At 44.7% G+C, this 144,179-nt stretch overlaps 1 protein-coding gene across 4 annotated transcripts; it reads right to left on the reverse strand.

The window, feature by feature from the left end:
• Positions 1–13,559: 13,559 nt before the first annotated feature.
• On the reverse strand, positions 13,560–90,208 carry Uxs1 (UDP-glucuronate decarboxylase 1). Of its 4 annotated transcripts, none has more exons than XM_036167538.1 (15): positions 90,022–90,206; positions 68,944–68,971; positions 67,234–67,282; positions 66,911–66,954; positions 55,099–55,159; positions 49,837–50,017; positions 42,441–42,545; positions 40,697–40,756; positions 37,872–37,993; positions 31,361–31,480; positions 25,223–25,266; positions 21,771–21,831; positions 20,295–20,352; positions 18,506–18,609; positions 13,560–14,389 (listed from the first exon to the last, which is right to left on the reverse strand). In XM_036167538.1, the coding sequence occupies exons 1-15, from the start codon at positions 90,113–90,115 to the stop codon at positions 14,258–14,260; spliced, it is 1,263 nt and encodes a 420-aa protein (XP_036023431.1). In that variant the 5' UTR covers positions 90,116–90,206; the 3' UTR covers positions 13,560–14,257. The 4 variants fall into 4 exon arrangements, 3 of the variants coding, with proteins under 3 accessions (XP_036023431.1, XP_036023430.1, XP_036023432.1); XM_036167537.1 differs by having other exon boundaries at positions 67,234–67,297; XR_004943081.1 differs by lacking the exons at positions 13,560–14,389; positions 18,506–18,609; positions 20,295–20,352; ... (1 more) ...; positions 25,223–25,266; positions 31,361–31,480 and adding exons at positions 34,290–35,653; positions 36,124–37,167 and having other exon boundaries at positions 67,234–67,297; positions 90,022–90,208.
• Between the last annotated feature and the right edge of the window lie 53,971 nt (positions 90,209–144,179).

The raw sequence follows: 144,179 nt of genomic DNA on the forward strand, positions 1-144,179 counted from the left end.
CAGCCTTTAAACTGTGTACACACCATTCACAAAATGGTTTCCATCATTTTATATATATATATATGATTATTTATATATACACACATATACATAATGTACACATACACGTTATATATGTATATATCCATTCATATATATATATATTGTATATATATATATGTATATATTTGTTTATAATGTATATATATATATCTGTACATAACAGACATAATCAAATAAGATGAAGCTATCAACTTCAGAGTGATGGGGATGGGAGAGATTTGAAGGAGTCGTTGGAAAAGGCTGGAGAGTAGGAAGGGAGGGAGTAGTGATGTCATTTTATTTCAAATAAAAACATTTTAAAAAGAGATGGATCTGACAAACTGCAATGATACACACATGTATAAAAATACCGTAATGAAGCCCATTATTCTGTAATCTAATTAAAACCAAGGATTTTTAACAATTAAAAAAAGTAATGGAACAGCCTGTTTCCCCGGCGTTTGGTAGCGTTCAGAATAAAGCTGTTTACGTGCAATGGTTTCTTCATGAGAAAATTCTGGCCGTCGGTTTTGACTACTGATTTGACTCTTACTTTACAGTTAAAAGGACCGTTCTAGTTTTGTTTTTCTTTGAGTCTGTCTGGCTAACTCCTGTCTTTCCAGGAAGACGTCCATGATCTCAGCATTCTGAAGTGTGCCACAACTTTTTAATATCACTTACCTCTTCTTCTCTGAATCTGTCGTTATGTTCTAGTTTATCGTATTTCATCCACACCTTTACAAATGAATCATGCTCTTTGAGATCTGAAGTTTCACTGTGTTGCTCTCTTCTTGTGTGTTTCATCACTACCTCTTTTATTTATTTATTTTTTTTTTATACCAGTGTGAGCCTCTGGCTTAATTCAATGTCTGCTTCATTGTGCGGTTTGTTGTGTACAGGCAAATACTCAGTGTTCCAGGCATCGTTTCCCAACAGTTTGAATGAAAAAATTAGATGGTGAAATCTTCTTGTTTCAATTATAATTTGTTTGGACCTAGGCTATGAGTATTGTTAAGTTTCCAAGTGAATAGATTTTTCTAATTGTCATCCTGGCTTTGCGTTTGGGCCTCCCTGCCCCGAGGTAAGCAGCACCTTGGGCAGATTCATTGATATGCCTGGTAGCCAATTGTGTGCCTGGAAGGAAAGTTTCCTTCCTACCTGTTAGACCCAGGCATAATCGTAATTCAAACTCCATGTATTTACAGTTAAATGTATTTTCTTAGTGAGGTTTTTGGTTTATGTTTTTTGTTTATTTGTTTTGATTTTTTTTGTTCATTTGGTTTTTTGTGGGCCCGTTGACTAGTTTCATGTAACAATCACTAAGAATTGTGTTAAAATCTACTGTTATTATGGCTTGAGTAGTGTATCCCTTTAACCTGTTGGCTTGGCTTTGTATATATTATGTGGTAAAACATACATTCAGGTACTACATACGTGTTTAAATGCATACATTCCCCAGTGATTGGAATGATCTTTTCCTTATTTTGAGTAATGTTTCTGCTGAAACTCTCCTTTGGTGCGAATATTTTTATCCGTGTGCTTCAGGAATGCCTGTTGGAATAAATCCATGGCTGGATTTTGTTTCACTTCTTAATTATAACAAATTCTCAAATGGAGAATTTATCCTTGCTCTCATTATTGATGGTTTGTTCTGGAATGGAACCCAGGGGCTCCTGAATCCTACCCCATCTACAATTCCAGCCTCTATTCCCAACACCACACTTGGGACCTCTGTCCCATTTTATTTATTTCCCACTTTCTTCCTTCATTTGGGCAGTTTTGTTTTCTTTCCTGATTGATTCTTTTTAAAAACTCCTTTGAAGGTCCACATTGGGACTAGTGTGTTAGCATTTGCTCTATCTAATACAGATGAACAGTTACAGTATGGCTGTACGTCCAGGGAGGTGGATGGCTGTTGTCTTTTCCTGGACGGTGTGTGGTCTTGCATCCTGCCTACCCCTTACCTAATGCTAGTATGACTTGGTAATTCAAGTGTTTCCTGCTTTGATTTCCCCACAGATTGCTTGGCAGGTCATCTCCATTCTCTTTGAATCACATCCCTCAGAAACGGTCTAGTGAGGGTCCCTTATGAGAAAGTCTCCTGTTTGGCATTTCTCTGTATGTTTAGCATGAAATTCTTATAGAATTATTCAGTTGGCGCTTTTAAAATATTACTTTACTGCTTATGGTGTCTACTGCTGATGCTATTATAAATTTCACCCTCGCCTAGTTATCATTAGACACTGATACTGGCCTCCCCAACAGACTTCTATTAGCTCATCTTTCTCATTATGCCAACAGGTTTGCCTGTATCTGCTAATATTGCCTGGTTGAGCTTCCTAATCTGAAGATCTATGTCTTCAAAGGTTTAGAAAATTCTCACCCATTATTTCTTGAAATGTCATTTATTTCTGGAGTATCATCTTCAAGTGTGTGTTTCAGCATTTTCTTTCTTTTCCAAATGTGCTTGGCTGTGTTTCCTGTTCCCTGGCTGGGTTCCCAAGCTCCTCTTTTATTTCTTTAAAAGCATATTACACTTTTATATTTTTGCCATTTTGTGGCTCTGAGTTTACACGTGTCATGTCACATCAACTTTTTTACATCTTTATTAAAGTGTTGAGATTAAATTTCTTTAGATTTATTTATTATTTCATACATATTGGTGTTTTGCTTCAGTGTGTGAATTTGCACTACATGTGTGTCTGGTACCTGTGGAGCTCAGAAGCACTGGGGCTCTGTGTGGTTGCACAAGCCTTTAATTCCAGCACTCCAAAGGCAGGGGCAGAGATTGGGGATCTCTGTGAGTTCCAGGCCAGGCTGATCTATATAGTGAGTTCTAGGACAGTCAAGAGGGCATTAGATCCCCTGGGAAATGGAGTTACAGTTGGCTGTGAGCCTCCTTGTGGGTGCTTGGGATTGAACCCAGGCCCTCTGCAAGAGTAGCTAGTCCTAACTGTTGAGCCAACTCTCCAGCCCAGATTTTACATAGTTAATAGCCCCAATCCATTTATTTATTTATTTATTTGGAAGCCTGAGTTAATTCCTCCAGAAGGGACCTGTATTTCCTTTCACTGGTGGTTCAGGGGTTATAGGGTCCACCATACTGCAGACACTTCAGATTCTGTGAGTAGGAAGACAGGCACCTTGCGCTTCCTCTATGCCCTTCCTTGGTCATGGCAAGTTTGAAAAGAAGCATCCACATTGCCCACTTCTGGGAGATGCAGTGATTTCCCATTGGCTGTTGCATCAAAACACAGACTCTTAGCTTGGTTGTCTGATTTTCTCCACAACAGACAGTCTGGCTGGCTCTGCCCCAAGCCCTGTGCAGCCCTCAAAGAGCTGTGGCTCTGTAGGATTTGTTAGAGTCTGGAAGGCAATAGTTGGTCGATTTTGGTTTTGCAGATTCCTTATTTTTCTTCACCAAAAACATTTTAACAACATCTAAAACTTGTTGCTTGTTGGAGGAAATGTACTATGTAGCTAGGCTTATCTGAAACTGAAGACCCTCCAGCTTTGGCACCTTGAGTGTTAGTATACCTTGTTGCCTATATTTATAGTTGAAAGGACCACTAAGCTTGTGTTGTGGGAATCCCTTCTGTCCAGCCAATGGCTTTAAGGTAGATAGCCCTAGGGCGTGACCTTGCTTGGAGAGCAGAAGGAGAGGTCATGTGCTCTCTTGGGTAGCAAGGACCAGGTCAAGCAGCGTAGAGCAGCTTGAAGTTGGTCTCCACCACCCCTGAGGCAGAAGAACAGGACGACGGCAGCTGGACCAGCAGTGACGTCTTCCTTCTTCTATATTAGTGAGTCTGCACTTCTACTGCACCCCTTAATAAATTATTAAATAGACTTTTGTGGGTTCATACTTCAAGCCTGAGTTAGGAATATGTAGGAATATGTATGTTTGATCCCCATCCCATTAGTGAAATCCCTTCTTTGAAAGACCTCATGGTTTAATGCATCCTTGCAAGCTCCTGTGTTGCAAACTGTATGCAACAGCATTTGGAGGTGGCAGGTGACTCACTCCTGTTCTTATGAGTGTGTTGATGCCATCGGAAGAGTGGCTTTGTCCCTTTCTTTGTTCTCATACTCTCCTGCTCCTCTGTCTTCTGCCACAGGATGCGGAAGCAAGAAGGCCCTTGGGAGAAGCCAGCTCCTTGAGCTTGGACCTCTCAAATTCCCCAGAACTGTAACACGTAAATCTGTTCTTTCTAATGTATCCATCTCTGGACAAGGGACATCTGGTCGAATTCCTGGAATATATTAGAGTGGGTACTTCTAGTTATTCTCAGGATAAAGATGCTGTGCGCTCTTGCTTCTCTCCAGCTCCGCCATTTTCTCCATTTCTTACTTTGTATTACAGCCGTCTCAGCTGTTCAGTCTCTCAACGTGCCATGCTACTGTTAGCTTCTGGAAGGTTCCTCTGTGCCTATTCAGCTTCCAAACTTGTTTAGCACTCTCTGTTGTCAACCTGTCTCCCCTGTTCATCTAGGCCAGCTCTCTCTCTTTCCTTGAGAAAATCATGTGTCATTAATGTTACCGGCGTCATCTGCTCACTGCTAAGTCCTCAGATTCCAGCTCTCTTTAATATGTGCAGAATGGCTTGTGACTACATACAGAGAGGAAGAATCGTTAGTCTCATTGTTACATATGAAATTTTTGGCCAGAGAGATAAAACAGCAGGAAGGTCCTGGGCTATCAAATGAGTTAGAAATAAAACAGCCGCTTTCCCATACAATCTCATTTCCTCCCTCCGATCAGGTCATGTGGGTCATGCCCGTCCATCTATTCCTCTCTTGGCTGAGCTCTAGTCCTCCTCCTAAAGCGTATTAATCCTCAGCTCTCAGCTTCCAGCTCCGGTCACCATTCCTACCTGTGGCCATACTTTTCCCACCATGATGATGATGGACTCATCCTTCTGGAACCATAAGGCCGAGGAAACTCTCTTTTTTTTTTTCTTTTTCTTTTGCCAATGGCATGGGAGGAGAGCAGTATATTGCTGCCCTGTTCCAAAGCTTCTAGCAGGTACTGCAAAGAACAGAAGTGGCAGCTTTAAAGAACACATGGAAACTCTCCTGCTACAAATGACATGCCCGTCCGGTGTGACTTGGAGCCCTGCTGCTGCTGCTGTTTCTGAACTGAGCTTGCCTGTCCTACCATTGTGATCTTCAGCTCCTTTCTTCTTGCTGAGAAACAAACTTTATAAATAGGAGACAGGATATTCTAAACACCATTTGTAGAAGGGGCCCCACTGCCTACTCAAGATGCTCTGGCAGGAGAGTGACCTGAGCCCATGGGTTTGCAGCCAGTCTGGACAACCCAGCCATACCCATATGAACAACAATAAAGAAAAAAAAAAAACAGATCACAATGAAGAATGCCAAGATGCTGAGAGGAATCCTGCTGAACGTGACTGCGCTACACTGGCAACAGGTGAATTTTAGCTCAGGCATTCTGATAGAGAAGCTGGAGAAGAAATTTGATGAACTGTCAAATCATGAACTTCTGGTGGGCCAGCTGACTCGGGCGCAGTTCTGCTCTGGGAAGTAATGAAGAGACACCATCACCATCATTTCTCTCCACTGACATCTTGTGAAGCTTGGTGTCAGTCACCTTGCATCATTTTTGGTTTGGGTCTTTGTACTGGATAGTTTTATGCCAACTTGACATAAGCTAACGACATCTGAGAGGAGGAAACGTCAGTTAAGAAAATGTCTCCATAAGATCGGCCTGTACGCAAGCCTATAGGGCATTTTCTTAATTAGTGATTGATGGGGGAGGGCCCAGTGCATTGTGGGTGGTGCTATCCCTGGGCTGGTGGCCCTGGGTTCTATAAGAAAGCAGCCTGAGCAAGCCATGGGGAGCAAGCCAGTAAGCAGCACCCCTCCATGGCCGCTGCATAAGCTCCTGTCTCCAGATTTCACTGCTTTTGATGATGAACTGTTCATATGGAACCGTGAGCAAAATAAACCCTTTCCTCCCCAATTGCTTTTGGTCATGGTGTTATATCACAGCAATAGAAACCCTCACTAACACAGTCTTCAATGTCTTATGTCATAACCAGGGGGTGAGTTAGTTCTAGTGAGCGTTTTTATTCCTACACTGTCAATGCCTACTAAATTCCCCCCTTTGCTGAAACACTATCTTTCAAACTTGAGTTTCATCACAAGGAAGGCATATCGCACACATCACAGGTAATACAGCTGGAGTATTCAACATGACTGATTCTTCAGCATCCAATAGGATCATGATGAGGCTTTTTTCTTTAGCCTGTTAAGATTGGATATTGCACTGTTAAAGGCTTTCAATACTGAATCAGTCCTACATCCCTAGAATGGACCCCACTTGGAGATATCATATTATTCTTTACTTTTATTTTGCACCTGCATCTGCGTTGATGTGTGTATGCTCACACCATGGCCTCGGTGCAAAGGGCAGGGGTAACTTGCAGGAATCAGTTCTCTCCTCCGATTTTGTGGGTTCCATGGAGCGGACTTGGTGGCAAGCACCTTTTACCTGCTGAGGTATTTCACCGCCCACCCCATAATTCTTTTTGTATATTCCTTTATTCCAGGGGTTCTCAACCTTCCTAATGCTACCACCCTTTAACAGGGTTCCTCATGCTGTGGTGACCCCCCTCAACCACAAAATTATTTTTGTTGTTCCTTCATAACTGTCATTTTGCTGGTATGAATAATGTAACATCTGTGTTTTCAGATGGTCTTAGGTAACTCCCGTGAAAGGGTCCTTTGCCTCCCATGACCCACGTGTTGAGAACCACTGCTACATTCAATTTGCTGTCTTAATCTCCTTTCCCGTTGCTGTGATAAAATGTCCCAACAAAAGAACTTAAAGGAGAGTTAGTTTGGGCTCAGTTCAAGTCTATCATGGCGGAAAATCAATGACAGTGACCGGAAATGAAGCACCTGGTCACATGGCAACCACCATCCAGGAGACAGAAATGGATACCTGTGCCAGGCTTGCTTTCTCTGCTTTAGGAAGTCCAGGATCCCTGCCCTGGGAATGGGTCCACCCATGGTTAAAATGGATTTCCCCACATGAATGAACAAAATCAAGAAAAATCTCTCAATGAGATTCTCAGCAGTTGGTCTAGATCTAGATAATCCCTCATAGATGGAGGCCTGTCTCCCAGGTGATTCTGGAGTCCTTCACGTAGGTAATTAACATTACTTATCTCACCGGTATCCTTTTTGGTTCTGGGACAAGGGAAAAGATGTGTCTCTTGTGGTGTCTTGGGCCAAAAAGCATGGTCAGCTAGTTGCATCTGGGCTTCTCTGATCTATCAGGTTTTCACCCCCACATCTGACTCCCGAGTGATTTTTTTGTTGGTAGATAGAATGATAGAAACTTAATTTAAACATACATATCGAGGCATCAGGGACCCTAAGCCCCACCATGCTGTGGCCACCATGGGCGCTGACTGTGGGGCTGTGGGGCCCTAGATGATAATGAAAGTATCGTCAGTAGGATCATGCATAGCTGCTAAGCTGACAGAAAGCCATCATTTTTGTATCTAGTGGAATTTTTCAGTGAATCATTCTGGGCCTGGAACTTTCTTTTCCATTGGGTTTTAAATCACAAACCTAGTTTTAATGACTATTCAAATTGTGAGTTTCATTTTGAGTGAATTGTATAGTTTATACTTTTCCAAAACTCAGTGCAATTTGTTATGTAAATAGAACAGTTGAGGTGGGGAATTATCATTTTTGTGTTGGAGAAGTGACATCTCTTGGTTTGCTTTCTGTTTTCTGTTGTTTGGGTCAGCCTCCACAGAAGTGTGTGAAACTGGCTGACATTTGAGAAGGCCCTGCTGGTCCTTGTTTTCTGTGTTGAGCTTCCCTCCACTTCCTGTTGGGCTCACACTTTGAGTTTCTGGTGCTGGGAGCTCGAGGAACTGATTTAATGTTGTTTGTTTTTTTCCTCACTGACTTAAGCTTTTAAGTTCTACAGCTTTTCCTTCTAGCACATCTTTGACTATATCCCATAAAGTTTCATGCATTTTCACTTTCAGTGAGCTTAGTATCTTTTAAAATGTTCATTCATTTTTTTAACAATGTATTTTTATTAATTATTTGGGAATTTCACACAATGCACCCTGATCACACTTGTTTACCATTCCTCCCAGGTCCACCTTCCCGTCCTTATGCCCCCACTCTGAAATACACCAAGTACAATTTGTGTTGCCCATATACTCTTTAGAGCATGGTCCAATTCACAGTGATCAGCCTCTTAAAGGTAACCATCCCCCATCCCCCAGCCAGAAGCCATCAACTGTGAACTATACTTCACCATCTTTATTACAGTTTTTAAAGACTCTCTTCAATGCCTTCCTGTCAAGACTGTTTCTTTTTTCTTTTTCTTTTCTTTTTTGGGGGATGGGGGTGAGGGAGAGGTTGTTGCAGAAGCCTTGAATGTCTCATTCTCAATTATGAGTCTGGAGTCATTGAGGCCACTGCAATCAAAGCTCTCTTGTCCACAACAGCCATCAGCAGCTCAGATCATGGACTTTCCACATGGTTTCTTGAGGCTGCACAGACCATGGACATCCACATGGCCTGCAGCTGCACTGTGGAAGATAGACCTCAACGTGGGCCCCTTAGCAGCACAAATGTCCGGACATCAACACTGTCCCCGGCTACAGCATGGATCACAGACATCAGCATGGTCTCCTGTGGCAGCCCTGATCAGGGACATCAGCATTGTCTCTGGTTGGCAACACAGACCACAGATATCCACATGGCCTCCAGCAGTAGCACTACAGACGTTAAATGATAATTCTGGAGATGCCCTCTCTCGCCCATGGGGGAATAAACTATGATATCTTCCTGTTATCATTCTGTTGAGGATTTCTAGCTTGTTCTCATTATGGTCCTATTTGTCACATTCAGGTTCTGAGTTTAGTTTTACAGCCCAGTATATGTCTGCAATATTCTAATGGGAGAAGTGTGCTATAGGTACCAACTAAGGACTGTCAATGGATGGTGTTTTGAGTTCATCTTTACCTCACTCATTTCCTATCTAGGTGTGCTATCATTGAGAGTGATGCTGCTTTTAACTATAGCTGTGGACCTAAGCAGTTTTCTTCTCAGGTCTTTTTTTCTCATTTTGTATAGTTTGAAGCCATGTTACTTGGTGCACACAAATTCAGGAATGCTGTGTCTTCTTGGTGGCCTGACTCTTCTATGCTAATGTGCTCTCTCTGACTGGCAACTGCTTTTAACTCAGAAGTCTACCCAATTTGATGCGAATGCAGTCTATTTTTACAATTTTACTTTGCATAATTCTTCCATTCTTTTTCCCACCTTTATATATTGCCCTATTTAAGTGCATTTTTAAAGTTCCTTACAGCATATAACTAACCCCTAAAAAAACTGTATCCACCTGTTTCTTAGTTTCTGTCATTAGACATTTACATTTTTTTCTGCTTATGTTAAACCTTCAATCTGCTACTTTGCTTTTTGTTATGCTTTTTCCTATCTTCCTGTGGCTGAAAGCTTTTGGTTGCCATTTCAGAATTCTATATGTATCCATGAAACTGTTCACTCCAATAGCACCCTCCCCACAACAGCCATGGGTACATCCAAGGCCCCCAACAGATGCCAGATAATGTTTTGCCTCTCTAAATATGGAAACTTGCCAGAACTTTTGAGTTGTCTTCAGCTCTTTCTTTTTTCTGGGGGCTCTGAAAACATGGCAGGTCTGTTCTGATAGTTCCATGTTGAACCCACCAGTAGTTTTCAATTTGGTTACCTTTTCAATTAAAATATTTCCATTTTTTAAAGATGTTTTAATTTTTCCTTAAGTATGCTTGTTATCAGTTATTTTTTGCTACTATGATAAAAAAAAAACAAAACAAAAAACATGGCCAAGGCAAGTTATAAGATGGCTTATTTTGACTTATGGTTCCAGAGGGGTGAGTCCATTGTGGTTGGGAGGCATGGCAGTTAGGTAGGCAGGGTGCAGGACGGGGAACCTGAGAGATCCCATCTTCAAATGCAAGCATGATGCAGAGGGAGCCAGCAAGAAGCAGGGCAAAGCAAAACTCCCTCATAGTGACATCTACCTCACCCCCCAACCCCATCCAAACAGTACCACCAACTGGGGACCAAGTGTTCAAATGCCCAAGGCTATAGGGAACATGGCTCATTCAAACCACCACAGCTTATAACTCTGGTGGCTTTTAAACAGTAGTTAGTTCTGGCAATGGAGCCCCCTCAGTGCAACATCTTCTCTCCTGTCATTTAGTTTGGGATCTTCTTATGGCTTGGCAGTGACTTCTCATTGAAACCGATGTTGTAAGACCCTTGCCCTACCCTTGTCTGGGTTTACACAAGGCGGTCTTGCTGTGTTTTCACAGGGCCTTTGTGTGTGCCGATGTATGGTGTTTAACCTTCCCTTCGCAAGGATACCAGTCAGACTGGATTAGGGCCCACCCTGCAGACTTCATCACAACTTATATGGAATCTATTTCTAAATTCTGGGGCAATGCAATACTGCCCCTAACACGAGTATGTCTTTCACGGCATCCTGAGGTCCCTGGGCAGGCTGCCTTTTCTATTCACATAGTCTGATACTTGTTTCATAGTCAATATCCAACATGGCTTACTGTACTTAATTGGAAGCATATGTGGAGTATACCTACCTTGATCTCTAATGTTTCTTCCTGGCATTTTAAACATTTTAAATGGTGGAGAGTCGGGTATTTGGATTTTTATCCTGGGTCTTTATATCACACTAGCTTAACTTCAAACAAATGTACATAATTCAAAAAACACAGAATCTAGCAAGTACCCAAACAAGACTTTTAAAAACACTGATGTTGGTGTGAGTCTTTTGTTACTCTACCAAAACAAAAACCTGAAGCAGGTGTAAATTTTCTTTATTGATGTTTTATGCTGTTAAAATACTAACAGGCTTGGGTACCTTTTAAAGAAAAGAGGTTTATTTGGACCCATTCCAGCAGGCCTAAGTGGCTACAGCTTCTCAGTGCAGTGGTCCATGGCTTCAAATGGTGACAGGAAACACACACGCCTTCTGCTGTCACCTCTTAGTCACTGGAACTCAGGCACAGCGCTGGGTTCTGATGACTGACCAAACCCTAATGAACCCTGGATGACACCACCGTGGGGCAGCACTCCTACCCTCTCAGCACCTCACGAAAGGGAGCTTAAGTTTGTCATATGATCCAGTAAGCTACATTCCAGCCCCACCCACAGCACAGCTCAAGTTTCCTGCTACAAATCTGTACCTTCCTTCTTGCAACACAGCTGTGAACGAAAACGCAAACAGGACACAATCAAGAAAACATGTGGGCTAACCTTGGTGATGAGAACAGCAAAGCCGTGTTGCCCCCGGATACTGTGGTATCCAATTCTCAGAATAACAGAATTCTCTAACACCCCCTCATCAAAGGTCCCGATTAACCACTAAGAAAGGGTAGGTCAACTAAACCAACTCTTTCGATAGACACATGGAAAAGTTAACACACAAGTTTTGTTTCAGAAGACTCATCGGAGAACCTCCAAGTCCCCCACAATCTTACTAGACAAAACAGACAGCAACCACAGGAGTAATAAATAGTCCACTCACCCCAGCTTCTGTCGAGGTCACATGACCGAGGACCACCATCCAGGACCAGGGTCAAAATCAAAGACACTACTATGAGGTTCCCCCTCCACAGCTGCACCCAGTTCAGACTATGTCGACCTTGCTCCCAGCCCACACGACTGTCACTAAATTCACAAGAGAACTGTAGCAGTCTCTCTCCTATAAGCCACAGCAGGGACACCTCAACAGGGGAACACTTCCAAAACGCAGGTCCAGGTTGCCCTAACAAACTGCCGTAGATTCGGTAGTTAACAAACAGGAGGAAATCATTGCTCAGAGTTCCGAGGGCACCAAAGTCCAAGATGGAGATGCTGAGGAATGTTGGTGTCCGGGGAGGGCCCCTTTCTAGTTCTCAGAGTTAACAGTGAAAGGCAAGTAAACCACTGGTACTCCTACAGGAAAGGCCCGCCTCTGACCTCATCATTCTACACCGACATCTCTTAACACTACTGCACTGAAGAGTAGGTACCTACACCTGTAGATCCAGAGGGGCCGAAACGTGTGGACCACAGCAGACATCACCTACCCATCCCTCAACTTCATGTCCCTCTCGGCTCAAGATACGATCAGGCTTAATTCAAAGCTCATGTTTTCCTGGATGCATTACCCCCTTCCTTAGAGGAAACATGTTTCTCTTCCACTACTTGGAAAATAGTCTATGGATACCCAGAAGAGTGAGTCTTATGAAGGAATTTCAGATACTAGCTTATTAGTAATAAGCTAAGAGGATTCTGGGTCCTCAGGCCACTGGACACTCCCAGATTATACTGGCTAATTTAGCAACACAAATAGGTCTGAGCTATTTCTGTGCACATTCTTCTTGGGTTCAAATGCACCATCATTAATTTCCAAGCAAGCTTCCACTTGCCCACCCCACCTCTCTAAATGATGGATCACTTAGTTCAGTCCAAAATAATGGGAACTAAAAATAGCAGGCCGGGGGTGTAGTCAGTGACCGATTAACCGCATGCGAGGGTGTGTGTGTGTGTGTGTGTGTGTGTGTGTGTGTGTGTGTGTGTGTGTAAGTTATTTTTTTATCTTACATCATGTTCAATCTTAGCCCCAGTTCCAGAATCTTCTGGTAAATTTATCATGACAGAGTCACAGCATCTTTGGCTGGATTCCAGGGCCTTTCATTCAAAAAACATATTCTATTTTTTAAAAAAGCCCAACATGGTTTTGAAGGACAAAGCTCAGGTGTGACAGGTGTTTTGTAGATACTTCTACAACCGCTTGGGCAGCTGTTGGGGTTTCTGCTGCTACCGTGCAGGGCCAATGCGGCACGGAGATAGGCCGCTTCTGCACACTGTGTTGTTCTTCCATTTATTTTAAAGGGCAAAAATTAAACCCTAGCACAGACTTTGGGAGAGTTCCTAATGAAAATAATAACTCCTAAAGCTTTCATTTCACTCGTCAAAACTTGCTTGAATTCTATACCAGAAAAATGAAAGGTTTTGTTTCATCGGGTTTGTGGATGCTACAGGATGCAAAACCTATCCTAAGCCAGGCTGAGCTCTGAGAACTTCACACCATGGTTAAGAACCTGAGTGCCCCTAAACTCCAAATGGTGATGAAAGGGTACTTGGATTTCAGACTTCAGAACAATTCAGGTTTGGGATTTATGGTGCTAAAACTATACTCTATGAAAATATTCCCAAGTTAAATAAAATAAGTTCTGAAATTTGGAACACTTGATCTCAAGCATTTCAGATAAAGACACACACAGTGTGTATCATACACACGATTCACCCGAGTAGCACACAGATGATTCTAACGGGCACACATGAAGTTAAGTATGGTGTAAACCAGATGTTGTCAGAATTTCCTCCAACTAAGATCTCCAGTATTATTCTCAGCAACCCAACATCTGATGCAAAGTCGAAAGCCGACCTTTGTAGCTCAAAGTCCATGACCAGCGAGTTTCAATATTTTATTAAAATAGCATATTTAACCATGGTTAACCAAGAATACGTTAACGTTGTTCCCCGACCTCCCCACCCCAATATGCAGCACAACACAGTAGTGATTTCAAATATCCTTGATCAAGAACCAACAGAGATGTTTCAAAGTCAAGTTTGCAACTAAAAACCAGACTTCAGAAAATTCTGAATTAAAAAAGAAACAAATTTTCCAACAGTTTTCATTGATCCCCAAATAAACGCTGGTGCGCTGCCCACCTGACAATAACACCAGGATTTTTACTCCTTATGCATAGCGTAACGTCTCATTTATAAGTACCCACTTTTATAAATAAAATTGGCATTTTCCACCCCACTTAATGTTTCTTTTCAGCTTCACAAAGAAACCAGTAAATAAAACTGTCAACGACAGTTACAGCATACACTCTAACAGCAAGATAAAAAAACCTGAAAATAGCAGAGATGCATCTAGGCTGTTGTACATAAAAAGACAGATTTCAAAAGTGCAAGGCAAAGTCTGCAGGTTTCAACGGAGCTTTTAGGCACATCCATGTCTTTAAAGCAAGCCTCAGAATGAAATTCCAGTTTCTTCCAATTCTTCATGACACCTGTTTAAGTCTTTAAAAACAAAAAAATCCCACGAAAGTCCATTTCATTAAGTGTAAAACGGAGTCTCATGTCCTAAGGCTAACTCAGCTGTGGCGCGTCCGGCCCTTCTTCACTCTGGCGGGCTTAGGTTTGGGGATGTACTGGTTATTGGCTTGGTACTCGAGCTCCTTCCGGAAGTAGTGGATGGCTTTGTTCAACCCTTCCTCCAATGGGACCTGTTAGAGAGAGTGAGAAAAAGGAACAAGGTCCCATCAAGAGAAAGGCAAAAAGCAAAGTGCCCTGGAGATGGGAGTTTGCAGTCAGCTGCCCACTTCATGAGGACGCTCTGGCCAGGAGTCTATCAAGGCCACTTTGGAGATGCCTGAAGTTCTTTGGAGCTACTTTTGGAACACACTCTGCAAGTTAGCAAGTGACACCGACTATCAGTGACCTCAAGTTCCCAAGGCTCCCGAGTCCCCTCTTGCAGGCATGCCTACTAAAGCCAGCTGCAGAGACCATTTCTGAAAGGTATGTGGGCCCACTCTTTTGAGGAAATGCTCCACGAACTAGAAGGAAGATGCTCTGAGGAGACTGTCTCCACCTGCCTCACTGGGCCTCCCCCACAACACACTTGCCCTCACACTGACAGCATAGGTAGGGAAGGATCCACGGATCCACGGACTGTGACGACATTTAAAGCAATCTTAACCTGGAGCTGGAAACAGGAACCGGAAGTCAACTAGCTGCTGAGTCACACAGGCTAAAGAGAAAGCTGTGGAGGGAGGCATTGCCAAGAACTACAGTCAATCTGCTGGTGCTTGTCTGTCCTGATGATGGTGATAGTGTTGTAGGTGTCAGACTACAACAAAATACACCCTATTATATGTTTTAAATATGGGTATTTCACTATATATGCATTACATGAGATCCTGAAAGCAGAGGAAACATAATTAGACAAATTGAATAAACTAGAAAGCTTCTCTCGGTAAAATAAAAAGCAGGCAGAGAGAACCTATAGAATGGAAGAAAATACTTGTCAACTATGTATCTGATAAGAAGTTAATAGTAAAAACATATAAGGACCACAAGTTTAAAAAACAGATTTAAGTAGGCATTTTTTCCCAAGGGAAGGAACAGAAACAGACAATAGATTTATGAAAATGCTTAGGATCACCAAATATTAGGGGAATATACATAAAAATATCTCTTCACCAAGTTAAGATGCTTTCTCTACCTCAGTAAGTGGCCTGCACTCACATCATACACAACAATTATGTTTGAGATGTCTAGGTGTCTATGGACGAGACTCATGTAATTCCTATCAATTAAGACTCCTACTACCAAGAATCCAATGGCAACTGTTCTGTATCTCCGTGTCTAATAAGATACAAGTTCTAAGCACATATCCTGGCTGCACATACACCTCTAAAACCAAGAGTGTGTATTTAGTAAATACACATTGACTATTTTCCCAAAACACTGTGTTTGAAACACATGCTTTGGTAACAAAAGAACAAATGACAAATTCTTGCCCAAAGCCAGAGAACCTGGAGCTGCAGAGACGGCTGAGCTGTTGAGACCACTTGGTGCTCTTGCAGAGGACTTGAGTTCAGCTCCTAGCACCTACACTGTAGCTCACAACCAACTGTAAGTCCAGTAGCAAAGGCGCTGATGCCCTCTGTGGGCCCTGCATGCACGTGGCACACACGTATACAAGCAGGCAAAACACTTACTGCTTTTGCAATTAGCTCTGTTCGGATGGGATTCCTAGATTTTAAATCTGAGCATATGCCGGGCGGTGGTGGTGCACACCTTTAATCCCAGCACTTGGGAGGCAGAGGCAGGCGGATCTCTGTGAGTTCAATGCCAGCCAGGTCTCCAAAGCGAGTTCTAGGAAAGGCGCAAAGCTACACAGAGAAACCCTGTCTCGAAAAACCAAAAAAACAACAACAACAACAAAAAAAAACCCAAAAACAAAAACAAAACAAAACAAACAAACAAAAAACTGAGCATATTCATTTTTATTTACTCATTTTCTGTCCTTTAGCGGATTTCTCAGACTCAAGATTCCGTACAGCAGCATAGGAGTTGGACTGAAATCCTAACATTCCTTCAGAATTCATCACTTTGGACTCTACCTCCTCACACTGACCATGCCATGCTTTTTCAACAGGTAAGCTGAGCTGGGGCAGCACTCTGCCTCCTGGCGGGTCCTCTACTGCCTCACAGTGAGGCAGCCCCACCTGCCCTATGTTTATCTTCCACCTGATACAGTTTTTGCTTCTGCAATAGCTGTTGGGATGGCTGCCATGCTATAAGGTCACATGCTCTGCCCAGGGAAAGTCACTTCCAGAGGAGCATGGCAAAGAGCAGACGGCCAAACACAGTGGATGCAAAGAGGCATCTCCCTCCTGCAGCCTGGTTGGCCAGGGGAATTTCCTGTAAGAAGGTGAGCCTGTAAAGCACAGACACTTAAGGGGCGACTGTGGTGATATTGTGTCCCCCAATATAGTATGCACCCTAATAAACTTATCTGGGATCAGCAGACAGAACAGCCACTAGATATAGAGGCCAGAAAATGGTGGTGCACACACCTTTAATCCTACCACTTGGGAGGCAGAGATCCATTTGGATCTCTGTGAGTTCAAGGCCACACTGGAAACCACCAGGCAGGTGACACACACCTTTAATCTTAGGAAATGATGGCAGGAAGCAGAAAGGTATATATAAGATATGAAGATCAGGAACTAGGCCTTGTTAAGCTTTTAGCAGCAGTTCAGCTGAGATCCATTTGTATGAGGACACAGTGGCTTCCAGTTTGAGGAAACAGGATCAGCTGAGGAATCAGGTGAGGTGAGGAATCTGTGGCTTGTTCTATTTCTCTGCTCTTTCAGTGTTCACCCCAATACCTTGCTCCAGCTTTGCTTTTATTAATGAGATCTTTAAGATTCGTGCTACAGGCTACATACAGCCCTGGGATACTGGAGTTCATGGACAGGGGAGGAGCTCCTCACCAAAAGGAACTAGGGGTTCAGAGTGTAAATACAGCCTAGCAGTGAGGGAGAGGAAGCTGGATAGGTTTGGTGGTTCTCAACCTTCTTAAATGCTGCAATCCTTTAATAAAGTTCTTCATGTTATAATTGTAATTTTGCTACTGTTATGCATTGTGATGCAATTATCTAAGATGCAACTCAAAAGGGGTCATGACCCACAGGTTGAGAACCATTGGTCTAGTAGGTCAGCCTGTGGAGAGCCTGACAGTCTAGGAGCCCCAGGAAGGAAGCCTCCGAGTCTTTCCATCTTCACACTCTCTAGCTGGGGTTAGATCAGCACAGGGATCCCTAGATCACCTCTGCTTACATGAAACTTTGCCCACCAGGGCCCTGCAGGGATGCTGCTGTCATCCTCTGATGCTCTGAACTTGAAATGTCACTCAGCTCATGGCACTATTTCAAGGCCTTGGGAGGTGTGACCTTGCCAAGCACAGTAAGTGCTATGGCAGGCCTTTGGAGGGTATACCTATCCCTGTTCTTTACTTCCTGTCCCTGCATTGCAAGAAACCACTGCAATGGACACTGCAGCTCTGGCTGCCACACCTTCCCTGCTATGAACTGAAACACCCCCCCACACACACACACACACACTGGGAACCAAAATAAACCTTCCCTCCCTTCTAAGTTGCTTTCGTAAGGTTTTTTGTTACAGCAATGAGAAAAAATAACTAACACTCCTCCACTTAACGCTGCCTTTAGAGACCGATGTAGGTCAGAGTTAACAGTAACTTCCAACCTGACAGACTAGAACTACCTGGTAAAGCGTCTCAATGCAGTCACTGTCTTTACCAGGCTGACCTATGGACATGTCGGTGAGATACTTGGTTGTCTTGACTGCTATAGGACAGTCCAGCCCACTAAGGATGATGCCATTTCCTAGGTAGGTTATTATGGCATGTATAGGAAAGCTAGCTAAGCATGATCCAGTGAGCGGCACTCTTCCATGGTACCTCAATCCAGGTCCTTGCCCTGACTTCCCTCACTGATAGACTATGACCTGGAAGTGTAAGCCAAATAAGCTCCTTTTCCTCCTCAAGGTGTTTTTGGCCAATGTTTTTACCAGAGCAACAGAATGAAATGAGGACATGTTTATTTACTCTCTTGAAAACAGCTCATAGGAGGCCTGAGTCATTTTCACTAACAGAGGATGAGATACCACTGACTGGAGAAAACCTTGGACCCGCCTGGACACTCAGGCCCACCCCACTTCCCTCCCAACAAGGGCCAAACGCTTGGGAGGAGAAGGACATGGGCGGTGGATGTCTTTCTCCTGAGGCCGGGGACCTCCCTCATACTCACCACAGGCTCCCACCCCAGCATCAGCTTTGCTTTTTTGATGTCTGGTTTTCTTTTCTGTGGGTCATCCTGGGCTTCAGAGAGAAACTGAATTTCACTTCCACTACCTGAGTTTTTGAAAAAGGAAAAAAAAAAAAAAAGGTAAGGCCATGTGACTCCCTTATCACTAGGGGGCACTGTTTTCCTATCTATGGCAGGATACAACTCATCCCTATACTAGAACAAGAGCAAGGACTGGACACAAGCAGCTCTGACAAAGTCATAGCACAGTCCTCACAAACCTAGGCATGCGCCTGCATGGCCATTACTAAGCAGTTATGTGCAGGATGGTTCTGGTCCCACAAGATCCTCCCAGGAGAACAAAGGGGCTTGTGCCAAGGACAAACCTACATGTCAGGCAACAAATGCAGATGTGCCGATGGGGCACAATCCCACAAACACAAATATATAAATGTGGGTGGGACCACCTTGAAGGTGGATGCTCCCGGTGGGCCAGCGTGGGTATCTGGAACCTAGGAATGCCCTCCCCTGGAGATCAGGTAGTCTACACCCTTCTTAACCAACAGCATGCAATGGTAACTTAGAGCCCATGGTGACCTTATACTCTAGCCAGAGCAAGCCCAGAACCAACATGTAAGATGTCAGCTCTGCTGCTGGATGAGGCATGTGGAGGACAGAAAAGCCTGGCCAAGCACCCTGAGGTGGGGTGCTAGACTCTAGTGACCACAAAAGAAAGCTACTACAGCGACCACCATGCAGACCTGGGTAAGTGTGGCACACAGTCACACAGTAGCAGGTGGGGATCCTAAGTCCTCCTCAGTTTGCAGGTCTGGGTTTCCTAAACTGTGAAGTGCACGTGGATCACTGGTGCACCCTTATCTGGAAGCCAGAGCTCACATCTACAGTGCCATGTATATAGCAAAGCCTCTGGCCCATGGTTTCCATGTGCACAGCAAAGGCTTCAAAGGCAGGGTGACCGGAGGCACATGGTGACTGCAGCAGACCCTGCCTCACCAGTGGGAATGCACGGCTGGGAAGTGAGTCTGAAGGGGACTGCCGGAACCACACAGCACTGGGCTTAGGTGGCAGAAAGACTTCTGTCTCCACTGTCGCACAGAACAGGATACCAGCTGTCCACAGCTGCTCACCGCAACCCTGATCCAGAAATGTCAACAAGGAGGAGCCCATTCAGCCAAGGGGGCAGCAGGGTCAAATCAGAGCAGCCTGCAGCACATATATATCGTGGTCTAGGCCAGATTGGCATGTCCTGAACTCAAGTTTCTGGACTGGAGACCAGATTCCTAGAGCACCAGCAAGGCTGGGAATGAAGCCGGGGCTACCTCCTTGGCACTTGTAACCCAAGGGCTGGGCCAGACCCAGGAACATCTGCTGCTTGATGGGAATACTACTCCAATGCCACACAGCCAAATCCAACCTGGACAGAACTAATGCCACTCTTTCCTTGCTCCTGAAATTTGGTCTCAATGAGAATCGTGCCTGGAATCAGTAATGGTCACCCATGCAGGATGCGCTAACCTAAACGTGTCACACCTGAAGGGCAAATCTCTGCCCCACACTCCACCCAGACCTGCAACTAGACCTGGGAGCCAAACTCATCTCACTCCATCCACTCTCTGATCCCCAACTCAGAGGAGCTAGAAATGCTCCTCATCAACAATGCTACTCTGATTTAGTCAGTCGGCTTGTACTAATTCCCTGCTCTCTGGGCAAGTACTACTAACAGGCAGGGTAAATGCAGATGACTTCATTCAGAGTGATCTAGTATACTTACCAACAAGGTTTTTAATTAGCTGAGCGAATTCCAGGATTGTGTGTTCTTCTGGGTTCCCCTAAGGAACAAATGGATTCTCCTATAAGCATCGTGGCAATGGCAGAACTCCCCTACTTGGGCCACACGTGACTTCAGCGACAGTTGCTGCATGAATCATCATCAGCCCCCAGACTAGCCTGCCTCCAAGTAACTTCACCCCAGCCTCTTGTGCCACTGGAGCATTCTGGGATGGTTTTCAACCTGGCCAGGTACGAACCTATACTACCTTAGACCTTTATCTGTTCCAAAGAACAGCCTTCGGGTAGCACAAGGTCATTTAAAATGGGGTCAGCCACACTGGGTGAACTTCCAGGACAAGTAACTTTTTAATCTACTACCTTTTCTGTCCCTTCAGTGTTACCCGGCATGTTTGGTCTCATATTACCAAAATACGTTGCTCTCCCAGGACATTATTCCTCTATGAGAACTGTGCCAACCTTTCACAGTGCAGGACCCAAGATCCTATAGAGGAAAGCTGTGGTAGCAGTGGACACCGTCACAGACCAGAGTTCTGGGGAAGCCACAGGGCCAGCCTCCATGGGCTTGATGACGTCAGCTTACTGGGGTGGAGTTGCTGAGCAAACCCTTTCCTTCCGTCCCATTTTCTAACAGCTGCCGCCTTCATTTCTGCAGTGCTGGGGATGGCACTCAGGCCCCTGCTCATGCTAGGACGTCCCTCACCACTGCTCTGACCTCCTACTCTGACTCCACGAGTACCACAGCACAGACCACGGAAAAGCCTGGCAGCTGTCAATGCTAAATTCCTCCAGCTCCCAATTTCCGAGACTATCCTGGACCCAGAGAACAAAGTGTCCAGAAGGCCTGGGCTTAATTGTAGGCACAAAGAAAGACCCCGAGTGGCAGAGCAGAGTGATGGAGGGAAGATGGGAGAAGGGGGCTATGGGAGGCTCTTTGCAGACACTTTTCTGATTTGTGGGAAGACATGTTTCTAAATAGATACAGTTCCTAAATGCTCTTATGCAAAAGCTTCCGAAAGAGAGTAAAGAAATAAAAGAACTTGTGGGCATAAACAACAGAGAAGGGCCTTTTATCATAAGCCTTTATCCATTCAGAGTTTCCATTTTTTCCTCCTGAGACAGTTTCTCTGTGTAGCTTTGCTCCTTTTCTGGAACTCACTCTGTAGACCAGGCTGGCCTCGAACTCACAAAGATCTGCCTGGCTCTGCCTCCCGTGTGCTGGGATTACCGCCCCGTCTTCACCCACCCTCGAAGTGTGACCTTTACACAAAGCCCTACAGGCAGAGGGAGTTCACTATGTTGCTCATGCATGCCTTGCCAAGGGTCGTGGTTCAGAGTCTCACTCTGCTTTGTTTTAGTTGAGTACTGAGCAGACCCTAGAGAAGCCAGTCACGAGCAAGCAGAGCCCTCCACGAAAGACCCTCCAGCTGCTGCAAAGGAGAGGTGGAACGGTACTCACCAAGTTGACAGGGCTACTGACATTGCTGTTCATGAGTGCTACCAGGCCATTCACCAGATCACTGGAAAAGAGGGAGAGCTGGGTCAGACAACGCCCACCATAGAGCGGGGATGCTGAGGGCACGCACCAAACCTCCCCAGACAAAAAAAAAACCAAAAACCCAAATGGAAAACTGAATGTGGAAATAAAACCCTGTAAATTAAGATGGTGTTTGTAACGCTAGCATGTTCATGGATGAAATGAATCCTGTGACACTGGGATTTGCTTTTGGTGGGTGTGGTGGGGTGGTGAACAGGGTGGATAGAATGGGCTAAATCTACCCTTTCTGCGCATTTCTGAAAACAATCAAGGACCACAAGTTAAAGTAGGTATACACCCCCAAAGCCCCATGTTTAACATAACCCACATTTGAGTCGGGGACAAAACAAAAGTTACAATTGTTTATAAAATAAGCTCCACAGAAATGAATGGACTTCAGTATGCAAACTCCATACTGGCAAATCACAGCGAAAGCCAAACAAACTGAGCACTGAAATCAATGAGCGCTGCCGCCCCCACCCCCAGCCTCCAGCCCACCCTCGGCACATCCTCTGACGCTCGCTGTCTGTTGGGGGCAGCTGGATGTTTCAGATGGAGTGTGATCGGCTGAGCCATGAAGGTGAAGAGAAGTAAGCAAACTTCCGCTTACCAAGGTTTGGTTCTTAGTTTCAGAAGCGTTAAAGTGTGGCTCTGTTAAAGAAAAGTTACTTCGTAAAAATGACACCTCACTGGGAATCTAAGCGCTTGCTCTACGCCCATGGTCAGCAGCTACAGTTCTGAATGAATCCACTTGGGAACCTCTCCCTCTGCCTCCAGCTTTCCCACAAGGCACAGGCCACTATGGGCCATGACTGGCTTCCAAAAGAAAACCCAAGAAAGATTTGCTCTTCTTTTAATTGGGGAAAAAATTATTTTTCTTTTGGTGTGTCATTTAATAAGGTTATTTCTGCTTTTCCGGTTCCAACAATGGGAATTTTATATGATATGCTTAATGTTCTGTTCTTACAGATCAAGTGTAAATGCTAACCACTATTGACCTTGAATGATTTCTTTTCTAAGAGAAACTGGCAACAAAGTCACTTCATCACCATGGCAGTAGTCACTACACCCACCACGCATTCTTACGGCACCCATCTGTGTGTGTGTGTGTGTGTGTGTGTGTGTGTGTGTGTGTGTGTGTATGTGTGTAAGGAGACATTAAAAGCTGCCATCAGTAGCATCCATAATGGCTCTTAGCAATGAAAAGTAAGGGGGGGTCATTTGGAGTTGGAAGATGGCTAGTTCTTAAGCAGTCATCCTCTTTGGGAGAGGAGGGAGGGAGGGAGGGAGGGCCACACACCTTGTACGTAACAGGCTGGCAACTTTTAAAGTCAAAATCATGTAAGTCATACTCATTCAGCCTGAAGCTTTTTAAGAGTGTCATTTTGACAAAGTGACTTTTAAGAGATATATCACATGCCTTTGTTATGTGAATGAGGACACAACCCAACCATGAAAGTATCAGACACGTCATGCCAGATGTCAATGCAGATGACCATGTAGGCCTTGGGTCCCCGCAGTGCTGCTGAGCCAACTGTGGCTCTGGTGACAGTTAACCAAGTAACTGCAGATTCAAACACTGTACAAAGTAGGAGACTTTCAGCTCTTAAAGGGGTAGGGAGTGTGATAAAAATAGCAAGCTTCTGGTCAGTTCTCTGCGGAGACTTGAATCACTAAATAGCATCCCTGAGCCCCGCTGATCTCAGTACCACAGTGGTAGCATTATAGAGAGAGGGTCCACTGAAAGGGCCCACTCCTATGAACAGGGAAGCTACGTACATCCTCTTTCCAAGGTGTCAGGTGGTCTGGGAGGTAACCATGTGTAGGTCACAGCAACTAGATGTGTGAGCTGTGGCCGTGACAGGCCTGGTGCCACGAATGTGTTTTGTTCTAGCTGGGTTAGCACACAGCATAGGCACTGCTGAATTCTTCAAGTATTTTAATCAACTACCCCTTTGCTCCCCACAAAATATATCTGAAGCTGATGCCACTGAGGCAGGGTGACAGAAAGGAGGCAGGTTTCTAACCAGTGCCCTTTCTTTGTATGACATCAAGTCTTACGATAGTGGACGATGAGAAAGTCTGGAGCCCTGATTATGTAGTTCAAGGATGAATCTGTATACTTGAAGACGGGGGTGGTGGGGAGTGAAGGGGGATGGGATGAGAACGCATTGTTATTATTATGAAGAGATGGTTCAGTACATGGTGGTTTGTATAGCTAGTCCAATCCAGCTACAGAAATCTGCCCCAACACATTTCTCCAAGCACACAGACTGAGCGCCACACTCGAGAACAGAAACTGTCCTGGGAGAGGGACACCACTTGTCCCCTGGTGAAATGGTTTCTTGGAATAAGCGAACCTGTTTGGACAATGTATAGCCAGCTAAATCTCGCTTCTGGGCTTTGGGCCCTGTGTGACAAGCTATGCATGGGTGAGGAGAAACCAACACTGACTGTGGTACATGTTTGTTCATGGCTTCTTTTGGGTTACATGTAGGAATGTATATACTTGCAGGGAAAACATTATACTGGCTGTTTTACCTTTTGGGGAAAAAAAATTAAAGCAGCATTCCCATTTTTTCTAAGCGACTTCCACTGAGTTTCTCAGCTACTGAGACATGGTTGCTGAGGCCGGGGACTACTCAGACCTGCACCCCACAGCTAACATCTTACCCTACAGTACCCTCGGATGGCTCTAAGATGCCGTGGACAGCAATTCCTGGCCCAGAGTCATTCGAGGTATTTGCATTTAAGAGCAAAGGACCATGGTGTCAAAATATAGATGTGGGCTTTACAATGGTGGAGGGTGTTTGAAACTCCCACGGAATGTTCAATCACTACGAATAGGTAGAAGATACTTCAGCGTAGTAATTGCTTATTATTACCAACTGTGTTGACCAACCAAACTCTAGGTAGGCTTCCAAAGACAATAATACAAGTCACCAAGTGAAGCTATTCTCAAGGACACGAGCCTGCCTCAGCTCCAACACAAGGTCACCATTAAGAGACTCTTATCACATATTCTTAAAGACTCTCCATGCTAGAAAGCCATGATTTAAAAAAACCGGTCGGATGACTGGGTCTGCAGGTTTGATGGGTGATGAACTGCCTGCAGCATTAGTTACCCAAGCTACCCTCACAGTGCTAGATAACTTCATCTATGCAACACTAGGTGGCAGTGGAAGATTAGCCAGGAGTCACAGAAACAGTGGAAGAAAACCAACTTGAACAGGGAAAAGCAAGAGGTTCCTCATCAAATACTAAAATGAACTTACTCCACAGTTGAGCTGTGGAAATAACCAGCATAGATAATATATGCTCAATTGTTACTGCATTCCTCTACTCAGAACCAAGGTTGAGGACCAGAGCCTTACCTGACATACTGGAACGCCCTTGTCTGAGACCCGGATCCATACACCTAGAAGGAAACCAAGAGTTAGACCTGAGAAAAACTACCCTGACACTATTAGCGGGGCTCCTTGGAATTCTGTGGGTCTGACTTCAGAGCCGATCCTTGAAGAGGCAGTGACATGGGCATACAGCAAGCATCCTGAAGTTCATGAACCTCTTTGCCTGATCCATGTAACTGTCACCCATATCAAGGAAGTCTCTCTGCAGCAGACAGAGACCATCCCAGAAAACCACAACTGGTCAAAATACACAGAACCGACTGTGGGGTGCTCAGTTCAACCTACAATATAACTCCTGCACTGAGGTTCAGGGGACATTATGGAAAAGGGGGCAGAAAGACTTTGAGAGCCAAGGGAACGGGAACAGGAAACCTGCTGGGAGATCAGATGGTGTCCCCTAGAAACGACAAGGGAGATACATCCACAAGACTGCAATGAGATGGCTGCTAAACAGGACTCAAACACTGACAGCACTTGTCAACACATTAACAAGGCCCCAGCCCTAGACAAAGAACTATAGGCAACTAACAACTACCGAGGGAGGGAAAATTAGGCTTCCCCAAGGATGAGCCCCTGAACTGGCTATACAACACCAAGTGGTCAGCCGTGAATCATACACACATAAGCAACACTGAATGGACTCAGCAGGTGTATTTATACATGTATGTTTCTGTGTTTGTGTGTAGCAATAATAAACAAAGGGAAAGAGGTTGTCAATTTGAAAGGGAGAAAGGAGGAAAATGGGAAATGTTGGAGGTAAAGGAACGGGAGGGTTGAGGGAAGAGGAGAGGAAAAATGAGGTAATTATATTTTAATTAAAATAAAGTATTAAGGCAAACAAAAACATCTTGAGCCACATCTCGTAATCTGTACTTCAGCATGGACACTTAAGACGAAGATGTATGTACACATGTATGTATCAAGCTTTCCCTCAGAAGACAATGTCCAGTAACCAGCTTCTATCCATGTCTTAGGGTGCGTCAGGAGCCACATAAGACTCTGGGACTGCATCCTGGAGGCCGGTCGTGAGGGAAGTACTAACGTGAAGACCATTCAGTGAGGGCTCTACACACACACACACACACACACACACACACACACACACACACACACACTATGAAGACTATTCGGTGGGGGCTCTACACACAGAAACACACACACAGACACACACATATACACTAATGTGAACAATATTCGGGGGGGGGCGCTCTTCACCATGGATACATTACAAATGATAGACTTCTGCCTAGATAGATCAGTAAACTATGGGGCAGGCTTGTTCACAGCTGTATAGCTGGCTCCTAGGGAATTCTAACATGTGGCTAAGGCCAAATTGAGGCCCTCTAAGAGACTGAGAGGGTTCAGAGGAACAGGTTTGGAACACCCTTAGTCCTCTGAGCCAAGAACTGAGTTAGAGGACCTGAGTGCTATAAAAAGCCTACTGTGACAGACCTCAGCAGTTAAAATCAATTAACAGTGGGAACCAGGAGGTACTGGCTGGTGGGATAAACTGTTTCACCTGAGGCTGCCAACGCTGCCTATCTGTCTAGGTCTGTACAGTTGTAGCCCCACTCCCCTAAAAGTAATAATGCCCAAGTACCAGCCACAGCTGAAATTAGTTTCTGTGAGGGAGACCAAGCTTTATATTCCTCAAGCTTATGGAAGACTCTTGAGGTGCAGCTCAGGTCAGAACCTCTTAGCACATATCCAGAGGGGTTTAGCCTTACTAAAACATGCATTTCACTTCTGATCTGCAAGATCTTGGGGGCTGAGCCTGAGAATTCACTTTTCTGAGACTTCTGATGTGTGATGTTGATGTTTCTGGGTTCATGATCTGAGAACCTTTGCACTAAAGGACATGCATGCTTACAATAACTCCATAATGACAGGAATGTGGCTACATTACCAATGCTTGTCTTAATTTTTACACATCGAATTAGGAATACAAGCAAATGCTGTCCCAGGCATCTCAGGGCCATCGACGGCACTGTAGGGTGAGGTGGTGGCTATCAGGATATAGGCTATACAGATCTGGGCAACCCTCAGCCTACCTCAGTTGGAACAGGTATGGAGCTTTATTCTGATTTAGGTAAAGGGCCTGGTAGAAGTCTCTCAGAAAAATGAAAATGATATTTAAAAATTTTGAAAATTCTAACAACCTCTATAGATTTTTCTGGAAAGTGGGGAAAAGCATAGTTGACGTGCCTAGATTGTCATGCTCACATTTCCCACCCATGTCGAGTTCAGGGATCAGGGCTTTCAGAGTCTGCTCGAGCATGGAGGGCCCGTGAGACAAAGGTAAGCAATGCTGTCTACGGAGTGGTCTGTGGACAGGATACAAGAACTACAGGAGCAAACCTCAGCAGAGCAGCAAGGACAGAGGCTCCAGAAGTCCCACTGTCTTGCAGGGTCAGAGTGAGCATGTCCTCCCGGCTCACTGCCACACCCGCCTGGGGACTGGAGGCTACTCCCTGTCCACCAGCCAGGCAGACAGGGTACACAGCCACACTCAGGAGTCTGTACAGCCCCGCACTCTGGCATCCACGTCACAGGACAAGCGAGACTCAAGGAGATTCTGGGGACTCAAAAGTGCTCTCGGGGGACTAAGTGCTGTCTGTGTTCAGGTCACAGCAGTAAGGTGACTCGGGAATCACCAAGATGACTGGGGGTGGCTAGAACAGCAGAGGGAGCTGTCACAACACTGTCCTCTACCATGCATACTAGGTACTTTAGCTATGAGAACCTCTGCTGAACAAGCTCCAGAGTCTCCAACCGTCTAGGCGGAGCTGGGCACTTCCCAGACTGTGTTAACAGAAGCCCTGCTTAGTGAATCCAGCCCTCAAAACTGCCTGGGCTTCTCATCGCTCCCCAATCCCCCAAGCCGTGAGGCCACCTGGCCTCCTTCAGCAAGAATCTGGGAGGTCAGTGTGGTCAGGACCCCCTTCCCCAAATGCTTCTTCCTCTTTCTTTTTCTCGCCACAGACTCACTGTGTTCCTTGGCTGTGAGTTCCTGGCATCTCTCTCCCACTCTACCCTGTTCACTTCTACACAGAACTACCTGACAAGGGGAAGAAATGGTATCTCAATCCAGTAGAAAAGCACGGACAGTTAGTTCATTGGGTTCTTGATGGGCATAGGATTCTGTGGAACAACAACAACAAAAAGCCCCCAAACACTCAAACGCCTCCTGGGTGACTAGGGAAGAAGGAAGCGTGGCAGGCTCTGGATTAATGGTATCCGGATGGCGCCAGTGATCTCTCCCCACATCTCTGGCACAGAGTCATGCGGGGCCTGAAGACAACCCAGGAGATATGACCTCTGCCAATAATGTGTGCATTCTTGAGGCTGCCGGGGCCCTTGAAGCCGCCAAGGAGGCAATAAACTGGAAAGCTGTTTCTTCGAAGGCTGCTAGCTGTCTCCTCTGCCAACAAAGCCGCTCCCACTGTGTGTAAGCCACTGTGTATGGTGGCTGGAAAGGCATAGGGATGTCGTCTTCACTCCCAATAGAGATCATCTGAACCCCAAATATAATTGTCCCCCAGCTTCCATGGAGATTGGTTCCAAAACACTCCGTAGATCTCAAAACCCAGGATGGCCAAGTCCCTTTTGTGAAATGGTTTCGAGTTTGCATATTCTCCATACAGGAAAACAACATCTGTCCGTGTTATCACAGACACTGTATTTTCTAACTCTGACCTGCAGCTGGCTGAATCTGCAGCTGGGAAACCTTTGGAGAGAAGCCAGCTGCAACAAGGGGGGGATATGAAAGACAGGTTCACCTAGCAGTTACACCCGCAAACCGCTGGTTTCTGTGGCTAACCACTGGGCGGCTTTCCACTCAGTGCAACACAAAGCAGCCATCACATACCTGATCATTAGTTCAACCGACATTTGTCTCATACTGCCTGTGTGTTGGGGCCAGGGACCCAGCTGTAAATGGAAGGAACGAAGGTCCTGGTTCCCAGAGCTACTGCTGTGCTAGGGGCCTGGAAATGCAGTGTTTCACTTGGTAGTAGGAGCAATGAATACCAAACCATGATGACTAAAAGCCAAATGGTACATTCATGTAGAGTGGTCCAGTCGGCACTGTCTACAGAGAATGGGAGAGAATGCCCAGGAAACACTCCCAGAACAGGCAAGACAGGGGCTGAGGAAGTCAGTGTGAGGAGTGGGGAGTGGGGAGGGTGGGAGCCACGGGAAAGGTCTGTGGCATATGCTGTTCCTGAGATGAGGAGTCTTTGGGTCTCTTCTCTTCAGAAGGCTGGCTCTAGGCCAGGCTGAAAGAACGGGGCTGGAGAACAAGGATGGGACACTGTGGTGGCAGGGCGGATCCAGAGCCAGGCCACCGGGATGAGTGGTGGAGCCCATAAATGGTATGGAAAGAGAAGCCAGGTGTGACCACAGAACCTCCATCAAGAGGCAGCAAGGTGTCACTGAGGGAGAGGAGGAGAGTGAGCTTGAGCCATTAGAGCTGGAGCTGAGGTCTAGAATTACCTCTTTTCTGGGAGGTACTCATCAAAACTCACCGACATACTGTGCCTGTCTTAGGGGGCCATACACTATGGACAGGGAGGCTCTGTCCTACACTGGTAGCAGGGCTAACACATATGAAGGACACACAACAGACAACAGGGATTCAGAGGAGAGGCTCCAGATCCAAACCACGTCGTCATAGGCTACACTACAGAAGCTCAGGCACTTTAGTCTCTGTACCCCAGTCTCCTCACTTGGAAAACCAGGGTCAGAGGCACCTGTAGCTCTGCTCGGAGTTTTACATGAGTCAGCAGAAATAGAGACCATGCAGCAGAGGACAGTCTCCAACTCTGTTGATCACTGGTGGGGACACAACACACAGTTCCTGAAATATCGACTTTACAGTAGGGTTACCTGTGTGAACCCCTCACAAGTCAAGGCCCAAGTAGACCCAGAATGGTCTGACATAGAATTTTCTGACTTTGCAGTGTGTCTATCAGTGGAATGTGGATAAGTATGTGAATACTCAAGAGAGCTTTTCCCCTGAGAGATAATCAGTACGTAAAGCTAGAGAGACAGCTCATAGGGTAGAGCGCTTACCATACAAATACAATTCAGGTGCCCAGTGCTCACATTAAAATCCATGTGTGGCAGTATGCACTTGTAATTCTAGCCCTAGGGAGGTGGAGACAGGAGGGTTCTAGGGGATTCTAGAGGATTCTGGCAGCCAGTCTAGCCAACTGATTAGTTCCATGTTCAATGAGAGAGAATGCCTCAGAAAATAAGGTGGAGTGCAATGGCCAGCGTCTGGACTCCATATATATGCATATGCACACGTGTGCAAGTATACACATACACACACACTAAATCATTTTAAAACGGAAAAAAAATTAAAAAATCTGTAAACTATTATGCAGAACTTTGGAGAAAAAGGATGTTTAACTTCTACAGAACAGCAGAGCAGAGATGTGGAGACAGACCACCAAGGACAGACCTGGGAAGGCCAGAAGAAAGAGAAGAGCAGAGATAGGGAGAGCCAGGGGACTCACCAAATAAGGGAGCTTAAGCCAAGTTGTTCACAGGCCAGGGGTGCAGCTTCCCGGGCGGGTGAGGGCTATGGACGGGTGTGGGGTACTTAGCCCTGATGTCTAGATGACACCCTGGACTGACGGGTAAGGAGCAGCACGTGTCCAGACTACTAAGCATGAACCACAGGAGCTGCACTGGGCTCTTAGAAATGACCTGAGCAGTTTTCTTCCTTGCTTATAAAAGTGTGACGACCTTATGAAGACGTGGCTCAACTTCCTTCCCACGCTGACCTGTACCTTCCTAGAACCACATTCATTCATACCCCTGGCCTTCACCAAGAGGCTAAGAAAACAGTGGAGGCAGTTTAAGCAGGCCAGTGGGCACAGGTGGAGTCCAGGGGTACAGGGTGAATGCAGCAGGCACCCGGGCTCACTGGAAGGCTTTCCTGGTCGGTGTTCCACCCATGTGTTTCTGTTCCTCTCATATGGGTAGCAGAGATACAAGAGCACATGAAATCTCAACTCTGGAAACCGGAGTCCCTGAATCAAGTTGTTCTTCCTTCACTCCACGCACCCTCCGGGCCCAGGGGGCAGTACCCACCGTGAGCGGCTCCCCCTGTAGCGCTTGCAGGATGAAGTTGCTGACCACCCGCCCGTCGTTCATGTGCATTCGTGGCCCGAAGGTGTTGAAGATCCTTGCCACCCGTACTTCCACACCTTCCTGGAACAGAGAGAAAGGCTGTGAGGCATGCCCCTCTGCAGTGTGCAGCCCTCTTCTGCATGTCTAGTGCCTTGCACTGATGGAGAACGGGCTGCTTTTCGCTCCCCAAAGACAAGGTATCTTCTGTCTCATCATAAAGCCTTCTGGGCTTTGCAGAGCTACATCAAAGCCCAAGCTGCCTCAGATTTCACTGCGGAAAGGCCAGTAGTCTGGGCACTCTGGTGGGGAAGCTACGACAGCTGTGTGAGGGTAAACTATTTATAAAATCGTTCTCCCACAGGTGCTGATTTTCCCATGGGGTGGGGTGGGGGTCATGCCCTAAAATTTATTAAGGAATCTTCTGTCTGTAAAACCGATGACAGAAAACAGACGTATGTTTGTTATGCACTTCCAGTTACAGCCATGGTGCATGCCAAACGTCTGGTTAGGATGGAAATGGCATTAAATTACACAGCGCAGACTAATCTGTGGTTTCAGGACTCCACCACAGATCTTAGAGCCTATCCCCTGGGGATGGCAGGGATAATGTACTCAAGAGGGGAGGAGAGGAAGAAGCAGGGATGCTGCTCTCATCACAGGATAACTCAAAGTGTCCACTTGCATTTAACTGATGAGACTAGGAAAGAACCAGAAGAGGATGATCAGAACGTGGCGTTATTCTCTGTAGAGAATGGAAAACCTCAGCGGTATTACAATACTCCAACAGGCATGCAGCGGAGGGGAGCTCCAATCAGATGCTCTTGCCCTCTATCTACTCTCCCTTCTCAGGAACAAGCGTCCAAAGCATGGCCTTATGAACTGACCTCTGCAAACATTAACTGCCCAACACATAAACAGCAGGCTTGCTGATTTTTCCATCTGGACCCGAAACCATTAGGCAAGCTAACTGGAATCAGCTAAAGATTCTTAACGACTCACACGAAATACTCAAGGAGCTGTAGCCACTGTTGCTACCTCTGGCCACAGCAGCCTCATGGCTTTCCAAATGGACACTCTCAAGCCTGGAGATCACACCTACATTAGCTACACTGAAGAGGATAAACCCGAAGCTCCTTTCAGTTGAGACCTGTTCTCTTCCTAGACACCATGGGCATCTTCTGGAATTAGCATGCCTAGCTCTTTCTTCATAGTGTCTGCACACCTTTGCCTTGACGCAAAGGTAACCCGTGTACAGTTCATCTGACACTTATCCTCTACCTTCTCAGTGGGATACTGTCGTATACTGACCAATAGGTGTCAGCAGGCTGTTTAGGTAGCAGCTGGGCTGGTGCCCACAGAGCTTGGAGAGAGACAGGCTGAAAACTGGGGATGTGTTCACCAGGACAGTACGTCATTGAAGGCAGAGCCAATCTCTGAAGGATCAACAGGCAAGTGCATCCCTGTGTTCCAGGTCATGTGACATCATGCTGCATAGCCAAGCCCTGCCACCTGCTATACTTGTGAGTTTCCATCATGCTGTGGTGCAGGGACTCAGCATGGACAAGGCCAACATTCACAATTCATTTGTAACCAGCGCTTCACGCCACTGTGTGCGCTGTCCTTTATGGGGAGTTATGAGTCATGGACCCAAGACTCTGAACACTGAGGACAAGAACATCTCAGCAAGTATGAGTTAGGTCAGCATAAAACCAATGGCAAGTTAAGAAGAGACAGACTTGTTGTGTAAAGCCCCACGCAGAGAGCACCAACCTGAAGACATGGCCACCAAGCACAAGCACGTGGGCATAGAGGGAACACTCTAGGTTTGTCCCAGCATTCTCCAGCTATATTTAATTTTTTTAAGACTTATTATCCTGGTGTTTGAAGTGGGAACAACAATGTCCATTCTGCTATGTCACAAGGACTACAAAACAGTGATGCTTCTTTAAAAACTGGCAATGTCACAGTTCTGAGCCCAAGACAGATGGATGTTTTTTGGTATCCAGTATCCCTCCCTTGGACAGAAAAATCTGATGATCTTCAAGTCCTGAACAGGATTTGCACAAAACCTTCACAATCACACATGTCAGCTCTGGATGACGTGAGTGCCCTGCACAAAGCTGTATACTGTACCGCTCCGGGGAGAGTGTATACAACTTCAGCACATGTACCATTTTCCCTATGCTTTCACTTCATGACTGATACTGAACTCCAATTACTTATGAAGGAGAGATGCCCGCGCTTGTACCTGACCTTTGTCTCTGTCTCCTGAGCATGCTAACTTACCTTGAACTGGTAACCACGAGCCCAGCTACAAACTCTGAGGTCTACAATGGTGACCTGCCAGCAGAACATGTCGGCACAATAGTGCCACAAACTGGGTGGGAGCAACCAACACTGGATAATACTTGGACGACCAAGAACCCGACACTGGATAGGCTAGGGGTCTAGGGTCCAACCAAACATTATTACTGATCTGCTAAGGAACATAACAATAAAATGACTCCTCATGACACACTGCTGTGCCCACAGATCAGTGCCTTGCTCAGCCCACATCAGTGAAGCTGCTTCTTGTAGTAGATGTCATTAACACAGACCCACAAGGGACAAGAGCTCTCATCCCTAACCAAGGGTTTATCTCCAAGCTGAATCATCTTATTCTCTGCTGCCTCTCACATCTGTACCTAAGGACAAGGTCTTGGCCACTGTGGAATGCAGCTCACTAGGCTGGGTGACTCTCACATTCACTCTAGAGGTTGGCAGAAGGCCACATAGGCTGGGGGATGCCGGATGTGTGCCTTCAGTTGCCTGACAGTCCTCTTTTTTTTTTTTTTTTTTTTCTGGAGCTGAGGATCGAACCCAGGGCCTTGCGCTTGCTAGGCAAGTGCTCTACAGCTGAGCTAAATCCCCAACCTCCTGACAGTCCTCTTCAATGGACTACTTTAGTGCACTGGATCCACTATCCTATGCCTAACTTACATATTAAATTTTATCATAGTTATACAGATCCAGAAAAAGTGTAACATGTATAGACTCTTGCACTTTCGGCTTCAGATACCCGCTAGGACCTTGAAGTATATCTCCTTCAAAAATGATGTGACTACTACACTAACAAGTGGACCCCCTTATGGCTGCTATGCATCAGGTTATACTGACATACTGTAAAGCCAGGAGGGAGCAAATACTATGCAGTAGATGCCTATGTGGGGCAACAGGATGTGGCAGTAGGCAACCTGGGAACCAAGCCAGGGCCAGCAAACACAGCAGCAAGCCCTCTAGGGCGAGTTTTACCCATGGAACACTGGGCTTGTTGGGCTGCTTATTTTCTTTCAATTTAAGTGTAATATACATAGCAACTATATTTTTTTTAAAGTATGCTAATGCCAGAATGTAAATGAAAGCCATGCCCTCAAGGTTATTGCCCCAGATGACTTCTGACTTCTGAGTTCTCTTTCTGCTCTGTGGGTCTGTGGTTTTATGAATGGTGGCCTGTTATGCAGACTCAGCTCAGAGAGTGGGTGGGCCATGACTTCAGAAGCAGACTCACAGGGGCCTGGAGTGTAAATGTGCCCTGAGCTCTGACCACAGCCTGAGGGGGAGCCCCCACATTATAAAATCTCCACCCCACAGGCACACAGAAACAGCCACCTAGCTCCTCCCTGACAAGTTCAAACTATTCATGATCTCCATAAAAGATGTGCAGAGAAATAAAACTTTACATTGAATAAATCAGGGTATTTCACTAATTATGAGAATCTTGGGAGAAACTCCTTAAGAAAAGGCAAAGTTTTATTTAATAAAAATGGTTATTCAGAGTTCGATTTATCTTGTTTACATTTTCATTCCTTACATTCGATTTATTTACACACCATGTAGAGCCCTGAAAAAGACACTTATTAACAAAAAGGGTACACTCTTGTGTGTAAAAAACTATACTTATTAAAATAACCAAATCTACAATATGCTAATGTATATCCAACTTAGACTTTCTAACAGCATAAATCCTAACAACTGAAATGCTTTTCTCTAAAACTACCAGAAAAGGCTGCGTATTTAGAACTCAAAATTGATGCCACTGTGTAGTGGCATGTGTGCTAAGCTCCGGCTGAGAAGCGACTGGTACTTTGAGTATCACCACATGGGCTGCTGTTCTGGGTGTCGCCACTGACTGCACTTATTGCCCTAGAGTCGATGCTCTTGGATTTGGAGCTGCATCATCTTCTCACTCAGCGATACCTCCTGATCCACAGCAACCTGTCAAGACAGCAGACAGAGCATGCTGTACAGGGAGCCAGGAGTCAGGGGTCTGGGAGCAAGTTTGGAGCCCACTCTCTTCTCTGAACAGCAGGTAACCCACACTCACTTCAATAATGCTTGGTGGAAAGCGGGAAGATTAAACAGGACTGGACAAAGCCAAAGCACACTGCTGGCACTCTACCCCAGCTCCTGATCCTTTGGGCATTCATTCACTCTAAGCATGCAGGGTAACCCCAGGTACTATATCATCTCTAGACGGTGGCACGTCTGACAGGCAGGACACCATGGTACCCAGCAGGGCAGTGGGGTCAGTAATGAGGATCTACAGGTTATGTTCTCTAAAGTGGGAAGACCAGCAAATCCTCAGTCCCAGACAGGAACTGCCACCATACAGTCTGGGCCCTGAAGGAGTCCAGTACCTGTTCCTGAAGACATCTTACCCAGAGGGCGAACCCACACAGACTCACGGGTAGCTGATTCCAGTTGCTGGTTCCGAATGTGGAAGCCAGAGCTACAGGATGTTCTCCACGTCTTGGATGCCCTGTTGCTTTCACAATGGTGGTGGTTGTCTCCTTTATTTTCCCTCTGGTACCTGTCTCTAGACGGCACTACGAGCAGCCATTTTTCTTCTGTTTATCCCTGTCTTCTGACATTTCTACAACCCACAGAACATCCTGCTACACCCAGAACAGTCTCGGATGCATGGTGTCTGTTCTTTCTCACAGGGTAAGAGGAAAGGGAGGGTTTTTCTCTTTCCTTAGCACCTACGCAGACCCAGAGGAACAGGTGCCAGGGTGCATCTTTGAGCTGGAGCCGTGGCCCAGGCTCCTGACTCTCCCTGTGTAGGAGCCCACTATTTACAACATGGGGAATAGGGTCAAAAAGCTGGAAGCTCACCTCATGATTTATGTTACATCTATGACAATCAGGCCTACCCGTGACAGATTGACAAAGCAGAGCTCTGGAACCTGATACCTGCACAAGTTATCTTAGTATTAAGAAATGGAGGAAGCCGAGTGTTCCAGGCCCATCATAAAGAGGCAGCATTATCTTCATGCTATACTGTCATCCATGTAACAGAATGACTGACAGTCTCCAGAAAGTAGACAGGACCAAGGACTCCTCCAGAGCCTTGTTTCCACACTCTGGTACCAGGTACTCCCATATTGCCTTCCTCTCTTGCCCACTGGCTAGATGTGGTAGACAGCACATCTATACATAGCTGTCCTGAAACTACATTCCATACTCATGGTTATTTTCCCATCATGTCCTGCTTCAATAAAAAAACAAGTTCCTGAGGACCAGGTCCAAGCACAGCAGAAATTCAGTGAGAAAATACATGGAACAGCACAGGACCTTACCTGGCCATACAACATGCTTTCTGCTGCTCTGCCCAATGCTATAGGGCAAAGCCACAAGCTCATATCAGAGGTTAGCGGTAAGAAGTGAGTGCCCAGCCATCTCCAACTCATGTTACGGTAGAGCCAGTGAGGGAACCTTGGCCTCTTGGTCTGTGAGTGAGATGAAACACCCATAATGGTAGCACCCAGTGTAACAATGAATAATCAAGCACGCAGGAGAGGATAGTGAACTAGAACCTCTTAGAGGTCCATATTAAAGCAACCAGCAATTCCATTCTACACTAAAAGATGACCAGAAGGATGATTTACAGAATCTAGCATGGCTAGGGAGGTGGCTCAGGGGGAGAAGTGCATGTTGTATGAGGATAAAAGCCAGAACTCCAGGGCCAACATAAAAACCAGTTTCCTCCCAACACACTGTGCTAGAAAGCTGGCTAGCAAGACCAGGTGACCTGAAAGTTCCTGCTACTTCACGAAAGTGAACATGCATGCACACGCACATGCACTCCCACACAAGAACATAAACACACACACACACACATAATAAATAACTATTAAAAATAAACCACACCAACTCAGAGGCCTTGGAAAAAGAGGCAGATGTTAGCTGCTGCTGGGCAATATGACACTAGGGAAGCACGCTGTTTCCAGCCCTCTCACAGTACTAGAAACAAGCTCATCTCATTTTGAAAACAAGGAGATAGGTAGAAATGGTTGGTAACGACATTCATCTGTAACAGTGGACACCAAGCCTTCCCAACACCCACTCGAAGATGTCATCAGCCCTGGGTTTATCCCGTACACAGAGTGCTTCACATGTGTCCAAAGCAAGCGGCATAGGTCTGGACCAATACCTGCTTCATGTAGGCATAGCACATGGTCTCTGCGACACGTTTGCCCTCGTCATAGCACGCCCGGGGTCCTATGGGATTCACATGGCCCCAGTAGTCCTCACTCTGAGGGTGGACCTCAGGATCTACGAGGAAGCATGAGAAAATGAGACTTCATTTTTTGTTCCTTACCCAGATCCCAGTCCATTACAGAACACTGTCTGTTTATGATGGGCCTTGGCAAACATTTAAAAACAGACAGAAGTTCATGAGGGCAGCTCAGTGTTCTGTGCCTCTCTTTCCTCAGTTTCAGGGTGCCTGGTATCCTCCCTGCCTCAGCGGGTCACAACAGCAGTTCACAGGTTAAAAAGCAAAAAGGTCAAAGCCTCTTAATGTGTCTTCCCTCTATTCCCGAAATAATTCTGAATGTTCGTGGAAGATGCATGGCTCAGTTTTGTAAAGCATGTAATTAGAATAAAGCAGACACTCATAGGAAGGGTCTAAAACAGGCTTTCTGTGGAGCACACTGGCCTTCTGTCCAACAATTTGAGGCCCGTGATGAAGACAGTCCTGGGGCCCTGTGCAGGGCAGGTGCTAGGCAATAGCACCCACAGGTAACATAATTTCCAATCCTTGCTTTCCTACTGCATAAATAAATCAACACTTAAAGATGTATTCAAGAAATAAAGTATTAAAAACAACCAAATGACAAACTCTTTATTTAACTCAAGTATCTATGTAGAACAGGAATCAATATCTGTTTTATCTAGTGCACCAAGACCTTCCCTACATATACATATGTATCTAACCATGCTATAAATCTCTTCCAAGAAATCTAGAGAAAACCACAAGCAATTCTGTGCTATAAATCCACAGCTGACTTATTCTGCACATGGCTTGACCCTAGACTTGTCAGAAATAAGAGGAGAATGTATGGGTGGAGCCCCAGCACATGGATCTGAGTCAGCCAAGGCTTCAGGAAGCAGCTATGACTGTGCAGTCCCATACAGTGCAGAGAGGCTTGATTCTTTGAGTGAAAATCCCCCAGCAAGAGGCAAGGCACACAGGAGAGAAGAGGTTGAAGGCAAAGACTCCCTGAAAAAGAAAACTAATGACTTATGTTCACAAAGATATGGCCAAGACCAGGCTTTTTCCTACGTCTGACAAGCCAGACCCCAGAGGATGTGCTCATACATTTCTGGCACGGGAGGAAGCTGGGCACAGCCATTCAGTATTGGCACCATTCTGGGCTGGAATGCTCAGGGGGTCAAACTTCTCAAAAACCTCCTTCACAAAGTTACTTCAGGACACTGTGGGGGCAGGGCAGGGATGGCAGGGGTAAAGGGCTGGGGCTGGGATGGTGACTCACTAAAGTACTTTCTTTGCAAGCACAAGGCCCTGAGTTCTAGCCCCAGAACCCATTAAAAACAACAACAAAAGGCTGGGCATAGTAGTACCGACTTTGTAATCTTAGCACGGAATGGGCAGAGACAGGCAGACTCCTGGGGTCTTTGGCCAGGCACCCTACCCTACTGGGTGAGCTCTAGACTAGGTGAACAACACTGAGGAACCAGACTCCCAAGTGGTCTCTGCCCTTCACAAATGCATGCCCATGGAATAGCTACATGTGCTCACGCTCCTGTCAATGAGCATGTGTACGTGAGCATGCACATAAAGGGTTAGTAAAAAAAACAAATGATTCCCCAAAGCCAGGTGTGGCAGTGAGTGCCGATCATCTCGGCACAAGTAAGCCAGCCTAGGCTAGAGCAAACTGGATCCCAGCCTGGGCTGCGTTCTGTTTCAAAAGACAAAACAAGGGAAAGCTTTCTGATCTTTGCCCTCCTCACCCCCAGTGTGTGAGGCTGCCAGGGTAGGCAGGCGATCCACTAGGAGCACCGGAAGAGAAAGCGCCAAACCACAGGAATCACACCACTGAAGACTCCCCAAGACAAACATGCAAATAAATGCTGGTGAGGAAGGCAGGGTGCCACTGTGCCTTTTACACACAGATGGGGTGGGGGCGAGGGCACCTATTTTGCCCTTCAATTGCCCAGGACTTCAAAAAAGAGGAGGATGTGTTACACTTTCATGGCAGTTACAACTAATTTCTGTAGAATTTTCCTATTGCTATGTTGTTTCTCTACCTGGCAAACTTACTGCAAAGATGGTCTCTTCTCATTTTATTCCTTAACACCCCCGTTTCCCTTGTGCAGAAGAATAATGTAAAAGAGGAAATATATATAAATGTTGAGGTCTGGTGCCCCTCTGTACCAGGTGAAGGTTCTTCCACACCCTGAAGCCACCTGGCTTTGGACAGTGTAGGAACCGACAAGAATTGAAAATCTGCCCCCATTCCCCATTCCTGACCTAAGTTCCCGGGTGTGGATAGCTCAGGGGAGACCATGAAGGCGGTGGGTGGGTTAAATGTGACCTGGAGTTTACTGGCACTGTCTACTAAGGTTCTTCCAGCAATCTTTCTGTAACAGGTGAGGTGGTGAGCATGTGTCCATCATCAGGTAGCCCTCAGGTCGCCCTGCAGGGTGGCTCTTGGTGGCCAGCCAGCCAGCACTCACTGCTCTCCAGGAGAGTAAAATGTGCCAGCAAAAGGTGAAAAGTGACTTCAGGTTGGTAATCTCTGAGATGTTTTCAGAGCAGAAAGGAAAACCTCCACCTCATCATCACTGGCCAGCTCACTTGACCCAGGCCGCACAGAGCAGGCACCAAAAGAGACTGTGTCAACTGCTTGAGCTTTCTAAATGGAATCCTGGACTTTGATTCCACCTTACCCAGGACAGGATGCAAACAGCCCCAGAGGTCAGTGGGCACCTTTCAGGGGCCCCATCACTCACCTCCATACACCTCAGATGTGGAGGCCAGGAGCAGACGGGCACCCACGCGCTTTGCCAGTCCTGCAGAAAGTGTACATGTCATCAGAAAAACTGTCAGCTCACACGGACAGGCGCGCGCGCGCGTGTGTGTGTGTGTGTGTGTGTGTGTGTGTGTGTGTGTGTGTGAGAGAGACCAATTTAAGCAGTTTTAGTCCTGCATGTGCCTGAGTGTCCACCAAATCACTTATCTACTAGTGCATCTGCCATGGAACCACAATGGAAAAAAAAAAATAGCAAGAAGAAAACTGCAAACCGATTCTTTAAAACAGCAGCATTTAGGTTAGAAGTGGGAGCTTCAAGCTTGGCCAGATGCAGACTCTGCTGAGCACAACGCTGGTCCAGGAGCTTTGCACAGACTTCTATGCTCCAAAAATGCTATCTCACACCATTGTTTTTGTTTTTGTTAATTGAAAAACAATTTTTATTCATGAAGATATTCTGATCATGGTTTCCCCTCCCCCAACTCCCCCCAGCCAGCTCCTCTCCACCTTCCCATCCACTCAACTCTTTTTCTCTTTCTAGAACACAAACAGGCAAACGCAAAAGCAAACAAACCAAATTTAAAAAAGAAAAAAGCACAAGAAACACACACATGGATATTCACTCAAAAACAAAACCTACGCAAACACAAAATTGGAAACCATAATACACAAGCCATACAAATACAAAATTGGAAATCATAATACACAAGCAAAAGATCTGTAAGACATAAAATGCCCAAACAAAGCATTATGAGACAAAAAAAAAAAGTCTACAAAAAGACCACTGCCTTCGTTTTGTGTTGACCATCCCTGGGCTTTGGGCCAACCCTTACTATATCCAGTGAGACTCCATTGGAGAAAAGTAATTTTTCTTTTGCAAGCAGATGCCAACTGGAGATAGCTTCCTGGTTAGGAGTGAGAGCTTGTGTCTACTGTGTCCTGTCAGTGCTGGGGACCTGTCTGGCTCGAACCTGTGCAGGTCCTGTGTGTGCTGCCACAGTCTCTGTGAGTTCCTATGTCCATCAGTCCTGTAGTGTCTGCAAGACTGTTTCCTCTGAATCATCTTTTGTGGCTACTCTGTATTTTACTAAGTAACCACCCTGGCAGGTTACATAGCAAGACAAGATGCTTCTCATCCTATCTTCCCAAATGGCACATCTACCACCTCTTCTGCATACCCTACCTGGGCAACTACCTGTATTCTGATGCTATCTATCTTCCAGGCACCACATACAGGTACCTTCTAGAATGTAGCCACCACAATCCTCAGTCCTGCCCCAAACCGCTTTCCTACACCCGGCACCCACACAAGAACAACTAGACCATCACTAAGTGTGGGGTCAAGCAAACACGGAGAGTCCTCCACACCTGTCCCAGACTCCCACCATATGGTGAAAAAGCCCATCACCTTCTCCTAACCCTGATGCTTCCCACCCCCACGCTGAGGGTGAAAATATCTATGTTAAGAATGAATCTTCTATTGGAGAAGTTGTGAAGAAAAAAAGAAACATGTACTAGCTTTGCTGGTGTAAAAGCTGAGTACACAGGGCTCGTGTGCTGACTCAAAATGCAAAAGACACTAAGTTGCAGGATTTGGTACAATCTGTTTGAGCAATCACAGAGGTATTGGAATACACATTATATAGATGGAAGTCTCACCATTGTGCACGTTTGGGATTGCTTAAAATATTCTCAGAAAGGAAGAAAAAAGGCAACTTACTGACCCAACATGTTTAGCGTTCCAATTGTATTAGTCTTCAGTGTCTTAATGGGGTTATACATGTAGTTCGGAGGGGAGGCTGGAGATGCCAGATGGTAAATCTGGTCAACTAAAGGAGGCAAAAGAGAAGGGTATTATTTCTAAGATAAATGACTATTTACTAATACATTGTTCCATATAGATTACAATTAGATTCTCAACAACTTCAAACAAAGCAAACACTAATAATAAAAAAATCACAAAGAAATTGACTTTAGAATAATTCTTTAGTATGTGTATAATCACAGCATTTATTGAAGATGAAAACAAGTCTACACTATAGAGATAAATGTGGTTTTTATTTTACATAGAGAACCAGATCCTGCTTGAACACTGCTACTGCAGTTAATGCTTCTCAGAACTGATGGAGATTCTGACTTCAGAATCCTCAATGCTGAGAACATCACTTCCTGTAAGTGTGCAGTACAAACAACAGAGTATGCCTAGGACAGTTGGGAAACTCTGTTTCTAAGTCAGCCCCCCACACAGTACTTTTTAAAATCCAACACCATAATATAATACAACCTAATATTTGATAATTCTATGCTGGGGATAGGAAAACTATGACGCCTTTGGTAAAAGCAGCACAGTTCATAACGTACAACAGTCTCACATCGGAGCACTGGCTGGCATGCACGGCAGTGCATTGCAGGAACTGTATTGTACATGCAGTGCCATGTGCATGCTGTGTGTTCAGATCAAGGCTACAGTGAGGCTGCACAATGAACCATGACCAAGCACTGCCAGAAATACCTCAGATTCAGCACAAATTTGCAGTTCCATTTGTTTCTTTGTTTTTCTTTCTTTTCTGACAGCCTCATGTAGCCCAGAACCTTGAACTTCTCATCTCCTTGCCTGGATTCCCAGTGTGTACCTTAGCTACAGAACAAGTCCAAGTCAGCCCGGGCTATAAAGAGCCCTGTCCTAAGAGGGCGGAGCCCGGAGAACTAAGAGGGTGAGTGTATCCTGTGAGCCCACTGCATTTCCCTGACATCGAACAGAAGCCATGGAGCTGTAAGCTGCCCTCCTTCCCATCACTCCAGCCCAGCCTTCCGGGCTCACCCTGATGCCATTTGTATGGGAAATGTCTTGCTGCCCTGGTCAGAAATCATCCCTCTTGGGCTGGCCACTAATCCTCCTAGCCAGTGACTTCAACTGTCAAGTGATCTGTCCAGCAACCAACAAGCTACTTGGCCACGGTTTTCCCACCTCCACTCAGCAATGACCTCAAACCCCAAATGAGGAGTCCCAAGCCCACTGCTGCTATTAGTACCTCTTGGTGGACCTGGAAACAGTCAATGGAAAACAAAGAGCCCTCCCCAGTACTTCAGCCCAGAGCCCTGGGAACAGCGCAAGTTAAGAGAGTAGTGATCTAAGACATAAACTAGGTCTTTTCCACCCCCACCCCCATCCCCCGGAGCTACTCTATCTGGTTTGTTTTTCTGCCATGTGACATGTTGGCCCTCCAGATTTTCCCGGAAAGATGAGGGGTGTCCTGCACAGTTACATCAGGACCTCTACGTAGGTACAGCGGTCCAGTTAAGGAGAAGCTGAACACTGCATGAAAATCCAGGCTCTACACAGCCCACTTCTCTGCAAATGTGTTCCACTTTAACACTGCCGGCAATACCCTTGTTCCTGTCCTAAAAAGGACACTTGCACGGACTGTTGACCTAATTAATCTGCTGAAGATTTATGAAAAGGAAGGGGAAACTTCAGAGTAGGGGCAAATAAGTGCAAATGCGAGATGCCTTAAGCTGGCCTTAATAGCTGGCTCTGGAATGTAAATAAAGCTACTGAGTTAATAACACTCAATAGCCAGAGAAAAAGCCTGAGAACATGTCAGCTGTGAGTTCAAAGCATAGGAAAAATGAGCCTCACACTTAGGCTGGAAGTGGAGAGGGGCCGCCAATGCACCCACTGTATCCACTGCTCTGTGGTATCTCTACATGTGGGCTGCCAGCGCTGCTGCCCAGACCCGTTTGCATTTGCAAGGCTATGAGCTGTGGTCTTTGCTAGGAAAAAGAACCTGGAGAAAAATCCTTGAGAGACCTCCCTCCGGTCATCAGGCATGCCTCCCAAAGTCAGGCACTCGCCTGTATGCTGGAAGGGTGGGGCTGGAGGGCACTGAGGTTGCCAGGGGAGAGGAAAACTGGCACCAGAAAGGGGCTTCCTGCATGCCCTACAGATGGAAGACTCCTGAGAGAGCCCAGGGCCATTTTCAGAAGGCACCAGAGAATCAGGAGTTGTCTTCCTCTAGACACACAGACCCTTATGCAGTCAACTGCAGAATAACATGCTCTCCTGATGTCTCGGGTGGCACTAAGGTTCCTCTGGGATGGGGCCCATGTGATAAACAGCGCTGCCACACATCAGTTAAGGACGACACAATGACACAATGACTGCACAAAGACTGGCATCACTAGGTGTCTCTCTGTGAAAGTGTGCATCGAGAGAGCTTCTGCAAGACTCTTTTCTACACTCCACGTCAAAGACTTGGCAGAAATGCACTCAGCCCTGTTTCCAAAGGATCTGCATCCACAAATGAGACCAGCTATAGATCACGACTCCCCCTAGGACTGCATCTACACTGACCACATGCAGCCTTTCCCTGTCATGATTCCACTATAGCAACTGCTTCGCAGCAACTAGGGTGTATATGATACTCTAAGTGCCGGGTAGGTGTGCGGAGCTTCTGTGTGGGACCTGAGCATCTATGGATGCTGTACCCAGGGAGATCTGGGACCATCCTCCATGGGCACTGTCTTACCTGGGTTTCTATAGCTGTGATTAAAACACTATAACCAAAAGCAACTTGGGGGGTAGGGGTGGGCTGTTACTTCATCTTATACTTCCACATCATAGTTCATCATCGAAGGAAGTCAGGGCAGGAATTCAAGACAGGAACCTGGAGAGAGGAACTGGTACAGAGTCCATGGTAGAACAGTGCTTAACTGGCTTGTTATTCTTCATGGCTTCCTCAGCTAGCTTTCTTAGTGCACCCAGGCCCACCAGCCCAGGCACGGTACTGCCCATAATAAGTTGGGCCTTCTAATATCAATCAAGAAAATGCCTCACAGGCTTGCCCAAAGCCAATCTGGAGGGGCATCTTCTCAGGTGAGGTTTCCTGTTCTCAAACATCTCTGTGTCAAGCTGGCAACGAACCAATTAGGCACTTAGGGAGGACTGTCTGGATGTGCTAACATGGGGCTCCACAGAGTAGCCCCAGCCTCAGCCTTGACAGCAGCATTCACAGTGAGAAGCAGGATTCCAGGGCATGTACAACTGCATACTCCTCTCAGCTCAATGGAAGGGTGGGACTGGGCCTTGACTCCTCTCAAACAGAACTTCCTATGAAGGCTGCGCATGCCAAAGAACTGGCTCAGCCTGGGGCTGTGTGGTGATATTTTATCTGTGCACCCCAATAAAGCTCATCTGAGGATCAGAGGGAAAAGCCAGCCACTGTAGTAAACATAGAGGTCAGGCAATGGTAGCATTCGGGAGGCAGAGATCCATCCGGATCTCTGTGAGTTCAAGGCCACAGTGGGAACAGAGCCAGGCATGGTGGCACATGCCTTTAATTCCAACACTAGCCATAAAGGTCCGGAAGGTCTGTACAGACAGTGAGAAAGTGACAGAAATGGCAGAAAGAGGAAGTGATGTAGCTGGGCGGAGAGAGGAAGTGAGATGGCAGGGACAGAAAGGCATACAGGCGTGGGTATACAGGAAGTAGGCCTCTTTGAAGGCTGAGGAGTCAGTAAGGTGAGGTTGGCTGTGGCTTGTCCTATTCCTCTGATCTCTAGGTTTTCACCCCAATATCTGGTTCCAGGTTGTTTATTAATAAGACCGTTTAGCAATTCGTCTTACAGGGCTGGGGTGTTTCAGGGCTCTCTTCCTTGTGTGTCCACAATGCTCTGCATGAAGCCCTCTGTTGCAAATTAAACAGAAAGGACCTCTGAGATCGACCACCTCCTTCAGTATGTATTTATACGTGGGCGTAAAATCAAAGTTGAGACATTAATTCACAAATCACAGTAAACTAAAATATTCTCATGAGCACGACAGGCCCCTAATGCTTACATCACCAAGGACCCAGGCCCCTCTGCAAACGCACTTTCCCAAGCCTGCTGCTCTTTACCTGGGTGCCCTTCCCTGGCTTCCTTTCCCATGGCTTCTCCCAGCACTGAAGCATTTGGTAAGGGGTTGCTGTGGCTTGGTGTAATGAGGGTAACTCCTGCTGCCACACGAGCACAGGGAAAGCTGAGCTTGCCAAGCCGACAGCGTTGGTGTGAAGTGCTGCGATCGCTCTTGCCCCTTCTCCCCGGGCTCCTTCACGAGTACCGCTGCTCTCTGAGCACTGCAGAGGAGGAGCTGCTCTCCACATCTGTGTTTACGCAGATGCTGGAAAACCAAACGGAAGAGCACCCAGCAAAGTGTAGGCTCCTCACCGCAGGAGCCTGAACAAGAGTCCTAGGAAGACCATTCCAGAGGTACATAGGAGGGCTTTTGAAGCGTGTTTCTGACAGCTTTAATACCAACAATCTAACACCCAACAAAGAGATAAGACTACACTATGTTTATACGTAGACTATCTCACACGGGTCTGTATTTTGCACACTTGGTGCACGGCCTTTGAGGCAGCCACAGAAAGCCTTCCAGTAGTGTCTTGCTGTACCCCGGGCTGAGTTCTAGGAGGCCACTTCAGGACCCCTACTGCTAGCATGTAGCAAGCATTTCCTCAGCTGACCCACAGCCACCCACAAGGATGTCCAGGGGAGGGGAGGTCACCTGATCCACTCTGTAAGAACTACAGCCCAGTCCCCAGATGAGCAACCACAGGCCAGTTAAACGAGTTAAGCGCTTTAAAAGGACACAGGGTAGGGGTGGGGAGGAACCCAACAAAGAACACCATGGCTGTGTTTGAAAACACTGCAGATCACATATAGCCCTGTCATCTTGAGATGTCACATGCTGGCTTCCACGCTTCCTCAACCCATTACACAATTCCAAGTCCATGCCAGCATCACGGCATTCTCCATTCCTTTAAGCTCCTCCAGCACAAAGCTATACACCGCCCCCACCCCAACTATGAATTCTCCTTATAACCCTGCTATTTTAGCTATGCCCTCTGTCTCCCTGCTCTCCCCTCTTCCTGTCCCCGCCCTCCGACTCTTACCCCTTCTCCATGCCCTGCTTCTCTCATGACCAGGTCCAGTCTGCTGGCCATATTTACCCTGCTACTTTTCCTGCTCTGGACTCTTCTAGATGCTTCTGCTAGTCTCTTTCTCATATCTACAATAAAAACCTCCCCCTTACTCATACCATGGAGCAGTCATGTTGTCAGTTTATACATGAAGGAGACGCAGTATCATTTCTATGACTCCTATTTAGACTGCTGTCCTGAGGGGATGAAATCCCAACAATGGCATGTCTGAAAAAGCACACAGGAGGGCCTTACATACGATTACATAACTGGTGCTCTCCTTCACAGGCAGAGATGTGAGGGCAGAAGCTTGCACGGTACCTTCAGTGGTGGTGGGAGTGGTGGCAGGCACAGGGGTGGCTACAGAAGCCTTGGGCTCCAGCAACACAAGCAGGACTCTACTGCCTATAGCAGGCTCCAGTCCCCCTGGGGTTTCTGTATGGTTAAGGGAGGTGGAGTTGACACCATTTAGCTCCTGTGCTACTGTTAGATTAACAAGAGCGTGATACTAGGTCCCTAGATGGCAGTTCTCACCAGCATACCATGGAGGACTTCAGAGGATGCTTTCAATGTTATCTCAGGCCCCTGAACTCACTTCCTTTGACAGATGTGACTGATACAATACAACCAAGGGATAAAACACCAGACATTTACTTCCACACAGTTCTAGAAACCAGATGTCTGACACAGGTTCTGGCTTTCCATGCACAAAGGCTCCAAGGACACACTTCCTTTTTAGGGCTGGGACTGCCCAATGGCACTCAGCCTGGATCTTCACTGGCCCTTCTCCCCGAGTGTCTGTGGCCTTCCTGATTTCCACTGTAAGGACAGCCTCCACTAAAACTGAAAGCCAAACTGTGATTCTCAGTCACCTATGCAAAGACCCACTGTCCCTAGAAATGCTCACTGACAGCTCTGGCAGGTTACAACATTTGCAGAACCACCATCCACCTACCCACTACTGCCCCAACCACAATCCTATAAAGTGGCCAGGTTCCCCGAAGGCTTTATACATTTAAAATTGATTTTATTACTCAAAAGCTGCAATAACAGTGATGGTGCATGCTTTTAATCCAGGAGGCAGAGGCAGATAAATCTCTGTGAGTTCTGAGTTTGAAGTCAGCCAAATCTACAGAGTAAGTCCCTGAACAGTTGGGGCAACACAGAGATACCCTGTCGCAAAAAAAAAAAAAAAAAAAAGAAAGAAAGAAAAGAAAAAAAACACACAAAAAAACCCAAAACAACAACAACAAACCCCACAGCATTTTATCACTGTATAAAAATACCAAAGATAATTAACTTATAACAGAAGGGGGTTATTTTGGCTGACAATCCAAGAGGCTATAATCTAAAATCAGATGGCTTCATGATTTGAGGGCCTTTGGAAGAAGCCACATCATGGCACAAGTGTATGATGGAACAAGATATTTTTATTATCAAACCTGAGGCAGAGAAAGAGAATGGGCTCAGATCCACAATCCTCTTTAAGAGTATACTCATGACAACCTAACGTATTCTATATGCCACCCATCCCAAAGGTCCACAATACTTGCTAATAAAACCAAAGCTTCATACATGGATCTTTGGTCCATTTTATAATAGCCAATTTCCTATAAGGTACTAAAAGTAACAACATGCAAGTATCAGAGAGCAGGGATGCTGTCTTAGTTCACCCAGCCCACTAGAATGAAATGCCATATGCTGCTGGCATGTAAATAGAAGAAATCCATTTCTACACTGGAGGCTGGGAAGTCAAAGACAGTGGTGCTTTAAGACACAGGGTCTGTGGAGGACTCATTTCTTGGTTTATAAATGGTATTTTCTCATTGTGTCTCGCTGTGTTAAGGGTGAGGGGGTGCTTTTAACATTTTTAAGGGCACTAATCCCCATAGGAGGAAACCATCCCCAAGAGCTGACCATCCTCCAAAGGCCCCACTTCCCAGCACCGTTACCCTAGGAATTAGAACCTCAACATGCGATACTTAGACCATAAACTTTGTGCACCACATAGGCTACATCCACAGACCAATTTGAAGACTTGGGAAGCCACAGGATAGTGGAGAGGCACTCGCCTGGGGATAGTCACCCTTCTTCTAGAAACGAGGACTGCACCTTCATAGGATAAAGACATCAAAAAATGAAATGTGGTAACAATCACCTTCGATGTAGAGGGGCTCCACCACATCGTGGTTAATCAGCTCGAAGTTCTCATGGCCAATCCAGTGTTCCACATTTCTCTTCCTGCCTGTGAAGAAGTTGTCCACCACGGTCACCTCATGGCCATCCATCATAAGTTTGTCAGTGAGATGGGAGCCCACAAAGCCCGCACCTCCAGTGATCTGTATTGGGACACCCCCAGAGAAAACAGCGATGACATGGAGACACAGCTTTGGTGTACAACTCAAAGTCTGGCAGCAGGTAAGGAGCAACCATGAAAGGCTTTATGGCAGCATCTTGACACACTCACTCCAGAGCAAAGAAGCCTTACTACCTGAACACTGCTCAGCCATCTTCAACTATTAGACAATATTCAAGAATAGCACACATACACACACACACACACACACACACACACACACACACACACACAAACAGCTACTCAGCTACTTGGTTCAAACGCTCTCCATCAGCAGAGTTGCACAATACAAAAACACATGTATTACAACAGATGAAATATTGACTACTCCAACAGATGACCTTTCCATATCTTCAGGGTCCACACCCACTGATTCAATGGATCTGTACTGGAACTGTAGTGTGGTCTATGATGTCTGTATCTGAACTGAATACACACAGGTGATTTTCTTGGCATCGTTGCCTGAATGATACAATATCATACATAATTGAGTGTAATTTACACTGTATTAGGTACAGCCATCTACAGATAATTTAAAACACAGAAGGGAAGTGCATGTTCTATGCAAATACCAACCCAAGCTATATAAAAAGGCACCCTCAGATTCTGTTACCCATGAGGGCCTAGAAGCCATCCTTATGGGTACTGAAGGATGATGTTTCACAGCTGTAAAACCACTACTGCTAATGTTTAGAATCACTTAAGAAAAGTGTCGGCAAAGTGCAGAGGACTTGGCTAACTACCAAAAAAGTATATATTTCAGTTATACTTAAAAAGAGATGTCATGCAAAACTAGCATCTTCCCAATCAGTTCTAAGAACAAGTGAGAACCTATGTTCTAGAGGAAAGCCGTAAGTAATGCTCCACTGCCTGGTTACACCTGACTGGGAACAGACCATGAGGGCTGCAGCTCTCCAGAGCCAAGGAGGCACCAAAGGGACCAGCATTGGAGGGCAAGAGGCAACATCTGTCCTAAATCCTAACTAATCACCACAGATGTGCCATGCTAATTATGTTTAAAAGTATTCTGAAAATGAAAAGAAGAATTCACTCAAATTGAATGTCACCATGGAGTGTTGGGTGAGAAAAAGAGAGCTTCCTCCCAAGCAGAGAACGGAAGGAGGGAATGCAAAGCACCAGCAAGGGAGGCAGATAGTGATGGCAGCCATTATCTTAACCTAGTCCCAAGTGGAGAAAGAACAGGACAACTGATGTTCTAATTCCCCTACAATACTAGTACTGGGTAGGGTGAGGCAGGAGAATTAAAAGTGCCCACATTCAAGTATTTTGTTATAGCCGTATACTTATATTCTACCTACATGGAATATAATATCTATAATAAAATGATTTCCTGGGAAAATATCTGATCCAAATGTGACACACTCTACTATCTGACTTGGGACGAGAGCTCATTTCATTTAATCTCTCCTTTCTGGGAGTTCTGGGGGTTGAATCCAGACCTCACACGTGCTAAGCAAATGTTCTTCCCCAGAGCTGTGCACATCCAGATCCCTGGCCATCTTCTGTTTGCTGGTTTTCTTTTCACTTTTGAGTCAGGTCTTGCTAAGATGCCTGAACTCACTGTGTAGTCCAGAGAAGCCTTGATTTCATGATTTTCATGCTTCAGCCTTCTGAGTAGCTAGGACTACAGGCCAGAGGTATCACCAGCTCCAGCAATTTTTTCATCTGCTTCACCCAGTTATGCTTCCCAGGAGGTCCATGATTACAAATGAAAAACTCTCACTGTTTTGACTGACAGTCCACCTATCCCTGTGCAAATGCTTCTGAGGTGAGCTCCTCCATGGTGCTCTAGTGTCTCTGCAGCCAGAAGACCTGCAGACATCCAAAGGAGCAGAAATGCAGCTACCTAACTACACATGCCTGCTTCTAACATTCCCACACCCTCAGCAGGCAACTCCTGGAGGCATCTTGTGCAACATGGACCAAAGTACACTAGATTCCTTTTGTTTCCTTTGTAAGCAATCCCTTTCTAGAGAAAATAATGGAGGGTTTTCGTAACGTACCTATGTAGTTATAATGTTCTAATTGCAAATTTTATCCCATTAGACAACTATTTCAAATGGAAACAACCCCAGGAAGACCAACGGTAAACCCAAACATGGCACAGCTCTGAACTTACCAGCTCATGTCAACGCCCATGTATTTCTTGTTCTTCTTGGTATTAATGGGGTAGCTCAAATAGCCTTGTTTAAGGTGAGCATTTAATTTACGCTGCCCCGCAAATTGACAAAAATAAATTTCCAGACAAACCTCTGTGTCTAAGGCTTCGACCATTATGCAAAAGGCCTTAGGTTTTAGTGATAATATGCCAGACTCAGGTACCAAATGGTGCTGAAATGTCTTTAACCTACCAGATGGCAGAAGAACCAGAAATTCGAAGTGCATTTGTGGCAGTAAGATATAAAGAGAAAGAAAACCTGCAAGAAAGCCTTGGCAAGACCATGATAGGTATTTACCTACCAGTGTGCCTATGCTTTGAGTCCATCAAAGTCCCCTTGTCAGAAAGCCACTTCATGAGGTACCAGGGGTGGGAGGTGGAGCCTAAGTTCATCACGGGTCTGCCCTCCTGGGCGTATCAGGGCCATCACTGTGGGAGTGGGGTCCTTATAAAAGCAAAGGCTCAGCCTCTGTCTTCCCCTGCCTTCTATTCCTGTCAATGGGTGACATGTTAACGGAGTCAGAGGCAGGACCCCAGTCTCCAGAACCACGGGCCAAGACATTCCTCTTCATCAGAAACTATTTACTCTGCACCGTGGAAATTCCAGCAACACAAACACAAATGCAGACTCTCAGATCTGTGGTCAGTCGGACACACGGCAACATGAAGACTAGACCAGACTCTGCTACCGGCACCCGGAAGAAGACCAGAACCGCAGAAAGACAGCCACGATCCTATCAAGAGTAATACAGCCTAATGTGAAGACAGCAAGATGGTCCAAAGTGAGCTACAGATTTAACAGTCTCTACCAGAACCTGGGAAAATTTGACAAGCTGACGCTAAAATTTTTAAGGAATTTCAAAGGGACCCAGAATAGTCAAACCATTTGTAGAAACACACACATATGCAAGCAGGCACATATGAACACACACACACACACACGCACACACACACACACACACACACACACACGTACACACACACATTTATGTGCATCTCATTATGACAGTTTAGTAGAAGTCTTTTTATTGGTGCGCTAATTTCCACTTGCTGGCTAACGCCCCAGCTCCTTTATCTGGGGAAGACAAACACTTGCCAGAAACTGCCTGGAGGAAAGATGCCCTCTCTCTTCTCTTGTGTCCAGCTACCTGAACAAACGTCATATTGTGGGTCCGCTGGCTGAGAAAGGCATACTGTTATTGCTACCTGTCAAGTCTGTGTGCCTTTAGTGCTGCTTACAATTTTGTGTGTGTGTGTGTGAGTGCATTTACTGCTACCTTTAAAACACTGACCAGCAAAATATCTATCTGTTCCTGCCATTTCTGCTCAACTGTGAGGAAAATTCCTTTTGGTGGTCAGGGGATGCAGGGACTACCGTTGGGTGACCACACTGTCACCTGACCTACTAAGGAGGGTGCTGGACTTCTCCAAAGCATTAGCTTGAGTCACAGCCATGCAAAAAGAGTTCTCCCATCTCTCCAAGTGCATGCTGATTCTTTTTGATGGTTAGGATTTTCACAAAATGGGAAAACAACATACAACAAAAATGTTAATAACCTGCAAAAATATACAAAAATCTCTATTATGATCCAGTAATAGGAAGGAAATGTCACCTTTAAAAAAAAGTATCCCAAGATACAAAAATTGCCAATAAGCCCATGAATAGTCCAAGTTCATCATGGATGAACTTAGAAACATGCTAAGTAAAAGGAGCCATCACAGACAAACAAATGTGGCGTCACTCTATCTGTTATGATGAGGCTGAGCGGTAGACATATGTAGACAGAGAGGTAAGCAGTTGCCTAGGGTTACCATATGGTGGTTCTGGGGCATCATGACTATGGTAAACTGGATTTGGTGAGGGTTGTGCTATTCTGGGATTACAAAAGAAACCAACCCAACGAATTGCAACCGTGAATTACATGTTATGTGTATGGTGCCTCAAAAAAGATGTAGCTTTAAAAAAAAACACACACACACACACACACACAACAGTAAAATCTCTTTGTAGCCTCCCATAAAATAAGATATGATTTTTCTCCTGGAGAGCTTGCATTAATATTAAACAAGGAGACTCTTAGCCAGGGAAGCTCCTAGAGTAGTCATCACTGAGGTCCAAGAACCAGAGAAGGTTAAAAGCTGCATGTGTGGAGCTTCAAGGCTTTCCATATAGACTGTATCCTTCAGCTCAGAACCCTTTGGTTAGTTCTAACAATTCTATTTAGGAGGATTCTTTATATTATAAATACAAACATGTTGTCTCTGACTACAGACAGTTTAATTCTGGCCTTTTCAATGTAGATTTCCTTTATCTCTGAAAGGAAATCTGTACAAAGAAAGAAGTCACACACCTACACAACATCACCTACATTCACAGCAACATGATTCACAGCAGCTTCAGAGTAGAAACTGCTCGTGTCCATCAACTGAGAAATGGACAAACTAGATACGGCACATATCTATAAAACAGAACACTGTTCACCCATGAAAAGGAAGGTAGTGGGATAACACTGGAAACATTACTCTAAGACAAAGAAGCCAGACATAAGAAGGCACAGTGCATCACATTAGACACTAAAACTGGGCAAAGCCCTGGGGATAGAAAGCAGCTTTAGTGGGTGTTGGGAGCCAGAAAGGAAAAGTAGCTGCTAATGGTACAAGGCTCCTTGTCTGTATGTAATACCATTAAAACAATGCAAATGAAATATAAAACATCAAATGGGATATAAATATACATATACATTATATATATTTATGCCCAAAATTTCTATTTTTACATAAAAATATAAAACCTCAAATGAGGAGGTAGAATTTAATAGTGTAGAAATCTCAACATAGAGCAAATTTCTTAATAATATAAATGTGAATCTGGTGTGCAAACTTACCAAAATCCTTTTCCGGTCCTTTTCTGATAAAAACTTTACTGGTGGGTATTTCTGGGTGAAACTATAATACAAAGAGATTAAAAGGGAAAGTCAGTTCAATGTGGTTCCCGGGTCACTCCCCAGGCTCTGCACAGATGGCACAGGGGAGCACTCTCAGAACCCTGTGGACAAAGCCTGGCTTGACAATCCATGCAGGAAACAGCAGCACTCCACTGAGGTGTATGCCAGCCCTACAGGTTTTTCGACAAACAGCTCTAAACCTTTTTCAGTACCGATAAAGAATGCGTTGTTTAAAAGTCTATATACATGCATATCTTTTTGCTGAAGTAAACCATCTCAGGTGAGGTGTTGTTTTTTTTTTCCATCTGCTCTCAGAGCATGGCTGTCTTCGCTCCTTTCTCCTCCAGAGGGGAACAGACTGGACATTGGCTAGTTCCGGTTTGAGACATTCCTTAATGTCTGTTTGGCTCCAGCTGGAGACTCAGGCTGAGTTACTGCTAAGGGAGCTGCTGGCAGCAGCAGCAGCAGCAGAGAAGCACTTCCTGTACTCAGCCAGGTAGGATCGTAGAATGCACTAGACATGGGAGTGCCAGCCACATACATTAATCCTCAGCCTGGGGGGCAGAGGCAGGAGGATCAACAGTTCCAGGCCAGCCTGAGCAACATGGTGAGACTCTGCCTTCCCCCCACAACAGTAGTAAAAAGAGCTGAGGATGTAACAGTGATAAGACATGGAAGGACCTTGGGTTCAATCCTCAGTGTGTACACACACACACACACACACACACACACAGGCAGCACAGTGGGGGTACTGCATCAGATAAAGCACAAGAGCCATGTGAAGTCACAGGTCCATAGGGAAGACTGATACTCAAGACAGCAAAGACACAGAATAAAACTCTCTCTCCTGCTCCAGAAGTTCCTGCCAGACTCCCCGGCAGGGCCCTAGATGAATCTGTGTGCAGCTTTGCAGTTACTGTCGTAACAGACGAGGAGTGAGGCTGTCTGCAACCTCCCCATCCCCAGCATGCACAGAGCTGGTACACAACTGAACGGAGCACCACACTCATGATACAGGGGCTGTTCCTGAGAACAGGATGGCGTGGAGCAGAGGCCTTTCCTTTGCAGAATTTCCCAAGGAAGAGCTTTCATGTTCTCAAAATGACACACTCCCTTGCACACTGCAAACACGGGCAGACAGAAGTACAATTGAAGGCGTGGGCTGCAAGCCTGGGCTCTCAGCCCTGTGGCCTCCAAGCAAGCTGCCAGGCAGCAGTGTGCAGCTCAGCAGCACTTCCTGCTTCACCCAGGGCCCATGGTGGCCATCCCAGTCACAGACTCTCTTTGCTATATGCTGCTTAGAGCCAGCAAATGTGGAATGCTCTCCGTGCTGCGGAGAGCAGACAGAGGCCTCTCTGGCTATGTTGGAAGACCTGGAAAAGCTGGAAAGATGCCCTACTTGCCCAGTGATTCTCTGCTATACTATCTCTTTCATTTAGGCATGTGAGGGCTGGTGTAGAGAAGTCAGTTGGTCCAGACATACCGCTCCACTTCTCAGTTGGGTCCCAGGTCACTTTCTTTTCCCATACTACAGGCAGAGAGGTAGTGATGACAGAAGCCACCTGCTGGCAGCAACAGAGAGCCGAGACATGACCTCTACCAGGCCGGGAAAAACGCAGAAAGCACTGGACATGGTGGTGGTTCCCTCCCTCCCTGCGGCTTCCTCTTCAAGACTCTCTAATTTGTTGTTGTTTTCAAAGAGAGCTGAGTATCAACCTGAGGGCGGCTAACATCTTAGTCAAGCTCCCTGTACTGCCAACTACAGCGCTGACCTAGGAGTTTCTCTCTGTGGCTCAGGGGAGTGAGCAGGCAGGTGCACACTGGGAAAAAACAAAGGGACAGGGGAGAGACAAGGTCCAGAGAGGACCGTACAAGACTGCCAAGCGATTCCCAGGAGCAAGCGTATCCATCAGCCACAGAACAAACCAATCTAAGTTATTAGCTCTGGATGCAGCATCATCCTTAGCATTCTCGGGGGTTAGTTCTAAGACACCAGAAGATTCTAATAGGGGAGGATGCTCAAGTCTCTTACACAAAGGAATAGTACTTACACACACACACACACACACACACACACACAGAGAGAGAGAGAGAACACACACACACACACACACACACACACACACACACACACACCCCAGGATGCTTTTGAGACTAGGAATTAGAACAATCCCAGACAGGCAGATGTGGAAGGGTCACAAATGGGTAACAAAGATGTCAAACTTCCGGCTTCTTCCTCAAACTCATGACCTGAGACAAAGGCCTGAAGGCCTGGTGGGATCCGCATCCCCAACAGCCATCCATCCCTCCCAGTAGGATCCTCCTGCAGTAGTAGACTTATTTGGTGTGTTCAAGTTTAACGTGGGGGACTTCAAAGCTGTGGGTCTGTCAACTCCCTGACATGATTCAAGCTGACCGACCCCCAATTAGCGAAGGAAGGCCCCTCAGAGACCATTAAAACCCCCAACTGTGGAGGATAGACTAGCTTTCAGGCACCTGAACCCCCACCTCCCCCGCCCCCCGCCCCGACCTCCACACACCCTGCTCTAGTTAGACATGGAGAAGGCCAAGGGCTCAAAATCCCCCCTTAGAGGGTCTTCCTCGCTGTGTGCCTGCTGCAGGCATTCCCTCGCCTCCAGAAAAAGCCAGCTGATTGGTCTGCAGTATCCGCCATCCCCTGTTGCAACTGTGTGCTGCACTCACAAGTCCCCTGCCTTCAAAGCCTTTCATTGGAACCTGGTCCAGACCCCAGACAGTAATGCATGCGTTGAATCCTCTCATGTGGCATCTGACACCAACCCAGTCACTATGCTGTAGTTTGGGGAGTAACCAAAACTTCAGCTCATGCTCACTACTGAGGCAATGTCTGCCCAAATATTTTCCAACTATAGTTGGCTGAAAGTGAGGTGGAACCTGAGGACATGGAAGGCCAACTATAGCCCCCTGAAAGCAAACTTGGTGTGTTTTATCCCAGGAAGAAAATAGTAAGTAGTTTTCTCAGGGAGCATATTTTAGAACTAAAGCAGATGGTGTGCATCCCTGCTACCAAAGTAGCACATAGCACCTCACCAGAAGACAACCAGGACCCAGTTATCACTTCATCAATTATTTAAAGTCATTCTAGACTTCAGCCTTAGGTTTTTAGGGCACTCAAAAGACCAGGAAGCACCTCACTAGGACTCAACTAGGTCACCACTGGGTTAAGAATGCAGCTTAGGAGCAGAGTGCTTTCTGTGCACACAGAGGCCCTGGGTTCCAAACCCCACACCACAATAAAGGAAAATCACATCATCATCATCATCATCACTCAGTAGATTCAAAGAACACTGAGAGAAACGGAGATGAATTAAAGCAACACATGCAACAGGCTTTCTGAGTTCCACCAACTGTAGATGAGAAATGCATCCAGTGTGTGGAGTTAAGTGGGTACTTTCCCCTTGTCACGGCATGCTCATTGACCAAAGCAAATCATCAGAGACGATTTAAGTGCACAGGATATGTCACCTTATGTAAGGAAGATCTGAGGATTTACTTTTCAGTGGAAGGTACTAGAATCACACCAAACACCAAGAATGACTGTAAAATCAGTATTAACAAACGGGACCCAATGTGCAGGCTCAGGACAACATGAGCTACAGTACGAGACTGTCTGCACAGAGGAGGGGAGAGGATGGGAGCTATGTGGGGAGAGAACGGGGGAGGGGCAGAAGCGGCTATAATAAGAAGGCCACTTAAAACTCCTGCTCAGGCTTGTGCAGAACACTGTCCTCGGGTATTTCCCTATACATAATTGTTAATCACCTTGTTCCTTTGTAGACCACTTTGTACAAAGTAGCAAGCACATAAAAAACAAAACAAAAAGCACATTATTTCCAGAAACATTCCTATCTTGTCAAGAAGATGCTTCAGCTGAGAAAGTGAAACCAGGGTCCAGTGAATTCCAGCCCAAAGCCTCCTTCGTCACACCTGAGCTGTTCTCAGGAAAGGAAGCACTCCAGCTCTTCCCCCAGGCCTCACTCACCAAGAAAAGCCTGGCTGTTTTAGCAAGAAATCAATATGGAGACCCAGAGGGCAAATGCCGAGCCCTGCCTCTTTCTTAAGGCAGCTGTCTCAGATTGACAAAACTGCATTCGAGGAAATGCTCCCAAATCTCCTCTAGTTTAAAAACACAAAGAATATCACAAAGGTGTCAATGGGAGTCACACCACGCTGACTTCTGAGGGATTCTGTTTGCAAACCGTTGCCTCGGGGAAGCTGCCTGCCTAGCTGAATTTTCTGTAAGTTAACCAGTGAGTCTGTTTAAAGAACTGAAAACCTATAATGGGTTGTTTCTTCCCATGAGCAATTTATTTGTTAAAAACCTTGATTAAAATATTAAAATATCCTAAATTGCTGGGCGGCGGTGGCACACGTCTTTAATCCCAGCATTCAGGAGGCAGAGCCAGGCAAATCTCTGTGAGTTCAAAGCCAGCCTGGTCTACAGAGAGAGATCAAGGATGGACACCAAAACAATACAGAGAAACCCTGTCTCAAAAACAATAACAAACAAATCCTAAATCATGCAGTCTTGTTGGAGAAAGGGTTTCTGGCTTGTAGCCAACGAAAATATAAACAGCAATAGAATTTCTGCACAAATTGAGGTAAGAAGTTTTTCAACCACAAATAGCGTTGTATGCATTGGCTGAGGACAGGGCCTTACTCTGCACTTACTCTGCTCTGCTTCGTTCCGCTCTGTGTTCTTCAGGGAACTTATTGACAATGACCTTTCCTTCATGGAGGGTTGGAGAGGAGAGGAAAATCAGTGAACGTGCTTATGGGGTTCTTCTCCATTCCTATGCCCATTAGTCACTGAAACATCTTTAAATCAAAGAGAAGTGACTCCCCATCTCCTCCTCCTTGCTCTGGACTTGATAAGGGGCTTACAGAATGCTAACACAAATAACTAAAACATCCCAGGAAAGAAAACCTTTGTATTAGTTTTTCTTTTTTAAATTTCTGAAGATTCAGTCAGTACTTTTTATGATGTACTTTATTTTTTATACAAAATTAGTACGTGTGTAGACATATGTTTATTAGGGTGCGTTTCTCCATAGTATCCAGAAGAGGGCACTGGATCCCTTGGAACTGGAGTTATAAGTGGTTGTATGCAGTTCAAACTCGGTGCTGGAAACTGACCCTGGGTCCTCTTCAAAAGTAGCACATGACCTTAAGCACTGAGCCATCTCTCTAGGCCCTCAACTGTTACTCTTGCCACAAAATTGTCACCTAACACAGAAGGAATAAGTCCTGGTGCCTGAGATGTCTAGCATGAATCTTAAAAGGTCTTATTAATAAAAACAAACCTGGAGCCAGGTATTGGAGTGAACGCTGAAAAATCAGAGAAACAGAACAAGCCACATCCAACCTCACCTTGCCACTTCCTTAGCTGATCCTGTTTCCTCAGACTGAAAGCCTCTGAATCCTCATCCAATGGATCTCAGCCGAACTGCTGCTAAAAGCTAAAAGCTTAAAAAAGGCAAAAGCTTCTAGTTCCTGGTCCTCATGCCTTATATACCTTTCTGCTTCCTGCCACCACTTCCTGGGATTAAAGGCATATGTCACCATGCCTGGCTTTTTCCAGTGTGGCTTTGAACTCACAGAGATCTGGGTGGATAGGAGATGGATCTCTGTCTCTGGAATGCTAGTATTAAAGGCATGTGCTACCACTGCCTAACCTCTGTTTAATATGGTGGCTGTTCTGTCTCTGACCCTCAGATAAGTTTATTGGGGTGCACACTATATCAACCACAGAGATGTATGTGACTGACTTAGAATTGCAAGTGATAAAGAGAAATTGCTTGTAGGACAGACTTGTGCATTCAGAGGAGATCCAAATCAAAGTGATAAGGACGACATTTGCTGGAGTCTGATCCACGTGGAAGCCTCTGTGGTTCAATTCTTCCCTCCCAGCCACTTGACCAGAACTAAGTTCTGACAATCTGAGCAACTTTGTGGCAAGGGCAGATGAATGACTGAGCAGACAGATCACAGGCTCCACACAGCACTTTATTTTATGCCCTCCAGATGACTCTCTTGTTCTGAAACTTTCTATGAGACCACCCTGCACAAGTACAAACAGGGAAGGATTAGCCTCAATCTATGTGCACTGAGAATTTAGGAATTCACACAGTTTGGATAAGGAAAAACTCAACACACCTACATTTTTCTTCCAATGTTTTATGGAGATACTATACTTAACTGGAGGAAAGAAACAAAAATGTTTATATGGACATGTATTTAGACGGTCATAGTTTATAGAAATCAAGATGAATTTAGAAGGATTATGTGTGTATTTGTGTGTGTGTTTGTGTGTGTGTGTGTGTGTGTGTGCGCGCACACACGCACATATGTGAGTAGGTGTAGAGGGCCAAAGCTGATGCTGTGTGTCTCCAATGGCTTTCCATTGTTTACTGAGACAGGGTATCTCACTGAACCCACAGCTCACTGAATCTACTGAGTATAGCCAGCCAGCTTGTCAGAAGGTATCCCGTTTCTGCTTCTCAAGTGCTGGTGATGGGGCTGAAGAGGCCCCAGCTACACAGGTTGGCAGTCAAGGCTCTAAGTACCAAGTGGCTATGCCCTTCTTTCCGTACTTGCACAGTAACATCAATAGAGGAACCAGATCAAAAATCCTCCTTGTTTTGGCCTGCTTTGTTTTCATTTCCCAGGCTGACAAGCTCTCTCCTGATTGGTCCTTATTCTATACCTCATTTGCATACACACACTTGAACCTATATAAAGCTGTGGCCAGTACAGACTTTTCAACAGTCTGACTTTTAGCCAGTTGTTGCCCTGGAGCTTTTGGAATACAACTGAAGACTTCAGTGTGAGAGTGCTCCTCTAAGAAGGCCAGCCCAGGTTTTGAGGCCCACTGGAGGCAGACCACTGCAAGATCCACCACTATTGCTGCGGGCAGGCAACTGGGCATGCCTCAGAGCAGACCCACTATTCTTATCCTCTAAGGTCACTGCCTATGCCATTCTCCCCCTCTGCAGACTGACTTCTCAGCACAGTTCTCAGCTCGCTGAGGCACCTGCAAGGGCAGAGCTGTGACACTCTTCGGAAGCCTCCTGGTTGGTGTTTCCAGACCAGATCCACAAAGAGGTAAAGCTGTGATGGTTGCTGGGGGATCCTGCTGCCACCCACAGCTTCAGTTTCTACTTTTCTTTTAAACTGGTACTCCCACCTGCAAAATAAAATTCTCCTGTGTGCTGGCCCCTTACTGTCTGTCTGCCTACTCTCTTCTTGGAAGGAAGGCAAGACAACAACTCCGTATGATAAAACATAAACTCAAGAACACATCAAAAAGATTGTGTACCATGGTCAAGTCAGGCTTATTCCAGAGATGTAGGGATGGTTCCATACACAAGTCAATGCGAATGTAAATTGTAATGTATTATGTAAATTGAATAAATGGACTCAAGAACAAAGATCTCATGGTCATAGATGGAAAATAAAAAAGAGCCTTTAACACATCCCTTTGTGTTAAAAGTCCTGAGGAAAACTCGGAATAGAAGGAACACATCTCAATATCATAAGCATTGAACATGATAAGCATACAAACATACAGCTAGCTCAGTAAACGGGGAAACCCAAAGCATTCCACTCAATCCAGAGCAGGGGTGCCCACTTCCTCCACTCTTATTCTATATAGTATTGGAAGTCTTAGAGCAGTAAGACAAGAGAAACAGGGAAAGGGAAACAAGCAGGGAAGAAGATGTAAAATTATCTTTACTGACAGATGATATGACTGTAAGATAAGAAACCCTAAACACTCCACCAGAAAACACTCAGAAACAATAAACACTTTCAAGCAGAGGCAGGATACAAAATTAACAATCAAAAACTCAGTAGCATTCCTATATACCGAGAAAATCAGGGAAACAACCACATTCGCAGTAGCTTTTAAAAAAAAAGGCCAAAACCGTGGAATAACCTAATCAGGGATGTAGGAAAACCATGATGGAAAAGACACTGAAGAAACTGAGAAAGCCAGTGGAAGATGGAAAGACCTCCCATGTATATGGATTTGCATGATTAATGCTGTGAACACAGCTATTCTACCAAAAGCAATCTATAGATTCCATGCACTATCAAAAGTCTAATGATATTCTTCACAGAATGGGGGCGGGGCTCTTAAAATTCACATGGAAGCAAAGTCCCAGACAGCCAAAGGAATCCTGACTGAAAAGAGTACTCCTGGGGTATTACCATACTGATTTCAGGTTACTCTATAGAGCCCCAGTGAAAATAAAATAAAATAAAATAAAAATAACATGATACTTGTGCAAGAACAGATACGTAGACCAATGGAACAGAACTGGATAGAATTCAGGACCCTGACACAAGGCCACAAGTGTATAGCCACCTGATTTCTAACAAAGATGCCCCCCCAAAAAAGCACACTAGAGGAAAGAGAGCATCTTCAACAAACAGAACTTGGAAAGGTGGATATCTACATGCAGAAAATGAAACTGGATCCTTAACTTACCCTATACAAAAAACAAACAAACAAACAAACAAACAAACAAAATCAACCCAAGGCCATGAACTAGGCACTTGGAAGACTGTAGTGCGGAGAAAGCCATGCAGACTATGGAGGCCCAGGTCAGGAGCCTTCAAAGAAGGAGAATACTAACACCTGGATTAAAGACTGTTGTTGTGATGTTGTGGCCAAAAATGTTACAGCTTTCTGCCCTTGTCCTAAGAACTTGCTCACTTCTTTGGCAGAGGAGATGTCAAGAGAGCCCAATATAGATCCTGTGGCATGGTCATTAGCAATCACGCTTATGTGGGTCTACAAAAAACAAAAAGGCAACTGGGGCAGAAAAGAAGACGAACTGCAGAGAACAGGGACACTGCTGAAAAGCTGAAAACAGTACAGCCAAAGCTGGGTGGAACAGAGGCTGCAACTGTAAGGAGATGAACGCCTTAAAGGAAAGGCTTGATCTGAACTGGAGCAATGGGAAGGGTGAGATCTCTAAGCTTCCAACTTAGCAGAGGAAAAAAAAGCATAAAGTGTTTTCTGCTCCTGAAGGGCAACTGCAATCAAAAGCTGCTGCTAATGTGGTTCCAGAGCAGGGGCCAGGGGCCATCCCAAACTTGACAGTGTTGTCTGTATGGTGCTATCTTTAGAGGCATCAAGACTGAAAGAGTGAAGGGGTTGTAGAATCATCTCCTGCAGTTTCAGGGAGCCTCCGAGCCCAGGCAACATGTCTCAGGGGAGTCCCAATGTAAAGGCCCTGAGAAGTCACTGTGTGAAGCTGCAAAAGCAAAACCTGGGTTGTGTCGGGGACCACGAGACATTAGATATGCCAGAGCCAAGTGCTATCTGCCAAGGAGACTGGCATACAAAAATCTGAACCCACTCAAGAGAAGTGTCAGAGTTGGGGGCGCAGAGCCATCTAAGCCCTTTAAAATTAAGTCCCAAATATCAGACCTGGAGCTACAGAACATGGAGTTTGAGTTTTGCTTACTCCAGTATATGCTCACTGTGCCCTCATCCCTCCATTTTAAAATGGTAATGTGGCTTCTGTGCCATTGTATGTTAGGAGTCTGTAACTCACTTTTTTACTTTACAGGAGGTCGCAATTAAGGTACTGCATGGCATCTCAGAAGAGACTGGCCTTGTACACGGTGTTGGAACTATAAAAGACTACAGGGACCTTTGAAGTTAGATAAAATGCACTTTGCACTACAGAGGCCAGGGAGCAGAACGTGATGATTTGAATGAGAAACGCCCCACATGTCCCGGGCATCTGAATTCTCGTTTCTAGTTGTTGGTGCTGTTTGTGGTTAAGGAGGTGTGGCCTCCTGGAGGAGGTGTGTCACTAGAGAAAAGCTTTGAGAGTTAAGAGACTCACACCCTTTCTAGTTCACTTTCTCTTTCCGCTTCCTGCTTGAGGTTAAGATGTAAAGCTCTCAGCTTCTGCTCCTGCCACCGTGCCTGCAACTTCTTGCCACCACGGACTCATCCCTCTGGAACCATAAGCTCAAATATACCCTTCCTTTTCTAAGTTGTCGTGGTAAAGGTGTTTTATCATAGTCACCACTATCTGATACAGGCGCCCTGCATGGGTGGACAATCGTGCACCTAGAAGACACAGATTATTTAATTAAAATCTCGGTGCCTATGTGCTATCGATGAGGAAGGCTCCATAGTACCCAAAATAATGCAAGCTATCACCACTGCACCATAACCAGGTGCCAAGACTGACACTGAAGATATAGGGCACTTTGGTTACTGAGCACTGAGGAATAAGGCTAGAACTGGCCTGAGAACTTCTCCCTTGCTGGCTAGCTTTTACAGAGCCAAATGGTACTGTGCCAGCCACTGGGGAGGAAAGTCAACCGGGAGAGCCAGAATGCTACAGTACCAACCACCAGCAAGATGTACCCACTAATGCCATAGTGGTATAAAGGTTACAGGAGAGCCAACTGCTTCCGGATTGGACTGAGGCACAGGAAGGAGCTCAAGCCTGGTACTATAAACCTGGTCAAAAGGCCGTCACTGGGGAGGTCCCAGACCTCAGACAGGCACATAAAACTGTTGGTTTACCATATAGACATAACGTCAAACTACTGGACACACTGATGTACATATATCCTTAGCTTAGCGCTTATCTTAACCTTGGTCAGTCACCTTTGTTAACAGTTGGCAGTAGTTAATGCACAGACTCCTAACTTGTCAGAGTCCTGAGAACAAGTGATTATTAGTGCTCAGCCTTAAGTGTCAACCCACGTCCCTACCCCAAGGCTCATCCACACTGCAGAAGTGGTAGAAAGAAGCAAAGGGCCAAAGGGCAGAAAGGAATGCCGGGAAATACTGTTTGGGGACATGACATGGCCACTGTCCCCATGAACCCAGGGCAGCTATGGTTACCTGCACAAGGTCAGTCAACATGGCAGTAGGCATCACTAACTATGCATTACCAAAAAGAAAAACAGGAAAAAAGTGAGAGGGGGTGGGGCGGGGACAAGAAGGTGTGGGGGAGAGGGGAAGGGGCGATCACGGGGGGGGGGGGGGGGGGGACGGGACGGGACGAGGGGTAGTCTAAAAAAAAAAAAAAGGACTGGGCAGGAGAATCAACAGTCCCATGGCACTGCAAGAACTGCACATCTATAGGACTTTCCTGTGGGATTTGGGGTTCCTAACTCCAGCCTTCGGTCTTACAGGCTAAACGCTTTATCCACAGAAGTATCTCTCCAGTCCTGATTTTAGAAGGATTTTTTTTCCCCCAAGTTTAGGATCCCTTGTTAAGGCTTCAGCAAAATTAACTTCAAACAAATTGCAAACAAAGAAACAAAGTTTTCTTAAAGGACCTCTATGGCTTTCACAGGAAATAGTCCTTACCGACAAAGGGTTTTAGAACACCACCATCCAGGACCCCGTGTGGTAGTACTGGCTTATAATTCCAGCATTCATTTGGAGGACTAGGCGGGAGGGCTGTGAGCTCGAGGCCAGCAAGGATACAGTGGGCTCCAGGAGTCTGCACATCACAGACAGACTGTCTCTAAACAAGCATGGCTGCATTCCAACTTTAAACACCCAGCTTCTTGAGAATGCCTTAAGTTTTTATATTCTCTAAGTTCATATGTAATTTCTTACATAATGAACTCAACTGAGATGAACATTCTAAACACTGTTATTTCCTGTCCCCCATCTAAGACATTTTCTTAAAGCCAAAACAAACAAACAAACAAATGTGCATACCTTTTTTCCAAATCTCTGATTTTCTCTCTTAATGGTTCAACAATCTGGAACAAGAACAAGAATCAGTTTTAGAGCAAACAGGCCTTCTGTTCTTTTGCCCTAGCTTAGCACAGGAGGGTCACACATAAAGCAAAACCGATTTTAACAGGGCAAACGGTCTATAGACTGACCAGCAGAAAGTCCCCATCCGGAAGACGATGGCGCTTCAGCTGCAGAAGCACTGAACAGCATCACGCTGCCATGAAGCCCCCCTCCCCCAGGAAGGGGAGATGGACAGACACGCGGAAGGTAACAGGAGCAAGGCGGAAGGGAGGGAGACTAACCTCTTCAATCTTGCTTTCCAACTTTAGTTCACCGTTTTCCTGGATAGACCTGTTGAGCAGAAAGCTGCAGAACTGAGATCGGTTGAAAGACTTCGTTGTCTTCAAGATTTGTTTCTGAACCAGTCACCCCAAAGCAAATCCTACTTATGGACCCTCTGCCCCGCTCGCTCAAGCACTGATCGCACTTCCAGCTCTCCCCAGCAGGGGGCAGAGGAGAGGAAAATAGGACAGTGTGAGGGGAATCTCCTCAGGTCTATGAACAAGTGGGATTTTTTTCCCCCAACAGATTGTTTCAATTAAACTAAATAATCGTACTTCCATGTTACACCCAACAAGAAATTTTAAGATGCAGGATGTAGCATGTCTATAGGAGTCTGTGTTTGTCTATTGGGCTTTCTCAGGGATTTAACACAAAATGGAGTTACTCCAAGTGAAAACAGAGTACCTTTAAAGGAGACCTGAGCACCCCACCTATCCACACACAGCTGCCTTTGTTAGGGAACACACACTGGCAGTGGGGATCAGATCCACAGCCCCACCAGCCTCGCACAACCAATTCCACAAGGGGAGGCTGCTGGGGGTGGGGAAGCCAGCTTGTTTCTTGTGCTCAGCTTCCCCATCAGGAACAGCAGCGCTGGTCTTCCGCGTCCTGATACCAGGAGATAACAGAGTGGAGCAAAAATCTCTTTATACAGACAACTGAACTACTGTAGCAAATCCACTTGTAAAAGGAATGCTTCTTACTCTGCAGCTGATTTCTTAAGTTTTGTTTTTAGACTTGGCACACAATTTAGAAAGCCAGTTTGGTAATGAATGGCTATAATTCTAGGACTCGGAAGGCTGAGGCAGGAGGATTCAAAGGTAGCCTGTGCTACACGGTAATACTCTGTCCCCCCCCCCCAAAACAAAACATTCCCACTCAAACTAGAGGGTCCCACTCCAGTCAGGAAGGAGGTCTAGACAACCACATCTAGTACTGACTAAACAACCCTAACCTGAAAATCCAAACATCTAAAACCCCAAATACCCTGAAATCTGAAACAAGGTGAGTACCAACAAGCAAATTCCACAGCTGACCTCAAGGGACAGGTGAGGGTTAAAACACAGGGTCACCAAAAGTATCTATTAAAGTCACCTTCGGGCTATGTATAGTATAAGAAATACAAGTGAATTCCGTGTTTAAACAAGGGTCCTATCCCACACAGTTTCATTCTACATGCAAAAATATTCCAAAAATGTAAAAGAAAACAAACAAAAACCCTTTAAAATCTAAATGCTTCTGGACCCAAGCATTTTGGAGACAGGGAAGGCTCAAGCTGTAGCTGACTCCCTCAGGCAGGAAGGTAACCCTGATTTCTAAGACATCTTCCTTGTGGAAGAGCTGTACACCAAGGCTCTATGTTCCCACTCCAGCCACCCAGAATGCACTTCACACATGAGTAGTGAAGGCGAGTGTCAACTGTGTGCATCTACAGGAGGAGCGGCATGGAGACAGGAAACACAGCGGCCATCTTCTCCATCTGAACTTCACTGGGACAAACTCTGAAATCAGCTGCATCCCTTGAGAACACCCATAGGAGAAATGAAACACCCAGCTATGTGAACAGCATAGCAGCTCATCAAAAATACTCAATTAACTCATGAGCCAACTGAGTTACAGCTGACTCTATAAAACCCAACCACAATGCCCAAGCAATTAAAAACAATTACCTCATGTTAACAAAGTTGCCCCAAACAGCTGCAAGAGAAAGGAAAAGGAAAAAAATCAGTATTTAAATCTGTAATATTCAGGGATTCCAACTGATCAGATTTTAATTTTTATATGCTTTTTAAAGTTCACTGGAAAAAAAAAACAATTCACAAAGACAGTAAAACATATACTGTTTTCAGGAAAATCAAGACTATAAAAATAAGATTCCTATGTACTCCTGCAGTTCTGGCATTTGGAAACTCAAGGATGTGCTTTGAAAAACATTTTGTCCTCAATATTCTGTTTAAGAAAGATTCATTCCTAAGGAAAAAAAAGTCAAAGAATTGCACACCTTAAAGAAGCTGGGGTTCAGTCCAAGCTCTCCCTATGCATGTCGATACAGTCAGAGCCCAGAGCAGCCGACTGGGGCGGGAGGTGGTGGCTGCCGTTCACTGCACCACTTACCCACCCCCTTCTACAGCAGGCACTTGCCAGTCCTCTCCCCGTCTGGTTACCGGCACCTGACCAGCAGGTTATCTACCAGGTGTCTGAGCCCAGTTACCTGTAGTTAACTCCGCAGAATTAGTCCCGACCCAACAGTGACATCTTATCACAGATATCTAAACACATAAAAATGTTGAGAATCCCTAAATTTGGTTTCTGAAATGTGCCTAAAGCTGATTCTGAGTCTTAGAGCTACTACAATCAGGAAATTCCATACCATGAAATTGTTTCATGCTCAAAATTTCTTAGAATATTGTGTGAAATTATCTTTAGGCTGCAAGTACAAGAAACGAATGGACTTTGTGCTTAGGGTCAGCTCCCTTCTCAAGACAACTCAAGGACATGCAAATGCTCTTTTTTAAAAAATATCTCTGGAGGGGCTGAAGAGATGGCTCGTCAGTTAAGAGCACGGCTGATCTTCCAGAGGACCCAGGTTCAATTCCCAGCAGCCATATGGTAGCTCACAACTGTTTATAACTTTAGTTCCTGGGGATCTGACACCCTTACACCAATGCACACAAAATAAATTATTTTTAAAAAATAAAATAATAAAAAATCTCTGAAAATCTGAAACACATCTAGCCCCCGTTTTTTGAATAAGGGACAGGGAACCTACTAGACTATGCAAAATCACTTTAAATTACCATGCAGAGGGCTATTTCATAGACACTTTTGCTGTCAGTGCTCAGTCCTGACATTCTGCCCACATTCCTCTCTGTCTTCTTTCCTGTTAGGTGTGGGGAATTCACACACAATGTGGACAAATGTCTTTGCTGACAGGGCGGGGCACTGTGTGAGCTTGGGAAGACCTTGAAGTCGGGATGCAATGGGCCTAGGCATCTTCTTGTTGCCATTAGATCTGACTAGGATCAGTATGCAAAGCATCCCACACAAGAAATCTCATTGTCAAGAAGGGGAATGTAGCTGACACAGAAAAAACACCCTCTCAAGGAGAGGAGGAAACTATTGGGGGGTGGGCGTGGGAGGGGCCTAATCTAGGTCACCAGTGGGAAGCAAGAAATGGGAGAAATTAAAAGAGAGGCAAACTAAGTAGAGTCTTTCTAAGATTTCTGGTATTGTCTGTTTTTCCATTCAGCCTCATTATGCAGACATGACTGGCCTTATTAAGTAGACCCGGTTGGCCCCAGACTCGGGGATCCACCTGTCTCTGCCTCCCAAGTCCTGGGATTAAAGGTGTGCACCATCACACTCTGCTCCGCTTGACTGGCTTTTTAAAACGGGGTCTTACTCTGTAGAGCAGGCTGATGGGAACCTGTGGCAATCCTCCTAGCTCAAACTCTTCTGAGTGGTGAGATTACTGGTGTAAGCTACCAACACCTAGACGGCATCCATCTAAAAACTTTCGCACAACTCTTATAAAGACAGCATTGAACTGGAGGCTGGCTTAGTTTCAAGGGTTTAATCCATTATCATCATGGTGGGGAGCATGGTACCAAGCATGGTGCTGGAGCAGTAGATGAGTTACATCCTGATCCACAAGCAGAGAGGGTGAGCAAGACAGCATGGCATGGGCTTCTGAAACCTCCAAGCTCACCCCCAGTGACACACCTCCTCCAACAAGGCCACACCTCCTAATCCTCCCCAAACAGGTCCACCAGCTGGGGACGAAGTCTTCAAACATGGGAGCCTATGGGGGCCACTCTCATTCACACCACCACAGGGACTCCAAGATTGCATCTGCGATACTTGTCGCAAGGGTGGGTGGCTCTGTGTCCCTCTCTAAACTCCACGGGCTTTTGTGCTGCTTTGACCACTAGGAGATCAGAGGTGACTTCTGAAGGTGGGCACAGTCAGCCGGGTGGCCCTGAGTCACTGTGGAAGAAAGCTGGATGGGGAGTATTGTGGACACACTGACAGCCAGTGCTGAGTGTGCTGCTCCTGGGCTAGCCACGAAGCCATGTGCTGATGAGTCTTCCCAGTGGCTAATTTAACTCTAACCAAAGTCTCAGATACTAGAAAACATGAAGGACTCATCCCCCTTGTGAACTCCCAACCCACAAAGGCCACAATACAATGTAATGGTAGTTAAGTGGTCAAACATCCTGAATCAGAGCAGAGTTCAGTTCCTCATTCCCTTTAACTCACAGATGTTCACACATCAATTCCAGCCTTCAAACAGAAGCAGGGATGAGGTGTGTTCCAACCAGCCCACCTGTAGCATTTCCCTCAGCAGAAGCAGCCGATTCACAGGGACAGACTGTCTTTAGACACAGGAGTGTACAGGGTACAGTTCTGAGGAGATCCTCACCACCCAGTGACTTGAGGCTGCTCCCCCAATGAAACATCCTGCTCCTGGGGAAGATGGGCCTTGCAAACCTTCAAAATCCCAACAAGGCAAAAACTATGGCTGGGGTAAACATGTGACTAACCCTGGATGGGCTCTGAGGTGGCCTAGTTAAAATCCTCTCCCCCAGCGGATGAGAACATCCATCATCCTTGTGATAAGAGCAACAGTGAACTTCGTCTAACTAGCCAAAAAGTTCAAATGAGAAGATGCTGGTTTTCATCCTTCCAATTCAAAAGGGAAGCTCCAATTTTCCACTTCCCACTGCAGACAGAGATGAGGTGCTAAGGGTCAGGCAACAGGAACCTCACTGAAGGGGCTGCCCACACTCTAACTGCAGCTTCTCCATCCTCACAGACCAGGTCTTATGTGTATGTGCTAAGAGATCACCCAGGATGGAAACCAGTCCCCATGACAATGGTGACTGAAAGCCGTGAGCCTCAGGCACAGCAAGATTTATCAGGCCGACCTGTGGCCCCAGCCTTGCCCTGTAGCTCCCAACCCCTAACCAGCCCCTGTGATAGGTCCTGAACCCCAGTTACAAAACCCTTATCAGAGGCTCACACCACCCAGGCTTACGTCATGAAGTCCTACTGCTATACTGCTATGGTTTGACTGTCCCTCCAAAATCCGTGCTGTAATGTAACTACCACTGCAGCAGGCAGCCTCCCTAACCCGGAGTACCTTCCGATTTCTTCCATCACACTTGCACATCCCGTCCTCAAACAATCCATGTCTCAACACAAAGGGGTCTCTCTGATGGAAAGCAGGAAGATGCCGAGGCAGCTCGCTCTGACCATCCCCAAGTGCTACTGTGCAGGATTCTAGGACAGCTGGTTGGTAAAAGCCCCATCCCTACCCTCAGCACAGCAAAGTCTGGCAAGATCACCGAAGACCAAGGCAACTTATAGAACAAGGGTTTATTTGGGATGACAGTTCCAGAAGGATAAGAGTTCCATCATGGTAGGGAAGAGGTAAGCATTTTATCATGCTATGCCAAGAGCTTAAGTCCTGTACTATAAGCACCAAGCAGAGAAAGCAAAGTACAAGTGGAACATGATTTTCCAGTGACATACTTCTTCTAACAGGTTACACCCCCTAATTTCCCCAAACACAATTCCAACTGGAGACCAAGTGTTCAAATGCCCCAGACTATGCAGGAGCATTCTTACCACAGAGGTGAACCCCAGAATGCCCCGTCCCATACTCCTGACAGGCTGCCGGAAGAATCCTCTATAATGAGACTCTCTCTGCCACCACTTTTCTGGCCTAGGGATCACACAACACCGAATATTCTCTTTACAAAGGGCCATCAATCCTTTCTTCCTCCATCTCTGGCCTTCCCAGATTCTGACAACTAGCCCCTCAGATGTTCCCTTTGGGTCCTTCCTCTGCTCCATGTCAGAGCCCTCACCTGCACAGGGAGGACATGTCCCTGTCCTAACTACCTGCACATACACAATGTAGATTCCACTAGCAAAGAATGAACTTGCTGTGATGGCTGCTTTTAAATGCCAACTTCCCACACGTTTGGATCACCTGAGCAGAGTGGCAACTGAGGAATTGTCTTGATTACCCTTGACTGACGCGGGAAGCCTCCCCCCCCCCCCAAACTTGGGTAGCACCTTCAGGTAGCAGTCTAGGTAAAGAGACCATGGAAAAGAGAAAAATCACTTGCCTTTTGCTCAGTTGGCCTTGCCTCTTGCTACCAAATTAATTTACTTTGTTGCTGCTGCTGATTCTTTCTCAGCTATTAGAACCAACATTTTCTGCCTTCACTGGGCTGAGGACCAATGGCTCTCCAGGAATCTTCCAAGGTTTTGGCATCAGACATGGACTGCTGAGGCACCAGCCTTGCAAACTAAGCAAATACTAGACTCTTGGTCTTCTCTGGTGTGATGCAACCTGTTACTAAATCCAGACTATTGTTTAAGCTGATCCAATACGCATGCATACGTGTGTGTGTGTGTGTGTGTGTGTGTGTGTGTGTGTGTGTGTGTGTTGTATGTGTGCATTCTATGAATTGTTCCGTGTATGTATGTATGTGTGGACGTGCCTGTACCTTCCTTTAGAGAACCCTAGCTAGTACAGATGGCAGGAAGAACTTTAAAACTGCTGACCTTGGAACCCTGAGGCAGGCTTTAAGCAACAGTTCTATTACTAGTCCTGGACGCTGTAAGAACCAGTTTGCAGGAGCAGAACACTCATGCTGAAGCTCTTCATGCAAAGGCTTTCCATCTAAATGAGGATACAGTAGGAGGTATATGCACATCATCTGTGCAACCATCAGATGAATGAGATGCACCCTGCACAGAAAACTTTCCTCCATAGAAATGATGGTACATCACAGAAACACTGATGGTCTAAAGCTGCCAGCACATTAAAAAGTCTAAGTGTTGTTTAGAGACACAGGATGCAAAGAAAGCTATTTAGATGACCCATATACACACACCTATGGGGAGGGCAACTGGATTACCTAGAAGGGAAAGAGACTCTCTAAGTGTCCTGGGTTATTTGAATGTTGACTTGTGAACTAAAACTAAACCTCAGAAGGGCATGTAAATTTTCCATAAGCCCAGAACCTTTCTATCCAACTGCTAATTGCCCTTAACCCTAGGAGCCTGGCACTCCGCAGTAACAGGACTGCAGAGAAAAAGTTTGCCTGGAATAGGCATTAATAACAGTGGTGTGGCTAATTCTTAGAACTGGAACTGAGCATTCTGTCTCCAAATCTCTGCCACAGAGCCACATCATTTCTGCTGTCTACAGCAGGACATGTGTGGGTCTTATGTCACACTCAAAGTCCTAGTCTTTGGAATCTCCTCTTAACACAAACATATCCCAATCTTTGCAATTGAAAGTCTGGAGAGCAACATCGAATTTGGTAAAGACATCAGGAAGAAACAGAACGAAATACACCTAACACCTTTTCATCTTCAAACAGCAAAACTTCTTTGAAGAGCCAGGCATGGTGGACCATGCGTATAATCAGCGCACTTAAGGAGGCTGGGGCAAGAGGACCAGGAGTGTGTGGACAGCCAGGCTACACAGCAAATGTCTAGGCGCCAGGGTGAGACTCACTCTAAAACAAACAACAACAGTGACTTTGCAACCAGCAAGAGACAGAGTTAAGTGATGAGGAGTAAACTCTCCTTTACTCTCTCCAGGGAACCTCAGACACCAACAGAGACCTGGGTGGTTCAGGAACCGCAACCACACCGAGTTTCTGGCTTTGCTTGTTAAACAGATGTAGGATGACCCTCAGGACAACGTGGCAATATCTTTTTCTCAAGGAATGGAAATATACCTCCCCTGATGCTACTAAAGGAGTGTTATCTCTTTGGCCTTTCTTATGAAAATGGAACTGTTAAAAAGAGAGCAACAAAGGGAGAAGGATCAGACAAGGCCTGTGGGAAGTTGTTAAAGCCTCCCTCTTCCCAGTGCTCTGGCACCCACAAAGCTCAAGTGCCACGGGGCCTCCATTCAAGGGTGCAAACTAAAGAGGCAGAAGGCAGAACAGGGGGGGGGGGGGGGGGGGAGCAGCAAAGACAGAGCAAACCACTCCAGACACCAGGGTGCCGCAACACTGTTCTCCACCTGCATCTCCATCCCACCACAGACAGGGCTGGAGGACAACCTCAAAGACTCAGTCTTAGAATCACAGATACAAAGAAAGCAGGGATGGGGGAGGGGCACTGGTCATGAGGAAAAGTACATTCAGCTGCCCCGTCCTGATCTAAAGGGGTGCTGCCGCCCAACCAGACCCAGAACACTCAGAAAAACATGAACACTGGTATTTAAGAATAACATGGGGGGAGGTTGGGCGTGATGGTGCACGCCTTTAATCCCAGCACTCGGGAGGCAGAGGCAGGTGGGTCTCTGTGAGTTCCAGGCCAGCCTGGTCTACAGATTTGATTAAGTTCCAGGACAGCCAGAGCTGTTACACAGAGAAACCCTGTCTCGAAAAACAAAAAAGCAAAACAAAACAAAAAACAACAAATAAACAACAACAAAAGAATAACATGGGGGAAATATATATATATATATATACACACATACATACATACATACATACATACATACATACATACATACATACTGAGGATGACTGCAGAAGGAAAGGTGAACTTTTTTTTTTCTTTAAATGAATTAGGCCTTGGGGCTAATGCTCCTGCTCACTGTTGAAAGTGTACATCAGAATTGCTGCTGGAACTTTTGGGGGAATGTGAAGAGACTCACTGGAAATAAACCACTTAAAAAAATAATAAATAAGGTTGGGGATTTAGCTCAGTGGTAGAGCGCTTGCCTAGCAAGCGCAAGGCCCTGGGTTCAATCCTCAGCTCCACATTTAAAAAGGAAAGAAAAGGAAAGAAAAAAAAAAAAGAAAGAAAAACATTATTTATTAAAAAAAAAAAAAAGGCCAGGTGGTGGTGGCGCACGCCTTTAATCCCAGCACTTGGGAGGCAGAGCCAGGCGGATCTCTGTGAGTTCGAGGCCAGCCTGGGCTACCAAGTGAGTTCCAGGAAAGGCGCAAAGCTACACAGAAAGACCCTGTCTCGAAAAACCAAATAATAATAATAATAATAATAATAATAATAATAAATAAAGCAGACATTCATGTGAAAGAAATTACAAAAACTTTCCAGAGAGCCAAGGCAGAGACCTGCCTAGATGCAGAACTCTGCAATTTCTGGATGGGAAGACATTCTCCGTGCATCACTTGTGAGCACCGTGACCTTCGTCCTATCTGTACTTCCCATTCCACCTTTCCCACACTGGGCATTTATTTTTATATTTGCAGATTTTCCTGAAAACTGAGAACAGAGCCTTAAAGTTCTGAATGTTTAAGTCAGTCTTTTCATTTTGAGTTCATGGGGGCAAAGGGCCAGAATGTGGGGAAGAGGGTCTAAAATGATAAACTCTAAGCCAAATGCCCAGGGGCACAATTTACATCTGTTCCTCAGTCCACAAATACGACCCTCAGTGGGCTGTACCCTAACTGAGGAAGCACACTGGGCTCATCGTCCACGGGGGCAGTCATCAAAGTGGGCAGATCCTATGTGACACACTTGTCTCAGGAGATCAAGCTAACAACGTGCCCTGGGGTGGGGTACGGCAGGCAGAGTCAAGTACGTGTGGAAATAGGCATCTTGCAAGAGAAGGGGTGACACCAAGGGTAAGGAGCAGAGGAGAGGGGAGGGGAGGGATGTGAGTAGTGGGAGAGGTGGGTTGCAGGTGGGGGACTTTGAAAGTGGAGGGGACTGCAATTGTGGGGCGGGACAAAGGAGGCAGGAATTTGGGGGGGGGGTCTCTGGAGGAGCCAGTCTCCGTAAAACACAGCAGGTGAATGTGTACAGCAGGGCAGGCATAGCCAGTAGATTTAATACATCTCTTTACAAAGCAGATTCATTGCCACCATGCTTAGAATAACTGAGGGCCCCGCAGACACCATGCACAGAAAGAGATCATCGTTGTTTGATTAGAAGAATGTGCTATCCCATTACCTAAGCTCAGGGAACCGAGTCCCATGTTAGAGGACTTGGTCTAGACAGACTAACAACAGACCACCTAGGACCATAGAGTGCAGCCCTCTCCTCTTTAGCCCCATCAAATGTCCAGTGGTAGGGGACTGGAGGCTGCTCATCACTCACCAATAAAAACCAGCAGGTAGGGAGGAAAATACCCCCAATTCAATCCAACCAAATCCAGTTCTCCCTTGTATCCATGCTGCCAAGGCTCCAGGACTCCTCTCAGGAATGAAAAATTCACAAATGCTCACCTGCTCCTCACCTTGTACTTGTATATAACCTATCACATACTTTATAGCATTTCTAGATTACTTACTACAATATAAATGCTGTATAAATATTATGCTTATGTTTTTGGTTAGGGACTTATCAGAAGAAAAAACTGGGCAAGTTCAGCACCATTTTTAAATATCTTCAGTCCATGGTTGGTTTGCTCTCTAAGAGGAACCCACAAATACACACAGCTGACTATAGCTCCTGCTCCCTCCATCTTATCTGCATCCCAACAGAATTGCCTCAAAGAAACACTTCTTTCAGGACTTATCTCATGAAAAGCTTATACCACCTCAGGCCCGTTAGAATGGCTGCTATAACAGAAGTATGAGTTGGGTCTCTAGCTTAGTGTGAGAGGAACACAATACAGCTGCTGTGGAATAAACCGACAGTTCCTTGAGAACGTAAAACACAATTACCACATGATCTACAGATTCCAGTTCTGAGTACAGAGACCAAAGAGGGGCCAGAGAGATGCTCAGGAGGTAAAAGGGCTTGCCATGAAAGTTCCTGGAACCCACTTGAAAAAGCCAGGTGGGGTGGCACACAGCCATAGTCCAGCACTTGTACTGAAAACTTGACCAGAAAGCTCCGGGGCCAGCTAGCCTGAAGTAGACAGCACAGCAGCAGAAACTACAAGAGAGGCCTTTAAAACAAGGTAGAATGAGGACTGACTCCCCAACGTTATCCTCTGACCTCCACACTCCTTCCGGGTCATGTACACAACCACCAAAATAAGTACATTTGTATTAAAAAAATAGTTAGGGGGAAGAGTGAGAGGGGAATATGACCAAATACATGGTGTATGTTTGAAATTCTCAAAGAATTAATTAAAAAGAATTGAAGGCAAAGCCCCAAGCTATATTTATACCTACGCAGCATCATTTTCCACAGTATAAAGGTGGAAGCAACCCGAGTACCTACGATCAGATGAACAATAAACAGAATGTGATAAACACAGTGGAATATCACTTAGATTTGAGAAGGAAATTCGAATACATTCTACAATGTGGATACACCTAAGTAAAAAAGCACTCACACATAGACACATGCTTGGACACACACACACACACACACACACACACACACACACACACACAATGTATGAATACATGAAAAGGAAGTTTTCACTGTGGTCATATTCCTATGATAGAAAATACAATGATTTCTTGGAGCTGGAAGGAGGGCTGGGAGAGCTATTTAAAAGGTCCTCAGCATCAGTGGGGGAAGATGAAAATGTCCTGGGGACTGACTATAAAATAATATGAATATACTTAGCATTATTGAACCATATACTTAGAAATGGTTAAAACACAGGCTGAGCCAGAAATAGTGATATAGCACATATCAGCATACTCAGACACACACACACACACACACACACACACACACACACACACACACACAGAGAAAAAGAGAGAGAGAGAGAGAGAGAGAGAGAGAGAGAGGGCTAGAGTGGTAAATTTTATCTTTTGTGTGTTTTTAACATAATTTTGAAACAAAGCATTAACCTACCCAAAAGCTAACAAATGCCATGGGAATTTTTTGGGCCCTTATATGATACAACCCAGCTCACTGGCAGACTAAACCAGGGCAAAATATATAACTGCTGCGTACTTCAGTTTCCCCGTCTCTAAAACAGCACATCCCCAGTTCAACTCCTCACTGGAGGACAGCCAGGTGACCGACCCAGAGGGCCACCACTCCCGCTCCAGTGCCCACTGCTGCAGCTGTACTAGCAGGTGGGACAGGGGTAGAGAACACAAGCAAGTGGGGGGGGGGGGCGAAGAGGGCACAGACTGACTCACTGTGTGTGGTGGTGGTGAGGGGTCTCCTGCACCACATTAAGAACCTGGGAGAGTCACTGTGGTCTTTTTAATCACTAAGGTACACTGGAGTAAAGGGAACAGGGAATTATAAATAAACTGCACAATCACCAAGGAAACTAAGAGGAAAAAAGATGATAACTTGGCAGAGTCTCCTTTAGAGAACCCTTAGAGTTCATGGCCATCCCACAAGACCTGCCTACCACTCAGCATCCTAGGTATTGGATTCTTTTTCTTGATTAGAGCCGAGCGGCCCCCACACCTCCACTCTGCCTACTCTGCTGCTGCTGACATAACCCAGCTGCCTGCTCCCTTCTTTAAAACAAAAACAAATGAAATCCAGGCACCAACAGTATTTATGTCAACGAGAATTGGTGTGTTCTGTTTGCAATTTCTGAAAAGGCCATAAAAATGCTCCAAGATACTAAGAATAGCACTGCAGGATCCCAGCACCCTGACAACAGTTTTTCTTCTCTAGCACGGTCTGACTCCCTCTGAAAAGAGGGCTGCTTGGAGGCGGCCAAGTGCTTTCTGATGTTGCTCCACTTTACTTACCTATTTTGGTTAAAGAAACTCAAAATAGCTAACCAGCAAGGAAACAAAACAAAACTGGTCAATAAACCTGAAAGTCACTGTCAACAGAGCCTCCGCTGCCCTTCTGGCCCACAAGTCCCTTCATGTGAAGCACCACGCCAGAAGTTTGTTCCCATGGTTTTTATGCACACCGGCCTTTCCTCACAGTAGGTTTTAGTATTTATTTATCCCTGAAAAGCATAGTGCATAGAGGTTTTATTTTCTAAGGGAAATAGCAAGGCTTGTCCCAAGTTACAATTTCCTGAAGAAGGACAGAGGATATCACTCTTTCCAAAAAGAGAGACAGCCCTAGGTGACTGTTCCTTGCCTTGACACTCATCTGCTCTCTTGGATGTTCTTAAAACCGTCACATTGGTAGACTATAAAGACTCTTTCAACAGGCAAAAGTGGCACGGATGTGGGTCTGGTGCACACAGAGAATCTGGTGACTAGACTCCTCAGCTAGATGCTTCTCCATGAGAGCCATGAGACTCCACAGCAAACATTCCTGGGTTTGTGTGTGAGTCAACTCAGACAGCTGTGACCGAGTTCCAGACTCCATGAATTATAAGCAGCCTAACTGTGCTTCCTCCAGTTCTGAAGCTAAGAACTGTGAGAACAAACAGGCTTTTGTCTTATGGGAGCTCACAGGTTTGTGGATGACATGTTCCTAACAAGTGGTTTCATGGGAGACTTACAAACCAGCCCTCTAGGGCATTAGTATTCATGAGACCTCCAACACTATGACCCAATCACTTCCCAGGGCTCCACTTTCCCAACATTTGAATTCCAGACCATGGTCAGTCCACAGCACTGGCATGGAGAGCATATGCGAGGGCTAAAACCCACCAGCAGGTCTAACACCAACATGCAGCACCCATGAGACGCACAGAGGCAACATCCAGGGCAGAGAGTCTAAAGTGAGGTTCTGCTCCAAGCCGACTCTCTTTCATGCTCTGCTTTGCTGGCTTCAGAACTCAGGCTCCCGTGCCCTGCCTCCTGCCGGTCTGGCTCAGGTTCCCCTTCAACTCCAACATCCAAATGTCGTCTATCAGCTGAAGGCTGCCCTTGCACTGACTGTCCTGTTCCTTCCGATTCTGATGGCCTGTTTCTTCAGGCACTTGGCACTCTATCTTGACCAAGTACTAAAGAACGACATGAGAATCAGGAAACGGTTGAGAATCATGGGTCCTAAACCCTGCCTCTGACAACAGATGTGTGGACTTTCCCCACACGAGGAGCCCATTCACCCACTCTCTAAATGCCAATCCCAGTTCCCAACAAATGCATTTATTCTGCCACCAAGACCTCACAGGAAAAGTTAAGCCCTGGAGCTGTTCCCACCTAAGAGACCATCTGTGGCTCCATCTGACCAGCTGCACAGTGGGAGTTCCTGTGGCCCCCTCCCCCAGTGCTACAGAAGCTACAGAACTCAACTCCAGGGCACTCTGCTTATAATTACTAGTTTGCCTGTTTATTTAGAAAGGATGTAACTGGAAATAGTCAAACGATGCAGCAGTATACATCAAGGTCAGAACTGGGGTAGTAGCCATGCCCTCTCCAATGCACTTCCGATAGCTTTACTAACCATTGAGGAAACTCAAATCTAACTGTACCAAGGTCTGTGGCCAGCACCTCTAGGTCTAGTGGGTAGGGCTTACACTTTCAGTTCAATGGCAGGCTTCCTTGTAACCAGCTTGTTTTGGGGTACTTGGGACCCAGACTAACCCAATTCAGTGGCATAAACTGGAGTATTTTAAGAAGGGGCAGAAGACATTCCCATCACTCAGTAGATTCCAAGGATTGAGGACAACTGTGCCAAGAACCCAGAGCAAAAACAAATATATCCTTGGATTCTATCACGCCAGGCTTGACACACTGTCATTTACAACATAAAGGGTGGCTGGCACCCCAATACAGACTCCCAACAAAGGAGAGGAAAGTAGACTAGAAACTCACTAGAAAAGGGCATACCAATAACTTTCAAACATCTGAAAGATGTTCAGCCACTCAAAAAGAGTAGTAGAGAAGGACAGATTAAAACTATAGGCATAGTGTTAGGTGGTGACTTAATTACCGATCTACTGCTATGAAGAGATACCATGACCAAGGCAACTTACAAAAGGAGTAATTTAACGGGAAGCTTATGGTTTCAAAGGGTGAACCCATGATCATCATGTTGGGGAGCACTGCGGCAGAAGGGCAGACATGGCACTAGAGCAGTAGCTGCTAAGAGCTTACACCTGATCCCCAAGTTGGAGGCAGAGAGAGCAAGAGACTGGGAATGGCTGGGGCTTTTGAAACCTCAAAGCCTACCCTCAGTGAAACACTTCCTCCAACATGGCCACACCTCCTAATCCTTCTCAGAACAGTTCCACCATCTAGAGATGGAACATTCAAATATATGAGCCTATGGGGGCCGTTCTCACTCAAACCCACAAAGGTGGCTAGACCAGCATGGGCATAGCACTCCTGAAGGCCAACAGGAGCCAACAGAAGGAAGTCTGAACCCTATCTCTGACTCTGTGTAGAGACATGGCCCTCCAAACTGCCCCAAAATTATCCATCACAAAGACAGTGCTGCTTTCTTTCTCGAGAGTTCATTCAAATGGGCCAGCCCGTCAATCACCTGACATACCTTCCTTCATGAAAGCTGACAATAACTAACCCTTTAATGAGATATATGTACACATACATCCCAGAGCACTTCCCTCCATGTAGATGCTCACCCAGCCTCACTGCTGTGCCCTCTAACCCAGCCAAGCTTGTCAGAGTTCTACATCAAGTGTAACTTGTTTCCCCGTCTCTGATTTTTAGATACTGACTAAAACCCTAAGGCTGCCAACCCGGACACTCTGGGCATTCTCACCGTCTCTGAAGAACCCGCCCCTGCCCCCTCGCTCTCCCAAGCTGCTTCACTGCTTCCTGCAGTCTAACTCATAAACTCTAACCTCCTTTCTTTCCACAGCCCTCTGCTGCTGAGCCTACCTCTCTACCTCTTCTTCCCAGCAGCCCTGGGGATTTACAGCTTGCATGCCCTGCTGTTTTCCTCTCTCTGATAAGGTGGTCCTCCAGCTTCTTTTGAGTCTGTTTTTAAGTACTCATCAATGAATCTATGAACCCACAAAAGGGAACCCCAACTTCCCTTTTCACACATGAGTAAAAAAATAAACATTTGCAAATACATTCCTGGGAGGGGAGGGGTACTTCTCATGAAGCTGGTGGAAGCCTGTAGAGAAATCTATCCACTGCAGGAACATTTAGAAACCACGTCCCCTTCCCATAGGATGCTGGTCCAGAACAATAAAGCACTGCTCAGAGGAATAAAAAGAGGTGGCCTCCACAAATCCTCACGCTTCTTAACAAGATGACATGCATGCATACATACACATGTGCCTTTATTTGCAAAATCCAACCGAGGACGGATAACCAAGCTAATGATGGGAACTACATGGTGAGGCAGCAGAAAGAGACAAGCCTGATGGTCTTGTTCTGTACTGTATACATGGCTTACACACTGTAAACACTCATCACCAACTGAAAACACCTGTGCATGCTGGCCAAGCAGCACAGCACCTTATCTACCACGAGCAGCTTCCCCTCAGGATCCAGATTGTGGGTGCGACAGGGCTCTCCTATTCTCTGCCACTGCCCAACAACCCTCAAGGGCTGTACTGCATATTGCTAGCCTGGAAAAAGACCCAAATTCAAAAATCTGAACTCTGGTTTCTACTGAATTTGAACATTTTTAGCAACACTTTAAAGCTGAAAATGTATCTGAAACAGCATTGGTACTTTACCTGTAGACAGAACAAATAAGTAAACACATTGGAAATGGCACTGTGAAATAGGGGAGGGAGAAAGGGAAGCAAGCCACACTGAAATTTATATTGGAAATATTACCAAAAACTCAGAAAAAATAGCTGCATTTCCTAGCTATGCGCAGTGATAAGACTGAGGGCAACGATACCCATCAGTGATGCACAGGGTTAGGGCTCCGCAGGGATGGGTCATCCTGGGTTCAGGATACAGGAAGAACAAGATGAGGCCGGAGCATGGAGAAGCCACAAATGTTCAAAGACAATGCATGAGTACACAGTGCTGTTTTTTTTTTAAAAAGACCACTGAAAGAACAAGCCCACAAATCGTATCTTGTTCTGACGGCGAGAACTTGAATAAACTTAGTACAGATGTGATTCAGCATCTCAAGACAAAACAATCATTCGTAATTATCTAGGTGTGTCCTAGAACCGGTGACAAATGCCCTCTGAAAAAACACCATGAAGAGTCTACAGCTGGAAGATGAGGAAGCCATGTGACCACAGAGGCAGAGACCCGAGTTATACAGACATGAGCTAGGGAGGGGCACCTGGAGCCCTGAGAGCCTGAGGAGGAAGCTCCGGCTTGACAACCCTGATGTCAGAACACATTTCTCTTGTTCTAAAACCAACTAACTTGGGCGACAGCAGTCTCCCACCGGAAACTAACACAGAGAAAGAGAGAAAAGGGAAGGATGAAAAGTTCTTTTCAGAAAGACAATAGTCTGTGCAGATGGATGAACTAAATTAGAAAAATCACCACCTGCAGCCCCCCTCCCCCACAGAAATACTGCACCAGGCAGGAGAACCAGATACACACAGCCTCAAGAATCACTCTAAAGTGATGCTTTGGACATGCACTTGTAATTGAAGCAATGTGACAGCTGGCCCTTCCAGTCCCTCAGGCTTGGCATCACCAGCAGAAGAACCAACCTAACATTACTTGTCTCCTAATGGGATATCACGTAGCAAGCACTAATTATGAAAACTGCTTTTGGTGTTCGACAACCACAATGCCACGGAACTATATCCCAAGTCTGTGATAGAATATACACCCAAATTTAATAACAATGAAGCAATCAGATCAATCCAAAAACGAGAGTGTTGTGTGAGACAACTGATATGGGCTTTAAATTTCAAAAAGGTAAATATCATAAGAAACGTGTGTGTGTGTGTGTGTGTGTGTGTGTGTGAGAGAGAGAGAGAGAGAGAGAGAGAGAGAGAGAGAGAGAGAGAGAGAGGATAAGGCTACTCATTTAAGAAATGTATGAGACATGGCAACCAAATGAAATGCAACACATATATCTTTACTGGATTCTATATTTAAAAAATAAAAAGACTGAGGTGATGGTTCAGTGGGTATAGTGCTTGCCACACAAGCATGAAGGCCTGAGTTTGGACTCCCAGACCCCATGTAAAAGAGCTTGCACAGTAGTGCAGGTCTGTAAAATCCCAACACTAGGCAGAGAGAGACAGGAGGATCCATGGGGTGGCTGGCCAGCCAGTTGAGCCATATCAGTGAGCTCCAGGTTCAGTGAGAGACCAGTCTCAAAATCAAGATGGAGAGGAAGTGAATTGCTCCATCCCCTTAACCATGGCTAATTGCCAAGCCAGAGGACGAGAAATCCACAGCAACAACTTAGCTTGTTTTCACATCAGAACTCTAGCCCAAAGGTGAGGATCAGCATGCCTGTTCTGTCCCAGGCAGGCCACCAAGCAGAGAGAAAGTGCTACCAGAGAAGGGACATAGCCTGGAAACAGTGGCTACCAGGGGCACAGTGCAGAACCTGACATTTTCCAGAAACATTATAACTGGCTTCATGCTTCTCAAACAATACTAGAAGTTGGGGAGGAATGGAAAATGCTTCCAAATCCTGAAGAGATGCTTTTCTGAAATTCTACCTTCATTCAGTCCCTAAATACGAACACAGAAAAGGCACCATGCATGGTGTCAAAGTGCCCGACTGTAGACAGAGCCAGGCAGATGGGAGTACTGAGGCTGGCAGACTACCCCCAGCCACATCTCTGGAAGGCGCCAACACAAGGATGCTCTAATACACAAGCAGCCTAGACAAAGACAATTGGCAAAAAAAGGGAAAAAAAATTCACACTGGATCAGTCACAATACAGAGAGAGAAAACACGTTTAAAAGGGGGTAGGGGAGACAGCCAAGAACAAAAACACAGAGCATGGCTGCCATCCAGCAGCATTTAGTCACGCATGTAAACACCAAATGATCTCAAATACACCGTGTGGACATGGGGACGGGGAGAGGGGCAAACACCTGATCACTTTCCAAAGAATGAAGTTACAGCTGCGTCTGAAAAATCAAGAAACATAAGACTCAGACCCAAGCCATCAAAACCATGAGCCAGAAGTGGGGTGCCTGGGGCTACAAGCTGGGGGAATGGTGGCAGAGGAGACTGCTAACCACAGGCCTTGCAAAGGCTCATCGGATCTTCTTTGATTCTACCCAAAGTTGAAAACCAACAGTGCTTTCGGTGAGCATTCTGAACCTCTGCCATCTACATGGAAGGTTGTGGTGAATTTCAACTCATTCCCTTGGGCTCCCTCAGTGGGCACTGCCTTAAGTACCACGTGGGCTGGATGCAAAGGCTAGGGAACTTCATGCAGACAGAAACATCCATCTGCATGAAAAAGAACTCAAGTGCAACATGGAGTTAGCCTCGGGTAACACATGCCTGCTGCCCCGACATAGAAGGTACGTGACAGCAGCAAGGGCAGCAGGTCGGCCCCAGCAGGCACAAAGGCTGGGGGAAAGACAAGGGCCCAGAGAACGTATGCTCTGCTGGCAGAACAGAAAGAACACTTCTAGAGAACAGACTGAAGGGGAAGGTGCTATAATTAGGATATTTGTGTGCTGTCACACAGAGGTGATGGTGCTGTTCTATGGTAACGGGAAGGCAGGATTATTAATAAGAGAAATAGAGATCAGCAATCACGGGCATTACCAGAACTAGATGATAAATCTTCATTGCTGAAGACAACACACTGTGGCTGCAGGACATAGAGACATCAAGCAGGAAGCAGTATGAAAACATCCTCCCTGCTTCCTAGCTTCTATTGTGGCAAAAAGTATTACACGGGTGTGTGTGTATGTGCGTGTGTGCGCGCGCGCGCGTGTGTGTGTGTGGGGGGGGGTCATTGATGGTATCCTTGCAGGCAACTCTCAGGCTATAACAGCAACCTTCCAGGCAAGATGAGCCCAGTGTTACAATGACATCACGAAAGTGATACAGAGGGCAACCAATCGCTCTGGATTGGTCTGAAGCCTGACCCCCACAAGAGTGAATTCAAACCTAGTGCTATAAAGCTGGTTAAAAGCCCATGGCTCAGAAGGTCGAAGGCTCCAGGGCCTGCTAAAAGACATGTTGTCCAACTGCCTCTAAATACGTACGCTCAGACCCCTAGGTCAGTGTTGCCCTCAGCCTTGGCCAGAGAAGCTTCTCTCTGCAAGCTAATAAAAAAGATCTGGTCAAAGTGCTGACATTAGTGTCTATCTTGTGCTAGGTCCTAAACAGGGCATCCCTATCGCCCCTCCCCCAACACTCAGGGACCATCTTAGAAAACAGGAGGAAAGAACAAACCGAAGGGCTGGAGTATGGGAAGGAGTGCTGCGAAATGCTGTCTTTAGGACGACACAGCCACCGCAAAAACAAAAACAACAAAAAAAGAAGACATTACAGGGTTGGGGTATCTAGGAGAGAGGGGGTGTATATGACCAGGACACATTGCTTCCATGTGTGAAATCGCCAACGATTTCAAATACAAACCGTATTCTATTCAAAAAGAAATCCCAGGTGCGGCCACAGAGTACACTTTCGGCACCCTCTGATATGACCAATCAGAAGCCCTGTAACGTTTTTTGTGGCAAAGCAACTCATACTTACCATTACTTCTCAGCATTAATACTGTCTCCAACCTAGCCTTTAAATCCTCATCGCTACACTCAGTACCCATTCTCTGAGCTGAGCCAAGACCTCCTGGCCTGCCAACTCTAGTCCTTGCCTGTGTGGGTAGCCTCACCATTGTGCTGCGATTCCACACTCCCAGAACACTGCTCTCCCTTGCATTACTAGACCTACTGTTTGCTCTTCAGTGCCACAGGACCTCTGCAAGCGCTGCCTTTTTCTGGAAAGCATCCCCTCCTGTTAACTCCTCCATATCCGTCATTCTCTGCTCACATCCTGGTGTCTTAGGGACACCAACATCCTTGACGGCTCTCACTTGGGAGTCCCTGCCCGTAAACACGGAACATTCCCCCGTCACATCAGTTTTTGAGCTTAACCTTATTTGCAGGAGTCCTGGATCCACACCCTTCTCTTTCCCAGCAAATGGTTTTCAAAGCAGGATCTCCCTCAGAAGGACTTCTGCATTACTGAGACTCTAAGGCCACCCTGAACTTCAGGATGAAAAAAAAAAAAAAGCATCCTAGGAGAAGCTATATTAGAAATGGAAAGTTTTCAGGCCACACCCCAGACCTGCTGAATATAAAACAAAGTGTTTTCAAAAAGCCACTGGGTGACTCTGATGCACTCAAGTGTGAGAAGCCTGTGCTGAACTACTGGGTCTAGGTTCTGTACCACCAAAGCAAAAGCCTGGATGTTTCTGCACTCACGCTGTGCCGGGCGGCCATGTTCAACAACGGAAGACGTTGAAAACTGAATGAAATGCGCTGGTGGAAAGAACAACTGGTAAAAACGCTTGCCATGGCTCCAAAAATTCCCCACTTACTAATTGTAAACACCGATGTCTCACCTTAGAAGCCCTGGGTAGGCAAATCAACACTGAAACTGCTGTCCAGGGACCTGTGTTCTAGCCCCAGCTCACAGCCTTTCTGAGGCTAGAAGGAATCTGGGCTTAGGATAATAAAGGTGCTGATCTCTCAGGCTCTTAATTTTCTCACCCATAACATGGTAATAATAATCATATTACCCACACCTTCAGGTACGTGAAGTAATCAAATGCGGCAGTATAGGAATCCTACCTACACATCCAGTTAAGTACTCAGCTAACTTAGGCATTACTATTATTATCACAGTAATGATTACTGGGTTGTAAGGGGTCTGGTTTCTTGAATGTGGGCTCTTCTCAACACAGATCACACTTGAGGTTAGTTCGTCCTTCCCTGCAGAAACCAATCACATCTACCAAGCAATCCAGACCTAAAACTTCTCCTAGCAACCAGAAGCCTTTCCAGAGCGTCCTGGCTCCTCCTCCTGGATCAGCTGAGCTGTAGCAGGCTGGCTGCATCTTACCAGCGCCTACAACCCATCAGCTAAACTCACTTTCTGAAGTACCTACTCACCTGGGAATCAGAGCCTTGAAAACTCAATCATCTAGCAGGTTTCATCTGTGAATGTCTGCCAGGTTGGCCAGGATTTAGAAGCAGCTCACTCTGAGAGCTATTTTTAGCCCAATTTTGGTACTTGGTAAAGTATTAATAGCAGCTATTATATCCCCACTGCAAAGCTCAAAAACAACAACAAAATAAAAACAGGACTTTGCCTCCTCTGAGAAGCTGAGGGTCCCTCACCTGCCTGAGCAGTGGCTTTACCCTCTCTCCAGATAGCCAGGTTGTAAGGACCCAAATGACATCTCCCCGCCCGGTCCCCTATGTTGTGCCTCCTTCCTGGGCTTGGCCCTAGTCCCGCCACGCCTAAGGAGTACCTGGCGCGGAATGGGGGGCGGGGAGCCTGGATACCAGAGCATGGCAACACAGGACATCCACGGGGGGGATGGCAACACTCGGCTCCCCCCAGAGTTAAATGCTGAGTAATTTTCCCTGCGGAGCAAACAGTCAGAGCGGGGTCCCTGCCAATGGCTACAGTATTTATATCCTACTTAACCAGCACGGTCTCCAAGGGTGTCCCCGAGCGGCACTCTCCAGGATCGCCAACCCGGACCGAGCGGGCTCCCCGGACGCCATGGACACCGTAGTCGCTCAAGCCAGTACGAGCTGCCAGGGACAACGAGGTCGGTCGAGTCCGCAGCGCCTACGGTTCGGGGAACGTGACCATCGCGTCCGGAGCAAAGGCCCCTCCACCGGTCACCGGGTCGGACACTGGGCCTACGCGGGGGCGGGCTGCAAGCAAAGCAGCCGCCGGCTCCACTGCACAAGTGCAGCCTCGTGGAAGCGGGGACCCGGCTCCCGGCCCTGCACAGCCCGCCGCTCGGCCGCAGCGCCCGCAGCGCCCGCTCCCCGCCGCGCGGGAATGAATGGGCTCGCGCCCACCGCGCGCGCACTCACAGGCGGCGTAGGCGAGCAGCGCGATGCCCAGCAGCAGCTTCATCCTCCTGCGGTTGACTGAAGAGATCAGGCGCAGCAGCCCCTTGCTCACCATGCCCGGGAACCACACGGGTCCAGGGCCTGCCGCGCCGGCCAGCCGCTGCACAATGCGCGGCGGCCCGAGCCCCGCCCCCGAGCGCCCGCCCCGCCCCCGCGCGCTCCGCTTCCTGCCCGCTGAGCCACTGCGCTCGCGCGGCTCCTTCCCGGCCTCCTGCCTCCGCCCACCACCGCGCCCCGCCCTCCGCCTCCTCCTCCTTTCCCGCAGGCGCAGTGTGGCGCCTGAGTTTTCTGAGACAGTGTCACTCAAGAAGGGAAGGGCGGGCTTTAGTGGGCAGCGCGGAGCGCGCCTGCGCAGACGGGTGTGTTTGCAAGCTCTAGCCGGCGAGCCAGCGTTGGACAGTTGGCGCTGGTCGCCGAGGTGCGACCGCAAGCCCTCAGGGCGCTTGCGCGTCCCTATCCCTGTGCCGCGGGCGACGCTGAAGTTGGTGGGTCTGTCAATGAACAGTTGCATTTCTGTGAAGGCGGCGCGCAGAAAGTTGCCCGGCCTTCCAAGCTGTTCGTTTTGCTTAAATTGCAACAGGGCAGGAAAGTGATAAATCCCAAACACTGCCAGTGAATCGGCAACTGTTTCTTCGCATCGACAGCAGAAACTTCCTTTTAAAGATAAAGCGCATATTATCTATACTTCCTTTTAAAGATAAAGCGCATGTTATCTATCATAAAGGTGTTGCTAATTATAGGAGTTTAGGACAAACCATGGTCAAAGGTGACACGGAGGCAAAAGAGAGGGACCATTGGTTTGGAGGGAGTAGATAGCGGATGACTATGATCGAAGTATACCGTATGAATATGTCATAATGAAACCCACTGCGATTATTATATGCCAATAAAATTTCCTAGATAAAGGAAGGAAGCGGTAAATAAAATTGAGCGATTTACCAGAGGAAAAAACAAATGATCTTTGTTGTGTGGATTGTGATGCTGTGCAGACTACCTGTGAAATAACTGAATTTGTGTCTTTGCACTATTTATGTGAGGTGGCGGCTCGTTGTAATCCAGTATTGAGAATCCTGCCTCAGACTCCCATGTGCTGGGATGATAGGTGTGCATCTCAGCGCTCTAGCCTGAATTAATTTCTTAGGTAAATATTTATTGAATGCCTACCGCAAACAAATGGGTCATAGAGTCCACGAGTATCAAGCTGGCCACAGGATCCAAAGAGAAGTTTGACTGTGTTATTTATGCTCACCTTTCTTCCAAAGGGATTGGGAGCTGCTGATCTTCAGCCCTCCCTAAGTCTCAGGCTGGAGGAAGCAATGCCTCTGACCTCTTACAACTCTATTTCTGCTAAACTCAGCCATCTGGCTTTATTAAAATCCTCAAAGACAAACACCTTGGGCGTCCAGAAGCGCACCTTTAATCCCAGTACTCAGGAAGCAGAGGCAAGCAGATCTTTGTGAGTTCGAGGTCAGCCTGGTCTACAAAGCAAGTTCCAGAACATCTAGGGCTGTTACACAGAGAAACTCAGTTTCAAAAAAGGAAAAAAAAATCCAGACAATAAACGTCCCAACAGGCAATAAAGCAAATGATATTTTCCATTTAAACTATATTATATTCCATCATTTAAACTAATTAATTCAAATATCTTTTCCTCATGGTCTCTCTATGTAACTCATTCACAGTCTTTAAGAGACTCGTGGATCAGTGCCCCCAAAGGACAGTCATCTGTTGTTACCCTTACCTGCTTCTTGCAAGCCTAACAACCTGCCCCTGAAGTAACCAAGGATTGTGCCTGATGACAAAATGCCTGGCATGGGATCCTACTCCTGGCTTCCCAGGGAGGCCATTCCCCAGAGCAGACATGTATGCAGCAGGCTTTTCCTCACTGACATTTAGCGTTTGGATTAAGCCTGTGGATTAAATATATGTGTGTGTACACGCATGCTTGTGCGTCGTTGTGTGCATTTGCCAGTAGAAAATGGAAGAGGGCATCAGGTATGGAGACCAAACTTGCACTCCTCTGCAAGACTGGCAAGCTCATTTAACCACTAAGCCATCTCTCCAGCCCAAATCTATACTTCTTTTTTTTTTTTTTTTTCAGAAAGCAGTGGGGGTCAGAGATCCTCCCATTCTATTAGGGTCCTATGTTTATAGATTAGAGGTGAGCAGACAACAGAGAAAAGGAGTTTGTTGATATGTGCCCTAGGAAGATTTCAAATTTATTCAGTTGTGAGTGGGGTTTAATTGGTTGATATGTATCAAGCTAAATAGACCAGAAACTTTTTTACAGACCTCCTTAAGTCTAGCCCTTCTCATTGAGCATTTTTCTTACTGCCGGGTACTATTACCAACCTCCAGCAGCTAAGGTTGATACTGTCGTCCTCACTGCCAACCAGAAGTGTGTGCCCAGTGGAGGTAAGAAGACCTGGGGAAAGGAAGATACAAAGAGGTCCTGGAGCTTGTCTACAAAGCCTTGACCCTAGCAGCTCTTTCTACACCCCCTACCTACCTTTTCTCACCCACCACATCTCATTTCCCCAACAGGTCCGGGGCTCCTGTCCTAGCCCCACCTTGCCCTTCATTCTTCTAACAGATGTGTCCACAATATTTTTAGTAGTCATAAGACAGTTGTTCTTGGCACTGAGACTAGTTTTCAAAAGATGAATCATGATATGGCTCCTTTCCTAAGGGGAAGAAAGCCTGAGGAGCTTTAAATTTTTTTTTTTTTTATTAAACTTTAACAGTGCCCTAAGGACACTAAGACCTCACCTATTATCACATTTCATTTCGTAATGACACTGTGAGGTTGGGTACAGTTTTGCTATCTTTAAAAAAAAAAAAAAAAAAAAAAACTCACATTTTCTTCTAAAATTAATTTTAAACTAGTAAAATTGTATACAAGATGGTGTTTTAGTATGTTTATTAAATGCATATACATATGTATGTGTACATATATACTTATATATAATAGAACAGCTATGGTAAGCTAGCATCTGTTACCTTAGGCTCTTCTGCTCTCCCAGGAATCCACAAGGATGACCCCCCTTACACTACTGGCAATACTCGATAGGGTGCCTGATCTGGCCTACTCTGGTGATCAGATGGCTGAATACCCTAACTGTCATCTTAGAACCCTCATCCAGTGACTGATGGAAGCAGATGCAGAGATCCACAGCTAAGCACCAGGCCAAGTTCTAGGAGTCCAATCAATGAGAGAGAGGAGGGATTCTATGAGCAAGGGACATTGAGATCATGATGGGAAAATGTACAGAGATGGCCAGCCAAACTAGTGGAAATGCATGAACTGTGGACCAACAGCTGAGGAGCCCCCATGGTACTGGACTAGGCCCTCTGGATAAGTGAGACAGTTGTTTAGCTTGAACTGTTTAGGGGGCCCTCAGGCAGTGGGATAGGGATCCATCCTTGGTGCATGAGCCGGCTTTTTGGAGCCTAGTGCCTATGGTGGGACACTTTGCACAGCCTTGGTGCAGGGAGGAGGGGCTTGGACCTGCCTCAAGTGAATGTACCAGGCTCTGCTGACTCCCCATGGGAGACCTTGCCTTGGAGGAGGGGTGAAAATGGGGGTAGGTTGAGGGGGAAGGCTGGGGGTGGGAGGAGGGAGGAGAGGGGAATCTGTGGTTGGTATGTAAAATGAATAGAAAAATCTCTTAATAATAATAATAAAGAGTCTTCTGCTCCTAGAAAGCAACTGCAAACAAAAGCTGCCTCTAATGTGGTTCAGAGGGGCCAGACAGAGTCCATCCCAAGCTAACTGCCAAACTTGGCAGTATTATCCACCGATTTGGCAGGCCATCCATGTGGTGCTGGTTTCAGAGGCATGCATGTTGCAAAAGTAAAGAGGTCATGGATTCTTTATTCAGTTTGAGAGCCACTGAGGCCACACACTGTGTGTGTTAGGGTAGTCACTGCATGAAGTCTCTGAGAAGTCACTGCATTAAGCTGTGGAAACGAAGCCTAGGTTGCGGTTGAGACCCCAAGAGGCTGGAGATGCCAGAGCTGTGGGATATTTGCCAAGGAGAGCTGCATACAGAAAGTGAGAGCAGGCCAAGAGAGAGAAATGTGTAGCATGCAGCAATACTGTATGGGTGAAGCCAATAAGCCCTTTGACATCTGACACTGAGCTACAGGATTTGAACCTTGTCCTGCTGGGTTTGCGTCTTACTTTGGTCTGTGATTTCTTTATTATGTCCTCATTCTTCCCCTTTGGGATGGTAACGTTTATTCTATGCTTTTATATGTTGGAAGTCTGTCATTTAATTTTTTATTTTATGTGGGGTTACAATTAAGGCATTACCTTGAGTCTCAGAAGAGACTTTGGACTTTTAAACCGTGTTGTGACTGTGAAAGACTGTGGGGATCTTTGAAGTTGTACCAAGAGCATTTTGAGTTATGATGTGGCCAATGAGACTGTGGGGACCGCAGAGTGGAATGTGGTGGTTTGAATGAGAAATGTCCATCCTGTTCTCAGGCATCTGAACACTTGGTCCCCAGTTGGTGGCGTGGCACTGTTTGGGAGGTTTAGGAGGCGTGGCCTTGCTGAAGGAAGTGCATCACTGAGGACAGACTTTGAGATTAAAAAACCCACACCTACTTCCAGCTTTCTCTCTCTGCTCCATGCTTGTGGTAGAGGATGTGAGCTCTCAGCTTCTTGCTCTGGCCATCATCCCTGCCTGCTGTCAAGCCTTCCCACTGTGATGAGCCCTTATCCTCCTGGAACCATAAATCAAAATAAACTTCTTGTGCAAGTTGCCTTGGTCACGCGTTTCATGGCAACAGCAGGAAAGTAATTGAATACAGAGGGAATGGCAAAAAGAGAGTGCTGGGGATGGACCGGCTTATAGGTGACATACCTGAGAGTCTTTCCTACAGAGATGAAGGAGAGGTTGGGATACAGTTGGATAAAAAAAAAAATCAACCAATCAAGTTGGGGGAAAAAAGATCCCCAAAGGTCCATGGGTTAGTACAAACCAGGCACCCATCATGCCTTAGCAAGGCTGGCTTTCTGCCATCTAGGATTCCATTTTTCTTCTGAACCCTGCTCTGAACTCTGACTGGACTAGGCACATGCATCCTGGACCTTTTGACTTTCTCTGAGGTTCTGCCAGGGAGACACTTGGGTTGAAAGTCAGTGGGTAGAAGAGAGATGCTTCTGCCTTTGGCCTTTGGCAAGTTGCTGCCAAGCTTAGGTGATGGCTGCCATTTACTCCAGCAGCACTTGGAGTGGGGGGATTCTGGTCAGCAGCAACCACTAGGGAAACTTCATTCTCAAACCTGTCATCTTGGCCAGGCAGTGGTGGCACACACCTTTAATCGCAGCACTCGGGAGGCAGAGCCAGGTGGATCTCTGTGAGTTCGAGGCCAGCTTGGTCTACAGGGAGAGATCCAGGATAGGCACCAAGACTACACAGAGAAACCCTGTCTCAAAGAAAAAAAAAAGAAAAAGAAAGAAAAACAGAAGACAAAAAACCCTGTCATCTTTGCTGGTCAAAACTGACCACCCACAGGCCTTCATGTCTTCCGGTCTCAGGATCAATCCTTCTTGTTTGCTCCTACACAATACCTCACCTTCCTTTTCTTCATCCTACCAACACCTTTAGATCTAAACCGTGTGTGTTACTTTTCCTGTTCACACCGGAGAAAACATCTATTCACCCTAGATAGGGTGCCAGTAACATATCCAAAAATGAGTCTACGTAAATCCAAAACAGACCAAAAAAGTAATCCCTAGTGAACCAATGAGTTGACTGGAGTTATTTAAAGGAGATTAAGTGCGGGGGTTTCTTATAAGAACATGAGTAACTTATCTGTCACAGTAAAGCACACCCAAGCATAGACAAGGATGCAGAAAAGCTGTGTCCTCTACCTTTACCAGAGCCTCTTCTCCCCAGCAATTGCTGCTTTGTATATAACCTTGGGGAGAAACCTTGTGAATCTTGTACCTTTCCGGGACTCCAGAGTTTTATAAGTCTTCCTGAGCCTTTTAATAAAATTTCATGGAATGCCTGAATTTTAAAAGTCTCCCTCTTTCTTTCTCCCTCCACCCTGCTCTCTCCTCTCTCCTCTTCCCTCCAGGAAAGATTTTTTTCAACACAAAGGAAATTGCTGCCCTGAACACCCCTACATTAAATCCTTCCCATTTGGAATATTTATAGTATTTCCCTTGACAAAATGCATTGCCCTCTAGGGATTTGAGATCCAAGACTTGGTCCAGGCCCTTCTTGAGTTATATCACTGAAAAGAGCCATGGCTATTTCCTGCTGGTAGATGAGCACAGTGTCTGTATGACAGTCCTTTCTGGAGAATGGTACTCACTTTCCATGATTCTCAACCGAGGGGTAGATGGAGAAGTTGGGCCCTCTGCCCTGTAGCTTTCCTACCTGACCATCATCCCTACCTGATCATTTCCTACCTGACCATCATCCCAGAATAAGTATGGATGCTTTATCTTCCTGGAGGTTTGGATCACTTTGAGCACTGTACCCAACAGAAACAACTAATGGTCAAAAGGACTCATTTTGGTTTAATCATGGTTTTAGTCCATTGTGGGAGGAAAGGGATGGTGTGATGAAGCTTCACGGTGCCTGGTGGTGGGAGCATGTGGCAGAGGTTGTGCCCATCACAGAGCAAGAAGCATGTGAGGATACCCTACCCTAGTGTTGGACTTCTTCCACATAGCCCCCACCACCATAGGTTCCATAGACCTTCAAAATAACACAACTATATGAAGAACAAGCCTTCAAAACATGAAGATGTACAAGAGATTTCAGAATCAAACCTTCATAAACCCTTTAAAAATGAGATTGTGTGTGTTACACGTGTGCTCATGCTTGTGTTTATGTGTGTTCATTTGTATGTATGTGAAGGCCAGAGGGCAGCATTGGTTCAGCAATCCTTGCTGCCATGATAAACCATACCCTGGAGCTGTGAACCAAAACTGACCTTTCCTTCCTTAAGTTGCTTTTCTCACAGCAACATGTAAAGTAAGTCTTGTGGAAAGCACTGTGCTGACTGGGCCAACCCCGTAGCCCCCAAATCCTTCTGGTAAAGAATAGTCTTACAGAAAACTTTAGAAGACAGAAGATGTCTTTATATCCTGCATTAGTTAATTTTCTGTCATTGTGATAAATCACCATGACCAAGGCATCTTAAAACAGAAACAGATCATGATGGCAGAGCAGAGTTAGGAAGCAGCAGATGGCTGGAGCAGCAACTGAAAGCTCCCATTTCCACCCACATGCAAGAGGCAGAGAACACACAGGCTGGAGGCTCTGGCAGCTTCAAAGCCTACCCCTAGTGAAATATCTCCTCCAACCAGGTCATACCTCCTAATCCTTTCCAAACAGTTCCTCCAAATGGGGCCAAGTTATTCAAACATAGGATCTTATGTGGGCCATATTCATTCAAACTGCCATATAACCCATGTCCATTTCACTATACCTTACATTCATATGAGATTTCATTAGTTCATATCAAGGCTTCAGGCTATCCCCATACTTTACAAGATAGTGTTAATCGGAATTCTCCATGGTGAGGACACTCTGCCCATAGGCTGCACTTTTTGGAAGAAGCCACTCATACAGCCTGTGGGGGAGGAGACTCTTTCTCCTTGAGGCCTGGGAATCTACATAAATTATTTGGAAGTCACTGGAATGATCTCTTTTCTCCCTTTTTAAATTTATTCTATCATTCATTTATGCTAGTATCGACTCACATGTTTATTTTATAGTCTGACTTAAGTATACTGCCTTGTTTATTGTATTGCTCAGATTGTTCTAGATTATGTTACAGGGAACACCATCTGTTGACTCCTGTGGCCTTTTAATTACCTCCTATCATTATGGTCTCCCTCCACCACCAGAAGCCTTTCTTTTACTTTCCTGCTCTGGTCATAGCCATGATTGAAGAGTGTGGAAATAATTTCAGAAATGGCACAGTAGAAGCTTAGTTGACTGGAGAGATCAAGGGGAGGGCAGGTTAATCAGTAACTTCTCTGAGGATGCCTCATTCCTTTTGTTGAGAAATGGTACTAGAAACCATGAACTGCAGCAATGTATGCTGCTAGCACTGGAGTGATTGCTTCTAGGCTCCTCTTAGTTAACTGTGTGAAGACATGTGCATGTGTGTCTGTACCTGCACATGCATTCATGTGCGTGTGCATGTGCGTGTGCGCGTGCGCGCGCGTGTGTGTGTGTGTGTGTGTGTGTGTGTGTGTGTGTGTGTGTATGACTGTTCTATCCTGCACGGATACACACGTCACTAACTATCTCTACAGACAACTTGTGGTTCTATAAATGAGATTTTCTGCTGATGGCCTCCAATGCTAATCTCTTGCCACAAGGATCATTCTGCCCCATTCTTGCTCATCTGTAGTTCCTCATTCCCAAAGTAAGCAACTCGCTCCTGCCGTCTGTGTTCCATCTTGTCAAATGTTTCAGTTCCAATTCACATGGAAAGCCATGTCGCTTGAGGTGTTTGGGCTGGCTCACTACAGTTCCATCACTCATCCTGCCTCTCTCCTGTCCCCTCTCCACTGTAGACCACCTGCCCTCCTCCTGCCTTTCTCCCATTGTCCCTCCCCTACCCCTACCCCTACCCCACTCAGTCCCCTCACATCAATGCTGGGATTCTTGACTCCTTGCTTGCTACAATCCCAATGGCAGTTCCTTTTACTATACTTGCTAGTAAAACCATCTTTCTATGTAAATCATGTTCCCTCCCTTGTTTCTCATCCTTAAAATCACATCGTAAGTTTGATCAGGATATAAGTCTGGTCTCTCTGAGTTCAATCCCAGACCTCATGGTAGGGACAAAAATGCTAGGCATTGTGCTAGGAGCAGTCACTACAGAGACTTCTAAATGGTCCAAGTCCAGAGAATAGGTGACTGTTGAATGTTCGGCCATAAGCGGGGCATCTATGTCATCCCCTCCAAAGCTGGAGGATATCTGGTGGAAGACAGGGCAGAGAGAGGACACTCTACCTTCCAACTCACTCAGTGAACTGTGCCAGCAATTTATGGCAAAGTCTATGCATTACAGACATAAAAGAAGTAGAAGAATCTCATTCTAAAGGCATGGAAACCATTTTCAAAAGAAGTCAGAACAGAAATTTTCTCCCAGAATTAGTAAAAGGGATGCCAATCCAGACACAGAAGGCATGGTTCAGGACACCAAACGGAGAAGACCAGAAGAGAACCCCTGCATCTTATTGGACACTAAATACGCAGACTAGAAAACTATATTGAAAGTAACAAGGCAGAAATATCAAGTCACAGGTGAAGGATAACCCATTGGAACAACAGCTGATTATTCAACCAAACTTTAAAAGCCTGAAGGGCTTGGAATGGTGTAGTTCAAGTTCTGAAAGATAACAACTGCCAAACCAGAATACTGAATCTAGTAAAACTGTCACAATTGAAAAAATAGAAGCTTTCCATGATTTAAATAAAAAAAAAAAAAAAGACTAAAGGAATGAATTTATGACCATTCTAAGGAAGGTACTTGAAGGAATCTTCCAGAAGGAAGAAAAAGAGCAAACCCATCCATGATGCCACATAAAGAAGGTGATGGTCATGCCTTTAATTCCAACACTCAGGAGTCAGAGGCAGGAGATTTCTGTGAGTTCAAGGCCAGCCTGGTCTTCAGAGCAAGTTCCAGGCCAGCCAGGGCAGCATAGTGAGACCCTACTTTAAGCAAGCAAACAAACAAACAAACTGAAAACTGTGCTAGAGTTAAAGTTAAGCAAGAAAGGAAGCAAAGATAAAACCACTACAAATTAGCAGGAGTCAGTACACACGTTTGGACTAAAACTCTGAATATTAACGATCGATCTGAATTTCTCAAAGACACAGACTAGTATATCGGATCAAAAAGCAAGAGTTGTCTCTGAGAAATGCACCTCACCATGAAAAACAGACTTTTACCTCAGAGTAAAAGGATGGAAAAAAGCATCCCAATCAAATGGGCGAGGGGAAGAAGCTGTTGTTGCTATTCTAACATCTGCCCAAAAAGACTCAAACCAACAGTAATGAAAGAAGGCAGCAAAAGCCACTCCATCCTAGTTAAGAAAACAATCCAGCTGACCACGTCAAACCTATGTGTCCTAACGGCAGGTGCAGCCAATTTTACAAAGCAAACACTTCCAGATGTAAAGTCACAGGTTAACCCACACACAACAGCAGTGTATGGCTTCAGTACCTCACAATCCTCAACTGAAAGATCGTCCCACAAATATTTACACTAACTGATGTCATAGATCCAATGGATTTGACAGACATCTACAGAATATTACTTTCTAACACCATAGAATGTCGACTTGTATCAGCAGTCCATGGGACATTCTCTAAATTGGAGCTTCTATTAGGAAACAGAACAAGACTTCACAGACAGAGGGACATTGAATTTATCCCCTGTATTCTCTCTTTTCACAATGAAATAGGAATACCTGTGAACAGTAAGAGTAACTACAGGAACTCATGACAATTAAAACAACACACTAACAAAAGACGAATGAGTCTTTGAAGAAACCAAGAAGAAGATTTAAATACTCCTGGAATCAAGTGAAGAAGAAAAAGCACAACAGTCCAAAATCCACAGGCCACAATGGAAGTAGCCATAGCAGTTTGTATCTCTAAGTGTCTACATTAGGAAAAAACAGATATGCCAAAGAAATAACTTAATAATGCACCAGGAAGTGCTACAAAAGGAATACACCAAACCCTAAATAAGTATATGGCAAGAAATCTCCAAGATCAGGTCAGGAATGGATTAAATATAAACAAGAACACAAACCATAACAAAATACAAATATCCAGTGAAAATGAGTCACTACTTCAAAAATATAAAGAAAATAGACAAGTGTGGGAGCCCAGCTGGGAGAACAGCTCCCACGTTTTACAACAGGATGCTCTTGAGGAAAGAGGGATAAGAGATATTAGATAGAAACATAGAAGGTAGAGAAACAGAAATATAGGAAAGCCTCGAGAGGGTCTGGATCCTTATCCACCAGCCCCTGCTGTCTCTTCTAAAGGGCTATATTTATAGGAATGACAAGGGGTGGATCAAAAGACCTTCCCCTGGCTCAGCCAAGTGTAGACCCTTCCAATCACCTAGTAATTATGCACATGGTCAAGCAATCCTGTAATGCAGCTCTGCTGGGTAAAGCAAACTCAGATATCACTAGGAAACCTTTGTAGACCTCCACAGACAAGCCCTTAGTCAAATAAAACAAAAGAAAGAAAGAAAAAAAAGGCCACAAGTGTGAGAGAGGAAATAGGAGGATGTTGACATGGGGGAAGGAGGTGTGTGAAAATAATATTAAATACAGAATTTACATATGAAATTATCGGAAACTTTAAATACAAAAATAGAGGGGTAAAGTTGCAAAGTATGTAAAATAGAGGGAAGGGGAGCCATTATAACAGACATTAATGAAATTCAGAAAATCATTAGGTCTTACCTTAAAAACCATATACTCCAACAAATTGGAAAACTCTAAAATAAAATGCATGGATTTCTGGAGGCATATGACCCACCAAAATTAAACCATGAAGAGATATATAAAATTGAAACAACTTTATGGAAGCAAAAAGCAGTAGCCGGGTGGTGGCGGCACACGCCTTTAATCCCAGCATTCAGGAGGCAGAGGCAGGTGGATCACTGTGAGTTCAAGGCCAGCCTGGTCTGCCGAGGGAGTTCCAGAACAGGCTCCAAAGTTACACAGAGAAACCCTGGGTCAAAACAAACAAACAAACAAAAAAAATTGAAGCAGTAATCAAATATCTCCCAATTAAAAATAAATGAACAGACGTTTAAAGAAGAAATAACACCCGTGTTTCTCAAACTATTCCATGAAATAAATGAATGATACATTGCCAAACTCTATATGAAACTAAATATGAAAGCTGATACTAAAATCAGATAAAGACAAAATAGAAAATCACTGACTTCTCTCCAAGATGAATATATATGCAAAACTTCTTAACAAAATGCAAACTCAATTCAATAACACATCAAAAGGATCATTCACCATGATCAAGTTAGGTTTATTCTAGAAATGGTTCAATATATCAATCAATATTTTTTTATACATTTCATAAATGGATTCTAGGCTAGAAATCAAATGGCATCTTGATAAACATAGAAGGCTTTTGACAAGACCAATATCACATCATGTCAAACATTTCAAAGAAACTCATAATGTAAGGAACATATCTCACCATAATAATATATATGGCAAACCTATAGCCAACATTACATTACATCAAGGGGAGAAAAAATGGGTTTTTACTTTCCCTACTCTTATTCAAGATGGCAATGAAAATCTTCACTGCAACAATGTAAAGATGTAAAACAAAAGGGTATAATGAGGAAAGAAAGTCAAAGTATCTCTATTTGCAGATAATATGATTCTATACATCAGAGACTCTAAAGAAAACCTATAGAATTGATAAATACTTTAAATAAAATGGCAGGATATAAAATGGACATATAAACATCAGTAGTAGCCTTTTTATAGATTGATGAAAAATATACTGAGAAAGAAATCAGGATATAACTCCATTCATAATCATTTAAAAAAAATCCAAAGGCCAGGCAGTGGTGGTACACACCTTTAATACTAGCACCCAGGAGGCAGAGGCAGATGGATCTCTGTGAGTTCAAGGCCAGCCTGGTCTACAGAGTGAGTTCCAGAAAGCTAAGGCTACACAGAGAAACTGTGTCTTGAAATAAAAAAACTAAGCAAAAAATCCCTTGGAATAAACTTAACCAAGGAAGTGAAAGAAATGAAATAAAAACTTTAAGATGTTGAAGAAAGAAATTAAGGAAGACACTAGAAAATGGGAAGACTTGCCATGCTCATGGAATGGCCATCCTACAAAAATCCATCTACAGATTCAATACAAACCCAAGAAAAATTAAGGAGGTTGAGGAATATTATTAAAATGCATTACCTATATGCACGAAAACACCATAAAGAAACCCATTATTATGTACAGTATAATATGTGTAATGTATAAGATATGCTAGTAAAACATTTTTTAAAACTTAATTATAGACCCAAGCTGGTTTTAGAAACACACACACACACACACACACACACACACACACACACACACACACACACACACACACACACACACTACAGACACCACAACTCAAAAATAAACAACAACAACAACAACAAAATCCAGCATCCATGTGTATGGTGTTCTGCCTATAATCCCGGCTCTGGAGAGGTGGATTCAGATTGATCTCTGGGGTCCACTGACAAGACAGTCTAGCCTAAGTCATGACCTCAAGGGCAGTGAAAGATCCAGCTTCAAAAACAAGGTGGATAGTACCTGAGGAATAATACCCAAGGTCAACATTTTGTTAACAGATGCACACAAACCTACACGAACACACACCATATACAAATGGAACATGATTCAGAATAAAGGCAATGGCACATGCTGGAGCATAGATGCCTCAAGGATATTATTACACACAAAGAAATAAACCAGTTGCCAGAGACAAGTACTATATAAATGTGCTTGCACAGGAGCCTGGAGATACCAAGCTGGTAACAATGGAAAGTAATCTGTTGGTTGCCAAGAGCCAGGAGAGGGAAAAGTGGGAAGATAGTGTTTACTGGGTGTAGAATTTCAGTATAGACTGATGACAGAATTCTGGCGCTGGATGGGATATAGTCTCGCAATAGTGTGGATGTATTTAATGCCAGTCAACTGTCAACTTAGAAAGATAAAATGATAGCTTTCATGTTATCTATATTTTAAGATAATAGTAAATAAAAAGCTCTCCCTCACCATAAAGTGAGAGGGATCTGGGTCCTGTATAGCTAGAACTCAGTAACAGCAATGTTAACCTACTTTGGTCAGTTTCTTAACTGTTTCACTGCATTTATATGTGTATATTTTAAAAATAAAGTAACATTAAAATGCCTATCAAGGTCTTTTCTAAGGTGTCTGTTGAAATCTGGCAGGAAACTCCTCTGGCTGACTTTGTTAATGGTGGGCGTTAGCTTTGTTGTACTGAGAAGAGGGTAGAATCATAGTAAAACCTTAGTGCTCTCCGCAGCACTAATTGCTAGCTGGTGCAGACTTACTTAAATCTCCAGCTCAGTTGGCTTAATTCCCTTTATGGAGCTCCTTTTTGGAGCTTTACAGATTGCAAATTCATGACAACCCAATTGAGCTGATTAATCACATGCACTTTCACAAGAAGTCCAGCATTCGATGTTTCCTCGGCCCTCACATGTCTTTTTAATAAGGACATATTACTGAGACTGAAGACCCCTGACTACACTGGTGATGGTCTACAACATTCAGGGATTTTTTTTTTTCTTTTCCGGAGCTGAGGATCAAACCCAGGGCCTTGCGCTTGCTAAGCAAGCGCTCTACCACTGAGCTAAATCCCCAACTCCAACATTCAGGGATTTTTCTCTTCACCAAATAAATATTTGTGTCATCGTTGGCTGTGAAGAGATGTTTACATTCATGCTGGCATAAGAAAATATGCTCAGTGCTTCTTTCAATATTTAGATTAAAGTTTCATATAGCAAATATCAGTGTGTTACCCAGAGAATGACAAGCCACCTCGAGGCAGGATAAGCAGTAAACAGCACAATACTTAAGCATTCAACATTGAATGACTCAGATTCCAGCTCTGAGCTGGAATGGTGTGCTAGACATATGAGAGCCTCCTGGAACCGTCATCTGTGAAATTGACTAAATAGCACATACCTTTCAGGATAACGGTAAACTTGGGGGTAAATTACATAAAATTGTGCAGGCCCTGTCACCTAATGGATACTAAATAAACACAAGTTACTGTTTCTGTCGTTGGTGTTAATGTTGTTAGTCTATGCAGAACAGCTGCCGACAATAAGTGGACACTGGTAAACAGCCTTTTCACATCACTGGGGATGTTAGGAGATCAAGAATAAGGCAACTCTAGCAATTAGCATTTTGGGTTGATTTCAATGACGTCCTTCCCACGTGGTCTTGTTAACACTGAACTTGGCTAATATTCTACCTGCCCCCTTTTATCTGTTTTCAGAAACAAAAATATCATATAAAATGTACTATTAAGACAAGCTGACAGCTGCTTTTCTTTTTATAAATGATTTCCTTTTAGTGTGTGTGTGTTTTGGGGGTGGAAGTGCACTCAGATACTAGAAGTGTCTGGTTCCCTGGAGCTGGAGTTACAGGCAGTTGGTGAGCTTCCCAGTGTGGGTGCTGGGAACCAGGCTCTGGTCCTCTGCAAGTTTATATTGTTTATCTTCCTCTTAACTACTGAGCCGTCTCTTCAGCCTCCCAACTGCTTTTCTTAGTGAAGAAATACCTGTTTTGAAATTGTGTCACATTACCTGGTAAGGACTGTCACAAACAACAGATGCTATTTTAAAAAATATAGGGTAGTAGCTACGTGCCAGGAGACATTCATAGTGCAAGAGGTGTCCCCTAACCTTCCTCAGCCTTTTGTCAGATTTTCATCAGATGTAATAATGGAGCCGTGGGGTGTGATGTTCTCAAAGATTTGACACAAGCATGCTTGCTCTCAGTTTTGGTCGTGTAGAGAATTATTTACAAGGTTTCCAGAACAAATACATGTTGCCCCAAACTATTGTATATTCTTCAAGCCCCATGACTTCCCCTAGAAGTTTTTACTGTTCCTTCTAATTTGCCTTCTACTGCATGATAAACATCAGGATCACACCGACTGCTCTTCCAAGGGTCCTGAGTTCAATTCACAGCATCCACATGGTGGCTCACAACCATCTGTAATGAGATCTGGCGCCCTCTTCTGTGTACATTATAAATCAATCAATCAATCAATCAATCAATCAATCAATCAATCTTTGCTGGGCGGTGTTGGTGCACGCCTTTAATCCCAGCACTCAGGAGGCAGAGGCAGGTGGATCTCTGTAAGTTCGAGGCCAGCCTGGGTACAGAGTGAGTTCCAGGAAAGGCACAAAGCTACACAGAGAAACCCTGCCTCAAAAAAACAAAAACAAAACAAAACAAAACATCAGGATCAAAAACAACTTGGGGTTTTTATTTATCTTATCTCATCTCTCAGCTTACAAGCTGTTGTTAAGGGAAGTCAGGGCAGAAACCCTGGCAAGCAGGAACCCGGAGGCAGGAACTGAAGCAAAGACCACAGAGGAAGGCTGCTTACTGCCTTGTCCCCCATGATTGCTCAGCTTGTTTTTTCATACAACCAAGGACTCTCTTCCCTATAGGTGACATTGCTCACAACTTGTTGGGCTTTCCCACATCAATGACCAATCAAGAAAATGCCCAAGAGATTTGTCCACAGGCCAGTCTGATGGAGGCCTTTTCTCAATTGAGGGTTCTGCTTCTAAGATGAACTGAGCTTGTATCAAGCTGGCAAATAAAACAAAAACAACAGCAAAACTAACAAACAACAAAACCCAACCAGCACACTGCTTTCCTGACATTTCCTGTATTTCACTTCCCCTGGAGAGAATGTAGTATAAACGCTTCTGAATCATGGTGGGCTATTCACACTAATGCATTTACACACTTTTCTCCCATTTAATTTATCTTAGTCATTTTATTCCAGCAAACCTTCAGAGGGCAGAGGTGAAATTCCATTCACCCCTATCATATTCTACCCTTCCCTGCTACACATCAGATCTGTGGCTTATCAATGGCAAAGTTTTATTGCAGGTTTTTTGTTTTGTTTTAGCTCAGGGGTACAGTGTTTCTGAACAAAAAGAACTGCACCAAGTCCATTATTAAACACTGAATAGCTCTGGGAATTACCTTTTTCACAGGCTTAATAATGTTTCTTAATGAATCTATCCTAAAATTACAGGGTAAAACAATACTTGCATTCAAAACTCAACCGGTTGGGAAGCCAGTCAATAACCACTAATGCTTCATTCATGGTTTGCCAAGCTACTTATGCACGTCTCATGCTGCCATGTTTAGAAGAAGAAACAATGTCTCTATTTCCATGAAAGTCGAAGTACATACATTTTTCATTTTTGAACTGAACTTCTAGTGTTCACTGTATGCATGAGACTTCAAGGCAAGGGAAAAAGAGACTCACACATTTCAAACTCTTTTTAATAATGTAGCTAAGGAGCTTTAGTTTATAAATGGCTAAGCTGAAATTTAATATGCAAAGTAGCATATTCCAAGAAAAGAATCTGGTAGGCTTTGGTGGGTGGCTCCCAAGCAACGGGTGATCTCAGTGAAGTCATGTGCTCATAGATTTATGGCAGCATGTTGCATTACCTGTCTGTATAAAAATTTGCTTTAGTGATAAAGAGTGTGTCATTATCAGATAAGCATTTGCAACTGAGTCTGTTTGGCTGTAAAGTAAGCCAAAGAACTCTATTGTTCTCCTTAAGAAGCCTGTTGTGATAAGGAGTGTGGTGGTATTGTGTTTCCCGAAATATTGTGCATACTAATAAACTTATCTGGGGTCAGAGAACAGGACAGCCACAATATTAAACATAGAGGATAGGCAGTGGTAGCACACACCTTTAATCCTAGCATTCCAGAGGCAGAGATTTACCTGGATCTCTGTGTGTTCAAGGATACAGCCAAGCATGGTGACTCCCCCTCTTTAATCCCAGGGAGTGGTGGCACAAAGTAGAAAGATAAATAAAGCATGGAGACCAGAAACTAGCAGCATTTGGCTGGTTTAGCATTTGGCTGGTTTAGCATTTGGCTGGTTAAGCTTTCAGGCTTCTAGCAGCAGTTCAGTAGAGAGCCATTGGGATGAGGACACAGAGGCATCTAGTCTGAGGAAACAGGATCAGCTGAGAAACTGGTAAGGTAAGGTAGCTGTGGTTCGTTCTGTCTCTCTGATCTGCCAGCATTCACCCCAATAATTGGCCTCAGGTTTGATCTTATTAATAAGAACTTTTAAGATTCCTGCTACAAAGGAGTGTTTAGCCAGGGACAGAAAGATGGTTCAGCAGGTAAAGCCACTTACCACCAAGTCTGATCACCTGCATTCAACTCCTGGGACACATACGGTGGAAAGAGAGCATCAAGTCCCTCAAGCTGTCTTCTGGTCTCCACATGCACTTCTGAGGCTTACACACACCCTCACACATGTATGCACACATAAATAAATGTAATTAAAATGCAGTGTAGAGCTATAGAAATATGAAATGGGTCACAAAATACATAAGAGGAAAATCCAACATATGGGTAAAGAGCTGCAGATGAAAAGAATAATAAGAGGTGAGTAAGAGCAACGCTTGAAGAAGCCATGGCTTAGTATTTCAGAGTGGAAACAAATTGTGAGTCATATAGACAAACAAAACTAAAATTTAAAAAAGTCAGATGGGCGGTAATGACGAATGCCTTTAATCCCAGCACTCGGGAGGCAGAGGCAGGCAGATCTCTGTGAGTTTGAGGCCAACCTGGTCTACAGAGTGAGTTCCAGGACAGCCAGAGCCACACAGAAAAACCCTGCCTCAAAAATAAATAAAATTAAAAAAAACAAAATAAATAAATAAGTCTAGAATGAGCTGCTTTTATCATAGAAGTCACAAAACATCGAATTCAAAGAGAAACTTCCAGAATAGGGGGGAAAAGATAAACATTAGGCTCCAAGTAAGTATATCCATTACAAATATGGAAAGTGGACATTAATGGGACATCTAAGGGGAAAATAACAACCAACCTAAATTCATTCACTGGTGGGCAATCTTTGTTTCTGTATTTCCCCCTTTGACCCCTTGTATCTCCATTCTTTTTTTTTTTTTCTGTCCACCATACTTTTAGTATTTTCATTTTACTTTGCTCTGCAAGGTTTTGTTCAGTTTCCTTTTATTATTATTATTTTTTAAACCCACATTTCAGGAATGGAGAAATGGCTAAGCAGTTAAGGGCAGTTGCTGGTCTTCCAGGGGACCTGCATTCTGTTCCCAGCACCCAAGCTGGGAAGCTCAACAGTTTGTCCTTGTGATGATCAACAGTGAACTACATCCTGTGTCTCAACAGTTTGTCCTTGTGATGATCAACAGTGAACTACATCCTGTGTCTCAACAGTTTGTCCTTGTGATGACCAACAGTGAACTACATCCTGTGTCTCAACAGTTTGTCCTTGTGATGACCAACAGTGAACTACATCCTGTGTCTCAACAGTTTGTCCTTGTGATGACCAACAGTGAACTACATCCTGTGTCTCAACAGTTTGTCCTTGTGATGATCAACAGTGAACTACATCCTGTGTCTCAACAGTTTGTCCTTGTGATGACCAACAGTGAACTACATCCTGTGTCTCAACAGTTTGTCCTTGTGATGACCAACAGTGAACTACATCCTGTGTCTCAACAGTTTGTCCTTGTGATGATCAACAGTGAACTACATCCTGTGTCTCAACAGTTTGTCCTTGTGATGATCAACAGTGAACTACATCCTGTGTCCCCCACCAGAAGACAGTCTCTTTCACCTCTCCTGAAGTTTCCTCATTAGGAAGAATCATCTTATGTCAAGTTGGTGGTGGTTGTTTTTTTACTCTTTGCTCTTTTGGGGGGCCCACCACCCAGCTTCCAAATAAATCACTCACAGAGGCTTATTCTTAATTATGAATGCCTTAACTTGACTTGTTTCTTTCCAGCTTTTCTTAACTTTAAATTATCCCATCTACCTTTTCCTGTCAGCTAGTTGCTGACTCAGCCTCCTGACTGTAGGTTAACTCTATTTAATCAAACGAAACAAAAGCAGTAGGAAAAAATGTAACACGCCTTAAAATAATATTCTGTCACCACAAAGATTCAGAACATAGAATGTGATCCCAATTAATTTAGTTTAGACAGCATTTAACTCTGCAAAGGCCTTCACTAACGTCAGTTTAGGGTGATAATTGAGGCCACCTGAGAAACGATTAAAAAAGAAAACAAAACAAATGAGGAAATCCACTTGTGAACGGTTAATGATCAGTGTAAGTGTCTCACATTGGAACTGTTGTAAGTCACTGTACACAGACTTTGAATATCAATTGAGAAAGGGGGAGTTATTCAAATTCTGAAGATTCTGACAAGATGAATGAAAAACAATCATCTTTCTTTGTCAATCATGAGGTGGAAGCTTGTGATTTGAGCTCATTCTCCAGTCAACGGAAGCTTGTGGTTTGAACTTCTTTCCTGGTTGGCATTTCTCATGGAGGCAGTATCACACCCTCTGTAGGCTGGAACCAGAAGTCATGCACCTTAGAATGCTTAGAAGAGGCTCAGGATGGACTGTAGGCATTATAAAAATACTGTAGCCAGGAGTCGCATGAAGAGTTATATAAAATTGGAAACAAAAGTAGAAAAATTAATATGTTTTTAAAGATTTAATTAATTAATTAATTAATTTATTTATTATGTATATGGGATGTTTGACTGCAGGCCAGAAGAGGGCACCAGATCTCATTACAGATGGTTGTGAGCCACCATGTGGTTGCTGGGAATTGAACTCAGGACCTCTGGAAGAGCAGTCGGTGCTCTTAACCACTGAGCCATCTCTCCAGCCCCGAAAAATTAATATTTTGAATGAATATAGTATTGCATGTGCTTTGTGATGCAGTGTGATTGCAGGGCGTTTACCCACCAACCCCCACAGCTCCCCAGCGTTTTCTTGAGTGTGAGCAGCAGGAAATATTAGATAGAAGGATTTATAGTGCAGAGATAAACAGACAGAAAATACAGGATAGCCTCGAGAGGGCCTGGAACCTTTTCCAACGGGCCCTGACTGTCTCTGCCCTAAGGTATTTATAGAAATGCCAAGGGGGTTAAGCAAAAGACCCCCTCCCCCAGCACAGCCAAGTGCAGACCATCTCAGACACCTGCACTCAGACTGGTGGTCCAATCATCCTCTCTATGCAGACCTGGAACCTGAAAACGGGCTCCCATACTAAATCAGTAAATATATTTATTAATATTATTGAGTTAAACATTACAAAATCAAATCACTTTAAAATATTTATTTGCTCATGTGAGTGGATCTATCTACTTGCACACATGTATGTGGACCAGAGTAAACATGTAGAAATAAGATGACTGTAATGCCTATGTCATGAAACCCCCAGAGATCACCAAGGGTCTGAATTTGTATGCAAAAGCAAATAACTTTTATTGCAAGATTGAGCTTGGGCTTCCTGTCTGTTCTGATACAGCAGTTGGATCAGGGAGAGCATTACTGCGGCTGCTCATATAGCCCTCCTAGATTTGGGGGGTGGGGGAGACAGGGCTAATTCCATCTGAGTCTCTTCATGGTATTTTATGTTGGGGAGGAGCTAGACGAGCACACAGTTCCCCTTTATTGCATTTAGGACTGTGTGACCATGAATGCATGGGGTCAATTCAGTGTTACAGCCAGCCACCTGGGCTCAGAATTTATCTCTGGGCATTCTGGCTATTAGAACTACACCCTGTATCCAAATTATTTTGCACTGTTCTGTTTTATTAAAAAGCTGGCTCTGAAATTAGGTTATGGCTCGCCATTTTTCAGACTCAGACTTGCTTTTAAAGTCTCTATGTCTGAGGTTAAAAATTGGCAGACAAAAAGAACAAGAATAGAGCAACCAAGAAATTATTGGTTTATACATTTATTGGACATAGTTAAAAACTATAATATTTGTAACAAAAAGGTTAATTCAAAACTTTAACACAGGGTTAATAATCAGAAGGCTATTCAATGCCTATAGTTCTGGGCAAACATACAAATGTGCTAACCTTTCTTTCTTTTTTTTTTCGAGACAGGGTTTCTCTGTGTAGCTTTGCACTTTTCCTAGAACTCACTCTGTAGACCAGGCTGGCCTCGAACTCACAGATATCCGCCTGGCTCTGCCTCCCGAGTGCTGGGATTAAAGGTGTGCACCACCACCGCCTGGCTGCTAACCTTGCTTTTTAACTCATTTAGTTCTGCTTCTGACTAACTTTTTGTCAACTGAAATATGTCAACCCTAAAACATGGTTTTTATGTTTAAAGGCTTTCCCTGATCCAACTACTGTGTCGGAGGGACAGGAAGCCCAAGCTTGATCTTTCAATAAAGGCTCTTTGCTTTTGCATATGACCTCAGACTTCTGGTGATCTTTGAGGGGTTCATAATGGGGGAATAACAAGGACAACATGTAGAAGTTACTTCCACAATACATATTCTGGGGCTAGAACTCAGGTCATCAACCCACTGAACCATCTCAATGGCCTTAAATAGTTTAAATCTGTATTTATATCACTCAATGTTTCTATACTCCATTTGCCTAGAAAACAAAACAAAGATACTGAATAACTTGGTTCAGTTCTTGTAATTATCACAACATGCCAGAGACAGGATACATTTTAAAGAAAATAAGTTTGTTTGGCTCACAGCTGTGGAGGCTGGGAAAGTCAAGAACACAGCCACAATATTTGATGAGAACCCACTTGCTACATCATGACATGATGAGGTGGCATGACATGGCAAGACAGAGCACATATGCTGGCTAGGGTTTCTCTACTTGTCCTTGTAAACCCACTTGTGCCATCCTGTGGATTCTACTTATGACCACATCTAAACTCAGTCACTAGACAGGCATGGAACATCCTGAGCAAAACCTGATTCTCAGCACACAGCAGCAATAGATATTTTCTTGCTTTGACGAGAAGATTTCTTGGCTTCATCAGAAAGCAAGAGAACTGGATCCCAGCTTCTTTCCTGTGTCCTCCCCTGAAAAGGACTCTTGTGCCTGTGATTAATGGTTACTTATTGTACACAGAAAGGGAGGGAGTGCTCAGGTTTATGGTGATGTTAGATGCTGTTTAATATACCTCCTACAGGTGGCCTCCCCAGTAGATGTCTTCAGGAAGAAGTTAAAAAACAGAGAGCAGTGAAGGTCATTATCTCTGGGTTTTCTCTTCTTTTTTCCCTGGACAACTTTCATCAGAAAAGGGACCAGATCAAAGACAAGATGGGGAGGGGGGCTCTTAGTGACCATTGTTTGACTCTGTGCTACCTCCCCCACACTGACCCTGTCTAACCATACATGGGCCAGACTAATGGATTAATGAGTCGTCCCCTAGAGTCTGATCATAACCTTGACAGCTTCCATAAGGAGTAGTTAACAGTCAACATACAGGCAGTCCTCTGCATCCATGGGATTTTTGTTCCAGGCCCTTTCCTCACTATCACATCTAGGGATGTCCAGGCCTCCTATATAAAACCGTGTAGTATTAACATAGAATCCAGCCACATCTTCCTTATACCATAAATCAATTTAGATGTCTTACAGCATCCAACACAATGTTGATACTATGCAAACACATTGGGCTATTAGGAAATCATGAGAAGAAAATCTGCATGTTCAGTACAGAAATCACATCTTAAACTGTCTCTTCTTCCTTCTCCTCTCTCCTTCTGTTTTCCATCACCTCTCTCCCTCTACATCCTCTTTTCCTTTTCTTTTTTTCTTCCTTTTGATTCCATGAGGATGAGTATATAAAGACAGGAATCTCACACGTATCCCAGGCTAGTCTCGAATTGAAGATCCTCCTGCCTCTACCTCCTGAGGGCTGAGATTATGTGTGTACACCATGCCCAGGTTTTTCAAGCTGAGTCCTCGGATGTGGAACGTTGAGCTACAAGCTGACTGTCAAAACTTTGGGAAATTCCTGAAGCAGGGACGGTATTGAGGGATCAGCTTGGAGAGTTCAGCCATATCTCAACTCCCATTGGCTCCTGGAAGTCCAGTGCTATGGGGATGTGGAGTAAGCCTAGGCATTGGTTTTAAAGCAGTTTGTTTCACTTGAGACAATTAAAGGCAACAAATGACTAAAGGACCAAGTGTGACTGGAGCATAATGCACAGCAGAGGCCCTCTCAAACCAGACGAAAACTCCAGGGGCTGATCTGACAGGGTCGATGTTCCTTGGATGAAACCGTTGTGTTAGGAGGTGTAAGAAGGGGGTTCCAGGGTGCTTACTTCTAGCTTCTGATAGTGTTTACTTTCTGTAAAAACACAGACACATATTGGATAGAGTAGAGACAAGGATCTTCAATACTCACATGGCAGTCTTTCTAGACCATCCTCTCTGTCCACCTCCCTGTCCACCTCCCGGCCATCCAACAGAGCATCAGAACACAGAATTTGCTGCTGATACATTGAATCAATTCCAGAAAGAACACTGTTGTGTGATGAGTGGGTTTTTGAAATGATTAATTCCAAACTTCTTCATTTGGAATATTTGTGGGAAGAACACACAGTGACCTGAGTACTTTTGGTTGCGTTAGTGATGGACAGGGAAAGAAAAGTGCTTCAAGTTTTCCTTCAATCTTTCCCTCCTGTGGTCTTCTACATCGTGCAAAGTGTGAACTGTGATTAGTCTCTGAGGTCTTGCACTGTCTCTCATTGGTAGGATGTTGTCTGATGAGCAGATAATGAATTCTGGTCTTTAATGTGTAAGCCCTGTTGTTGTGGCTGCTCAGTATTACTTATTGGCCACCTGACTCCCAGGAAGCACATTATACAGGGAAACCGACTTTTCAACTGGTTATTTCATGAAGTTTGCACTAGCAAACATTAAATTAAAGAGTGTGATTTCTCTGGAGTGTGCACAGCAATTAATTTTGCATCAGCCAATTAGGAGGGCAGCCTCCAGATGCACATGCTCACTGTTCACAGTCGGCTTTTGAAAGCTGATGTCAAGGGCATGCACATTGTTCCTTCTCATCATTTTGACCTGCTGTGAATCTGTCCATTACCAGAACCCAACTCATTTTAAGCCCATTAACTAAATCATGGACACAGTGATACTGGACAATTGCATTAAGAGTGAAAACTCAAAACACTTGGGAAAAAAAAAAAAAAGGTGCTAATAGACCATCTTGGAAGTTCTTGTCGCCTTCCCTAGGAAGGAAGGTGAAATTTTTTTTAGCTAGCAAAGGCTCCATGGCTCTTTCGAGAAGATGGTGCTTTACCTGGAGGCTTTAATTAGCACCTAAGCTACAGATCAGAATATTCCCCTTCATGTGAGAGGATCATCGTGTATAATTCATGTGGCTGAGTGAATTCACATATCCAGTTTTTTAGTTAGTGTACTCATCACATCAAGAATGGGCTACTGAAATTGTGCTCTGAAGATTTGCTCAACTGGAAACAACTTTTCTTTTTCTTTTTTCTTCTCTTCTCTTCTCTTCTCTTCTCTTCTCTTCTCTTCTCTTTTCTCTCTCTCTCTCTCTCTCTCTCTCTCTCTCTCTCTCTCTCTCTCCCTCCCTCCCTCTTTTTTTTCTTTCTTTCTTTTGGAGGGGGCGTTTCGAGACAGGGTTTCTCTGTGTAGTTTTGGAGCCTGTCCTGGATCTCACTCTGTAGACCAGGCTGGCCTTGAACTCACAGAGATCTGCCTGGCTCTGCCTCCCAAGAGCTGGGATTAAAGGCATCCACCACCAACACCCGACAACAATTTTTCTTTTAAAATTAAAGAGTGAAAACTTTTTTAAGTTTAATTTTTACTTTAGAGAATTTTACTTGTATATTGTATACAACTATTAAATGAAAACATGAAATTATTTTTAAAACTTTATTACAAAAATTTTCAAATAAAGTAAGCATCACAGATGAGCATTTGTTTAATGGAAATTTACTATACACAGTGGAGATCCTTTCTCATAGTCTTTCATCATTATCTCATAATGTTACATCAGTTCCATGGAAGCCACCGAAAGTTACCCTCAGCACTGTCTTCCAGGAGTGTCCTGCTTAAGGTGTCCTGGACGCAAGGTGAACTCAGAGAAGAGACTTCTCCAGGATTACTGGACCTTCTTAGAGAAGTTCATCAGGAAAAAGCATACACTTTAACAAGGAGGAAATGAAATGGTGAGGATGAGCCATTCATCAACCTGAGGGTGCTCAACGGGAGCCATCTTGGATCAGAAGTACTATTGAAGTAAATAGAAATAGGGATCCTGAAGGAAACAAGAGATAATGGATTCTTATACATGTTCCCCTCCAACAATCTCTTCTGCCATACCCAAATCTGTGAATGCTCCTGGACCTATGTGTAGAGTGATGTCATGACATTTCACTGACCCACCAGCTGCTGATCTATGTCTTACATGTGAGAATCCCCTTCAGTCATGAGGAAAAAATTGACTTAAAATAGCATCCTCATGAGGAACAAAAATGACCAGGACCAGTCCAGTAGTCAGCAACAGGCCTGTTCTCCACTGGCAGCCACATGGCCCCTTTCTCCTTCCAGGTAAACTGCTGCCCAACACTTCATACTCTGCACCTCAGATCTAGTTTTATAATCACTGGGGTGGCTGCTCAGGAATCTGGGATATCAGTTTAATCGAATGCCTAAGTCTTTTTTGGGGAGATGCAACTTAAAGAATGTAACTGAAAGAATAATGAAGAAGGCAGGGCTATGTAAGCATACACGACACGCAAGTCCAGAAAGGCAGTTGGGGGGGGGGTGTCTTTTAATTTCTCTAGAATCTTGATTAAAACATCTACTCTGCATTCGAAAGGATAAGGACAAAGAATGAGATATGTGGGCGTTTGATCAAACTGTTTACTTAAGAAAGTATTTCTAGTGTAGAAGTCATCCCTGCCCAGAAATGATTGGTCTGCACACTCTCCACTCCCTACCATCCTGCACAATGGCTAACAGTCACACACATGTTTTAAAGCTGTTGCAGTTTTTTTTCCTACCCATTTGCTTTTGGGGACTTAGTAGGGAACTTTGTTCCTGCCTCTCTTATAAAAGTTTCCTATGAGTGCATTTTGAGAATGGATTCATTTTGTGTGAATGTTATGGTTTGAATACTTTTTTTTTCTTTCAGAAATACAAAGCAGTAGCATTAGGAGGTGGGGCTTAGTCAAAGGCATTTGGTCAAAGGGAAGAAGAGTACTCAGTTCTGAGGATTTCCTTGAATTAACCAAATAACTAACAAATGACAAATCACCTACCTAGGTACCTTTATATACCAATCACAGGAAGCAGCATTGACTTCAGTTTAATAGAGCCAGAAGTGTAGTGCAGGCTAAGTTCAGTTTAAGGGGATGTGTTCAGCTTGGAGTTAGACTGTTTAGCGTGGTGGAAAGTTATTTACTCCAGGGTGAGAAAATTCATTCTAAGGGAAGACTGATCAGCCTGGAGTTAGGGTTCAGTCTGGGATGGGGATGCTAAGAGGGGGCAAGGGTGTTTAGAGTGAGGTAAAGCTGTTTAGTCTTGAGTGAGGGATTTAACTTTGTTGTGAGACCTCATCACTCCACGATGAGGGTATAAATTCTGAGGGGAGACTGGTCTGGGGTTGGGGTTTTCCAATCAGAATATGGATGTTAAGAAGGAGATGAGGGTGCTCAGCACATGGTAAATGTTTCTAGTCTGGGGTAAGGGTGTTTAGTCTAGTATGAGGATATACAGTTTGGTATTAGATGGTCATTTTAGGTGAGAATGTTTGCCCTGGGCTGAGAGTTTTCATTCTGAACTGGGGGTATTCTGTATGTGGTAACCATAGCCATTTGGAGCTAAGAGTGTTCAGTCTGGTGTGAGGCTGTCACTCCAAGGTGAGGGTGTTCATTCTGGAGCAAAGGTGTTAAGTTCAAGGATAGGATATTCATTCTGAGATGAAGGTATTTTGTCCATGGTGGGGTTGTTCATTTGGAGGTGAGAGAGCTGAGTTTAGGATTAGGGTTTAATGCTGAGGAGAGTGTGATCAGTCCTACAAGAAGGTGATTAGTGCCATGCCAGTAGGCTCAGATATTTGCATGCTTGGTTCCCAGTTGGTGGAACTGTTAGGGAAGGATTAGGAGGTGTGGCCTTGTTGAAGGAGGTATGTTACTGGAGGTGAGCTTTGAGGTTTGAAAAAAGTAAATATCATACCCACTTACCACTCCTCTCTCTCTCTCCATATATATCTTATATTTGTGAATCAAGATGTAAGTTCTCAGCTACTGCTCCTGTGCTGTGCCTGCCTGCTGCCATGTTCTCTGACATGATGGTCATGGACTCTATCTAACCCTCTGGAACTGTGACCCCCAAATGCTTTCTTTTATTGGTGCCAAAGAGTGGAGTATTGCTGTGACAGGCCTGACCATGTTTTTTGTTTGTTTGCTTTGTTTTTGTTTTTAAGAAATGTGGAAGACTATAAAAGTGGTGGGACACTGTAAATAGGGCCTTAGTGGACAATTCTAGAAGGAGCTTTGGAGGTAGTGCTGAGAGCCATGCAGACTGTGAATGCCCAACTCAAGAGGTTTCAGAGGGAAGCAATATTGACATTTGGGCTAGAGACCATTCTGGTGAGATTTTGCCAAAGAATCTCTGGTTGATTCTTGCCCTTGTCCTAAGAATTTGCCAAAGGCTAAGTCGAAAAGCAATGGACTAATTTCATTGGCAGAAGATATTTTAAGACAGCCTAATATTGACTCTGTTGTGAGGTTCTTAGTAATCACTCTTATGCAGATTTACAATGAAAAAGAACAGGGGCAGGGGTGGGGTGGAATACAAAATGTATAGTTTGAGGAGAAAAAGAACACAGTGTTGGAGTCAAGGGTTGTTCTCAAAGAGATAAGAAGAGGCCAGAAGCAAAATGGACTAAAGAGAGCGGCACCCTCAGGGCAAAAACCCCACCCAGTTAAGCTTCCAACTTGTAGGAAAAAAAAAAGGAAAATGTCTAAGGAATTTTCTGCTCTGGAAACAAAGTAAAACTTATGTAATTAAGGAAAAAGCAACAAACAAAGCTTATCCAAATGTAGTTCAAGGAGGAACTAGGTTCTATCTGGAGCAGGCAGCCTCACTCAGCAAGTGGTTCTGGCTTCAGAGTCACAATTTAATACAGGAGTAAAGGGTTTGAAGAATCTTCCTTTGTAGTTAAGGAACGGTGCTGAGGCCAGGTGTGTGGCAGGGGTGTCCCTGCATGGAGAACCAGAGAAGCCATTGCATAGAGCTATGAAAGTTAAGCATGAATTGTGTTGGAGATCCCAAGACGTTGGAGATTCCAGAGACAAGGACCACTTCAGACAGACAGGCAGTGGAACCAGCCCCAAAGAGAGAAGGGTATTGCAGTCAGCAAAGATGGAAGGGTGGAGCCATATAAGGCTTTTGACATCACATAGAGCTATAGGATTTGAGTTTTCCTGGCTGTATTTTGGTCTTGCTTTGGTTCAGTATTTCTTTATTATGCTTCCATTCCTCCATTGTGTGTGATAATATATATCCTGTACCATTTTATGTTGGAACCATACTGGAATTTGATTTATTATTTTACAGGGGGTTACGATTAAGAGATTTCTGGGAGTCTCAGAAGATACTTTGGACTTTTAAACATTCTTGAGACTGAAAAACTATGTGGACTTTTGAAGTTATATAGAATACAGTTTGCGTTATGGTATGGCTATGAGCCTATGGGGGCCAGGGAGTGGAATGTGGTGGTATGAATGAGAATGGGCCCCTTAGATTCACATGTTTTTGTTCTTGGTCACCAGTTGGTGGAACTATTGAGAAGGATTACAAGCTGTGACCTTTTGGGAAGAGATGTTTCACCAGGGATAGCCATTTCCAGTTAGGTTTCTGCCTCATGCTTGTGGATCAAAATGTGTGTTGTTAGCTACTGTTCCAGTGCCATGCCTGCCCTATCTAGTGCCATGCATTCACCACAGTGGCATGGACTATAACCCTCTTGGACCATGAGCCTCAAATTAAATCCTTTCTTTTATGACATTGTCTGGGTCACAATGTTTTGTCACAGCAACTGAAAAGTAACCAAGACAGTGGGGGAGTTCAAAGAGGGATAAGTATGTGAGTGTGCTTACTTACAACAGGTGAGTGTGCTCAGTGCAAGGTGAGGGTGTTCATTGCCACTTGAGGGTATTTTTCGTGGGGTAAAGATATGTAGAACAATGTGAGGTTGTTCAATCTTACAAGAAGAGTTCAGTGCCTAGTGAGTGTATCCATTACCAGGTGAGTGTGATTAGTGTAGTATGAAGGTGTTTGCTCCATTGTGCCATTGCTCAGTCTCAGATGAGTGAGGGTGTCTGTTCTCGGGTGAAAGTACTCATTGCACAACAAAGGTTTTCAGTGGAGGAGATGGTGTTCAGTCAATTGTGAATTGTCTTAATCTTAGATAAGGCTCACGCGTGCCAGGTGAGAGTTTTCATTGCCAGATAGAGGCAATCTTTGTGGAGTAAAAGTTATGAGGTTGCTATCTGTGGTGTTTAGTTTCTTTGTCAACTTTGGGCAAACTAGGGTCATCTGGGAAGAGGGAGCCTTAATGAGAAAATACCTACATCATATTCACCTGAATTCGAGTCTATAAGGCTTTTGTGGATTAATGATGGATGTGGGACGGCCAGGAGGGCCGGGAGGGCCCATCCCACTGTAGGCAGTATCAGGTCTGGGAAGAAAGGAATGTGAGCCTGAAGAACATGCTAGAAAACATTGTTCTTTCATGTTCTCTGCCTTAGTTCCTGCCTTCAGGTTCCTGCCCTGACTTTCCTTCATGATGGACTCTAAGCTGTAAGGTAAAAGAAATTCTTTCTCAAGTTGCTTTTGGTTGTGTTGTTTATCACAGCCAATGAAAGCAAATGAGGACATTCTCTTTTAGGTGAGAGTGTCCATTGCCTGCTAAGGGTTTCCAGTCCTTTGTGAAGTTTCTCAATCTCAGATGATAGTGTTTGGCATCAAGTGAGACTGTTCTTTGTGAGTTGAGGGTGTTCATTGTGGAGTAAATGTGTTTGGTCCATTGTAAGTTTTCTCAGTCTTGGATATGCTTGTTCGTTATGGTGTGATGGCATCCAGTTTTGGGGTGATAGTTTTAATGATGGGAGAAGCAGTTTATTCTGGGGTGATGGTGTTTATTTCTGGATGAGAATATTCAGTATCTGAAGAAGGTGTGTATTGTGAAGTTGCTCAGTCTTGGCTATGCATGGTCACTATGGTAGGAGGGTGTGCACAGAGGGATCAATGTGTACAGAACATTGTGGCATTGTACCATCGTATTTGTGGGTGTTCAGTGAGGGGAGAGGGCTTCCAGGATAGGATTGCCATGTGAGAATGTGCAGTGAAGGGTGAAAGTGAGGTTTGTCAGTCTTGGTTAACAATGTTCACTATAGTGTGAGGGTGTTTGAGTGCTGAGTAAGGTGTTCAGCGAGGGACATGAGCATCTAGGCGTGGATGCAGTGTCCAGTACTGGGTGAGGATGTTCAGCAAGCGTAACATGTACAATCCATCATGAGGTTGTTCAGTGTCGGGTGAGAGGACTCGGTGTTGAGGGAGAGTATGTTGAGTCAACTGTATGTTGCTCAGTCTTCAGTAAGGTTAATCAGTTCTATGTGAATATATTATGAGGTGACATGTTGTTTCGTGTCTTAGTTACTTTTCTATTACTGTGAAGAGACACCATGATCAAGACAACCTAAAAAAAGACAACATTTAATTGGGGGGCTTGTTTACAGTTTCAGAGGGTGATTCCATGACTGTCAAGGAAGAGCATGACAGAAGGCAGACAAGCATGGCACTGAGCAGTAGCTAAGAGCTTATATTTTATCTACGTGCAGCAGACAGGAGGTGCTAGGGTTTTTGAAACCTCAAAGCCCATCCTCAGGGACACCCCTCCTCCAGCAAGACCATACCTCCTAGTTCGTTCCAAAATAATTCTACCCACTAGGGACCAAGCATCAGATATATTAGTCTATAAGATCCATTCTCATCCCAACTACCACTTTTTACTGTCTGGGTCCCATAGGCTCATAGTCATATTATTAGACAAAATAATTTAATCCAACTTCAAAAGTCCACATAGTCATACATAGTCTCCACAGTGTTTCAAAGCACAAAGTCTCTACTGAGACACAAAGCCATCTAGTAACTATAAACCCCTGTAAAATAAAGAAGCAAATTCCAACATAAAATGGCACAGAATATATCTTACCATTCACAATGAATGTCAGACAGGGTGAGAAGCACTGGGAGGAGTGGGTACTGAGTGAACCTAGTCCTGGCTTTGAGAGCTAACATTCCAGTCTTTTGTTGATGATAAGGTATGAAGCAATCTTTTCTATAACTACTTCATGCTGAAACTGGAGCATTATTGGTGGGTCCCAGGGAGGCTGAAATGATGGCCAAAGGAAGGGAAGAGAAAGAGGAGTGAGTGTTGGGAGACTTCTGTTTCACTTGCTGCCTGAGTTCTGTGGAACCACATGGGGCTAGGGATAGTTCTACAGGATTCTGTCTGACTATTCTGTTCTGAATCCCTTGGACTCTCAGAGTAAAACAGAACTTAGTCGGACTGTATTCTACTCTTGTGTCTATTTTTATCTGTTCATTTGCTGATGTATCTCCCCAGTGTGAAGGTATTGCCTTAAGCTGCCTTTGTAGTATATTAGCTGTATCATTCTATATCACGCAACACCAGCTTGAAGCGTTTTCAGGAAAAGGCCTCCTTGTAGATGTGCATGTACACAAACTTCTGTCCTGTAATTTTGTTTCTTCTACAGCCAAGAGTCCTTCCCTCTCCTTATACTGAGGAGAAAAGTGGTGGACGCCACCACAGAAGACCTGGGTTCAAACCCCAGTGTTGGAGTGTGAGTGGCCTGAGGTGATTAACTGCTTATTTCTGAGTTTTGCTATCAGGCTTTCTGAGGACTGTTGGCAATGTGAAGGGGCATGTGTCTGTGAGATGCCATGTGTCTGTGCATTTACACTTGGAATGTGGAAAGGCAGTGGGAGGACTCTACTCCATGTTCTGACGCAGTTTCAGTGCAGTTGACACTTAGAGTGGCTGACTTTAGGCTGCCCAGCCCAGTGCCTGACGTTCATAGAAGAGACTGGACAGTCAATTGCTGAAGGGATGTAGCTGTAATGTCAACCGTGGGAGCAAATGACCGTCCGATGTTGCTGCCAGTTTTGGAGAACAGATCACCATGACTTGTTCTCTGGATGCCACAGTCCAAATCACTAGAGGTTCCTGACTCTCATTTCCAGTGTTGGCGAACCATTTAATAGTTTTATTATTTTGAGACAGGGTATCACTATGTAGTTCAGGCTGGCCCCAAGCTTGCAACCCTCCTGCCTCAGCCTCTTGATTGCTGTTATTACAGCTATATAGCATCACACCTGGCTAGACTCACTAATTTTGCTCTGGAAGCTTCAAGGTTTCTGGGCAAACGGGAAATAGGCTGAGGGAGGTTCAGTAGACAAGTTCTTGTTAGGATGTATTTTAATATTCAAGCAGCTCCATGTCTCAGCTCCAAGACGGTTAGTGGTAGGATATTGTGAGGTGGGAGACGGCCGGCGCAGGCACGTGGACAGCCATGAAAAGTGACAGCCTGACAGAGTAAGCAGTAGTGAACTGACAGTTAGTCCCACCATTAGCCATCCCTCACGGCGGAGCTCTTTTAAGCAGAGGCCAACAACCCCGGGATTCCTGGTCACTTCCAAGATGTCCTTGTGCTCATAGCTTCATTAAGTAATTAATGTTTATGATGACCTTGGGCCATCAGAGGAGTAAATTATACTCTGATCTAAGGCAGGCACTTACATAATGCACTTAATTAACATTCAAAATAACTAACACTTATTGAGCTCTGTGTGCCAGGGTTTGTGTTCCATGCTTTATAGGGATTATCTCATTGCAGAAATATTCCCATATAAAATGGCTTCAACTAAAAATATTTTGGTACTTAAGTTTTAGTTGGCTGAAAATTGTACATATATGGAAAACATTCACTAAGGAGGCTTTGATTAAACGATGGCTTCCATATTTTCCTTTTTGGACTCTATGTGTGTACATAAACATAGAAAGTTTGGTAAGCATGTTCAGTATGTACTTTTTTTTTTGTATTCTGGTGTGTTCTTCAGTGGTACTAGTAGTCCCTATCTATGGGAAAAGCATGATGAGACTTCAGTTAAATAACATCAAACCCTCCAGTGGACTAGCATAAACCTTATGTATACTATTTTTCTGTACATTAATGTTGATAATGAAGTTCAACCTATAGATTAGACACAGTAGTAGGTTAATAACAGTGTTTAACTACATACCACAGTAAGAGTCACACAAACAGACTGCTTCTCCCTTCTAATATCACATGCACTGTTCTTCCTGTGATGATGTGAGACGGCACTCTCGCTCCATAGTGAGTCAAATATAGGTAGATCACATAAACACTGTGACAGCAATGGGCTTCGATGGAAGGGTTATCTGAAGGTAGACCTGCAAACTATACAGTAGACCTGAGACAAAGACAGAGATGGAGGAAGACGTGGGTGGGGGTAACATATACAGACTGGATACAACAAAGGGGCGATTTACATATTAGGTGAGACCGAGGAAGACAGCACAGCATCGTGCTGAGGGCTTTCCTGTTCCTAAGCTAGTCATGCTTCAGATCTCAGACAGCCTTCCGGGGCTTCCCATACTGCTTGGGCTACCTTCCACCTCTACCTTGGCCCCACTTCTTCCCTTCTCTGGGCTCCTGCCGCCCCCATGTTCTTTCCATTTTGAGCCAACTAGCTCTGCTGCTCATTTCTCATGCTGAGAGCCCTTTCTTCTCTGGACCACAAACAGGTGGTACCCTGGCTCCTCTGTAGGCCTCCCTGGTGCTGGTATGACATTCCTCCACCTGTCGTCTGAGAGCTTCACTTTTCTCGTGTGGATGATAGGGATTATGCTACTCACATCATGATGACTAATTGGTGCATTGATCTAAATAACATGCGTGGAGATCACTACACAAATATTACTTATCTGTCATGGTGCACTTTGTATAAAAGCCAATGTACTAAGATATGGTATTCGTACGACTTTTCTTTCTAAGATTTTTGACAAAATGACTAATTTTTGTTGTGTGTATAGTACATGATGAATGTGTGGGCACATACATGTTACGGCACACATGTGAAGGTCCAAACAACTTTTTGGAGTTGTTTATCTCTTCCCACCTTTGCGTGGGTTTGGGGGTTTGAACCGAGGTCCTTAGGTTTATGCAGCAAGTGCCTTAGCTCTCTGAGCCATGTTGTCAGCCCTCACATAGACTAGAAGTGTATTTTTAGGAATAAACACATAACAATCTGCCCAGCCTGTGCCTAGAGCAGGACCCCATCTGTTGCTTCTCCATTGGCAACATTAGCCCCTGAGCCAGCCTTCTCCAAAGGACCAAGACACTCAGATTTCTTTCTCAACTTTGAGATCTACTCACCAAAATACTAGGTAGTCTGTGTTGCAGATAGAATGCTTATGTCCTCCCAAAAGACATGAATCAAAACTAGAGCCGCAGGGTCAATATGTGGTTATGAGGTGTGGCCTTTGGGAGACTGTCAAGTCACAAGTACAGAGCCCTCATGGAACCCTCATGAGTGTGATTTTATCCTCAGAAAAGAGACCCAGAGAGCTCTGTTACCCTTTGTGCTGCAGGGACATAGCAAGACTACTGCAGTGAGCCCAGGAGTGGCCATCTGTGGACCTCAGCAGACACCTAACCTGGCATCCCGACCTTGGACTTCCTGAGTTTCTGGTGTTTCTGAACCACCCAATCTATGTGACTGTGTTATGGTGACAGACACTCTTTCTTGAGTTCCTGAAGTGGAAATACACGTTTTCTGTGCACCATCTGTGAGCAGTCTGCAATGACTTGTAGATGGCAGCTTTGTGAGAGCAAAGCCTGCTTTGAAAGACAGCAAAGACCAGCACCCATATGGTCCTGTAGAGGTGTAGCATCCTTTATCCTCACTTTCTTGTTTCTTGTTCTGCTCCTTCTGGTAGCCATCCTGCTACATTGGAAGGCTCTGTTTTTCTGTAACTCTTTCTGTAACTACATTTCTGTTAGTATTATCTTCCATCAGCCATTTTTCTTTAGATCAAAAGAGCATCCATGTCTTCTGTCTTTGGTGTTCTAATCAAGCCATATATTCTGAATTCAAAAAGAAAAATAAATATGAGACAAATGCCTTTTTTATTACAAGGAACCCCTGCCCCACAAGGAACTAAAAGAACAGGTCACATTATGTGTTCCCCAGAATTACTTTCATGAGTCTGAAGTGTTAAAGAAATGTATTTTGCTTTCCAAAATATATCCTGTGTTTTACAAGCCCTAGTTACTGGTCCTTGTAAAACAGAGCAGAGCTAGCCTGTTCCAAGAAGTGGGTGGGGTCAAGCATAAGCCACTTTGCTTTTCCACCTCCAAATCCCCAATTTTCATTTAGCCTTCATGTTTTTGGATTTCCTGTAAACTTTGGCACTGTTTACAATTATTTTCGATCATTAAATTATAAGGGCCACCTCAATTGAGAAGAGTCCCTTCCCCTCCCCTCCCATTCCCTCCCTTTTCTCCCCTGTCTTCTCTTTCTCTTTCCTGCTCTTTCTTTTTTCTTTTTTTTTCTTTTGGAGACAGGGTCTCAATATGGAGCTCAGGCTGGTCACAAACTCTCTCCACTCTTCTGTCTAAGCTTCCCATGCTCTAGCTATGTAGGCGTGCCATACCACATGCACACATGACAACCTTTTCGTTCAAACAGATGCTCTTTTCTGTAGTAGTGACGGCTTCTCCCTTATGCGTAGGTGAAGCTTCACTCTCTTTCCCTTTCCAATTGCCATTTATTTTTACATTCCTTCCTTCCTTCCTTCCTTCCTTCCTTCCTTCCTTCCTTCCTTCCTTCCTTTCTTTCTTCCTTTCTTTCTTTCTACAATTTCCTTCTTTCCCTAGGACCTCTCCTAGGAGAGACAGAGTAAATTGTGATGCTCTCAGGCTCAGAAGAACAGAGATAGAAGTTCTGAGCATCTGCTGTAGCATCCAAGGCCCTTCAAGCTCTCTGGAAGAACCCTTTCTACTTTCTGTCTATGTTTTCCACCCATGTGGGGCTGTCTTGGCAGCCTGCTGCGTACCCACCAGGAGCCTGCAGGCTGCTATTACCCTAAACTCACTTGTTCTTCCTTCTGCATCCACACTCTCTCTTCTCCAAGTCCCTCATGTTCGGTGAAATCTCCCATCCTCTCTCTTGCATTCAGTTATCACCCACCCACTGCGCTCCCAGCAGAATTCCAAGCCTTTTCTTGATCTGTTGGTCTCAAATTCCACTTACTCTGTCCTCTGCCCTCCTCAGAGGATCTTCCTAAATGGCCCTGCCTTGTGCTTCCGTTCCCTCTCGTTGCTTTGTGAGTCATGGGTGTTTACAATGTTATGCTAGATCGGGGAAGTTGCCAAGTGTTACGGTTGAGAGAACTATGCCCTGACCCTGGTCACGAAGGTTTGGAAGCCAACTGCCATGTCTGAGATGGTTCAAGTGTTCCCCAAGGTTTCATGTGAGGGAATTTTGCTCCCTAATTTATGAGAAGCAGTGGGGCTTTGGAAGGTGCTGGAGTTATGAAGGGATGTCATTGGGTAGAATTGTTGTAGTTCTTGTGAGACTTCTGTTAGTTCTTACAATAACAGGTTGTTGTTACTCGAGGCTAGTCCATGCTCTTGGCTTCTTCTACATGCAATTATTTTTCCTTTCCAGCTGCTTTGCCGTGCCCTGCATAGTTAGGATGCTCCTCATCAGAGGCCACACAGCTAGTAGCATGTTACACCGGATGTTTAGACTCATGAACTATGAGTATGAGTAAACATCTTTACTTTATAAAAGACCTAGCCTTAGGTATTTTGTTATAACAACAGGAAATGGACTAAGATATCAACTCTAATCTGTGCTCAGTATGTGTTTTAAGCCCATACATGTAATAATAATAATAATAATAATAATAATAATAGCAATAATAATAGTAATAAATAAATAATCAGTACCAATGTCCTAGGCTGTTGTAAGGATGAAATGAGATAATAGAGGTATAGTGTGGACCTGGTACATATTCAGGAGTCCATGGTAGCTTTATTGTCACTTAATATAAATCCTTGGAATTTTATTGAAAACCAAGTCCCAGAGTATTTATCCCAGGAGAAATCTGGATAGAGGGAAAGGTTATTTCATCCTTTGTCCATTCAGAGGTTTCTGGAGTTTACAGCTTGGTGTAGAGATGCTGTCCTTCAGGTTTTGCTTCCTTAGGATCTATCAATGTTATTTCCTTCCGTCTTGTGATCACCTCTTTGTGTGAAAGCCTGACCATTATCACACAGGTTCTTAAACATGGATGTACACAAGGTCTCCAGGAAGCCTTGTTAAAACTCCCCACTCAGGGTCTGCTTCTATAGTCTGGGACTGTCTGGTTAATTTGCATTTCCCCCTTTCCTTTTCCTGTTTTAGTAATTTGCGTTTCCAACAGGGGATGCTGATGCCACTGGTCTGGGACCCTTTTTGAGAACCAGTGGTCACTGCAAGTCCTGGGGCTTGTTGTGTATCTTTCAGGACAATAATGCTTTCAGTTTCACGGAGAGGAAGGACCCACAGAAACAGAGAAACATCTCCAGACTTGACTAAGGATTATGTCAATAACTCATAAGTGACTAAATTGCTAGTCTCTCAATCCTTTTATATTATTCAAGTTGACCTCTTAGGCAGAAACATTTTAACATGACACCACACATGTGCTGACTTGGCAATTGTCTGGTCACTCCATCTCACAAGCATGATACCATACTGGTGGGCTAGGTGTCTCTGTTAGCATACCAAGCTGTGCATCTTCCTGATGCAGGTGCAGGCAGACTCTCCTGGAGGTGACCCTGACTTGGTCATCAGTGTCAGTTTTTGCCCAATGACTAGCTCTTGCTCTTGTCAGTGATAGTGGTATGTTGAGAGGGGAGACAGAATCCATGGGATAGCCAGGAGATACTGGGTATTGTTCCCTGCCTTCTGTGAAGGAGCTGCTCCTTCCAGGATGGACATGCCTATGCAGAACAGCAGCTCACTGATCATAGCCCTCATGGGAGTGCTTGCCTCAACCTTAGTCCTGTAGATGAGGAAACTGATGCTTGTGGAGTGTATTCAGTATCGTCCCGATGACCTCAGGTACTGAGTGGCAAAGCTGGGCTATGAGCCTGTGTTCGGCCGTGAATAATTAGCAACAGAGCTGGAGCAATCATCATCTCTTCTTTTATTGTCAAACCTCCAAGCCAGACATCTTGTGGGTTCATTCACTTATTTATACATTTATTAGCACCCCCTGTATGCTGCCTATTGTGTAAAACCTTATACAAATGAGAAGCTAAACGTACCACAATCTGTTGCCTTAAGAAACCAGCCTGGTCTTATTTTTTTCCCTAACTGAAAGGTTCACATATATGTTATGTTAACTAGCCTACTAGTGTAGAGTTATACAAACATGCGAAAATCCAGTGTTTTCCAAATAAAATTTTTTGTTCATCTATTCCAATAGGAATCACTTTGCCAGTTTAATATAGTAAGAGCCTGGTGCTTAATATCACATATATAGCTCTCATTTAAATCCGTTGAGAATGGGCTCAAACTAGTGATGGATCATAATGGAGTGGAAGTCTTGGCTATACCCATGACTTGATAAACAATACCCTATTTATAATGCATAAGTGACATCATCTTACTTACAAGAGGAACAAAGGACAGATGTGAAGATATTGGCATGACAGCAGATCAAGGCTGATGCAGAATAGTTCTCATACCATCATTACATTTGGTTACCAAGGACACCCAGTATCATTATCAGGTGAGCTGATGCTATGTGAGAATAATCCCAATTCAATGGATGTAAAAGACAATGCATGTCAAAATCCCCAAGAGTCCCAAGAAAGGGCAAGGCTCAGCAAAGGTTCCCTGATCTCTCTGACTTTATTAAGGATCAAATGTGTCTGTCCTTGTACTGTGCTGGGCTCTGGATGGACTTTGTCTAGGGCTATCCAAGCTTGACAAATTTGACTGTAGATGAGCTGTTCTCCCTTGTGGACATTTTTTCCCCCTGTTTTTTGTTTTTTTCCTAGACAGAGTTTCCCTGTGTAGCTTTGCAGCCTGTTCTGGACCTCACTCTGTAGACCAGGCTGGCCTTGAACTCACAGAGATCCACCTGCCTCTGCCTCCCAGGAGCTGAGATTAAAGGCGTGTACCACTACCGCCCAGCTTTCCCTTGTGGACATTTTAGGGCACTCAAGTGAAGAAAAACTTCCCTAAAGGCTTCAGAGCAGATATCCATCCTTTCTAGGCTCATTTGGCCAAGCTTAGTCCAGATTTTGATAAGGGATTGTCAAAGTCAGTGAGGACCAATAAATTTAGTGAGAACCAGAGTCTCACAGCACACCTGGAGTTTTGTCAACAGGCAAGTGGCTATTTAGATAATAAATACACCTGGATCAGGGTCATGACATTTAGGCTGTCCCAAAAAGGTATGTTGCCAAAATAACACATAAGACAAATGGCCCTGAAGGCAACCCCCAGTGCATTGCTTTATTTGAATAAAAACAGCAATGCCCTCTTCTTGCCTGTGAATCACTGTGTCAGGCACTCACTTCCTCTCTTTGCATGCAGCAGACTGCAGCTTTTAGTGATTCATTTGAGTAGATTCCTACCAACTTCCTGGAATCCATTTCTGCTTCAAAAATTAAAATAAATAAATAAAAATCAATGGCAACTGATAGGAACCATGGTCGTATTTTTAGTTACTGTGCTAGTTGCATTTTATAGCAGGTGAATTTTTAATGTGGAAGATTGCATGGACTCTGGTGGCTAAGCAGGGAATAAGATGACTTGGTGGAGGATGCAATGCTCTCACATTTAAACCAACTCAAGGTCTATCTCGCAAGAAAAAAAAAAAATGTCCAGGCTATGCCTGGGTTGCTTGTGGTGGAGTTGAAGCCTCCTGTTTTTCTGCCTAGGTAGACTTGACTTGTAAGAAACCTCATGAAGTTGGGAAAGGTAGGAAGGCGTGGCTCAGATGTGGCAGGTTTGTGTGTGGGTCTTTCCACACTGCCAGCTGCTTGTGCACAGAAGCTCTGAAGCTTTCCCAGGAAGCCTGACTTTGTGGACATGGCAGAATTCTAGTACTCACCACTGTTAGCCTCTCTGACCTTTCAGGTAACTAACTGTCTGGACACCCATGCTCCCAGCTTGTGTGAAAGTCACAGAGCTTCTGATTTTGTCGTGAATGCTTAAAACTCCGAAGACTTCTGTATTCCTCATCAAATCCCTTTGCTTCTATATCCAAATCCACTCGACAACACACACACACACACACACACACACACACACACACACACACACACACACCCCTTCCTGAGTCTGTGAGATTGGTGTCCAGTTGGCTCCAAGATCTGTCTGTCTCCCTCACTCTCCACAGTGCTGAGATTGCAGACATGTCACCGCCTCGCCTAGTTTTTAGGTGGGTTCTGGGGATTTGAACTCAGGTCCTCACGCTTGCACAGAAAGTATTTTACCCACTGAGCCACCTCCTCTGCCCCTCTCATTTGTTAACCTGAGGCAAAAGCCTGGCAACTTAAAACCAAGGCCTTGTGGGCCATTTTCTCCCACCAGCAGGCTGCCCGCTAATGGATTCACTCAACAAAATCAAGACAGGATCAGGACATGTTTACACAACAGTTATGGGCCAGTCAGCCATCTTACCCTTCCTCAAACTGACCAACCCTAAATTAGGGGAGGAAAACTCTTCAAGGGCTTAAAAAAATTCCAGCCAGAAGAGCCTGGGTTTTTTGGTGGTGGTGTTTTGAGACAGGGTTTCCCTGTGTAGCTTTGTACCTTTTCCTGGAACTCACTCTGAAGCCCAGGCTGGCCTCAAACTCACAGAGATCCGCCTGCCTCTGCCTCCCGAGTGCTGGGATTAAAGGTGTGCACCACCACGCAGCTTGAGACTGGATTTTTTTTTTTTTTTTGGCTTTCTTACTTGTTGCCATCATCCCTGCCCCTGCCCTGCCTTTTTCTCTGTGTGTCTACTGAATACTTGTGTTTCCTCAACCCCAACAAATGCCTTTCCTCAACTGCTAGTTCTGCTGCTGCTGTATGAAGTGTTTGAGATTTCTCCACCATAACCTGTGGCGCTTGACATTTTTTTCTGCCTCTTGATTCCTTACCTGGCAGAGAAAAGGAGCACAATAAGACCCTTAAATAGCCACATAGGGGTGTGGCTTACTGGCTTGCTCACCATGGCTGGCTCCCTCAGCCTGCTTTCTTACAGCACCCAGGACCACCAGCTCAGGAGTTGCCCCACCCACAATAGGCTGGGCCCTACCCCCATCAATCACTGATGAAGAAAATGCCTAACAGGCTTGTGAACAGCCAGATCTTATGGAGACATTTTCTTAATTGAGGATCCCTCCTCTGAGATGACACTAGCTTGTGTCAGGTGGACATAAAACTAGCCAGCACATCAATGTTGACCAAAAACATTTTGAAGAATGGACTGAGAATGAAACTCTGCCTTCTTAACTTCCAATCTTAAGTGCTAAATTTATCGTATCTAATTCAGAATACTTGGCTCTTAGCCTGGGACTTTTTCAAGAAGGGATTTATAAATATTTTTCAGTAGCTCAGGATTAGATTGAGCCTCATAAAATTAATGTTTTTGAGTGTTAAAGGTGGCTTAATATGTATAATGTATGGTTCATGCTGATACCAAAGTACAGGCGACATGGTCTACGTTGATTGAATAGTTATTGTGCACCCGAGGCTCCATGTAGGATTAGAGATGATGCTGGGATATTATGAAGACATCATCAAGCATAAGGAATCCATGGTAATGAGAGGGAATGACCAGCTGCTTGGGTCTCCTGCTGGGAGCTGCACTGTTTCCTCCCTCACAGATCCACAGCACCAAGGACAGTGTCAGTCTGTCCCTCCGTTGGCCTCCCTTTGTTATTTATTATATGTAGTGGCCAGTTAACTTATAAAAAATGTTTTTGTAGTTTATGTTCCAGTAGAATATAGATGACACAAAAGAATGTAGATGACACAAAAATTATAAAATAATGTGTACATGATAGGAAAAGCCATGCATAGAAAGACACTAGGAACTAGCCAGGGGTGGCCTGCTCCCACCGCATAGATGCTGAAAGCATACAGTAAATTCCTTGGGCTAAATGGAGGCATTTTAAAACAACACAGCTCAGACTAGGACTCTAAATGAGCAGAAGGGAGGAGCAAAAAAAATATTGGAAGACGCAATTGGTGAGGAATTTTAAAAATTACTGATTGGTGCCTCCTACATAACTAAAAAAAAATTCCTAGAATATTTAAAAGATAAATAGATCTTCAAATAAAAAACTAAAATCACATAAATCAGAAAGCCACCCAGTCACATATGTAACCAAAATTACAAGCCTGTCAAAAACCTATACACATAGGTGTGCCATATTGAAATTTCTGAGAAGAAAGGATTTTGAAGGCAATCATAGGAATAATAGACACATTAACACAGAAAATGAAAATAAGAATTATAGCCATTGTCTTATCAGAACTTATAAGAGCTCAAAGGTATCTTTAGAATGCCTATAGGAAGAAAGAAACTATTAACCCAGAATTGTACGTGTAAAGAAAACATCTTCCAAAGGGAAGGAAAATGGATGTGGGCAGGCAGATACATGCTAGTACACATTATCAGTGGATCTACTTCATGAAAAATATTGAAGGAATTAAGCTCTACTTCCTGAAAAATCCTGAAGGATGTGTTCAGGCAAGAAAGACTGTGACACCAGAGAGAAACCTGGATGTATACTATGCAATTAAAAAAATGTTGAGAATCAAGTAAATGAAAATTAAAATATTTTTATCTTAACTTTCTCTAAAATAAAATTGGCAACAGTAAAAATAGTGGCAATAGTTTATAGGTTTATAGAGCATACAGAAGGAAAATACGTGTTAATACTAATAATGCCACACAGCTGGGAGGGAAAATTAAAGATTTATTATGTTAAGGTACATATGCAAATAGTGCATGCTATTTAAAGGTAGATTCCGATTCATTAAAAATGCACACCATAAACACTAGAGCAACTACGAATATTAAAAATAATTGCAATGCTCGTTCATGTTGAATACAACATGCCCCCCAGATCAAGGAAGACCTGGAATTTTAGATCTGCATTGTCCTTTGCTATGTGGACAAGTGCTGGAGTCTCTTGAGAGGTCAGGGTAGAGCTGGTTGGTGTATCATCTCCGGATTGAGTTGAGCAAATACCAAAGTGGGGGGCAGAATGCCTCTCTCCCTGTAGCAGAGACAGCAAATGGTTAAGTGGGAAGCATGCAAGGATAGTGACTTTCACAATGTTCTCACCCACCCATGAACTTGACCAAATTGTCCTTATTGAAGAACATTTATCAACGGGAAAGAGAAGAAAGCAACTACTGCCATGGAACAGAGCAGAGGCACAGCTCTTGAAGGGCTGTGGCTGAGCTAACGAGGGGATTCCAATGGCTGTCTTTTCAGAAAATGACAGTGGAATAAATGGACAACCACACACAAAAGCACCCATCGGATGCCCATCTGACCTCTCACCAATACGAGTGCCGTTCCTGGAGTTCTGGAGCGGTGTGGATCCTCTGATTTTCTGTCCTGTTCACAGAACAGTTTTTGGCTATGTTAATTTCTTGAGGCCAATTACACTTGAGAATCAGCTTGTCTAAATTGATAAACTAGCCTGGGAATTAAATTGGGATTGTGTTGGAGCCATAGAAAAACATGGGAAGTGGTAACTCAAATAAGAGTACTTTTTGTCAATCTACAAACACAATATCTATCTCTGTAGCAGAATATTATTTTAAGGTGTGTTACTTTTGCTTATGTTGCATTTGTTTAACTCTGTGAAGCTGTGTTACGGTGCCTGTCTAAAACATCTAGTGGTCTAATAATGAACTGGCCAATAGAAAGGCAGAAGAAAGAATAGGTGGGGCTGGCAGGCAGAGAGAATATCTGGGAGGAGGGCACAAGGAGCCCGAGAAGGAGAAGGACTCCAGGGGCCAGCCACCCAGCTACACAACCAGCAAGCCATAGAGTAAGAGTAAGATTTACAGAAATTAGAGAATGAGAAAAGCCCAGAGGCAGAAGATAGGTTAATTTAAGGCAGAAGACAGACAGGTTAATTTAAGGAAAGCTGGCAAGAAATTAAGCCAAGCTAAGGCCGGGCATTGATAATTAAGAATAAGCCTCTGTGTGTGATTTATTTGGGAGTTGAGTGGCAGGCCCCCCTAAAAGAGCCAAAGACCAACCAACAACATATCTGTCCTTAGAAAGCAGTGGTTTCTGCTGCAGCACCTCTTAATAAAGGGCCAGTGAAGGTCACAGCCTTCTTTTTAACTCCACTGCCCTGTCTATGACACAATGCTAGCAACATTCAGGATGTGAGGCATGAATAGAATGATTATGTTGGGATGAACATGCACTAATCTTGTCCTTGAGTCTATCCTTGACTCTCTTTATCCTACTATTAGATATTGGATGTTTCTAGTTTAAGATGAAGGTCATTTGAAGGTTTATAGAGCTTTTCAGTTTAGACATTTGGTTAGAGTGGTTCCACTACTCCATAGCTAGACCTCCTTGATGTGTGCATGCATGATCATAGCACAACCAGGCTTCCCTCTCCCCCTCAACCCCCACGTCCATCTCCAGGACACATAGGCGATTTCAGGTTGTAGATCTTCGCAGTGGAACTGGGGCATCCATGGGTGTCTCTCACGGAAGGTGTCCTACTGATGGGGCTCAGTTGCTGCCTGAGAAGCCCATCTCCACTTGTTGGAGGCCACCCCGCAGTTAGAGAGCTCAAAGTCAGGATCAAGCACTGTGGGAAGCCAAAGTGGATGTGATCCTGAGGTAAAGAAAGTTCCTTTGTTGGTTGATCTGCTCCAAGACTCCCCAGGATTTGCTGGTGCTATTTTTAAATTGTAGGGAGGCGTCTACACAGCCCTCCCTCCCTCCTGCCTTTCCTCCTTCCCCTTCTTTGATGGTTAGTGTTACTTGTACACTGGGAAGATTCTAGAATCGTTTGGAAGATGAGTTCATAGGCGTGCATGTGGAGAGCAATCCTCACTATGTTCATTGATGAGGGAAGGACGTTTCCCCCTGGGCAGAGCATCCTGGACTGGATACAATGGAAAAGGCAAGCTGAGTACCAGTATGTATGCATGCCTCACTCAGTTGCTTGACCTCTAGATGCAAAGTGACTAACTGATTTGAGCTCCCAGCACATCGGCTTCCCTTCCAACAGGCTGTACTCTTAAACTGTGGCCTGAAATAAACCCCTTCTCCATAAGTTGCATCTGCTGGGGGTATTTTAGCATAGCAACAGGAAAGAAAACTCAGATACAGGGGTTGGGGATTTAGCTCAGTGGTAGAGCATTTGCCTAACAAGCTCAAGGCCCTGGGTTCGATCCTCAGCTCCATTAAAAAAAAAAAAAAAGAAAAAAAAGAAAGAAAGAAAACTCAGATACTTCCTCAATAAGTGAGACAAACTTGCTTCGGGTCTATAACTTTCCAGTTCCCTGTCCATTTCTTTCTGGTATGCTATTTTCTCTAATGAAATCCTTGCCCATTAAATCCATCTGCACACTTACTTTTCAAACTATTCTAACTAACACAATGCTACAGACAGAACTATTTTGGGGAATAGGGTGGTTGTCATGAGTGCACTTTACCAGGAACATAGTACATTCATTTATTACCACCATGTCAGACTGTATTGATATTGTGAATTTATTCACAAGGTAGAGTGGCAGCAATTTGCCAAATAATTCCTTCTACCTCTGGCCCAGACTAATGCAGTTTCTTTCATCAAAATCTTAATTACTAATATTGTCTCATATCACACATCACACACACACACACACACACACTATATATATATATATATATATATATATATATATATATATATATATATACACACACACACACACACACACACACACACACACACACATATATAATGAAAACAGGAGACAGAGTTAGGAGATTTTAGAAGTGGGCTGATAGAACTGTTAATGGAGTCTGTATTGCTGAGATAAGGGACCCAAGCTAGCTGCAGAAAAGAAGTTGTTGCTGTAAAGATCAGGCCACGGGAGAGTCAGAGTTGAGAGTGAAGACGTAGCCAGCTACAGAGTCCAAGGGGCCAGGACTTGGTATGGAGCAGAAGTAGCAGGTTCAGGTACAGCTGGGTGGACAGGTAGATAGACAGACAGCAGTTGAGTGGACCTCATGGACAGTAGAGTACCTCATCAAACTGAAGCCCCAAGGACAATTGGAAATTGTGTGCCTGTTGGCTTTTTATATACACATCAGATATCAGATGGCAGTTGGGGGCTACACCATCACTGGGCTATATACTTACCGTTTTATGGGGTCCAGATGAAAGAGTTACACTCTTTTCTCAATCTGGTATGTCTGATAAATTCTTGGGGCTGGTTTTCCTGATTTTCACCTGTGTACCCCTATGATCTTAGTTCAACCTGACAAATTTATAGGGTAGTAACTCTCACAGGAATGAATTATTTAACAATTTGCACTACATGAAAGGTGCAAGAGACAGATGGTTGTTTGCCAGTCCACCCCAGCACACAGTCATCCTCCACTCTCAAAATGGAGTCAAAAGCAAGACAGCATGAAAAGCCACCATTTTTCACGATGCGGAGTAACTTAGAATAGGACATAGCCTGATTTCAACAGTCATCTTGGCTGGGCAGTTTCAGAGGGGAAAGCTGGACAGATTTTCCGAGATGCCTTGCTAGTAGATTATGCTTAAAATTACATCTTTGATTTGGCAAAATGGTCAGAGGATATGTGTGAGCCCAACGTGGGCTCAGCTTTCCCTCAGCTTCTGTGTCAACTTCAGATCATGCTTCCCCAGAAGCAATGTTGCAGATCCATTTCAAAAAGCATGGCAAGTTTTGAGAGATTCACAGTCATTGCTTTCCATCATAGCAGAGGCTTCAGGTCCTTTGGGGACATTCACAGCCTTGGATGGTCATGAGGGTCGCTTGCCTCTCCACTTGATCTTTTCTGTCCTGTCTGCCAGGTGAGATAGCCTTCAGACCTCACCAGTATGCTCCCATCTCTTCTCACCTCCTGCAGGTGCTGGGGATGGAAGGAACAGGGCTGGGAAGAGTAGAAAGCGTGGCAACTGTTCCCCAGTCTCCTTGTTTATCCACGTGAAGCTGTAGTTCTGTGTTGTCCCGAGCAGAGTAGGCAGCCTATTCACAGGTGTAACTTTTGTTACAGCGCCCCCCCCCCAGCCTTGGGGAGGCATCCTACTTAGGGAAAGTACAACTCCCTACTTGGGAATGCTCATATATGTCCTAGGACCATTTTATCAAGTCAAGGTTATAATTTTAAGGATAATCCCAAGTAAAAGGTATATGTGGAAATCTCTCCAGCTTGCCCTTGTGAAATTGTCCAGGCAAGATGGTTGTGGAGATCAGGCTATGTTCTGCTCTGAGCTACTGTGTAAAGCTCCCACCTCTGTAGATAGAGCCCCTTTGAATGCAGCCTCTCTTTCCAGTTGGAATAAGAGGTTACCTTGTTAAGAAGATTCAGTAGGAGGATCACAAAATGAGGGGGATGGTGGCCCCTAGCTGGATACCATAGTGCTTTACTCTACTCCTAAGGGACATTTCACAGACTGTTTTATACACTGCTTGTGAGGATACTCCGTGTAACTTGTGAAAAACCTGAAACCTTCACATCCCAACCACTCCTGGTGACAAAGCAGGAAGCATGGAATGCACAGCATCAAATGCAAATCATTGTAGGTTTATGGGAATCAGCATGGAGTGCCCCCTATCCTGGAACTGCCATGTGACTGTATTACAGCTCTACCACCCCTGGATCTATTATATTCCTGGAGAGATATTTGCACATCCATGTTTTATTGCTACACTATTCACAATATCCAGAAAGTAGAACAAGCCTACATGTTCAACAGATGAATGGATAAAAAAACTATGATTCATTTACCTAATGGAATTTTATTCAGCCATAAAAGGACTGAAATTGTAACAGACCTTTGCAGGAAAATGGAGATCATGTTAAGTGAAATAAGTCAGACTCAGAAATATAAATATTGCATGTTTTCTCTTATATGCAGAATCTATATTTCAACAGAAAGACATGGAAGCAGAAGGACCTATATGCAAAGCAGGGCAAGAGAGGGTCATAGGTGGATAATTATTATCAGTGCACATTGTCCATGTGAACGAAAATACTATGAAACACACAATGCTGTAAGATTAATATATACTAGTAAAGTGGCTGTTTTCTACAGACCTGTGTTATTTTCATCCTATCACATGACTATAGTTAATATAAATTAGAATACTACTTAAATTGCACTGTCACAAAGTGGGAATAAAGGGTTGAGTTCTTTATTTCTCCCTAGCCAGAGCATGTGGCTGATAACCACCTTCTCCGAGCTTCCTCCAAAGGCTCTTTGCTTGCCCTCACAGCTCCCTGCCATTTCTCTTTTGTCCTAGAGAAATGTTTCCAGCAGCCCCATTCCTTCTGGCAGGATTATGTTTGAGCTACTGTGCATAGTTATTTATTCTTACTAATGCAACTCCAAAATGTTTTCAGCAGCACCGTCCTCCCAGGTGACTTTTCTTGCCTTTGTTGTTTTTGCAACAAATGACAGGATTTATGCACTTAGTCACACAATTCAGTGGTGCTGAGAGTTTCCCACAGCTGAGTATTCCACGGGAAGGAAATGATAAATGGATGCTTCTGACTGCGGCCGATGCTATGGGTACAGCTTGTACACTGAAGGAGTCATCCCTTGAGAAGAGTCTGGATGATGGATGACTCATTTTTTAAACTAATTTTTTAAAACACTGACATTTGAAATAACTTAAAGTGCGGAGACACGTAGATCTACTCTGTAACCAGAAATCTTTAATTTAGTTATCAACTGGGAATCCTTAATAGTGGCAATTTGATTATAACGTGTGCCAATCTCTTTCATTACTATATAAACCACTCTATAGTTTGAATGGAAGGAGTTACTAGTATAATGTCCCATGAGCTATTTTTCTTTTCTTTATTTATATTTTTAACTGGAAGTGGGGGTGGGGAGTGTGCATGCTATGGTGCCCAGGGGGATGTCAAAGGAAAATGGGTTCTCTTCTTCCACCTTTATGTGGGATCCAGGGATTGAACTCTGGTCCCCAGGCTTATGTGACAGAAACTGCTTCTATCTGCTGGGCCATCTCACAGACCCGGTTTCTCTGAATCACCACCATCTCTTACAGATTAAAGCTTTATGTGAAGCTTGAGAGGTAGTCTGGGCCTTTCCCAGGAAAACGAGTTCAAGGTGGGTTCGGTGAATGTGTGTGTAGTTTCGGCTTTGGGGTAGATGAAGCTTTTAGATATTGGGGAGGGGGTGGCTCAAAAGTTGTGGAGTCTCTAAAAAAAATGCTTTCAGTTCTTGGTACCATTTAGTAACAACCAATTTTGGAAGAAATTTTACATTTTAAGCCCTTTCAGAGGCACAGATCCAGGGCAGTGCTTTCCCATCATGGAGAATGTCACCCTGCAGGGGACATGTAGCAGTATCTAGAGGAATTTTTTTTTTAATGTTCTCTCATGAGTATGTGTGTTGGAAGCTCAAGACTGATGTTGGGAGTCTTCCTCTCTTAACTTCGTTGTTGAGGCAGAGTCCTTCAGTTAAATCCAGAGCTCTCAGGTATGGCTAGTCTATATAGCCAGCTTGCCCCAGCATACCATGTCTGCCTTCTCAGAATTAGAAATATAGGCATGCTGACACACCTGCCTGATGTTTATGTGAATTCTGGGGATCTGAACACTGGTCCTTATGCTTGTGTGACAAGAGCTTTAACCATTGACCTGTTTCTCCATCCACAAGAGACATTGTTGATTGCAAGACACAGGAGAGGATGTTGCTGGTTCCAGTGGCAGGAGCCCTAGAAGTGGTTTAGGTTTTGCTCTGTCACCCCTGGTGGAATAAAGAATTCCTTGGTTCACAATGTCCATAGTGCTGCTGCTGCTGCTGCTGCTTCGAGACTGGTTCAGGACACAGGATGATTGAGGACTCTGTGTTTTCCTCAGAGATTGCAAGGACCTTTTGGGTCAGGTTTGACTCATCCTCTTGAGGGAACATAAAAGCCAGGATGTAACTGAGCAACAACTGAGCGTGAGGCATGGCCTTTCTGGCTCTCTCTCTAATGCAAGCCTCAGCAGAATCTGTTTGAGTTTCAGTAAGACTTAACTGTTTTAGACTTGTTCTAAAGGTGCATGCATGTGTGTGTGTGTGTGTGTGTGTGTGTGTGTGTGTGTGTGTGTGTGTGTGAAGCCTGCTAAAGCTAAAGGAAATACTTCCTTTAGGCTAGCTACGAAACTTCCTTAATTTTCTTTTTCAAAGATTTCTCATGGAGTTTGACACTTGTATGTAGAGATGAAGAAAGAAAGTAGACTGAATGGCAGAGACTTTCCAAGCAGAGAATATTTAATCAGAAGAAAGCATCTAAGGAAGCAGCAGCCATTTAAAAAGAATGGGTCGTAAAGGAGCAAACAGAGGTACATGAGAAACCCTACATTGTGTAGAGTTGCAGATCATCATTCACTAAGGCTGTTTTTGTCCGGGAGGAAGAAGCCAGGAAGAGCAAGATCACAGACAACAAGGAGGAACGGAACTTAAGCAAGGAGAAGTGACTGAGTCTCCTTAGACCTTGAATCATCTTGGGTACGCCACTTGCATCTTGTGCCTTTGAAACACACAGCAAAGTCATCAAAATCCCTAAGAACATTCACAAAGCACTTCGGGTTCCTTGGAGGAAGGGCCTTTGCAACAGAGGCTGTAACATTATCCACCCTGGACTCAGCAGAGTCGTGAAATAGACAGGAACATGTTGAACAGAGTTTTTGAGATGACTTCATCTTCTCCCCAACTGATAGCTATCAGTAGCCCACAGAGGACCATATGGGGAAATTATCACACAGCTTGTATTATATTTCTAGGTTGGTATATTTGTCACAATTCCTCTATTTTAAGCTGAAACAGAAAAGACAGGCAGGCATGTGATTATTATATTTTTTAAAGCATAAGATGAACCCCAGATATAAAAGCCTAGCAAATTATTATCTATGAAAAACAACTCTCTTTCTTTCTTTCTTTCTTTCTTTCTTTCTTTCTTTCTTTCTTTCTTTCTTTCTTTCTGTCTGTCTTTCTTTTTTTTCGAGACAGAGTTTCTTTGGTAGCCCTGGCTGTCTGGAACTTGCTCTGTAGCCCAGGCTGTCCTCGAACTCACAGAGATCCACCTGCCTCTACCTCCCAAGTGCTGGGATTAAAGGTGTGCACCACCACTGCTCAGACAATTCACCTATTTTTAAAAGGCAATACAGCCAAGATGAGGAAAGTACCCAGTATTCAGAGATAAGAATAAATGAAGAAAAACATTAAATGGAGGATATTGAAGACAGGCGATACATCTACATGGAACCCAGCAACTGCATAGGTGAGATTCTTCATATTTAATTTTTATTTGTGTATTAGTCTCTCTCTGTGTGTACCACATGCATGCATTTGCCCTTGGAGGCATTGGATAACCTGGAGCTGGTTACAAAGGCTATGAACCTCCTGAGCTGAGTACCAACCGATCGCTGAACTCAGGTCCTCTGGAAGAGTAGTAAACAATCTCAACCACTAAATCATCTAGCTCAAGGGTTCTCATTTGAATAAAAACTTTTGATGTGGACAGGGAGAAATTGTGTAAGACTGTGTTCCTAGTCAAGGTCAGGGTCCCACTTTTTTTGAGTGAGATAAGATGGTTAGAAACTAGAGACAGGCACCATGGTTTAGTACAATTCTTCTCCTTCTCCTTCTTCTCCTCCTTCTCCTCCTCCTCCTCCTCCTCCTCCTCCTCCTCCTCCTCCTCCTCTTCTTCTTCTTTCTTCTTCTTCTTTCTCTTCCTTCTTCTTCCTCCTCTTCCTCCTCCTCCTCCTTCTCCTTCTTTCTTCTTCTTCCTCCTCCTCCTTCTTCTTCCTCCTCTTCCTCCTCCTCCTTCTCCTCCTCCTCATCCTCCTTCTTCTTCTCCTGTCAAGGAACATGCAGTAATGAGGTTTCTGATCCTCTGTCTTTAATGTTTTCCTTGTGACTTAAAAGTAATGCAAGGGTAAGATCATGGCCACCTAGCTGTGAGCTGCAGGTAAGATAAAAGTTCACATTGCCAGTACAGGAAGGTTTGTACATGGATTCTAAATGTCCCACTTGATAACTGTGTGTCCCAAATTAAATCAACACTGCCAAGTTTTATCACCTTTCTTCCTTATAATACTGTCAGGATTAAAGGATATGGATTTTAACATCACTGACAAAGAACTTGGAACACAGAGCAGAGAGAGGTTATCTGTAATTAACTTGGACATATCGGTACCCTGTCAGCTTGAAAGCATGACACACCAATTTAATCATTAACCACTTCAACTCTGAACTTTAGGAATAGTTTTGCCCCAGGGGGAAAACAGGGAAGAAATGAAGAATGAGAGCCACAGAACGGCTCTCAACAACCTTACAAGTTTGCTCACAGGCACTTCAGTATTTGCCCAATTGGAACCACATGGTATTTTGGAGAGAATCCTAGGGTTTTAGAGCATTTTCTTTTCTTCTCCCTCCTCCTCTTCTTTTCTTTTTAAAGAGTTATTTATTTATTATGTGTACAGTGTTCTGCCTGCATGACAGATGAGGGCACCAGATCTCATCACAGATGGTTGTGAGCTGCCATGTGGTTACTGGGAATTGAACTCAGGACCTCTGAAAGAGCAGCCTGTGCTCTTAACCTGTGAGCTATCTCTCCAGCGAATCCTAAGGTTTTAAATAAAAACAGGTAGCACAAAAACACCATCAGTACTGCAGATCAAAACACCGGATTCTCAAGTTCATTGTTGTGAAAATGGAAGAATTGAAAGCTGATGTCTAACTCTCCCACAAAGCACTTTTTACTTATTGCTGTCAGGATATCTCATTGATCAAACATCACCATTATTCTTTGTCACAGGAGGAAGCATCTAACATTAGGGAACACCTGCTCAGGTGTGGAGATGGCAGTGATGAGACTGGTCCCTATGCATACGTCCTCTTAGTCATTCATAATTTAGGCATCATTTAGAACGTCATCACTAAGACAGTGTCTCATGGTCTGATTATTTATCTCCTTCCAGTGTCCCTGCCTTACAATTTAGAACTGTTGCTATTATCTCCATGTGGTTAATACTGTAAGTCTCTCAGGCTCAACAAGGGTAGCACATAGTCTA

This window comes from Onychomys torridus, chromosome 18, assembly GCF_903995425.1.
Source record: "Onychomys torridus chromosome 18, mOncTor1.1, whole genome shotgun sequence".
NCBI classification, from domain to species: Eukaryota; Metazoa; Chordata; class Mammalia; order Rodentia; family Cricetidae; genus Onychomys; species Onychomys torridus.

Excerpts from the sequence above, each read along its gene's own strand:
- Uxs1 (XM_036167537.1), bottom strand. The coding sequence starts at position 90,115 with ATGGTGAGCAAGGGGCTGCTGCGCCTGATCTCTTCAGTCAACCGCAGG. Across the intron at positions 68,972-90,021 it reads GCTGCTCGCCTACGCCGCCT|CTGTTTGGGGCAACTTTGTT; the intron begins GTGAGTGCGCGC and ends TTTCTCTTGCAG. Across the intron at positions 37,994-40,696 it reads CACATCTGAGGTGTATGGAG|ATCCTGAGGTCCACCCTCAG; the intron begins GTGAGTGATGGG and ends GCTTCCTCGTAG.